The following is a 144,179-nucleotide window of genomic DNA, read 5'->3' on the forward strand; positions in this document are numbered from 1 at the left end:
AATGTTGTCCCACTCATCTTCAATGGCTGTGCGAAGTTGCTCGATATTGGCGGGAACTGGAAAATGCAGTTGTAAACGTCAATCAAGAGCATCCAAAACATGCTCAATGGGTGACATGTCTGGTGAGTATGCAGGCCATTGAAGAACTGGAACATACATTTTCAGCTTCCAAGAATTGTGTACAGATCTTTGCAACATGGGGCCGTGCATTATGGTGCTGAAACAGGAGGTGATGGCGGCAGATGAATGGTACCAGAATGAGCCTCAGGATCTCGTCACAGTATCTCTGTGCATTCATTTTCTGTAGTTTATGCCTGCCCATACCATAATCCCACCACCACCATCAGCAAAACGCTAGCCCACACAACGACACACAATGCCTGGTAGTTGAAACTGGGATTCATCCACGAAGTGGCCATCGAAGGTGAGCATTTGCCCACTGAAGTCGGTAGTTTGGTGCAGAAATTCTTAGGTTGTGCAAACCCACAGTTTTATCAGCTGTAAGGGTGGCTCGTCTCAGACCATCCCGCAGGTGAAAAAGCCGGATGTGGAGGTCCTGGGCTGGCATGGTTACACGTGGTCTGCAGTTGTGAGGCCGGTTGGACGTACTTTCAAATTCTCTAAAATGATTTGAGGCGGCTTATGGTAGAGAAATTAACAATAAATATTCTGGCAACAGCTCTAGTGGCCATTCCTGCAGTCAGCATGCCAATTGCACGCTCCCTCGAAATTGAGACATCTGTGGCATTGTGTTATGTGACAAAACTGCTCATTTTAGAGTGGCCTTTTATTGTTCCCAGCACAAGGTGCACCTGTGTAATGATTGTGCTGTTTAATCACAGATTTCCCTCGTTAACAAAATCATCTCCCCCAAGTTAGGAGTTAAGTTTTCCATCACCACCACACACAGTTTGTGCTTAGTTATTTCCTATTTCCTGCTGTTTAATCAGCTTCTTGATATGTCACACCTGTCAGGTGGATGGATTGTCATGGAAAAGGAGAAATGCTCACTAACAGGGATGAAAAATGTTTGCACAAAATTTGAGAGAAATACGTTTTTTGTGTATTTGGGAATCTTTTATTTCAGCTCATGAAACATGGGACCAAAACTTTACGTTGCATTTATATTGCTGTTCAGTATAGAACTATACAACTTTCTATCTATAGGATTAATGCAAGTACACAACAGCTGTTATGATATGGGTGATTTGTAACAGATTTATTGCCCCAGAGCAAGAGCGTGCTTCATTATTTTCTGAAGTGAGGCTAAACATAGACACATAAATAAAGTAGTGATATAACCCACACAAACATTCACTGCCATAAGCACATTTAAAACAAATGTCCATAAACAATCGTGAGAACCATTGAGGTAAGTCTCTGTGACAACATCTTGGCCGTTCTCCTGTTTACATGGGAATGGAACACATGGACACATTGTGTACTATGAGTGTCCAGAACGTATTCCGGGAAGGAACCACCTCCACTCCCAGACAGGCTGCAGTGACCGTCTCCAGTTCGACCAATACACACTTGTAGGTGTGAGGCTTTCATCTATTTTCTAATTCTGTACCAACTCAGGGATTAGAATTATTTTTGTTTTTCCTTCCCAGTCCTCCTTTTTTGCTTCTGTTGCTCTTCCAGTCTGAAATGCAAGTAAGGAACTTTTACTTTAGGGAAAAAATGGTCTATTGGAAGTTACATTGAGGAAAGGTTTGATGGGGAAATTGTTTAACCTTTTTCTCATCAGGAATCTTTTTCCTAGCTTGGCCTCTGGGTTCAGACATTTTTTCTTACCATTCTTCATTGTGGCACTACAAAGAAAAAATATATAGATTTTTAGTCTCACTTCCATACTATCTGAGTGTAAATAGAATTATTTGTAATACTCACATCATTTCTGTCTTTGCACAGAAGACAGAATTTGGGTACACCTCTAACTTCTGGATGCGCTTTATCCTCACAGACTGCAGTAGTTTTCCCCTGCATAGACATTTCTCAGATCTTCCACCTATTGATTTGAAGGAACAGCAGATAAGATATAGTGCTATTACAACAAAAACTAAAGGTAATTGTTATTACTAGCTTTCAACATCTGAATCTGCTATTGACTTATCAAGTTATTCACATCGACACTGAAAAATGTGCCTATGATACATATTAAATAACATAATGGTAAGAATTTATTAAATGAACATATAAAATGGGAGATGTATAAAAGCCCTCTTACAATTGAAGAAGGCTACTTACCAGGGGAATGAGCAAGTCCAGCTCCGAAGACTGTGACACAAAGCAGGATGAAAGTTGCTGTCCTCATGTTTGTTTGAAGTGTGTGCTACTGCTGAGAGCAGGTCAGATGTCTTTATATGAGTGGCTAGTGGTTTCACTTTCCATTTTAAGCTCAACTAATGACCTCTACACAATCAGTTTTCTTCCACACCCCGCAGGGAAATCCCCAGCAAATAGCAACATTTCCTTTAAAAAAAAAATAATGTCAGCTCTGTGGCTGTCCAGTTCATTTCCATTGATTGAAGCAGTCAGAAAGAGGGGATGAAGCAGTTTATGCCAACAACAAATCTAAACATGTTCAACCCAATGCTGCAAAACATGGTTACATAGAGCAAGGGTTTTCAAACCTCTTCTCAGGGACTCCCAGCCATCCCATATATTTGAACTACCCCGCTCTAGCACAAGTGATTCAACTTGTCATCAAGCCCTGGGGCTACAATAAAATTGTGAAACATCTGTGGGTCCAAGAGGAGAGGTTTGAAAACCACTGTTGGATTCTAGCTTGAAATATACTTATTCATGTTACCATACTAGAACTTATTGATTACTTTACATGTATAAGGAATGTTAGGGGTCAAGAGAACTCAGGATAAGACCCAGATGCAGACAGGTAGAGTCACAGATGTTTATTGACCGAAACAGGAGGCAGGCAGAAGACAATAGTACGCAAACAATAGTACGGAAGTATAAAGACAATGGGACCGCGCAGCCGTCATACCGCTCAGGAAGTAGACGCGTTCTGTCTCCTAGAGATGAATGTACTTTGGTTCGAAAAGTGCAAATCAATCCAAGAACAACAGCAAAGGCCCTTGTGAATGTAACAGTTTACCTTTATGGCGTCCCCTCGCCCCGACACGGGCGCGAACCAGGGACCCTCTGCACACATCAACAACAGTCACCCACGAAGCATCGTTACCCATCGCTCCACAAAAGCCGCGACCCTTGCAGAGCAAGGGGCAACGCTACTTCTAGGTTTCAGAGCAAGTGACGTAACTGATTGAAACGCTACTAGCGCGTACCCGCTAACTAGCTAGCCATTTCACATCCGTTACATGAAGATGCTGGAGGAAACAGGTACAAAAGTATCTATAGCCACAGTAAAACGAGTCAGATATCGACATAACCTGAAAGGCCACTCAGCAAGGAAGAAGCCACTGCTCCAAAACCGCCATAAAAAAGCCAGACTACAGTTTGCGGGGACATGGACAAAGATTGTACATTTTGGAGAAATGTCATCTGGTCTGATGAAAAAAAAATAGAACTGTTACTGACCATTGTTATGTTTGGAGGAAAAAGAGGGAGGCTTGCAAGCCAAAGAACACCATCCCAACCGTGAAGCACGGGAGTGGCAGCATCATGTTGTGGGGGTGCTTTGCTGCAGGAGGGACTGGTGCACTTCACAAAATAGATGGCATCGTCAGGAAGGAAAATTATGTGGATATATTGAAGCAACATCTCAAGACGTCAATCAGGAAGTTAAAGCTTGGTCGCAAATGGGTCTTCCAAATGGACAAGGACCCCAAGCATACTTCCAAAGTTGTGGCAAAATGGCATAAGGACAACAAAGGCCTGACCTCAATCCAATAGAACATTTGTGGGCAGAACTGAAAAACCATGTGCGAGCAAGGAGGCCTACAAACCTGACTCAGTTACACCAGCTCTGTCAGGAGGAATGGGCCAAAATTCACCCTACTTATTGTGGGAAGCTTGTGGAAGGCTACCCGAAATGTTTGACCCAAGTTAAACAATTTAAAGGCAATGCTGCTAAATACAAATGGAGTGTATGTAAACTTCTGACCCACTGGGAATGTGATGAAAGAAATAAAAGCTGAAATAAATCATTATCTCTACTATTATTATGACATTTGACATTCTTAAAATAAAGTGGTGATCCTAACTGACCTACGACAGGGAATTTTTACTAGGATTAAATGTCAGGAATTGTGACAAACTGAGTTTAAATGTATTTGGCTAAGGTGTATGTAAACTTCCGACTTCAACTGTATGTACTATTCTTCTGCGTTTAACAATGTTCAAAGTTTACCCCCGAATCCAACAACACTTATCAAATGTGCAGCTAAGATTGTTAAAGAGTTCATGGATGGTTAATGTAACACTGAAGAAACGGAGAAGACAACTTTAACCAACAGCACATTTATTGACGTGAACCCAAAGTGTGTCTAGGACGAGCTGGAGGCAGCCACTGCAGCACGCCTGGGCTTGGGGGTGGTCCCTTCCCGGAATCCATTCCTGAAAAGGATGAGAAAAGAAAATAAGACATCTACACATCACATAGAAGACTCAAATAGTAACCGCATTGCTCACCTACGCTATTATGCAACTTTTCATTCAGTCACTAAGAGTCTTTACCAGGTTGTGGTGTTATTTGTAGCCAGCCCTGTGGAAGTCTGTTGCAACAGCTTTAACGGAGCACAGGCTGATAGTGGCTTATTGGGCTACACAACCAGACGCAGGAGCAGAGAGGGATTCACATATAGCAGAGTAGTGTTGCACGATCTACTGAAACTTCTGTACTTTTTCCATAGGAGAACATGAAAAACGGTTCGGTACTAGAATTTGTTACTTTCGGTACTTCTTTCAAATGTGTCTCACGTCATAAGGATTGAGAGGATCAAGTCTGTCTAGAAATGTGTCTGAATGTTCTCAAGGGGGCAGTAGTAAGCTAGCCAGGCTACTTGCACATGCAGCTGACAAAGTACAAGCTAATTAAGAAGCAAGCGAGAGCCCATAATGACAATAAAAAACAGAAATATCACATAAGTATTCAGACCCTTTACTCAGTACTTTGTTGAATCACCTTTGGCAGCGATTACAGCCTTGAGTCTAATTGTGTATGACGCTACAAACTTCAGACACCTGTATTTGGGTTGTTTCTCCCACTCTTCTCTGTAGATCCTCTCAAGCTCTGTCAGGTTGGATGGGGTGCGTCGCTGCACAGCTATTTTCAGGTCTCTTCAGAGATGCTTGATCGGGTTCAGGCTCTGTCTGGGCCAATCAAGGACATTCAGAGACTTGCATTGTCTTAGCTGTGTGCTTAGGGTCGTTGTCCTGTTGGTGAAGGTGAACCTCCACCACCCCAATTTGAGGTCCTGAGCGCTCTGGAGCAGGTTTTTATTAAGAATCTCTCTGTACTTTACTCTGTTCATCTTCTCCTCAATCCTGACTAGTCTCCCAGTCCCTGTGCCTGAAAAACATCCCCACAGCATGATACTGCCACCACCATGCTTCACCGTAGGGATGGTGCACGGTTTCATGTACTGCCCAAAACTATGGGGATTCCCAGGGAGCCTGTCCTGACAGTTTTGCTTTTGTTATAGAGGAATTTCCCATTTCTTCGAAATCTCACGTCTGAGAGTAAGAATGTGTGGTGGGAGAAAGTTAGTTTTTCTTTCCAACATGATCCATGCCTAGCCAGTGGCTGGTCTAATGCTGCCGCCCCCAGACTTCACATGCCTCTAAAGGCAGTGGTTTGATCCCTGGCCTTGCACTAATTTTCTATGCTATATCCCTCATCTGTCTACCATACATGTTTAAGAACGACTGATCTAGGGGCCCTCTCAGCAGACTTAGGGATGATGTTAAGTCCCCATATTATTTTGATAAAAAAATTTGGCCCCCATATTAGGGACACCTGGGAATTTCCCAGAGGGGTAATAACACAGACCATCCTTGAAGGTTCATGATTTTAGAATTGTATCAGACAAGAGGAAAGGGTATTTTCAAGTCAAGATTTGGAGTGCTTTCTTTCCTCTAGTCCAGCTTTTCTTAAAGTATGGGTCGAGACCCAAAGTCAGTCGCGGACCTGTTAATGTGTCAGAGTAAATGTATAATGCACAACAAAGTTGATATCTTTTAAAATATGTTATTGTTGAATATGTATGTTCCTGAGGGAGGCAAAGGGCAACAGTATAGTATCAGTTCATGATAAGAAAGACCAGTTGCTGAGGAATCAGGACCATGAGGGATGTGGAATGCAACTTGAGGTCAACAGATGAAGAGAAGACATTGCTGGGAGGGGGGCCACAGAGACCCACCCCGAAGTCCATCCGATTATAGCCCTCACAGTTCCACACCTTTGAGGGTCCTAGATTTAGGTAGGGCCATGACAATACCAGTAAGAGGAACCTACAGTGTTACGGACTAACAGAGAACAATGTCTACCATAGACATACAAGAAGATAACTATGCCTTGTCGGAAGGTATATATATGGGCTTGTATGTTGTCTTTGCAGCTGCAATACCCAGTGGGTGAATAAACTTAGTTTGAGTTTTACTCTATTCAGAACCTAACACCACGGACGGAGCACTTGATTCAGTAATACAGTAATACATATTTGTTGTATTTGTTCTATTATTGCCATCTCAATCTTGATCGACCACCGAAACATCTTTACATAACCCTTTGAGAATTCTGTGGGGTGGGATTATGTCTCATCCATACCATTTCTATGGCTGTTTTGGGCAATGTCAAGAGCTGATCAAAAACAGTGGTATTGAATGCTTGCACTAACTTAAAAACCCGACAGAAACACTTAATTTGTCTCTTCATTTAAAATCCAGGTCGAATAAATAACAAGATTCAATTGGGAATTGTTAAAGAGTTCATGGATGGTTAATGTAACACTGAAGAAACGGAGAAGACAACTTTAACCAACAGCACATTTATTGACGTGAACCCAAAGTGTGTCTATGACGAGCTGGAGGCAGCCACTGCAGCACGCCTGGGCTTGGGGGTGGTCCCTTCCCGGAATCCATTCCTGAAAAGAATGAGAAAAGAAAATAAGACATCTTTGGTTTGTGCCTTTCCAAATCATGTGTAATTAATTACATTTACCACAGGTGGACTCCAATTAAGTTGTAGAAACATCAAGGATTATCAATAGAAACAGGATGCACGAGCTCAATTTAGAGTATCATAGCAAAAGGTCTGAATACCTTTGTAAATAAGGTATTTAAAAATAAAAATACATTTGCAAAAAAATGTAAACCTGTTTTCAGTTAGTCATTATTGGGTATTGTATGTAGATTGCTGAGAATTTTTTATTTATTTAACCCAATTTAAAAGGCTGTAATGTAACAAAATGTGGAAAAGGTCAAGGGGTCTGAAAACTTTCCGAAGGCACTTTATACTCAGCATGACATTCATGTGAGCATTATAATAGAATTATAACCAAAAAGTCATTTGAGTTGCACTCATAACTATGACAGCAATATATTTAGACTGCCAGCCAGCAACCCTGGGTGGAGCATTGTACCCTGGGAGTCGAAATGCACTCTGGGAATCGTAGTACGCAGTGTTAAATCCATTGTATTTCTATGGTGTGAAGACTATTGCAATAAAGAAGCTTCAGAAATGAACTTATAAAAACAATACATTCAATTATTTAGCTGTAGTTAAAAAGCATAGGTCAACCGGATATTATGGCTATAGATGAACAAATTAAATGTGTATCAAATTACATTTGAATTCAGTTGACATAACAGTAAAATTATTTTGTATGCCGAGTCCCAGATATGGTTTTGCATAAGGAAAATGTAAGTTATTCAATAGGGTGTTTTATTTTTTTGATAGAAATTGAATATAGAAGAGGTTCTATTTGTTCTACCAGATAACATATTGCGCAAAAAAAAATGTGAAGCCCAGTGGTTGTTTTGTGACTAGCTAAATCTTTCTGCCATGGTATCGAAGTTAAAAATTCTGATACCGTGACAACACTACAGCAGAGCATCAACCACCACAAATGTACTCTCATTTTAGAATGACCTGCATGTCCTTCACATTTGATCAACTCAGGCCCATGAGACCCACAATCCTGCAGGTTTACATTTCCCCCTGCACTAATGTTACCGATTGGCTGGAGTGCACCATGGTCGCCACCTTCAGTGGGCAAGAAACAGGAGAAAACGCTTTGAATAGGGGAGAGCGTCCTACCCGAACTTCATTTTCAGATGCTAAACATTTTGCCAAACAACCCTGGCTTTAAGGGCAAAAATCAGCAGGACTGTATACCTAGGCCTTATACTGTGCTCACCTGAATCTGCGGTAGACGACCCTCAGATGTCTCAGGCGGCCGGTCCCAGTGGTGTTCCTCCTCTTGGCCTTAGCGCTCCAGTTGTCTACAGAAAGAGACGACAGGTCAATACACACAAAGGGAAAATGCAGAAAGAAACCTCACGAAGCAGGATCAATGGCTATCATCAGCGAACATTCCAAAAATATCCTTAACTTAAATTTGCAGATTCTTGACAATAGAGCTCCATTGAATTAGTGGAAACCAAAACTTCAGGGCAGGCCTGGTTTTAGCTATACGTGTTAGTCTCGTAAGGGACAATTATTGCATTTTAGTAAACCCCAACCCTTTTCCCAATCATAACCCAATTCTCCTAGCCTGCCACGAGTCATTTTTCTTTTTTTGGACTGCATATGTACAGTTGAAGTCAGAAGTTTACATAAACTAGTTTTAATGACTCCAACCTGAGTGTTTCAACCACTCCACAAATTTCTTGTTAACAAACTATAGTTTTGGCAACTCGGTTAGGACATCTACTTTGTGCATGACACAAGTCATTTTTCCAACAATTGTTTACAGACAGATTATTTCACTTACAATTTACTGTATCACAATTCCAGTGGGTCAGAAGTTTACATACGCTAAGTTGACTGTGCCTTTAAACAGCTTGAAATTCCAGAAAATTATGTCATTGCTTTAGAACGTTTTTTTTTGCTGAGTTTAACTATTAAGTTGGGTCCAGCCCAAAGCTTGCACTAGCGAACTTTCAACATTGTATAAAATATTCTGGGCCCTCCGAGTTTCAGGCTATTTACACAAGGGATAAGAAGCAGTGCTGACTAGGGCAGGAGCTCACGGGAGCTGAGTACCTGCACCTCAAATGTTCTACTGCTTGAGCTCCTGTTCCTCGTATTGAATATTAGCTCAAAAGTATTGTGGAGCTCTTGCACCTAAATATAAACAGTACCAGCACCCAAAATGAGTACCGGAACCTATTTCTGTCCAAGTCCAGTATTGATAAGAAGTATGACGTTTCCACTGGATCAGAACATGACATTTTTCAGATTTCACGCAGAGTGGTAAGCTGGAAAGATTTTTCAAATATATTGAGGAACTATTGTAATTCTCAATTTCTTTGTTTGCTTACTGTTTGAGGTGAATAAAACATTACTTTGAGAAGCACTCCAGGCCATTAGTGGTGTTGCGTTAAGCCAATCAGAATTACCTACAGATCCCCCAAATGTGCACAGTTATATGCCTGCATTTGCACGCAGGCCAGGTAGCCTATAAGCCTACTTCTATGAGTGCTTGTCCTTAACAGGCTCCAAACAAAAGACAATGGCCAAATTGACAAAACTCGTAAGTGGAATGAAATAAACCAAAACTTGTTGCATTGCAGCATAGGTTGTGCACTCTTCAAATAATGTGTCCACTCAGACAATGAGAAAGGGGAACATTTGGGAGGAGCATGGCTATGTGGTACAAGAGCTCAATTTGGCCTCTGCTTGCCCATGGAGGCTTCGCTTTTGCATCACACCCTCCAGCCTCTGACCACATTTTCAGAACAAGCATAAATTGGCTTTTAGTTTAGGCTTCCGCAATGGATTAGTTCACTGAGATGGGCGCAAATAAATAACACACACACCCGCTTGACTAAAAAATATATTGGCCGACCAACAGCCTAATGACCAAACAATCGACCAATTGGGGTCAGCCCTACCAAATGGCAACCTTTATAAGCATACATTTGCGCGCAGGTCAGATAGCCTAGGCCTAGTTCTATGCGTAATCAGGTGCGTGTCCTTACTCAAGATTGACAGGAGTGCTCCAAAACAAAAGACAATGAACAAATTGACAACTCGTAAATGGAATGAAATCAACCAAAACGTTTTCCCTCACAAGTGTAGACTAGGTTGTGCGCTCTGCACACAACATATCCACTCCTACAATGACACTGGTAAAACTAATAATATATTGAATGCATTAACAGAAGTTACCATAACTAAAACATTGTAGATTAGAAATTATGGTAATTAACAGTAAATGTACTACTGGTGTGCCGCCTCCGCAACGGAATAGTCCACTCAGACAGGTGTGAATCAGATGTCTTGTGTGCACTAACATACATATATATATACTGCTCAAAAAAATAAAAAGGGAACACTTAAACAACACAATGTAACTCCAAGTCAATCACACTTCTGTGAAATCAAACTGTCCACTTAGGAAGGAACACTGATTGACAATAAATTTCACATGCTGTTGTGTAAGTGGAATAGACAACAGGTGGAAATTATAGGCAATTAGCAAGACACCCCCAATAAAGGAGTGATTCTGCAGGTGGTGACCACAGACCACTTCTCAGTTCCTATGCTTCCTGGCTGATGTTTTGGTCACTTTTGAATGCTCTCACTCTAGTGGTAGCATGAGACGGAGTCTACAACCCACACAAGTGCCTCAGGTAGTGCAGCTCATCCAAGATAGCACATCAATGCGAGCTGTGGCAAGAAGGTTTGCTGTGTCTGTCAGCGTAGTGTCCAGAGCATGGAGGCGCTACCAGGAGACAGGCCAGTACATCAGGAGACGTGGAGGAGGCCAACAACCCAGCAACAGGACCACTACCTCCGCCTTTGTGCAAGAAGGAGCACTGCCATAGCCCTGCAAAATGACCTCCAGCAGGCCACAAATGTGCATGTGTCTGCTCAAACGGTCAGAAACAGACTCCATGAGGGTGGTATGAGGGCCCGACGCCCACAGGTGGGGGTTGTGCTTACAGCACAACACCGTGCAGGACGTTTGGCATTTGCCAGAGAACACCAAGAGTGGCAAATTCGCCACTGGCGCCCTGTGCTCTTCACAGATGAAAGCAGGTTCACACTGAGCACGTGACAGACGTGAAAGTCTGGAGACGCCGTGGAGAACGTTCTGCTGCCTGCAACATCCTCCAGCATGACCAGTTTGGCGGTGGGTCAGTCATGGTGTGGGGTGGCATTTCTTTGGGGGGGCCGCAGAGCCCTCCATGGGCTCGCCAGAGGTAGCCTGACTGCCATTAGTTACCGAGATGAGATCCTCAGACCCCTTGAGACCATATGCTGGTGCGGTTGGCCCTGGGTTCCTCCTAATGCAAGACCTCATGTGGCTGGAGTGTGTCAGCAGTTCCTGCAAGAGGAAGGCATTGATGCTATGGACTGGCCCGCCCGTTCCCCAGACCTGAATCCAATTGAGCACATCTGGGACATCATGTCTCGCTCCATCCACCAACGCCACGCTGCACCACAGACTGTCCAGGAGTTGGCGGATGCTTTAGTCCAGGTCTGGGAGGAGATCCCTCAGGAGACCATTCGCCTCCTCATCAGGAGCATGCCCAGGCGTTGTAGGGAGGTCATACAGGCACGTGGAGGCCACACACACTACTGAGCCTCATTTGGACTTGTTTTAAGGACATTACATCAAAGTTGGATCCTCCTGTAGTGTGGTTTTCCACTTTATTTTGAGTGTGACTCCAAATCCAGACCTCCATGGGTTGATAAATTTGATTTCCAGTGATAATGTGTGATTTTGTTGTCAGCACTTTCAACTATGTAAATAAAAAAATATTTAATAAGAATAGTTCCTTCATTCAGATCTAGGATGTGTTATTTTAGTGTTCCCTTTATTTTTTTTGAGCAGTGTATATATATATATATAAATAAATATATATATATATATATAAATAAATATATAAATAAATATATATATATATATATAAATAAATATATATATATATAAATAAACAATATCTTTGAAAATAAACAATTCATCGAAATAATAGCCTGACAGTCAGGAGAATCAAATTCCCAAAATGATGCATTCAGGAGTATTTATGTCACGGCATGCAGCCTCCATTGATTTTGTTATGTTCGAATCACCCAGATAGCACAAACCACTGTGATACAAAACCTGGGACAACAAATGTGGGGACAGAAAAAAATCTTTGCCTAATTTGTCATCCAATGTGCATGCATGGAGAGTTGGGGGTCTTGTCTCAGTCACAAAGTAAGAATCACTGAAATTCATATGTTCAGACATTTGTATTGAACACATCATTGACAAGACACTGGGTGATAAACACGAACTGACTCATGCTGCACTGTCAAACAATCAAAAACAAGTCACCAAGGCAAGCAGTAAAGCAAACAAAGTGAAAGACAAGGCAGCGACAAACCTCAGTATTCAATATTGAGACAGAATACCCACAGGTCTGTGACATCTTGGTGATAATATAGTGGCGATGTGCCGTTCGTAAACCATTAATTATCTTTGAACGACTTTACTGACACGACTAATACTCGCCTCTCCGACTCAGGAGACAAACTGTATCGTGCGCTCATGGAAAAATAGATCATGCATAAAGAAAAACGCATGTTTAGAACTGATAATTGATTGCATGGTGAAAGAATGAATGCTATTGATTGATTATTGAGTGCTAGATGACACAGCTTTGTAAAAACCAGAACATGCCTCTGCTCAACACTTGAACATGAGAATGAATCGTTGGGGGGGGGGTTTGCTGCAGAGAGCTGAGAGCTGTTCACAATCGAGTCCGGTTGCGGATGCAACTAGACCTTGTTTCAAAGCTATCAATAAATAATCGTATTTGTATTAGTAGCCTCAAAGCACAGTTTTATAAGTCTCAGCCACAAATGACAGCTACAATAGGAGAACGAGAGGTGTGTAGAATCATGATTCTTATGAGTTTTTAGTTCATCATTCTCAGTTAGGGGTCCTGCATGCTCTGGGCATTACTGAATCAAATGAACGAAATGAGTTTAAAGATTTGTTATTTTGCCTGAACGAGTTGAAAAGATCTGGAGTCAAGTAAAAAGTACCTTACATCCCATCACTACAATACAGCAGTTTCAATGATCGATCTCAAGGAATGGCATGGGCACTTACAACTTCTCTTGCGCTTCTCGGGGTAGCCACACTTCCCGCACGACGACTTCTGCAGATGGTAAGCCTTGGAGCCGCAGCGACGGCATAGAGCATGAGTCTTATTACGCCGCTTTCCGAAGGACGATGTCCCCTTCGTCTGAAACACACAAGGACCAAAATTTAGCCAAATAGATCGTTGTCATTCGGTTTGAATGCATGGAGAGGCTGGGATCTTGTCTCAGTCAATAAGTAATAATCACTGAAATTCATATGTTCAGACATTTGTATTGAAAACATCATTGACAAGACAACGGCCCATGGATAATTCATAGGAGAGAATGCGTTATTTGTTGTACATCTGATTGCATGTTTAGGTAATTAAGCTGCACTACTAACGTTTCTATTAAACTTCCTGGTAACTTCGCTAGCTAGCTAGCGGTAACGTTAGCTAGACAAGTGGCATAATAGACTAACACTTCCAACTAGCAACATTTCACCAAAACAACTCATACCTAGTTAATTGGAGGGAATTAGCTACACAAAGAAAAGCGATGGTGTTGTAGTTTGTAGAGTGGCTTATTTACCTTGAGGTAACTAGCTAGCTAACCCCAAAACATACACAACAGACCAATGCTTCCATTGCTAGATAACGTTAGTTAACGAACGTTAGTTAGCCAAGTTGTTTACCGGTTTTTCTACACCATCTAACGTTTCACCAAAAACAATATCAGTGAGAACCCATTATCATTGATTATAAGTCGTAAACCACTACGATTTCTTAAAAAATAAAATTATAAATAAATAGATGTTGTAAGATCCATCTCTGACAAATTTTTTCACTCACCATTTTCTTACTGTGGGTGGGTGGAAAGAGACCGGAAAAGGCCTTAGTGTTGCGGTAAATCAGAACCGAGGTTGTTCCGGTGTAACAGTAAAATAATCCCCTTTAATTAGGACAAGCATTTCACTCCATGAGTAGCCTACTAAGTAGCCCGCTACCAACTAAGGGTGTAAACATTCATTTATGTACAAAAAAACCGACTAACTGTTGTTTTATTTATGACTGGCAGGGCCTGTTTGAATACTTTAAAATGCATAATTCCTTCTCTGCCTTCACCCATCAAATCATGTTGGATCAGTGATTACTCCAAGGAATGGAAGGATATAATTGAAAAGTATTCTATCTTGGCTACTTCCATAGCTTGCTTCTGAAATGGATATGAATGCACCGGTTTCTTCCTTAGCCTATCAAGATAATGCATTCACAACATTTCAATGAGTCTATACAAGGCCATAAAAAATATGCTTTCAAAGACTTTACACAGGTGGAGTTGCATCCAAGACAATCAATTTCAATGTGTCAATCAGTCATCTTTTTTTTATTTAACTAGGCAAGTCAGTCAAGAACAAATTCTTATTTACAATGACGGCCTACACCGGGAAAAACCCAGACAACGCTGGGCCAATTGTGTGCCGCCCTATGGGACTCCCAATCACTGCCTGTTGTGATACAGCCTGGATTCAAACCAGGGTGTCTGTAGTGACACCTATAGCACTGAGATGCAGTGCCTTAGTCCGCTGCGCCACTCGGGAGCCCAGTCATACTATTATCATCTGCTACATTGGCTGCATTTACAGAGGCAGCACAATTCTGATCTTTTTGTCATTAACTGGTCTTTTGACCAATCAGATCAGCTCTGAAAAGGTCTGATGTGAAAAGATCTGATGTGATTGGTCAAAAGACCAATTAGTGGAAAAAGATCAGATTTGGGCTGCCTGTGTAAATGCATTGCTTTTGAGTGTAATATTATTTTTAGCCACAAGATGTTAACATTCAGCTGCTGATGGCTAAGGGACAATGATCTAAAGCAGCTTCATCTCCTGTCTGTTTTCCTTCATCTGAAACCAACTTCATTAAATAACTGTGCAGTTTAAGCTCGTTCCTGCTTGGTAGCGGACATATTGCTATTCCCAGAATTGTAAAGAGGAAGGAGTGAGGACAAGGACAGGAATCCACTTTAGACAAATTGAGATGAACTCACTGAGGATGAGGATGTGATGTGGACTATCAGTTGACTTTATTTCATCTATTCAAGTTTTTCATTCGCAATTTAAAAAATATATATTTCTAACTTTTATACATTGTATACATATGAAGGGCCACAGGTAGTCTAGTGGTTAAGAGCGTTGGGCCAGTAATCAAAAAGGTTACTGGTTCAAATCCCTGAGCCATCTTGGTGTAAAATCCGCTGACGTACCCTAGCAAGGCACTTACACCTAATTGTTCCAGGGTTGCTGTCAATAATGACTGACCACACTCTCAGGGTGAGTTGGGATTTGCAAAAAACACATTTCCATTTCACACTTGCAGTAAAAAAGGACACATATAAGCACCCCTATTTGACATTATGTTCCCCAGAGAATAAATAGAATAAACATGTATCCTGGAAGGCCCAGTGAAGTCAAAATTCTGTTTTTCTGTTTTGTATTGTACAACAGCTAATGAAACATTGTAAAAGTGTGATTTTTTTTATCAGTGTTATTTCCTGATAGTTGCTGGTTGAAAATACAATTTATACACAGGACCTTCTAATCAGGAGGCTTTGCATGGGTGGACTTTTGGTTTGCCTGGTGACATCACCAGGCGGTATAGTTTAATAGACCAATAACAGAGAGTTCCAAACCTCTCTGCCAATAACATCTAGTTTTCAGGTTACATATCCCTCCCATTAGGTCCCTCCAATTAGGTCCCTCACTCAGACCACTCCCAGACAGTCCTAGCAAAATTATTGCTTGAGAAAGCTATTTTTGTTGCTTTTTGACCATTTTAATGGAAAACTATTACAGTAAGTTACTTAACTGTTACCCAGAAATGATTTGATTGAACCCCTGGACACTTCCCCCACTGGGTACAGACATCAATTCAACATCTATTCCACATTGGTTCAACGCAACTTCATTGAAATGATGTGAAAACAACGTTGATTCAACCAATATGTGCCCAGTGGGCCCGTTTTACACTGTGTATTTAAATACTGTATCACCAACAGTTCATTCTAATATTTCTACTACTGTACATTGTATTTTAGTGACACTGTTTATACACACACACCACATATTTACAGTTGAAGTCGCTAGTTTACATACACCACATTTAAACTCGGTTTTTCACAACTCCTGACATTTAATCCTAGTAAAAATTCCCTGTCTTAGGTCAGTTAGGATCACCACTTTATTTTAAGAATGAGAAATGTCAGAATAATAGTAGATAGAGAGAATTATTTCTTTCAGCTTTTATTTCTTTCATCACATTCCCAGTCAGAAGTTTACATACACTCAATTAGTATTTGGTAGCATTGCCTTTAAATTGTTTAATTTGGGTCAAACTTCCACAAGCTTCCCACAATAAGTTGGGTGAATTTTGGCCCATTCCTCCTGACAGAGCTGGTGTAACTGAGTCAGGTTTGTAGGCCTCCTTGCTCACAAAATTTATATGGGATTGAGGTCAGGGCTTTGTGATGGCCACTCCAATACCTTGACTTTGTTGTCCTTAAGCCATTTTGCCAATATATCCACATGATTTTCCTGCCTCATGATGCCATATATTTTGTGAAGTGCACCAGTCCCTCCTGCAGAAAAGCACCCCCACAACACGATGCTGCCACCCCTGTGCTTCACGTGGGATGGTATTCTTCAGCTTGCAAGCCTCCCCCTTTTTCCTCCAAACACAATGATGGTCATTATGGTCAAACAGTTCTATTTTTGTTTCATCAGACCAGAGGACATGTCTCCAAAAAGTACAATCTTTGTCCCCATGTGCAGTTGCAAACCGTAGTCTGGCTTTTTTATGGCGGTTTTGGAGCAGTGGCTTCTTCCTTGCTGAGTGGCCTTTCAGGTTATGTCGATCTATGGCTTCTTGCCATAGATCATCACTGGAGGCTTCGTGCCATGGATCATCACTGGCTTTTTGCCATGGATCATCACTGGAGGCTTCGTGCCATGGATCATCACTGGAGGCTTCTTGCCATGGATCATCGCTGGAGGCTTCGTGCCATGGATCATCGCTGGAGGCTTCGTGCCATGGATCATCACTGGAGGCTTCTTGCCATGGATCATCACTGGAGGCTTCGTGCCATGGATCGTCACTGGAGGCTTCGTGCCATGGATCGTCACTGGAGGCTTCGTGCCATGGATCGTCACTGGAGGCTTCGTGCCATGGATCGTCACTGGAGGCTTCGTGCCATGGATCGTCACTGGAGGCTTCGTGCCATGGATCGTCGCTGGAGGCTCCGGACCGGGGATCGACGCTGGAGGCTCCGGACTGGGGATCGACGCTGGAGGCTCCGGACTGGGGATCGACGCTGGAGGCTCCGGAATGGGGATCATCGCAAGAGGCTCCGGACTGGGGATTGTCGCAGGAGGCTCCGGACTGGGGATCGTCGCTGGAGGCTCTGGACTGGGGATCGTCGCTGGAGGCGCCGGACTGAAGGGCGTCACTGGAATGGAGAGAAACACCGGAGGCTTCGTGTCATGGATCATCACTGGAGGCTTCGTGCCATGGATCATCACTGGAGGCTTCTTGCCATGGATCATCACTGGAGGCTTCGTGCCATGGATCATCACAGGAGGCTTCGTGCCATGGATCATCACTGGAGGCTTCGTGCCATGGATCATCCCTGGAAGCTTCTTGCCATGGATCATCACTGGAGGCTTCGTGCCATGGATCATCACTGGAGGCTTCTTGCCATGGATCATCGCTGGAGGCTTCATGCCATGGATCATCACTGGAGGCTTCGTGCCATGGATCATCACTGGAGGCTTCTTACCATGGATCATCACTGGAGGCTTCGTGCCATGGATCATCACTGGAGGCTTCGTGCCATGGATCATCACTGGATGTTTCGTGCCATGGATCGTCGCTGGAGGTTCCGGAGTGGGGATCGACGCCGGAGGCTCCGGACTGGGGATCATCGCCGGAGGCTCCGGACTGGGGATCGTCGCCGGAGGCTCCGGACTGGGGATCGTCGCTGGCGGCTCCGGACTGAAGGGCATCACTGGAGTGGAGAGACACACAGGAGGCTTCGTGCCATGGATCATCACTGGAGGCTTCGTGCCATGGATCATCACTGGAGGCTTCGTACCATGGATCATCACTGGAGGCTTCTTGCCATGGATCATCACTGGAGGCTTCGTGCCATGGATCATCACTGGAGGCTTCTTGTCATGGATCATCACTGGTGGCTTCTTGTCATGGATCATCACTGGAGGATTCGTGCCATTGATCATCACAGGAGGCTTCGTGCCATGGATCATCACTGGAGGCTTCGTGCCATGGATCATCCCTGGAAGCTTCTTGCCATGGATCATCACTGGAGGCTTCGTGCCATGGATCATCACTGGAGGCTTCTTGCCATGGATCATCGCTGGAGGCTTCATGCCATGGATCATCACTGGAGGCTTCGTGCCATGGATCATCACTGGAGGCTTCTTACCATGGATCATCACTGGAGGCTTCGTGCCATGGATCATCACTGGAGGCTTCGTGCCATGGATCATCACTGGATGTTTCGTGCCATGGATCGTCGCTGGAGGTTCCGGAGTGGGGATCGACGCCGGAGGCTCCGGACTGGGGATCATCGCCGGAGGCTCCGGACTGGGGATCGTCGCCGGAGGCTCCGGACTGGGGATCGTCGCTGGCGGCTCCGGACTGAAGGGCATCACTGGAGTGGAGAGACACACAGGAGGCTTCGTGCCATGGATCATCACTGGAGGCTTCGTGCCATGGATCATCACTGGAGGCTTCGTACCATGGATCATCACTGGAGGCTTCTTGCCATGGATCATCACTGGAGGCTTCGTGCCATGGATCATCACTGGAGGCTTCTTGTCATGGATCATCACTGGTGGCTTCTTGTCATGGATCATCACTGGAGGATTCGTGCCATTGATCATCACTGGAGGCTTCGTGCCATGGATCATCACTGGAAGCTTCCTACCATGAATCATCACTGGAGGCTTCGTGCCATGGATCATCACTGGAGGCTTCGTGCCATTGATCATCGCTGGAGGCTTTGTGCCATGGATCGTCGCTGGAGACTCCAGGCTGGGGATCGTCACTGGAGGCTCCGGACTGGGGATCGACGCTGGAGGCTCCGGACTGGGGATTGACGCTGGAGGCTCCGGACTGTGGATCGTCGCTGGAGGCTCCGGACTGGGGATCGTCTCTGGAGGCTCCGGACTGGGGATCGTCTCTGGAGGCTCCGGACTGGGGATCGTCGCTGGCGGCTCCGGACTGAAGGGCGTCACTGGAGTGGAGAGACACACAGGAGGCTTCGTGCCATGGATCATCACTGGAGGCTTCTTGCCATGGATCATCACTGGAGGCTTTGTGCCATGGATCATCACTGGAGGCTTCGTGCCATGGATCATCACTGGAGGCTTCTTGCCATGGATCATCACTGGTGGCTTCTTGCCATGGATCATCACTGGTGGCTTCTTACCATGGATCATCACTGGAGGCTTCGTGCCATGGATCATCACTGGAGGCTTCTTGCCATGGATCATCACTGGAGGCTTCGTGCCATGGATCATCACTGGAGGCTTCGTGCCATGGATCATCACTGGATGCTTCTTGCCATGGATCATCACTGGAGGCTTCTTGCCATGGATCATCACTGGAGGCTCTGTGCCATGGATCATCACTGGAGGCTTCTTGCCATGGATCATCACTGGAGGCTTCGTGCCATGGATCATCACTGGAGGCTTCTTGCCATGGATCATCACTTGAGTGGAGAGACACACAGGAGGCCTGGCTCTGGGAGCAGGCACAGGACTCACCAGGCTGAGGAGACATGCTGGAGGGTTAGGGCTTAGTACAGGCACAGGACTCACCAGGCTGGGGAGACATGCAGGAGGCCTCTTCTTTAGCCGAGGCACCGGATACACTGGGCCATGGAGGCGTACTGGCGGTCTCAAGCGCAGAGCTAGCACAACTCGTCCTGGCTGGATACCCCCTGTAGCCCGGCAAGTGCGGGGAGCTGGAACAGGCCGCACTGGGCTGTGCTGGCGAACCGGGGACATCGTGCGTAGGGCTGGCGCAGGATACCCCGGGCCGAGGAGACACACTGGAGGCCAGATGCACTGAGCCGGCACAATCCCTCCTGGCTCGATGCCCACTCTTGCCCGGCCGATGTGAGGAGCTGCGATGTAGTGCACCGGGCTATGAGTGCGCACTGGGGACACCGTTCACTTCACCGCATAACATGGTGCCTGCCCGGTCACTCTCTCCCCACGGCAAACACGAGGAGTTGGCTCAGGTCTATGACCTGACTCCGCCAATCTCCCTGTGTGCCCCCCCAAAACATTTCTGTGGTTGCCTCTCACGCAACTCCTCATAGCGTCGCCGCTCCGCCTTAGGTGCCTCCAGCTCCTCTTTAGGATGGCGATACTCTCCCGTCTGTGCCCAGGGTCCCTTGCCGTCCAGAATTTCCTCCCATGTCCAACTCTCCAACAAATGCTGCTCCTTCCTTACACGCTGCTTGGTCCTTTGGTGGTGGGTAGTTCTGTAACGCTCCTCTTCCTGTGAATGACTGGACCAAAGTGCAGCGTGAGACGTGTTCATGATATTTATTAAAATCAGAACACTACAACACAAAATAACAAAGAGGAAAGTGAACAGTTCTGCCTGGTAACTAACAAACCAGAAAACAACTACCCACAAAACACAGGTGGGAAAGGGCTACCTAAGTATGGTTCTCAATCAGAGACAACGATAGACAGCTGCCTCTGATTGAGAACCACACCCGGCCAAACACATAGAAATTGTAACGGCTGTCTACTTCGTCCTCCTCCTCAGACGAGGAGAGGCGAGAAGGATCAGAGGACCAATGTGCAGCGTGGTAATTTGACATAATGAAATTTAATGGACAAAACAAAAACACTATACAAAATAACAAAAGAACATACCGTCACAGTCCTAGCTGGTGCAGAACACAAACACAGAGACAGGAAACAACCACCCACAATCCCCAACACAAAACAAGCCACCTATATATGATTCTCAATCAGGGACAACGATTGACAGCTGTCTCTGATTGAGAACCATATCAGGCTGAACATAGAAACAGACGAACTAGACACACAACATAGAATTCCCACCCAGCTCACGTCCTGACCAACACTAAACAAGCAAAACACATAAGAACTCTGGTCAGGACGTTACAGAAATAGACAACATAGAACAAAAACATAGAATGCCCACCCCAACTCACGCCCTGGCCAACCAAAATAGAGACATAAAAAGGATCTCTAAGGTCAGGGCGTGACACCCCCCTAAATGTGGAGTATGAAATAATTTTTACATAACAAATTTTTGCTATCGTTCGTTTTTTACATCCGTTATTAGACAGTGGCAATGATGATGATTATGAACATGGTCTTTTGCCTGCTAATGCCTGCAATGCAGTGAAGAAAACGATGACAACAATAACGTCTAATGTAACTGGCCCCTCTAACAGTACAACTGGCCCCAGCTTGGCCCCCCCAGTTGAAATGGTCTAGAACCGCCACTGGCACTGTGGGCAGACAATTAAACCCGTCTGGAGGTGTCTATCTTGTCCTTAGAAGAAGGCACGTTGACCTTGGTTTTGGCTGACCGGAGATGAACCCAACAGGGAGAGAGAAGATACGAGTGATAGAGAAGCTAGAGATTTATAGAAGATATATGGTATATAGAGAGAGATAGAGACGAGCGAGACACAGGTAGATAGACAGATAGATAGATAGATAGATAGATAGATAGAGAGAGAGAGAGAGAGAGAGAGAGAGAGAGAGAGAGAGAGAGAGAGAGAGAGAGAGAGAGCATCAGCATCTATGGACCAGTCTGCTGTAATAGAAAGAAGAAGCTGTTATTATCACCAAACTGTGCGTCACAATTAACGCCATTATGTTTGTCCTGAGAAAAGAGCGATTTCGTAGACTACACCATTCTTTTGACTATTTGCGAATTACAGTCATGTTCTTTTTATGAGCTAGCCTACCCAGACCGCTTATGGAACACTGTTAACTGAGACTAGAATATCTGCATTGCCTGCCACTGTCTGTGGAGCCCTACGATCGAGCGCACCACCCAGTCGAGACAGCAACGCATGATCACAAAGAGATGTCAGGCATTTTTGAAGAAACATTTAATGTTTTCTGTACCATCATCAGCTTTGCAAAATACCAGACGGTAGAAGATTTTTATTTTACAATTAATAATCAAATCACGGTCCGTCCGGAGTCGTAGCCTATTTCCATGCTTTCTATTTATAAGGAGGCAATGCTTCTCGACCAAGACCAATGAGATTTGTGCTGTGGCCGCAGCGAAGTAGATTTTTAAAAATACCGTAAATACATCTGGACAATTGTCTTCTCGAATGCTTTCACGGTAAACTTGTGTGATTGATTCTGAATGGTGCGGCGAGAGAAGGCTAATTCTGGGGTTTTTGGCACCAGCGGATGCTGCGCCGAAGAATGGGATACGCCGACCCTACGTCGGGTAGAGATTTACTCGGCAATAGGTCGCTTTGTTTTATATTCATTTGCGCATTTGGACTGGTTACACTTTTACAGCAGATTCTCTATGGAAAAAACTACATTAAAAGGTAAGCGATGTGAAATACAGTGCCCTCGGAAAGTATTCAGACCTCTTGACTTTTTCCACATTTTGTTACCTTACAGCCTTATTCTAAAATGTATAAAATAGTGTTTTCCCCCTCATAAATCCACACACAATACCCCATAATGACAACGCAAAACACAGGTTTTTAGACAGTTTTACTAATTTATAAAAAATAAAAAAAACACTGAAATATCACAGTTTACATAAGTATTCAGACCCTTTACTCAGTACTTTGTTGAAGCACCTTTGGCAGCAATTACAGCTTTGAATCTTCTTGGGTATGCCGCTACAAGCTTGGCACACCTGTATTTGGGGAGTTTCTCCCATTCTTCTCTGCAGATCCTCTCAAGCTTGGTCAGGTTGGACGGAGAGCGACGCTGCACAGCTATTTTCAGGTCTCTCCAAAGATGTTCGATCTGGTTCAAGTCCGGGCTCTGGCTGGGCCACTCAAGGACATTCAGAGACTTGTCCCGAAGCCACTCCTGCATTGTCTTGGCTGTGTGCTTAGAGTAGTTGTCCTGTTTGAAGGCAAACCCTCGCCCCAGTATGAGGTCCTGAGCACTCTGGAGCAGGTTTTCATCAAGGATCTCTCTGTACTTTGCTCCGTTCATCTTTCCCTCGATCCTGCCTAGTCTCTCAGCCCTTGCTGCTAAAAAAACATCCCCACAGCATGATGCTGCCACCACCATGCTTCACCGTAGGGATGGTGCCAGGTTTCCTCCAGATGTGACGCTTGCCATTCAGGCCAAAGAGTTCAATCTTGGTTTCACCATAAAGGCCTGATTGGTGGAGTGCTGCAGAGATGGTTGTCCCTCTGGAAGGTTCTCCCATCTCCACAGAGGAACTCTAGAGCTCTGTCAGAGTGACCATCGGGTTCTTGGTCACCTCCCTGACCAAGGCCCTTCTCCCCCGATTGCTCAGTTTGGCCGGGAGGCCAGCTCTAGGAAGAGTCTTGGTGGTTCCAAACTTCTTCCATTTTAAAAATGATGGAGGCCACTGTGTTTTTGGGGACCTTCAATACTGCAGAAATGTGTTGGTACCCTTCCCCAGATCTGTGCCTCGACACAATCCTGTCTCGGAGCTCTACAGACAATTCCTTTGACCTCATGGCTTGGTCTTTGCTCTGACATGCACTGTCAACAGTGGAACCTTATATAGACAGGTGTGTGCCTTTCCAAATCATGTCCAATCAATTGAATTTACCACAGGTGGACTCCAATCATGTTGTAGAAACATTTCATGGATGATCAATCAACTTTGAGTCTCATTGCAAAGGGTCTGAATACTTATGTAAATATAAAAAAATACAAAAAATAACAACCTGTTTTCGCTTTGTCATTATGGGGTATTGTGTGCAGATTGTTGAGGAAAGAAATGTATTTAATACATTTTAGAATAAGCCTGTAACTTAACAAAATGCTGAAGAAATCAAGGAGTCTGAATACTTTCTGAAGGCACTGTATATATCTTCCACAAATAGCCTATAGGCTCAAATCAAATAAATTGCCATTCATCTGAAGACTCAATTATTATCAATTGCATAATGTTGAAATGTAAGGGACGGCCTGACATTTTTAAAATGTTGTGAATTAAGTGGCTCTGTCATTGTTATAACTGCATTCATACTGTCGTCGTCGTAACTCAGTGTAAATATGGGAGTAGTGGTTGTAGTAAATGCTGCATGGGAGGGGGAGGGGTGCGGGGTAAGCTTGAAAAAGAGCAAATCGGTCTTCCATTTTTCCAGTGGCATACAGCTGTTCATGGTGGTGTACTTCCTTCTTTTTAAAGTGCTTATTAGATGTTCAGTTTCTGTCTTATCTACAGATCATACATAAATAAGGCTTGGATATCTACTGATATCCTATCTGCTGACATCACACTTTTAAAAAAACAACTCAAATCTATTGATGCAGTGTATTGTTCAGTATCTTTCACTTAATATTGATCATTCTACATGTTAATGTCGAAGGGGTTACTGTCCGATTCGATTGTCATTTAGCTACTGTACACCGTGGGCTTCAATGCACACACAGTCATGCTGCTGTTTCAGCGTAATGCACTCCTAAGATGTTTCGTAACGCCTCTGCAACAGTAATATCTCTATTAATAGGCACTCTACCTTTTCTCATGCAATCTGTTGTTGCTAATAGGACCCATGGTGATACATGCTATTATTAATCACTGGAAGGCTTTGACTTCTGCATTTGACTTCTGCAAGCCCACTGCTTGGGCTACTCTGAGGAAATCCTGTGGATTCATGGCATCCACTATCGAATATGTTATGGCTGAGATGGCATGAATCCAGCCCCAGTAATACCTATATATATATATCTATCTATCTATCCTGCCCAGCACTCCTAGCACTCTGACTGGGAAAGAGGGGAGCGGGCTACAGTCACAGCGAAGCTACTGAGCCAGCCAGTGGGCAACAACGGCAGCCATTTTGCTACACAGTATCTGCACACCTCAGGAGAAAGAGAGCGAGAGAATGAGAGTGTGTTTGAGAGAAAGAGAGAGAGAGCGTGATGGAGAGAGTGAGTGTCTTAAAAATGATGTCACTGTGAGATATTCTTCCCCTCTTCCCCCCACATGCTGAAACCATGACAACAAGCTAAAGTTGTGAATGGGCCCAACGGTCCAACCCCTCCCGACCTATGCTACCAAAACGTAGCCCAGTCAAACGCTGCCTAAGGACATGGGTCTCAATCTCATGAGATTCTCTTATGCCCCAAAGGATCTCAGTAAACTATCTCTTGCAAATGACCAGATTCTGTGGGTCTGGAAGAGACTGTACTACAGAAGACACTTAAACTACAATGCAATAATGCCAGTTGTTGAGAGCACTATCTGAGAATAACGAGCATGAAATACATGCACTTTAGTCCTCCATTACTCCAAGATTATTTTCGATTTTTTTTTTGCAGCTGTAGACAGAATTGGGTCGTGGACTGCCATTTTGATCTTTTTCGTTTTGCAGACTTTGTTTTACCCTCAATGATTTGGGTACACAGTCGTCTGATGACGTCACCATTTTCCAAAGAAGGTCCAGATTATGTTAGACCTTCAAGATAATTCAGGGTGACTATTCAGAGAGTGCACATGTCTGTTAAAAGACATAAGGCCCATGTGCTTTGGAGTGGTGTGGTGCTTTTAGCATTCTGACACGTGATAAATCTCTCATTTTGAATTGCCACAGCGTGTATCATATAGCACAGCTGCAGTGACATTAACAAACACCTCTTAAAGCTCTATGCCAGGGTAGAGATCCGCGAGGCTGTGAAATCACAGGGTAGAAAGGAAGAAGGGCTTATTAAATAATACGGTGACCCACTTTGGAGCAGTGCACATGATCTTCTCTCATCTCCACTTGACTCGGAGAGGGCGATGCCTAAAAATACCCGCAGCAGGCTGGGTAGGCTACAAGTGGCACCAAACAGAGATGATGTTAGAAATCCACTCAGAGATAACAACTAGCTTGACTAGATCCATCGATATGTTTTTTTTTTGAGGGGGGGGCACAATTTTACATTTTTGGATTGAACTCTTGGTTATTATTTAGTTGAAGTAAAACTCCAAAACTGCACCCAGACCTTTAAAAAAAAAGACTGTTTAGTTGAGCATTCCCGATTCTTGATTCAATTATGTAACTGGAACCATAGCATCCGTAGCAGATTATTCTAAAACAAAGCTTAGCTATTAGTATGTTGATTGCCTGCCGACCTTCCCTTAGAGGAGAAAACACCGGGAGGACTGGGACAAATGTCTTCATAGATAATGGACCTGGGGACGTTGATAGTTGAATCTCCGTTGAGTAAGCACTTAAGAAACCTTCACCAGTCGAAATGATTATCCTGAGTGAGTAATGGACATCCTATTAGGATATTATTCATGTTCTACTCTCACAACCATAACTCTACCTCTGCAGAGTTGCCTTCCACTCCAGACTATAGGCCTTAGAGTGCAATATGGACTGCTGCTAACTCAATCTAATTGGGTCCTTTTCTAATTCGCTGATTTATGCCGTTTGGAATTGTGGTGTAGAATTGAATGGAAGGTCAAAGACTTGTTTTCGCATAATATGATAGTATTGAAATTGACAGGCTGATAATACACGCTAAACAAATTTGACAGGAAGCAATATTGATTTATTGATCAACTCAACAGTAACGGAACAGTAGCTCTTTAATGCCTATAAATAGTCTGCAGAGTGACATCAGCCATATCAACACTGTGCCATGTGACATCAGTAATATTAATTTGGATAATACGGTGGATCAGATAGGTCAGGTTCAGTATTTTTAGAGAGCACATCAGTAGTTTCTTTGCTGGGAAAAGAAAGAGTCACCTTTTTTGAGACAGGGCATCCCTCTAGTTGGATGGTGTGCAGGTGTGCAGTGGCTGCACCCACTGGTTTCTTTAGGAGCATCATGAAGCAGATCCAGAAGCCTAAATCCATGTCCTGTTTTAGCGCACTCCATCCTGACTGCAACAGCCAGGGGCAGAGTGTCATTGAGATTTTTAAGTGGTTCTCTGAGAAGCCAAATGGATGCGCAGTATTGACATGAGGGTCAAAGTAGTGTTTGTTTCATCACATAATGTGTTTATGGAGAGGATTTATGTGCAAGATTATTTTCCAGTACACTGTAGTGATACACTTTGCTGTCCACAATGATTTAATGGAACAAAGTCACAGGATTATTTGCACAATGGCATGAATGCTCAAATAGGTTTATTTCGATTCATATGTTTTTTTTTAGGCTTCAAATATGATGATTGAAATCAAACATGTCCCTTTTATACAAATACCATATTTAAATTATATCATTTTCATTTCTTACAGGTTTGGATATTTGGTTGGGATATTTGGATTTGCCTCATGCAATTTTGACAAAATCTGTTCAATTCACTCATGTTACTCAGGGAGGAGATGGAATCTGCCCCATCCAGTAGGGTTCAGCGTCGTGGCCTGGGAGGGTACAGGTGCTATGCACCTCTCAACGGTGGCCTATATGCTGCTGTTGTCTGTAAACCGTTAAGTATCCTCTCAGTTTGTCTGTTCTCTATGTAACCCGTTAACCAGAATCATTTGGTTCTGATTTATAGAATGTGTTGTGGTTTTTTAGATTGTGCATGAGCATAATGTGCAATAATACCCTATAGGCTAATCTACCGAACTAAGATGTGCTGCATATTGGGCAAAACCCCCTAAAATGGTGAATGATTAGGGGTTTTAGTGAGACAACAACTGAGATTTGACCTGTTTGACCACAGTGAATGGTTTAAGCGAAGCATCTTTATTTCATGGCATAAACAGACGTAGCATATTTACACACTGTTTTAAAACCAAGTGTGTTTTCTGTCCCACTGCTCTTCAGCAGAGATAGAAGTGTGTGTCTGCTTTGCATGCCATTCTCAGATTTGAGGTATCCTTGCCAAACACACCAGATGGCCAGACCCATATACACTTCGTCATTCAGCTGTGTCTGAGCTTGGACTTATTTGTCCCCTTCAGATTTTTAGCTACGTTTTTTTGCTTGTATATTTTTTTCTCTCTCAATGTCGCCTATCATCATTCTTTGGTAAGATTGAATATTTGACATACAAGGCACATTTGTCCATTTATTTATTTGCCCCGTCTTCTTTTTATACCCTACTAATTTAGATTTTTTTTTATGGGTGTTTTATTCATGACAAATGTATTACTGAGTTTCAATGTTCGTTTTACAATCTAGATTTGTTATCAACCATGGTGTTATTATCTAGGTTCATTCTAACCATGTTTGGCTTGGTTTGATTTGGTTTACTAAAGCCAAATGCTGATCCCTCTGTATGGTGTGGTGTGTCTCTGTGTGTGTTTGTGCATTGTGTATAAAAGTGTGTGTGTGTGTGTGTTTGACTGACTGTTAGTTCTCAGGTAATTAAAGTACAATAAATCCCAAATAAACTGCCTCATTTTCTTACTAGTGCGCAACAGTTTAGCCGACTCAAAGGAGACGAGACAGGAAATTGGACCGGTCCTGTAAATTTCTTGGATGATGGATCTCTGAAGCCTGCCAGGAATGGGAAGAAAAGGTACATTTCCAATGTGATTGACTGACTGTACAACACCCCTGTGAGAAAGAAAGAGAGATAGCGAGAGAGAGAACTTGAGATTCCTTGCTGATAACCCAGCCCCCTGCATGTGTGGCCTGGGCCTTAGAAGCCTCCACTCGCAATGCATAACCAGTATAACCAACAAACTGCTGTACTAACTAACTAGTAAAGAGACGAAGTCAGCAACACACACATAACCATTTTGCTTCTGCTTGTTTTTGCATTTCTGAGGAGTCCTAGTTGAGATGTTTTGCAGGGGTGATGATGACACAGGAACCACTCACACTGACGTTTAACTCTAACTTACCTGTCTGCATGTTGACAGATGTTTCCGTCAGAATTTTCAGCCAGATTCACAGATCTCCGTAATAGTCACACCCTGCCTAGCCGATATTAAGAAGAAAAAAAAACGCTCGCAAAGGTAGGCCGGTCTGAAGGCATTTTTAAGTACTTTTACAGAAACCCAAGAATGCCTCTTTCTTTTCCATTGGTCTGAAAGGATCAAACTCATATATTTTCAGTGGTGGTTGCACTGCAGATTTGCTCTTGCATGTTGTCTCATCCCTTCCACCCCCTGCCACCCCGTGACCCTTGAACCCTGACCCCCCCCCTCCCCCCTGAGAAGCTGGTTGGACCACGGTTCTCCTGTTGATGCACTGGCTTCTCCTTGTACCACTTCCGTCTCATCCAGCACCCATTTCGCAAACGCCTTTCACCCTCAACCTGTGTGTTCATGCATTCTGCACAGCTCTGAGTGTATGTCATATACATAGTGGACACATCTCTCTGCTCCCCTATCTCCTCTTTTCACATCTGCATTGTATCTCTCTGCGACCGACCTGGATTACCTTTCCTTTTTGTTTTCCTCTCAAGAGAAGACAAAAATATGAAACATTTCCCAGCAGGTCTCTGGCTTCAGTGGGCTGAGGACCTAAAGTCAGTAGGCGTGATAACCTGCTGGTTATTAATAGGTACTCTTCCATCAGGCCATCCCTCGTGGATAGCAGAAAGCCAGTGAGGCATGGGCGATCAAAGGCGACATTCAGAGTCATCCTCTTTCTTCTCTATCTAGGCTACAGTGCTTATTAGGGGTTCATCATTAGAGGTAAACCAAAAGAAGCTAAGAAGCTAATTCTTCTATGATAAAGGATAAGAGACATGCTGCTCTAGACCTTTTAAGTATTTACAAGCCAATCCAAAATACACTGCATCATCAGGGGGATGTAGACAACCAGTTTCATTGTTCCTTACTAATTTTGATTTTTATCCCACCATCTCGTTCAAATGCATTTTTCTGTCATGTCGTCCATGTTGTCTTTTTGTGTTTTACCTCACCTCATTTGACTTTAACAGCCACATCAATCATGCTTACAACATTAATCCCCCTTTTCACCAACATTCTCCACCTCATCTTATCTCACTGAGATAGCATTTATTCTACAAATTCACATACTGGCGTGGCACATTGTGAAGGCCGCCATCTTGGATTCAACTGAGCAACACCTCACCCAGCAGACAAAATTTGACACTTGACATCATAATAACTTAATTTTTTGGTTGTAAACTGGCTTTCTGGTATAGTAGAGGGGACTTCATATAACCAGATTACAACCAGATAAAGGTGAAACACGTGATTGGAAATACATTTTGGGGTTGTTATCTTGTCGTATAGCCAGATTACAATCAGATTAAGACATATTTTATGGTTGCTAAAAAGATGTTTAGCCAATGGAACCAGTTTTGCCCGCGGGGCAGCCACTCTTTGCCCATCCAGTAGAGAGTAGGACTCAACATCACCTATTGGGTATCTACTTTTAAATATATTCCAAATAGAAAGCACCTTCTCAGTAGGTATCAGGTATTGGGAGCTTCTAGCTGTCCTCCTTTCCTGGTGCCTCTGAGGCTATGCAGTTGGCTGTGGTCCTCAGGCAAGAATCCTCCTGCTCAGGCGCCAGATAGGGCAGCCTTTTCCAAAGCTGGTACGTGGATCAATAACATTATCCATTACAAGCCTATTAAAATACACCTAGTGGGAGATTTGACTCCTCTGCCTTGCCTGAGAGGGAGGAAAAGATTTGGGTCAGATTCTGGTGCCGATGATGCTCTCAAAAGGGAGGAGAAGATGCAAAATGGTAGTCCAAAATCCTTTCCGCCCTGCTAAAATGTTCACCATGTTCTCACTTTCCTTAAGTTTCCTTCCCTTCAGATGTCATTGTGTTTTGTCTCAAATATTACACACTCACTACCACCATATCGATCTGATGTTGTTGTTGATTTTCTGTCTTTTTGGTTTTCTGTCACCATTTTCCTGTATAATGTTTCTTTATTGGTTTAATTATTTATTTCCTTGTCTGAAACCTCTTGTTAAGAAGATGTCCTAGCCTCGCAAGCATGTGAAGGTTGTATTTGTCAAATCACATCTGAATCATTCACTGAGCTGTACAATCTTATCGAATAGTTTGAATCTGAGTGAGAATGATGACTGTGTACAGGATGTACCTTATGATTATGTGTATGATTGTGCATGTATGGGGGTATGTATGTGTGTGCATGTCATACCAGATAAGGTAATAAATACAAATGTAGGACCAACAGATTTTCATGTGATCTTCCTTAGTTAAATTTCTACATGCAAAGAGATCTGCAGATAAGGGAGACTTTTATGGTTATTCCAGACAGGGCCTGATGAACTCAGGCTAACCAGCAAGCAAAATGTGGCACATGAAGTCTAAATTAAGTTATATTCTGGTTGTAAACTGGTTGAGAGTACGTCTTATAACAGGATTACAACCAACTGGTCTTTATTACAACTAGGTAAAGACATATTTTTCGTGACAAGACCAAGACGTCATGGGAAAGATGTCAGATAATAAGATTTTATAATTATATCTAGATAAAGAGGCTTACTTCGTTGCTAAAAAGACATGGGAAAAAGCTTCCTTATACAACCAGTATACAAGATGAGGTAACACTTTACTGTAGGTGCCCTTATGCATGCATTCAAAAAAGCCTTTATAACAGATATATAACACATTGTACAATTTGTCATAAGCTGTCATAAGTAGTTTTAAATATTTATGGGTCAAGGCATGAGACGTTATAAAACCAGGTATAGTGTGTGGTAAAAATGACTTTTTGTCCTGTTGTCATATACGCTAATGTCAACTGTTAATAACAACTGATATTACACAGTCTGCAAGACAACTTATGTTATATGTTGTTACCTGCTACATTAGAGTCTACATGCCAGACGTTAAAACAGGATGCTATGTAATTGACCAACCTCTGTGTCACATTATTACATTGAATGGAATGATGGGCGTCATAACAATGTCATATGCCCTTACAGAGTGTGCACAGACACCTTAAGTAAAGTGACATTAAATTTGAGGTGCTAGAAAACAGTTATGAATGTGCTTATACCACAGGATGAGTTGAGAGTACCATAAAGCATTACCATTCAAAGGATCTCCAAGAAACATGAGCAAATGGGAGCACAGATGTTTTTTTTATTTAAAAAAAAAGCACACACTATAATGCCAACAACTTGTCCAAAAAAAACGTAAATATTGAAACGAAATGGAAGCAAAAGTAATTTTCCAACGGAATCAGCGTTGCTGCGGCACAACAGGATATGTGACCGCTGTGGAAAAAGTCAGATGTGCAGGCTACAGTGACAATGACAGTGTGAGGACAGACTCTGGGAGACGAGAAGCAAGTACAGGGAGGCGTGGGAGCCGGACGAGCCTGCTGAGGCGTGGAAGCCCGACGAGCCGGCTGAGGAGTGGAAGCTTGACGAGCCGGCTGAGGTGTGGGAGCCTGACGAGCCAACTGAGGCATGACGTGGGATGGGAGCCTGCCGAGCCGGCTGAGGCATGACGTGGGAGCCTGAAGAGCCGGCTGAGGCGTGGGAGCCCGTCGAGCCGGCTGAGGCATAACGTGGGATGGGAGCCTGCCGAGCCAACCGAGGCAAGAAAACCTCTCGAGCCAGCTAAGGCACCCTCGGTTCCTCCCTTCCAATATTGGTGTCTGCATTTTGTGAGGACAGACGCTGGGAGATGAGAAGCAAGTACAGGGAGAGAAGAAATAATGGATAAACAGACATGAAACAAAACAAGGACAGTGTCTGGACAAGGGGAACAAGATGACATTAATGCAAATGCAAAAAAAAAAAAGTTTCATATGTGTTATTTCATAGTTTCGATGTCTTCACTATTATTCTATAATGTAGAAAATATTAAAAATAAAGAAAAACCCTGGAATGAGTAGGTGTGTCCAAACTTTTGACTGGTACTGTACATATAAATAGCATCAGTTTTCCTCAGTGAACAAGTTTCCGATAGATACCATACATGGATACTATAGTATTATTCTATCACATCCAATATTCAGTGCTCTGAATACTATAACAGAGAGATGTACATTTGGCTCATCGAGGGGGAAGGGTCCTTGGGCTTTGTCCTTTGTTTTTGTACCATTTGCCATGCAACTCCAGGTTTCAGAGAGCACAGAAATTAGGGCCAAGCCTACAATATTGCAAAAAAATGTGGCAAAACAATTAACTTTTTGTGCTAAATACAAAGTGTTATGTTTGGGGCAAATCCAATACAACACATTACTGAGTACCACTCTCCATATTTTCAAGCGTAGTGGTGGCTGCATCATGTTATGAGAGTTATGTTTGTCATCGTTAAGGACTGGGGAGTTTTTCAGGGGGAAAAAATAAACAGAATGGAGCTAAGCACAGGCAACATCCTAGAGAAAAACCTGGTCTAGTCTGCTTTCCAAAAGACACTGGGAGATGAATTCATCTTTCAGCAGGACAATGATAACCTAAAACACAAGGCCAAATCTACACTGGAGTTGCTTACCAAGAAGACAGTGAATGTTCCTGAATGGATGAGTTACAGTTTTGACTTAATTCCATTTGAAAATCTAATGGCAAGACCTGCAAATGGTTGTCATGCAATGATCAACAACCAATTTGACGACGCTAGAAGAATTTTGAAAATAATAATAGGCAAATGTTGCACAATTCAGCTGTGGAAATCTCTTAGAGTCTTATCCAGGAAGTCTCGCAGCTGTAATCGCTGTCAAAGGTGCTTCTACAAAGTATTGACTCAGGGGTTTGAATAGTTATAAATGACATATTTCTGTATATTATTTTCAATACATTTGCAAACATTTCCAAAAAATGTTTGGTCATTGTGTGGTATTGTGTGTAGATGGGTGAGATCCATTTTGGATTCAGGCTGTAACAACAAAATGTGGAATATGTCAAGGGGTTTGAATACTTTCTGAAGGCGCTGTACACTTTAAATGCAATTAACTTTTCATCTTAATACATGTTATTTAACTCAAGCTAACTAATGTTGTATTTATCTATGCTATTAGCTGTAGCTAGCTAGTTAGCTAAGTTTTCCACATGATGAGCCAAGAGCTCTTCTCCCATCTTATGTTTCTTTTACGCCTGCTACGTTAGGTTATGTTAATCCCCACCCTTCTTCTGATTTCAGCGATATGATTCGCTGACACAAGTTTGCGGATCCAATGACAAGTTATTGCGGTCTCTCGTGTCAGTGAATCATGTGGCTGAAATCGGAAGAAGGAGGGTGGGACTTACCAACGTAAAAACACAGAAGCGAGAAGATCACCTCACAAAGCAATAGCAAAGAACATGGATAACGTTTGCTAGTTAGATTGAGTTAAAAAACATGTATTGAAAACATGCTCCGGAACTTTGCGACAACAAGGTCTTTTTTAAACCTCCCGCTTTTGGGCTAGATGTGTGAATGTGTAGTTCATACATCCATAATCTATGAGCAGGATTTTTGTCTTCCCTCAATGAATCACAAAAAATCCCTCGTTTGAAAGCAACTGTTTTTCTGGAAGTTGTGCTGTGCCTTTTTCCCTACATTTTCCTCCACGTGGGCCAGCCCCCTACCAATTCGAGTTCTAGCCAATGAGCTTCAGCCCCTCACCATTTGAGTGACAACTAGCAAGATGCGTACACAGCAGAGTGAGAGAGAGAGAAATGACGTGGTGCACATATCTGCACATATGTGACGAAGTACGCAATTTTCGTGGACCATTTTTGGCTCGTGAGCACTACTTTCGGAACTACTGGCTAAAAAATATACAAAAGTACCGGAGAATCTCTTTAAGATTAAAAAGTAATTGCCTCTAAACTAAAGTATATATGAAAGAGAATGTATTGTGTGATGTGCTGCAAAGTAAGATTTATAATTCAGAATTCCCCAACTAGCTAGCTACGTTTAGTACCTCTAGTACCCAATTTGTAAGTCGCTCTGGATAAGAGCGTCTGCTAAATGACTTAAATGTAAATGTAAATGTAGCTCTAGCTAGCTATGCATCGATGGGGGCAGGCAGCACAGTGAGGCCTCTTTTGCTCATGTCGGCCACTAAGGGTATGAATACACATTGTTTGGACTGTGTAGAGCAGGGCTCTCCAACCCTGTTCCTAGTTACCTGACTGACTGACTAACTAGCTAGCTAGCTAGCTACCCATTTTTTTGGTAATATAGCTGCTGTCATTATTACTGTAGCCTGCACATCTTCTTTTTTTCCCATCTGTCCCATTTTTCCACAGCAACATTGATTTTATCGTAAAATTATATTTGCTTCCATTTCGTTTCAACATTTTTGCTATTATAATATGTAATATTTTAGTACATCTGTGCTCTCATTTGCCCATGTTTCTTGGAGATCCTTTAAATTGTAAAGTTTTATGATACTCTCAACTCATCCTGTGGTATAAGCACATTCATAACTGTTTTAATTAATTAAATTAATGGAACTTTACTTAAGGTGTCTGTGCACACTCTTATAAGGGCATATGACATGGTTATGGCTCCCAATGTAACAATGTGACACAGAGGTTGGTAAATTACATCACACCCTTTTATAACATCTGGTATGTAGACTCTAATGTAGCAGGCATATGACATAAGTTGTCACCCAGACTGTGTAATAGCAGTTGTTATTAACAGTTGACATGCTCTTTAATTACTTGTTACTTTTATTTCTTATTCTTATTTGTATTTAAAAAAATAAAAAATAAAGTTTTTAAACCGTATTGTTGGTTAGGGGCTTGTAGTAAGTAAGCATTTCACTGTAAGGTCGCATGTGACTAATACAATTTGATTTGATTTGACATGAGAGCATAGGACAACAGAATGAACATTCATGTAAAACACCCATTACTGTAAAACCGGTTTTATGCTGTGACTCATAACTATTGAAAACTACTTATGACAGCTTATGAATGCATACATGAGAACACCTACAGTAAAGTGTTACCCAACCGGACTATAATCACATAAAATACCAGTTTTGCCCCCTGTGCTGAGTCTGCCTTGTGCAGTGAGACAGCCTCAGTTACTCCCCATGTTCTCCATTGGCATCATACTGTGCAGCTGTGCAGTTCACTCTATCCAGCATACTGTACATGCCATACAACAGAGACAAACCTTATCCATGATAAAGGTTATGCAGTCTAGGTGCCCCTGCCATCAGGATTTAGTCATGTTTTCTCACAACTTACCACAAGATTTCTACCTCCCCCTTCCCCTTTCTCACTATGTATTTCATGCTATTTTTGTCGTTTGCAAACACAATTTGTTTTGTTAAGAAGAATGTCCATGTTAATTGTTGTTCCCCGTGTGAAGTCAACGTTCCCATGTCAAGTCAAAATACATAATGAATGTTATCAGCAACAAGAAAATCTGAAAACAAAACAGAGAAATTATGGTAGCTGGGGACTTAAAAGTGTCCAGGATACATATTGTGGATCCCCAAATCCATAGGAATGATATCACACCTGCCACTCACTCCATAACAATGTCTTCACGTTAAAGATTAATATTCATAATGTATTTTAAAGTAAAGCCACAATTGTATTGGAATAAAGTGTCCCACAATGTATAACATCTTTCCCCAACCCCACTGTGCTATGTGTTTTGTGTCCCAACCTCTTCCTTATTATTGTTGATTATTGTGTAGATCAGATCAGTGCAGCGTGACGCTGACTGTGACTATCCCTCCAGGTATCTGGACTCATACGATGGATCCTATGACTACAACTCCACTGCATGCAAAGAGCTCAGGCAGGAGATTATGGATGTCAAAGTCCTGACCATGTGAGTGTAATCGCCTGTGTTACACTCTTAGAAAAAAAGGTTCTATTTAGAACCTAAAATGGTTCTTTGGCTGTCCCCACAGGAGAACCATGTGAAGAAATATTTTTGGCTCCGGGTAGAACCCTTTTGGGCTCCATGTAAAACCCTTTGCACAGAGGGTTCTACATGGAACCCAGAAGGGTTCTACCTGGAACCCTTTTTTCATGGAGTGTACAAATGCAGTGATGGGCAACTATGATCCTTGAGGGCCTATGTGCCTTACTGGTTTGTGTTCACTCTTTGAAATGTTGATATTAGATATTGGAGGAAGCAAAGTCTGTGCACTCCGTTCCAACATTCAGGCCCATCCCTTGTCCTATCAACAAACATTTAAATAATGATTTTATAATACAGCAGTAGGAAGCCATAGTGAGAGAAACAGACAAGTGCAAAGATAGATGAGGAAGTAGGCGAGACAGGCCTTGAACCTCTTTTGCCAGGGGGATGTACAGTGCTACCACTAGAACAGACTCTGGCACAGGCTTACATGTTCTTGAGGATGTTTGAGCTATTTATCGCACCTGTAAGAGGTGCTTGCAGAGGGACAGTGTGCCAGGCCAGGCAGCAGACAGCGCGACAGACAACAACCACTTGGCTCCGCCAGCAGTTACAGTGCAGTGACTGACTCTCATTACACTACTGCCAGCCCCGGTAGTGCTTTCCATCCCCGAGCAAATCACATTTTCCAATCATCGAGGGGGAATGTCAGTTCAAGGAGAGCTATTTAGAGACCTTCTATTTCTGGCCATCGCCATCTTCTCCTCAAGACGGCGGACGCAAGGCGTCAGTCAGAGGGAGTGCCTTGGCGCAATGCTAAATCCATTGGCACAGCTTCCAGTGCCATTCTCATGTTACACCTCAGCGCGTGTTTAATATTCATATTACAGAGCAGAGTGCTGCAGTGTCATCAGCCCCCTCCCTGTTTTGAAATATTTAAAAATTGTATCTGTGCAGTTTTCAACCCCCTCATTGTGAGACAGCAGGGATTTTTTGTGGCCCCCACCCCAATAAAATACCCCTCTGATCGGCAGTATATGCAGTATAGGACCATAGGGTATAGGGCTTACTCTTAAACACGCATGGATCACTTGACTCTTCTCTTGTCTGTCTCGGTTTTATGTGGGGTTTCCCTGCCCATCTGCCAGGGTGAAGACGTCGGAGCTGTTTGAGAGATGGAGGAACCTGCAGGTGTGCAAGTGGCAGCAGAACATGGTGGAGACCAACAACTTCAAGTGAGCTTCTAATTGACCTTTAACTTGAACGCGTCACAGGGATGGCCTTTCAGGTCCCGTTCTTGCAGTCACGCTGTACATCTCAAAAGATTGCTATAATCATTATTATTGTGGTTCACGAGACCTTAAACACTTCTTTAGGCATTGTGATATCTGATCATCTGCAGAGCGCGAATGCAAAACAGAAGACTTGGAATTCCACCAGTCTATTAGCACGAGCCTGTTCAGAGGAGCTATTCGTGCTCTTCTGCCGTACGTCACACACATTAGCCTCCCTCTCTTCTGTGGTACTCCCACTCGGTATCGACCATCTCTATCTAGTGTGACTCTGCCCCTATAGTACCAATCACATTGCTTAGATGTCTCTCTGTATATCAGGGCATCTTTATTGTGTGACTAACCAGACTCAGAGGGAGACTTTCTACTGCAGGTTTGCAACGTTCTAGTCCTCAGGGACCAGGGCTGCAGTGTTGCTCGTTTTTCGCAACACCCTTATTCCACTACAGTTTTCTTGGGGGGGGGGGGTCTGACAGTAACTCTTCCCTTCTATTGTTCTTTCCAATAGGATGTCTCTGTCGCGGTGTTGTAACGCACCCTCCTTCCTGTTCACGACCAAGAGGAACACTCCAGCAGGCACCAAGCTGAGGTATGAGGTGGACACCAGTGGCATCCTGCCCATCAGTACTGAGGTCTTCAAGATGTTTCCTGACGTGAGTGTTCCAATTATAACAATATACAGTATATCACCCTGTACGACTGACTACCTGTCATCCATGTGTCCTATGCTATGTACCCTACCTTGTATCCTAAGGTGATGGAACTCCACTTTCTCTGGTTATAAAAGTGTACCCCATATTTCTGTTTGACTCTGGTTCTGTTTCATTGAAAGGACATGCCGTACTCCAAGTCTCAGTTTAAGAAATGTGCAGTTGTCGGAAACGGAGGAATCATCAAGAACAGCAAATGTGGGAAGGATATTGACTCCGCAGATTTCGTGTTTAGGTACACATCATCTTTATTCTGTCGTGCTACAAACATTCCCAAGCATCACGCTCGGGCTGAGTTATTTTTCGACTGCAGATATCAAATGGCAAGATACACTATTTAATTACGTTCGCTCTGCTCAGACCTTCTCAGAATCTGCATTGGATAATGTAAATAATTCTCCTTCCTTCAAAGATGCAACATTCCACCCATCAACGAGAAGTACTCGGCTGATGTAGGCGCCAAAACGGATCTGGTGACGATTAATCCAAGTATTATAACGGAGAGGTACTCTACGGCTATGTCAACAAAAAATGTGAATTCCCACTGGGCACACACTGGTTGAATCAACGTCGTTTCCACGTCATTTCAATGAAATGACTTTGAACCAATGTGGAATAGACGTTGAATTGACATCTGTGCCCAGGCACGCACACACACACACACCATCTAGACCTGAAATCCATTAACGGCAGCAGATACAATGGGCGTGCACTGCACTTAGTCAAATGTAATGTTCTGGCACAGAGCTGCAGCACGTCTGCTCCTTGCAAACACACACACGCACACACGAAACACACATACACCTCCTCCCTCTTTATACACACTCTAATCCCTCTCCTCTCCTCCACCACCAGATTCCAGAAGCTAGAGAAGTGGCGGCGACCATTTTACGAGGTTCTTCAGAACTACGAGAACTCGTCAGTGGTCCTACCCGCCTTCTACAACACGCGTAACACTGACGTCTCCTTCCGGGTCAAGTACATGCTGGACGACTTTGACTCCCAGAGGGGTGTGTTCTTCTTCCACCCCCAGTACCTGCTCAACGTCCAGCGCTTCTGGACTGTCCAGGGTGTCCGCGCCAAACGCCTCAGCAGCGGCCTGATGCTAGTCACCGCCGCCATGGAACTGTGCGAGGAGGTCCACCTCTATGGCTTCTGGGCGTTTCCCATGAACCCCTCGGGCATTTTCATCACGCACCATTACTATGACAACGTCAAGCCCCGCCCCGGGTTCCACGCCATGCCCCACGAGATCTTTAACTTCATGCACATGCACACGCGAGGTATCCTCAATGTACACTCAGGACCTTGCACATGATCGTGCACCGGAGCCACGCCCACACTGTAATGCATCGTGGGAAGTCACCATTTACTCCTGTTTTTGTCTCGGTTCTTAATTTATCATCATTTTGCATATCTTAATTTAGATACAATGGTTTTCTTACAGTTGACGAGAGATGGCCTTTTGAGCTCACACCGTATATTTGTGCTTTTTACACTAGCTCCATGTGTTGAAGGCTGCTTGCTTTTATGCCAACACTATAATTTATCTTGATGTGTTTCTTACTCTCTTGCTGAATAAGCAACTCCAATGGCCGCTGGTATCTCTGATTCTGTAGGTTGCTTGTTCTAATGTGAAGTGATCTTTCCTAGTGATGTCGTTTCTGTGAAATCTTAGTGGCTCGGTGGTACTGCTGTACAGAGGTTTGAACTTGACGTGTTGCACAACTATTTACACTGAAATAAGGCCACTCTGTGTGTCCCTCTCTTCCTCCTGTACTTTCTCTTTGCCGCTTCCTGTGTTATGACCCCCCCCCGTGCTCTCTTTCTCAGACACTCTGTAGGTGTGGCAGCTTTTATTTATGTCCGTGTAAAAATCCTGAACACTATTGACGTTGAGCGAATCCAAAAGAAAATGTTCAAAGATCCAACTGTTTAACCTTCAGTTGTCCAGCTACATTCAACTGTTTTATATGGGTAAATATTTCTTATAAAACACTGTTAACACTCCTGACCTGAGAGGACCTTTTTCACAGGTCCACTTCCTTCTGTACAACTAACTAGCCAAACACCGGAAGACATCCTTGGATAGTTCTGATGTGAAATGGTTGTGTTTTATTTGCTTGCTGTTTTTGGACAAAAAGGTGAGATGATTCATATTTTATAATTACCACCACCATAGTAGGCCACATAGTCAGAAAAACACTAGTTATTGGGCACTGTTGACCAATCTGATTTCCCTCTGTCATCCATGTCTTAAAACCATGCTGCCTTACGATATAAATGTACAAATCCTCTCTCAGATATGCCGTTCACCCCTGAATTGTGTATCTAATGGACGTTCGTATCAAACAAACTCCTGTTCCCACTGTCTGCTGACTCACCTTAATAACCATGACGAGAAGAGGTTCACTTCTGCTGTTGAAATGACGAAATATAATATAATTCCTGTACGCTATAATGCTCTTTGTATACTCATGTGATGCCGTGCATGATTCTACTATAATCTCTGTTCTGTGTGTGCCCGCCACCAACCCATGTTTACAACCATCAGCTTCTGCTAAAGCTCACGGATCATTGGGAGAGATGAGTTTAATTCGAATGATATGACATTTATCATCAATTGCACACAAGGCCCAACCGAAACTCGACTTTCGCATTTTAACCCAACCCTTCTGAATCGGAGAGGTGCAGGGGGCGGCCACATTGGGCACCCAGGGAGCTGTTGTTGTGGGGGGTTAACTGCCTTGCTCAAGAGCAGAACAACCTTTTGGTTACTGGCCCAATTCTTTTACCGCTAGGCTACCTGAAACCTTATATCAACCTTGAATGGGTTTTAAAAGAGGACTGATCGACAGAGGCCCTTTTTTTTTTTACAGATGATGCAAAGGAATTACTAATATCGCTCCCTTTTGAAATGATCTGATTTTTGTCATCAGTATTATCACCGCATCGTGTCATTTCCCTTTTTGCAATGTGACAAAGTTGTAACCTTGGAAAGCACCGTGAATCTCACCCCTTGGAATGCTGTATGTTTGTTTCTAGTAGTATTTGTGGTGTTTAACTGTGCCAGAGTGGAGGAACATGACTGAACTGGAAACATAGGATCATTCTTCTGTACATGCTGTGCAATGCCTTTTGATTTTCGTAACGCCCCAAATTCCCATGATCTTCCATGATCACTTCTAAAGTCTGTGGAAGATTGTTTCTTGGATTTGTAATTCACAGTCACACGGGTTGTGTGTAAAAGACACAATGCACAAAATAAGTTATCCGTATGAGCACATTCAAGTTTTGAGTCTCAGAATCACAAAAGATCATCATTTTATAGAGTCAAAAATAACTAGGTCGAAGAATCAGTCCGAAAATGAAAGGATGGCATTATTAGAGCTTGGATGGAATTATTACAGTTTGAACAGGGATATGAAACCTACATTCTGGGTCATTCTTTATATTGTGTTTGTAAATAAACATGTTTGGATTTTCTGCTTGTCTTGATCATTTACTTTCTATATATAGACGTCTGATCTACGAAGAAATGTGGATTTGGGTCAGGCATACAGCAACCAATCATTTTAGTCCAAACTATACCCACCAATCACCACACAACCCAACAAATCTACTGTACTAACATTGCAAGTGAGAAATTCAGAATAGCACTGCATGGAATTGAATACATTACAGTATTTGGATATTTTTTCAAGTGAGTGGAATTGAACATGACAGGAAAAATGCAATATTTCCCAATGAGCGACAGTGAATTCAATCTTGTCATCTGAAGTCAAGTATTTTGTCTGCAGTTAATGAGTAAATCGGGGCCATGTTCATTCGGGGACACAACAGAAAGCGTTTCAAAATGTTTTGCAACAGAAACGGAAAATGACTGTCAGTCTTCTTCCGTTTGGTGACTAATGACCACAACCCTATATATGGATGGATCACAACCACATGACCAATTTACCGTCTCGTTTCAGGTCAGCTGGCCTCTGGTTTGTCTGCTCCAATTAGCTCCTTAAGCAAAGCTACTGTCAGCGCCTCAATAATTAAACAGACGGCAGTGTCAGTGTCCTATCCGCTCACTGAATCACTTAAGCAGGGCTGCTACTGCAGCTCTGCAGCCCCTTGAGCCCCTTGAATCCCACTGAGTCACCAGATACCATAGCTTGTATAGGTGAAATAGTAGTACACCCACATTCTCCTGTCATGGCAGTGAAATCTGAGAAAGACCATGTCACTATATATGAGGTATTGGGACCCCAACACAGGTATCATGTATAAAGTAATGTTGGATACATAACACAGATAAATCGATTAAACTCATAGGTGATGTGATAGAATGCAGCTGAGCACAGGCAAAATCCGAGAGGAAAACCTGGTTCAGTCTGATTTACACCAGACACTGGGAGATGAATTCACCTAAAACACAAAGCCAAATCTACACTGGACTTGCATACCAAGAAGACAGTGACCGGCCGAGTTACAGTTTTGACTTAAATCTGCTTGAAAATCTAATGGCAAGACCCGAAAAGGGTTGTCTAGCAATGATCAACAACCAATTTGACAGAGCCGGAAGAATTTAGAAAAATAATTATTGGCAAATGTTGCACAATCCAGGTGTGGAAAGCTCTTAGAGAATTACCCAGAAAGTATCCAGAAAGACTCACAGCTATAATCCCTGCCAAAGGGGATTATAAAATATATTGACTCAGGGCTGTGAAAGATATATTCTTTTTTTTTTATTTGTACATTTTTACAAATGTACAAATGTTTCTTACACTGACATTAAAGTATTTTGTGTAGATCGTTGACAAAAAATTGCAATTAAATAAATTTTAATCTCACTTTGTGGCAAAAGTCAAGGTGTAAGAATACTTTCTGAGGGCCTAATGCATTTCACAGGCCTAGCATCTGGGCTTTAAGTCAGAAACTTTTAACCATGCTGAAACCGCTGAACCGTCAGAACCACTAATGGATGTTCAAATGTACCTGGTAGGCCTAAAAAATGTGTCAAAAACATTTCTTGTGCAGCAAGAAAGCATATTTGAACGTGTGTATTTCAGTTTTTCCACACAGGTCTTATATAGGCTACACAATGTATCAAGCTCTGTATAGTCTTCAACGGTAAATTTCTGCCCAAAACACACAAAAGCGCAGGCAGCAGGAGTCACAGCAGTGTTCCCTCAGAATTGATTCAACACAATCAACATGTCTGAATCCTCACCAAGTAAACTGAAATGACTATATCTCTCCCCTTACAGTACCGTTCACAGCACCTCTGTTTTCACTTGTTCTAATCAAGTCCAAATTCAATTCCCGCGGAATGATGTTCTCATGCTTATTTAACGAGGTGACATGGTCTATAAAGAGAGCAGCGTATTGGTGGTTGACCTCATGAAGATTCTGAGAAGTCAGCATGGTTACCAAGAGAAAGAACAGGGGGGAAAATGAAGACATCGGGTCGAGATACAGGTGAGCAGTGATCACATCCAGGTCTGCAGATACAGGTGAGCAGTGATCACATCCAGGTCTGCAGATGCAGGTGAGCAGTGAGCACATCCAGGTCTGCAGATGCAGGTGAGCAGTGAGCACATCCAGGTCTGCAGGTGAGCAGTGATCACATCCAGGTCTGCAGATGCAGGTGAGCAGTGATCACATCCAGGTCGGCAGATGCAGGTGAGCAGTGATCACATCCAGGTCTGCAGATGCAGGTGAGCAGTGATCACATCCAGGTCTGCAGATGCAGGTGAGCAGTGAGCACATCCAGGTCGGCAGATACAGGTGAGCAGTGAGCACATCCAGGTCTGCAGATGCAGGTGAGCAGTGAGCACATCCAGGTCTGCAGATACAGGTGAGCAGTGAGCACATCCAGGTCGGCAGATACAGGTGAGCAGTGAGCACATCCAGGTCGGCAGATACAGGTGAGCAGTGATCACATCCAGGTCGGCAGATACAGGTGAGCAGTGATCACATCCAGGTCGGCAGATACAGGTGAGCAGTGATCACATCCAGGTCTGCAGATACAGGTGAGCAGTGAGCACATCCAGGTCGGCAGATACAGGTGAGCAGTGATCACATCCAGGTCTGCAGATGCAGGTGAGCAGTGATCACATCCAGGTCTGCAGATGCAGGTGAGCAGTGATCACATCCAGGTCTGCAGATGCAGGTGAGCAGTGATCACATCCAGGTCTGCAGATGCAGGTGAGCAGTGATCACATCCAGGTCTGCAGATGCAGGTGAGCAGTGATCACATCCAGGTCTGCAGATACAGGTGAGCAGTGATCACATCCAGGTCTGCAGATACAGGTGAGCAGTGAGCACATCCAGGTCTGCAGATGCAGGTGAGCAGTGATCACATCCAGGTCTGCAGATACAGGTGAGCAGTGAGCACATCCAGGTCTGCAGATGCAGGTGAGCAGTGATCACATCCAGGTCTGCAGATACAGGTGAGCAGTGATCACATCCAGGTCTGCAGATGCAGGTGAGCAGTGATCACATCCAGGTCTGCAGATGCAGGTGAGCAGTGATCACATCCAGGTCTGCAGATGCAGGTGAGCAGTGATCACATCCAGGTCTGCAGATGCAGGTGAGCAGTGAGCACATCCAGGTCTGCAGATGCAGGTGAGCAGTGATCACATCCAGGTCTGCAGATACAGGTGAGCAGTGATCACATCCAGGTCTGCAGATACAGGTGAGCAGTGATCACATCCAGGTCTGCAGATGCAGGTGAGCAGTGATCACATCCAGGTCTGCAGATACAGGTGAGCAGTGATCACATCCAGGTCTGCAGATACAGGTGAGCAGTGAGCACATCCAGGTCTGCAGATGCAGGTGAGCAGTGATCACATCCAGGTCTGCAGATACAGGTGAGCAGTGAGCACATCCAGGTCTGCAGATGCAGGTGAGCAGTGATCACATCCAGGTCTGCAGATACAGGTGAGCAGTGATCACATCCAGGTCTGCAGATGCAGGTTGTCACAATGATTATGACGATCAGCAGGTGAGAAGGTATGGATGAAGTCGTTAAACAAACAATCTCTTTCTTACCTGCTTGTCATGTGATTGGGTATGACGCTTTCTCACGATCTAGGCCTACTTGGGGTTGTATTCAAGTGCTAAAATTAGTTAAGATGTGTTCCGATATGTAGCTATTTTTAGATATGCCCTTCTGGTTAACCGCTCAGACAAGACTTGACTATTTGCAGTCATTTGTGTATTGAGTATCAGAGAGTTGATGATAGAGATATGACAAGTTATATGCCAGAACTCTTCCCCCCTTTCCAATCCCCTTCCTTAAGACCACCTCCCCCTGAGCGCCTCGTGCCTAGATGATCAGGTATCAGGTGCAGATATGTGTACATTTGCACATGATTGATCACAAAATAATAAATGATCTGAGGTTCCCGTTCTCCTAAAACCTCTCAACATGAGGTTTTGCTGTACTTTCCATTTGTTTTGCATTCATAGAACAAGGGATATCAACGTGCACTACAGTACTAATGGCGATAAGATTTTATTGAGGATTAGATGATGTATTTCTTTGCCTGTATCCTTGAGTAAATATACCACACCTCCTCGTGCCTTATTGCTTCATTATAACACTTTGCTTTACAAGGCATTATGCAACTTGGGCATAATACTCGATGGTTGGAGATATAGATGTTTATGAACAGCTCATAAGGTGTTATTAAATGAGCTTATAATGCATTATAAGGGGTGTTACCCGAAAATGCAAAAGGTTGTTAATTAGCATGAAATGCTGTTTCCTTTAGTAAAAAAACTAAAACATCTGGATTTATACGAGCTGGATTGATTTTAAGTTTTACTTTATGGTCGATGGTTGTCAGATACTGTAAGTGTTATTGAGATTCTAGTACATTATATTTTTACATTCCTGCTGATGTATGTATCTTACATACAGTACATACAAACATATCCTAATAAAATGAAACATCCCTATTCTGAACACAGACGTAACTATTTGCTAACAAAGTGGATCAATAGCAGCAGCAACACAAGATAATCATTTCTTTGGACAACATGCAAGCTCTGGGCATTAACCTTGGAGCTGGACTCTTAGTTTGTGACTGTAGACTAGCTGCAGGTTTCAGAAGGCCTTGGGACCAATATGAGTTCAATACACACTAGTATGCTCAATCATGTCCTGCAGTTGTACATGATCATGGATGATATGTGTCCAGGCGTGTTAGGAGGTGATGAGTTGTGTGTGTTAGTGTGTGTATGTGCGTGTATGTGTGTGCACGCGTATCTGTGCGTGTGCGCTTGTGTGTGCGCCTCGGTAAAATCGTGACGCACCTGGCCCGTGAAGAGATCCTGACATGATGAATAATGGAGAACACCGCGCGGTGCAAAGTTATCTCGGCAAGGCAACCTTTTTCACAAGGCTTTCTCCTGTGGGTCACATGATTCCCGTGGGGCCAGTCATTTTTCATGAGCAGAGCGTGTCGGCGGCCCTGCCCCAGGAGGAGTGCTCCTGGCCAGGCAGAGCTCCATGTGGCCCCAGCCTCCTCCTCAAGCACATCCACACACCTGACAGCCGGCCTGTCCAGTCTAGTGTACCCAGGGGCCCCAACACGGCTCGCTGCCACGGGTCAAATTAATTGTCTGACAGCTCTCGAAACTCAAGAAAGCTCTTATGAAACTGAAGGCCAGGAAAGCGGATGAATAAAAGATGCAGAGGAACGGGGGAAACTGAAGAGGTTGATGACAACGTGGAGGAAAAGGAGCCAAAATCGAAAGGTAAAAGCAAGTTTGATACCAACAGAGACGCCAAGCCAAATGGGGAGAAGAGCCCAGAGGAGTGATTTGAGAGTCAGAGGAGGCACCAGAGGAAGGGAGAGAAACAAAGGGGGAAAGCCACAATAAGGTAAAAGAGAAGAAAAAAAATAAGACAAAGAAAGAAAGCAGGCGATGAAGAGGGGGATGACGAGCAGAACAATAATGACACCACCAAAACCAAACCAAAGAAGAAGAAATCCAAAGAAGAGGACATGACTGATGGAGAAGATAAAGAAGAGAAGAGGAGAGGAGGAGATGGGGTCCAAAGACAAGAAGTCCAAAGATGGAGGGAAGAAGAAGGCTCAGGATGAGGAGCCCCTCTTGGAAGATCAGGAGGGAGAAGAAGAAGAAGAAGGGATCGGCTGAAAGAAAGAAAAGACCAAGGCCAAGCAGGTGGACTATGCTGCCACAATGAGCTGATGACCTACCACACGAACTCATCCGATGGCTATGAGGTTAAGTACCACAGCTGGGGCAAGACAGTATCTCTACATAGTTCAGGTAAGTCTGTAAGGTACTCTAGTTCTAAGCTGCTATCACACACTGCTATCACTCACACTCACAATCACTGGCCACTTTAATAAATGGATCACCAGTCACTTTATACAATAATGCCACTTTGATAATGTTTACGTATATCTTACATTACTCATATCACATGTATATACTGTATTTTATACCATCTATTGCACCTCGCCTACGCGAGCGTCCAGCCATATACTTACATGTACATATTCTCATTCACCCCTTTAGATTTGTGTGTGTTAGGTAGTTGTTGGGGAATCGTTGGATTACTTGTTGGATATTACTCCACTGTCGGAACTAGAAGCACAAGTATTTCGCTACACTCGCATTAACATCTGCTAACCATGTGTATGTGACAAATCAAATTTGATTTGATTTGCTGTATTCTGAAGTGGGGCTGAGTTGTATTTCTTGAAGCCAAGCTGGGCTCTACTGTGTTGTTGAAGGCCTGTCTGGGGATCCCTCTGTGATTGTCCCTTGATGAAAGCTCAGTGTGTTCCACATGAATGGAGCCCAGCAGAGACTTAGAGGCAGACAGGTGCTTGGAGTCAGGCTGGGGCCAGGGCCTAGGTCCAGGGTTAGGAGGAAAGGTTGGCGTAGAACTGGGGCTATGCAGGGGACAGGAACAAGGACTGAGACCAGACAAACAGGCAGACAAACACACATGCACACACACACACACACACACACACACACACACACACACACACACACACACACACACACACACACACACACACACACACACACACACACACACACACACACACACACACACACACACACACACACACCCCTTTCTCTGGGATAGTTTTCTCACTTTTCTTTATATTTTACTGAACCTAATGAACTGCTCCTCCATGGACTCGTCTCAACTCTTAGGGCTGAGGCAGTGCTGGGGTCCTCCGACTGTTTCCAGAGGAATAGAACGAGGCCCCATTTTGTATCATTTATGAGGCTGTACAATCAAAGTTTACCCAATGTCATGCAGTATTTACCAGGGACTTCTATTTACAGCTCCTCGTGTTTACCCTGTACATACTCTATTAACCATGACCTGCATGTTACATAATTCTGCTGACTGGCTAGGGGGTTTGACCTAAACCCCTTGGTTACATTACCCATTTACTATGTCCTGTACCATCAGTTATTAATGGCGTAGAATAGAAAGAACCCTAATGAAGCCTGCTAAAAGAAGAAGACCCATTGCAGGACATAATATTACAAAGAAAGTCATTTGGAGCCTATAACACTACAGGTTCATATTGTTTGCATAAAAAAAGAGCAATGAAATGTAATCACACCAAATTCAAGTCATTATAGAAAGCACTTACACTGAGTTACAGCTTAGGCAGCAAAACCAACAAATCTACTAAATGAAACCTACTTTAGTCACACACATAAACACAAAGTGACAACAGATAAACGTATCTACAGTGACAGCAGACATGCGTCAACCCCCCCCCCTGACAGACGGGTGTAGTACAAACAAACAAAGCCATATGATACGGATGAGTGCTGAGTGTTCATCTTCCTCCCTGTCTGTTTCATGGTCAGTCAGAGAGAGAGAGAGAGAGAGAGAGAGAGAGAGAGAGAGAGAGAGAGAGAGAGAGAGAGAGAGAGAGAGAGAGAGAGAGAGAGAGAGAGAGAGAGAAAGAGTGGGAGAAAGAGAGAGAGAGAGAGAGAGAGAGAGAGAGAGAGAGAGAGAGAGAGAGAAAGAGTGGGAGAAAGAGAGAGAGAGAGAGAGAGAAAGAGTGGGAGAAAGAGAGAGAGAGAGAGAGATGCACATGAATCCAGCTCTGAAATGAAAAAGAGTCTCAGTTGGCTTGGAGCCAGGCATTGATTCACTCACGGCAGATTCGCTCCCTGGAAGCCCTCTATGGAAGGAAACGTAATGCTCCTAATTGCGCCATCTCTCAATGATTGAATCCTGCCAGTTCTTATGATCTGACTTTTACCCTAGAGATGGATCAGGCCCAATGTTCAGCTAATGCATACGTATATACATATGCCAGCTTTGTAGTATTACTGAAAATAAATACTGGAATATATAACTTACTATAATGAACTACTGACTCACAAAGGGTCAGGGTTATAAAAGGACACACCCCCAATCATGTTACATATAATCATATAAACATAATATTGAACTCAAAATACTCTGTCAATATGTTTTATATTTAGTATTAATTTATTCATATTATTGAATGAGATACGTATATTGTAATTCAGTGACATCTTTCAAGGTATGTATGGCATATGTTTTTAATCCTAATTCATGAACGTACAATGCATGTTTGGGTGTTGCAAATGGGATGTACAATGTGGAATTTGGGCAGAAAATAATGTTTTCTTTGCCAATTGTTAACCCTTTGCATTTCATTCTAATTCTCCAGCACAGAAAATAGGTATTTGTATCTACCTAAGGATGATTATTTATTACAGTATAATTACTTCCTTTGTTGTGTTGCATTGCGTGTATGAGGGCTGTACAGGAGTGCATTCCTGTAACTTTAAACTCACGAGCCTCATATAAACTGACGAAGCGATGCTGTTCTGACGTCAACTATCAAATCAGTACAATTGTCACAAAAAGCTACTGATCAAATCAAATCAAGTTTATTTTATATAGCCCTTCGTACATCAGCTAATATCTCGAAGTGCTGTACAGAAACCCAGCCTAAAAACCCAAACAGCAAGCAATGCAGGTGTAGAAGCACGGTGGCTAGGAAAAACTCCCTAGAAAGGCCAAAACCTAGGAAGAAACCTGGAGAGGAACCAGGCTATGAGGGGTGGCCAGTCCTCTTCTGGCTGTGCCGGGTGGAGATTATAACAGAACATGGCCAAGATGTTCAAATGTTCATAAATGACTAGCATGGTCAAATAATAATCAGGAGTAAATGTCAGTTGGCTTTTCATAGCCGATCATTAAGAGTATCTCTACCGCTCCTGCGGTCTCTAGAGAGTTGAAAACAGCAGGTCTGGGACAGGTAGCACGTCCGGTGGACAGGTCAGGGTTCCATAGCCGCAGGCAGAACAGTTGAAACTGGAACAGCAGCAAGGCCAGGTGGACTGGGGACAGCAAGGAGTCATCATGCCCGGTAGTCCTAACGCATGGTTCTAGGGCTCAGGTCCTCCGAGAGAGAGAAAGAAAGAGAGAAGGAGAGAAATAGAGAGAGCACACTTAAATTCACACAGGACACCGGATAAGACAGGAGAAGTACTCCAGATATAACCAACTGACTCTAGCCCCCCGACACATAAACTACTGCAGCATAAATACTGGAGGCTGAGACAGGAAGGGTCAGGAGACACAGTGACCCCATCCGATGATACCCCCGGACAGGGCCAAACAGGAAGGATATAACCCCACCCACTTTGCCAAAGCACAGCCCCCGCACCACTAGAGGGATATCTTCAGCCACCAACTTACAATCCTGAGACAAGGCTGAGTATAGCCCACAAAGATCTCCACCACAGCACAAACCAAGGGGGGGCGCCAACCCAGACAGGAAGATCACGTCAGTAACTCAACCCACTCAAGTGACGCACCCCTCCTAGGGATGGCATGAAAGAGCACCAGTAAGCCAGTGACTCAGCCCCTGTAATAGGGTTAGAGGCAGAGAATCCCAGTGGAGAGAGGGGAACCGGCCAGGCAGAGACAGCAAGGGCAGTTCGTTGCTCCAGAGCCTTTCCGTTCACCTTCACACTCCTGGGCCAGACTACACTCAATCATATGACCTACTGAAGAGATAACTCTGATCACGTTAGCTGGCCTCATAATGTTTACCAGGAGGTAATGGAAATGATATTGCTTGATTGATATGATCCATAACGAGAGGAGGCTAATCTCCTAATGCATTTGATGGAGGCCTGGCTAGAGTACAGAATGCATTCTTCTATACAGCTACATAATGGACACGCAGCATATCTGGAGCAAGGAGGAACTACGTGACATGGCCGGTCTTCTTTTCAATTAGAGCAAATGAAAAAAGACCACGATGTAATTTCTATATAACACACTTAATCTGTGTTGGTAATATGAGGACCTGCACAGGGACTGTTCTCATGCAAGTCGCAGGCTCTCTTTATCACTACACACCCATGGGTACGCAGATAGAGTTACACATATACAATATACTGTCCCTAATCTATAGTACACTTGGCTACACCTTGTCATTCAACCTGACATTCAGGTCATTCTCCCCTTCACATAAGACACATTGACTCAGTATGTAACATATGATATACACAGATGTACATACAGTAGATACTGTATACATAGATACATATGAATGTTTTACACTATATATACAAGAGTATGTGGACACCCCTTCAAATTTGTGGAGTCGGCTATTTCTGCCACAAATTGAGCACACAACCATGCAATCTCCACTGACAAACATTGGCAGTAGAATGGCCTTACTGAAGAGCTCAGTGACTTTTAACATTGCACCGTCATGGGATGCCACCTTGCCAACAAGTTGGTTGGTGAAATTTTTGCCCTGCTAGAGCTGCCCCGGTTAACTGTAAGTGCTGTTATTGTGAAGAGAAAACGTCTAGGAGCAACAACAGCTCGGCCGCAAAGTGGTAGGCCACACAAGCGCTGAAGCGCGTAGCGTGTAAAAATCACCGGCCCTCGGTTGCAACACTCAATAGCAAGTTCCAAATTGCCTCTGCAAGCAACGTCAGCACAAGAACTGTTCGTCGGGAGCTTCATGAAATGGGTTTCCATGGCCGAGTAGCCACACACAAGCTTAAGATCACCATGCGCAATGCCAAGCGTCGGCTGGAGTGGAGTAAAGCTCGCCGCCATTGGACTCTTGAGCAGTGGAAACGTATTCTATGGAGTGATGAATCACGCTTCACCATATGACAGTCTGACGGATGAATCTGGGTTGAGGATGCCAGGAAAATGCTACCTACCCCAATGCATAGTGCCAACTGTAAAGTTTGGTGGAGGAGGAATAATGGCCTGGGGCTGTTTTTCATGGTTCAGGCTAGGCCCCTTAGTTTCAGTGAAGGGAAATCTTAGCGTTACAGCATACAATGACCTTCTTGTCATATCTGTGCTTCAAACTTTGTGGCAACATTTTGGGGAAGGCCCTTTCCTGTTTCAGCAGGAAAATGCCCCCGTGCACAAAGCGAGGTCCATACAGAAATCGTTTGTCGAGATCGGTGTGGAAGAACTTGATTGGCCTGCACAGAGCCATGACCTCAACCCCATCAAACACCTTTAGGATGAATTGGAACGCCGACTGCGAGCCAGGCCTAATCGCCTAACATCAGTGCCCGACGTCAGTAATGCTCTTGTGGCTGAATGGAAGCAAGTCCCCACAGAAATGTTCCTACATCTAGTGGAAAGCCTTCCCAGAAGAGGGGAGGCTGTTATAGCGGCAAATGGGAGACCAACTCCATATTAATGCCCATGATATTGGACTGAGATGTTCGACGAGCAGGTGTCCACATACTTTTGGTCATGTAGTGTGCAGTATATGTCCATATGTCAATATGTAATTAATTACAAATAGTTGTGACATATAGCTATAATTATCATTACCATCATTACTACCGAGGATGAGTAAAGTTTTACCTTACTCAGATATAGCCTTTATATGTCCTACTTGTAATACGGAATGATCAATTAACATTTGCATCATAACACATGTAAGTGGTGGCCCTAGTTTTGAACAGGTCTGCGGGATTGGAACAATCAAGGCAGAGCGAAATGCAACATTTTGGAATTCTAATGGAATTGTGGGGATAACTGCTCAAATGGCATGAATTCCAAAGTTTGAGTTGGGGTTGATTTGTTTGGTCAATGTCAGTCCGCCATTTATTTTGAAGGTTCATTTTAGACACAGACAGGGCGAACTTGTTGGACAGTCATTTAGTGGCGGAAATGTTATTGATGCATTTTGCCCCTTTAATTAGGGAGGGCAGCCTTGGAATTGTCACATAGATTTGAATATTGACCATAATTGCCAAAAGGGGAGCATTGAGATATATGTGTGTCAATGACAATGGCAGGTATATTCTCCATTGTTGGAGTCTATCGTATCTGATTCACCACAGCTGGCAGTGGAAGACCTTCCACAGAGACACTAGCCATCTGTCACTGTCAGAGGAGGGGGTAGCCTCATGCCAAAACCCCAGACTGGCTCTGGTCAGGTGTCCGATTCTACCACCCTGTGACAGAGACAACATATTAGGCCTCTATCCAAAGCCCACTGAATCAGATACTGAATAGTATTGTCTTTCAGGTAACACCTAATTTGATCGTTCTTATGACATTTATATGCAGTGGCATAAATATGACTTAAGACTTGTTATGAGGTGTCATGTCCAATACATTCAAGTTCACTCATGCCAAAGAAAGTGTTACCATTGATATTTAAGAGAGGACAACAGCATATTGGGATTCTGCCACTCTACCAATCTGGCATGAGACCATCATTGTGCCACACACTAAGCTGATCTATCAGAAGCTCTAATTTACCAGATCTATCTTTATCCCTATTTATCTTGTAGCCCGTCTCTCCCTTTTTGCTCATACTATCTATCTCTTCTCACGTTACGGAAGCCGAACGGCATATGAGAAAAAAAATGAAGACAGACGTGTTCCAGATCAGAACACACAACGTGGGGACATCGAAGAAGCTGAGGTACGGTATGACAATGGCATCACGGTGGCAGAAACCACTAGTTTAATTCCATGAAGACTACATTATAATCATTTCAGCATACTCACTGTACTGCAGTCTTAGACTGAGCTGAGACTGCCTATGGGGCATTTCCTCAGAAATGCCACTGAGTGTGTAAGCACCATCTGTTCTTTGGGGGTTGTGATGGTGATGGTGCTAGAGATGGGATCTGGGTCACATCCCCAGTCCTAAAAAGGGAAGATGCACAGATGACATCTGAGTGACTGCAACACACTGGGTGTTGGTAATAGCCTAGATCTATCTTTTGAGGAGGGAATATATATATATATTTTTAAACATCTGCATTGCTGCAGGTCATCTGAAAATCTGCAAGTGCGAAATACAAGCGGTTTCAATCTAGACCATCATTATCCAGTTCAATGTGTTTTGAAATTAGTTTACTGTAGAAGAATGTGCCAGGGCTAACTGTCAGTTAACCACCACCTAAATTAATAGGCCTAGAATTTCTGATAACGTAGGGTAGTTTATTTAAACTCTAAATTGCTACTTTGGGCGACATTTTATCTCTGCAAAATTGTATAGCTACGCAATAATAACTTAAGACCAAGGCTACTGACAATGTTGTAGAAGGACTGGTCTTGTGTTCTTTCATGATGTGACGTCTGTGAGAGTCAAGCATTTTGCCGCGGATTTCTTTACACCTCTAAAAAAAAAAATCGCTGCATGGACAATAAGTTAAAAGATCATTCAAACAAGTGGCGTATGGTATCCAACATTTAAACGTTTTTTTTAGAGTAAAGTACATCGAAAAAAAATCTAAAGAAAACTGCAAACTGAATAGGAGACCAAACAAGCAGCAAACAAAGAAGAAAGGCTTTTGAAAAAGTAACAAATTTTTCATAAAATTATACCGTTTTCTTAGCTAGCTAAGTTGTTTACCTGTTGCTAGGCAGTTGCTAGGGACATTCCTGGAAGAAGCTAGCTAGCTAACAAGGAGTGTCTAGTTGGCAGAAGAGAAGAAGGGACAAAGAAGGGACAAAGTGGGACAAAATAAGGACAGAAGAAAAGGGAAAGGGGGGAAAGGGGACATTAAGGTGAAGCAGTCCTCTAAAGACACAAAAGACAATAATACAAGAAACAACACTTCTATTGCCTCTCCCTCTACGATACGCACTTCCGGGTTGGAGCGAGTAGTTGCATTCCGCTTTGATCCACAGGTAGTATTACATTTCATTTCATTACAGTACAACAGTTTGATTTGTTTGATCTTAGCTGGCTACATAGCCGTCTTTGTATCCAAGATAATTGTGTAGTCTAGAGTAATTGTCGAGGTTACCTAGCCAGTTAGAGGTTACCTAGTCAGCTACACTTTCAAACAAAGTCAACAACGCAGCCACTGCTAGCTAGCCTATTTCACCAGCCAGCAGTACTATATCATTTTAGTCAATAAGATTTTTTGCAACGTAAGCTTAACTTTCTGAACATTCGAGACGTGTAGTCCACTTGTCATTCCAATCTCCTTTGCATTAGCGTAGCCTCTTCTGTAGCCTGTCAACTATGTGTCTGTCTATCCCTGTTCTCTCCTCTCTGCACAGACCATACAAACGCTTCACACCGCGTGGCCGCTGCTATTCTAACCTGGTGGTCCCAGCGCGCACAACCCACGTGGAGTTCCAGGTCTCAGGCAGCCTCTGGAACTGCCGATCTGCGGCCAACAAGGCAGAGTTCATCTCAGCCTATACTTCCCTCCAGTCCCTCGACTTCTTGGCACTGACGGAAACATGGATTACCACTGATAACACTGCTACTCCTACTGCTCTCTCCTCGTCTGCCCACGTGTTCTCGCACACCCCGAGAGCTTCTGGTCAGCGGGGTGGTGGCACTGGGATCCTCATCTCTCCCAAGTGGACATTCTCTCTTTCTAACCCTGACCCATCTGTCTATCGCCTCCTTTGAATTCCATGCTGTCACAGTTACCAGCCCTTTCAAGCTTAACATCCTTATCATTTATCGCCCTCCAGGATCCCTTGGAGAGTTCATCAATGAGCTTGACGCCCTGATAAGTTCCTTTCCTGAGGATGGCTCACCTCTCACAGTTCTGGGTGACTTTAACCTCCCCACGTCTACCTTTGACTCATTCCTCTCTGCCTCCTTCTTTCCACTCCTCTCCTCTTTTGACCTCACCCTCTCACCTTCCCCCCGCAGGCAATACGCTTGACCTCATCTTTACTAGATGCTGTTCTTCCACTAATCTCATTGCAACTCCCCTCCAAGTCTCCGACCACTACCTTGTATCCTTTTCCCTCTCGCTCTCATCCAACACTTCCCACACTGCCCCTACTCGGATGGTATCGCGCCGTCCCAACCTTCGCTCTCTCTCCCCCGCTACTCTCTCCTCTTCCATCCTATCATCTCTTCCCTCTGCTCAAACCTTCTCCAACCTATCTCCTGATTCTGCCTCCTCAACCCTCCTCTCCTCCCTTTCTGCATCCTTTGACTCTCTATGTCCCCTATCCTCCAGGCCGGCTCGGTCCTCCCCTCCTGCTCCGTGGCTCGACGACTCATTGCGAGCTCACAGAACAGGGCTCCGGGCAGCCGAGCGGAAATGGAGGAAAACTCGCCTCCCTGCGGACCTGGCATCCTTTCACTCCCTCCTCTCTACATTCTCCTCTTCTGTCTCTGCTGCTAAAGCCAATTTCTACCACTCTAAATTCCAAGCATCTGCCTCTAACCCTAGGAAGCTCTTTGCCACCTTCTCCTCCCTCCTGAATCCTCCTCCCCCTCCTCCCCCCTCCTCCCTCTCTGCTGATGACTTCGTCAACCATTTTGAAAAGAAGGTCGACGATATCCGATCCTCGTTTGCCAAGTCAATCGACACCGCTGGTTCTGCTCACACTGCCCTACCCTGTGCTTTGACCTCTTTCTCCCCTCTCTCTCCAGATGAAATCTCGCGTCTTGTGACGGCCGGCCGCCCAACAACCTGCCCGCTTGACCCTATCCCCTCCTCTCTTCTCCAGACCATTTCCGGAGACCTTCTCCCTTACCTCACCTCGCTCATCAACTCATCCTTGACCGCTGGCTACGTCCCTTCCGTCTTCAAGAGAGCGAGAGTTGCACCCCTTCTGAAAAAACCTACACTCGATCCCTCCGATGTCAACAACTACAGACCAGTATCCCTTCTTTCTTTTCTCTCCAAAACTCTTGAACGTGCCGTCCTTGGCCAGCTCTCCTGCTATCTCTCTCAGAATGACCTTCTTGATCCAAATCAGTCAGGTTTCAAGACTAGTCATTCAACTGAGACTGCTCTTCTCTGTGTCACGGAGGCGCTCCGCACTGCTAAAGCTAACTCTCTCTCCTCTGCTCTCATCCTTCTAGACCTATCGGCTGCCTTTGATACTGTGAACCATCAGATCCTCCTCTCCACCCTCTCCGAGCTGGGCATCTCCGGCGCGGCCCACGCTTGGATTGCGTCCTACCTGACAGGTCGCTCCTACCAGGTGGCGTGGCGAGAATCTGTCTCCGCACCACGTGCTCTCACCACTGGTGTCCCCCAGGGCTCTGTTCTAGGCCCTCTCCTATTCTTGCTATACACCAAGTCACTTGGCTCTGTCATATCCTCACATGGTCTCTCCTATCATTGCTATGCAGACGACACACAATTAATCTTCTCCTTTCCCCCCTCTGATAACCAGGTGGTGAATCGCATCTCTGCATGTCTGGCAGACATATCAGTGTGGATGACGGATCACCACCTCAAGCTGAACCTCGGCAAGACGGAGCTGCTCTTCCTCCCGGGGAAGGACTGCCCGTTCCATGATCTCGCCATCACGGTTGACAACTCCATTGTGTCCTCCTCCCAGAGTGCTAAGAACCTTGGCGTAATCCTGGACAACACCCTGTCGTTCTCAACTAACATCAAGGCGGTGGCCCGTTCCTGTAGGTTCATGCTCTACAACATTCGCAGAGTACGACCCTGCCTCACGCAGGAAGCGGCGCAGGTCCTAATCCAGGCACTTGTCATCTCCCGTCTGGATTACTGCAACTCGCTGTTGGCTGGGCTCCCTGCCTGTGCCATTAAACCCCTACAACTCATCCAGAACGCCGCAGCCCGTCTGGTGTTCAACTTTCCCAAGTTCTCTCACGTCACCCCGCTCCTCCGCTCTCTCCACTGGCTTCCAGTTGAAGCTCGCATCCGCTACAAGACCATGGTGCTTGCCTACGGAGCTGTGAGGGGAACGGCACCTCCGTACCTTCAGGCTCTGATCAGGCCCTACACCCAAACAAGGGCACTGCGTTCATCCACCTCTGGCCTGCTCGCCTCCCTACCTCTGAGGAAGTCCAGTTCCCGCTCAGCCCAGTCAAAACTGTTCGCTGCTCTGGCACCCCAATGGTGGAACAAACTCCCTCACGACGCCAGGTCAGCGGAGTCAATCACCACCTTCCGGAGACACCTGAAACCCCACCTCTTTAAGAAATACCTAGGATAGGATAAAGTAATCCTTCTAAGCCCCCCCCCCTTAAAAGAGTTAGATGCACTATTGTAAAGTGGTTGTTCCACTGGATATCATAAGGTGAATGCACCAATTTGTAAGTCGCTCTGGATAAGAGCGTCTGCTAAATGACTTAAATGTAATGTATGTAAATGTAACGCAAAGCGGCTTCTGCACAACTGTACAGGAGTCAAGTTTTTTCTCTTCTTCCCAGCCGAGCGCAGGATCACACTACCAAGCGGAGCTCTTCACAAGTTCAACGACCCGACCGCTGCAATTGACTTCATCAACAAGAACTTGAAGGAAACTGCTCCCCCAGACTGACTGCAGCAACGAGATTGATATGTAGCCTTTCTGCAGTGCAGTGTTTGATAGGTAGCCTCCTGTTCTTTTATTTGCATTATACATACATTTTCCTCATTGTTCGCTGAAATAGTAAGCCTCTATTCATATAATATATATATACTTTTATTTATTTTGTCATTGTTTTGTTTTGTTATTTTTTCTTGTATGTCAGGTTCGGTCTTCTGCTTACATTTAAAAAGCTAAACTCATTTACTTTCTTTCCAAAGTATGACTCATCAACCTAATTTTCTAGGGCAGTCGACAGGGAGTACACTTCCATTTGCTTTTTTTTTAGGGGTGGATCAGTGTTAAGGCTGTCGCTTTCCTCATCCTCAGATGAGGTGAGGAGAGAAGGATCTTCTAACCAAAATGCGGGTTCAGGGAAATATGCCATCTTTATTATATATTTGACAGCAACACGAAACAAAACAAAACACTTTCAAAACTACAAAATAACAAAACGACGTAGAACGGAACCTGAACATAAACTCACATCACAAACGTAAACTCACGAACAGGAACGTTACATCGAAACACACGAACAGCCAAACAGTCCCGTAAGTGAAAAACACATCGACAACGACGAAAGACATCACAGGAGACAATCACCCACCAACAAACAGTGAGAATGCCCTACCTAAATATGACTCTTGATTAGAGGAAAACGCAAACCACCTGCCTCTAATCAAGAGCCATACCAGGCAAACAAAACCAACATAGAAACAGATAACATAGACTGCCCACCCAAAACACATGCCCTGACCATAAACACATAAAAACAACATAAAACAGGTCAGGACTGTTACAGTACCCCCCCCTCAAGGTGCGCACGCCGGGCGCACCAGCACAAAGTCCAGGGGAGGGTCCGGGTGGGCAGTTGACCACGGTGGTGGTTCCGGCTCAGGACGCTGTCCCCATACCATCATAGTCACTCCCCTCTTCTGTCTACCCCTTCTAATGACCATCCTAACACTACCCTCCCCTAAATAAACGGCCAGCACCGGAACAAGGGGCAGCACCGGGACAATGGGCAGCACCGGGACAAGGGGTAGCACCGGGACAAGGGGCAGCACCGGAACAAGGGGCAGCACCAGGATAAGGACCAGCACCGGAATAAGGGACAGCACCGGGACAAGGGGCAGCACCGGGACAAGGGGCAGCACCGGGACAAGGGGCAGCACCGGGACAAGGGGCAGCACCGGGACAAGGGGCAGCACCGGGACAAGGGGCAACACCGGGACAAGGGGCAGCACCGGGACAAGGGGCAACACCGGGACAAGGGGCAACACCGGGACAAGGGGCAGATCCCGGCTGAAGGACTCTGGCAGGTCCTGTTTGGACGGTTCTGGCAGGTCCTGGCTGGACGGCTCTGGCAGGTCCATGCAGGCTGACGGCTCTCGACACTCATGGCAGACTGACGGCTCTCTACGCTCATGGCAGGCTGACGGCTCTCGACGCTCATGGCAGGCTGACGGCTCTCGACGCTCATGGCAGGCTGACGGCTCTCGACGCTCATGGCAGGCTGACGGCTCTCGACGCTCATGGCAGGCTGACGGCTCTGGCTGCTCATGGCTCTCTGACGGCTCTGGCTGCTCATGGCTCTCTGAAGGCTCTGGCTGCTCATGGCTCTCTGACGGCTCTGGCTGCTCATGGCTCGCTGGCGGCTCTGGCTGCTCATGGCTCGCTGGCGGCTCTGGCAGATCCTGTCTGGTTGGCGGCTCTGGCAGATCCTGTCTGGTTGGCGGCTCTGGCAGATCCTGTCTGGTTGGCGGCTCTGGCAGATCCTGTCTGGTTGGCGGCTCTGGCAGATCCTGTCTGGTTGGCGGCTCTGGCAGATCCTGTCTGGTTGGCGGCTCTGGCAGATCCTGTCTGGCTGACGGCTCTAGCGGCTCCTGTCTGGCTGACGGCTCTAGCGGCTCCTGTCTGGCGGATGGCTCTGTAGGCTCATGGCAGACGGGCGGCTTTGCAGGCTCATGGCAGACGGGCGGCTTTGCAGGCTCATGGCAGACGGATGGCTCAGACGGCGCTGGGGAGACGGATGGCTCAGATGGCGCTGGAGAGACGGATGGCTCAGATGGCGCTGGGGAGACGGATGGCTCAGATGGCGCTGGGGAGACGGATGGCTCAGATGGCGCTGGGGAGACGGATGGCTCAGATGGCGCTGGGGAGACAGATAGCTCTGTAGGGAGGAGAAGGAGAGACAGCCTGGTGCGTGGTCTAGGCACCGGCTGCGCTGGAGAGGAGGAAACAGCAGGAGAGAGAACCCGGAGAGACAGCCTGGTACGGGGGGCTGCCACCGGAGGACTGGTACATGGAGGTGGCACCGGGTCTACCGGACCGTGAAGGAGGACACGTGCTCTTGAGCACCGAGCCTCCCCAACCCTACCAGGTTGAATGAACCCCGTAGCCCTGCCAGTGCGGCGAGGTGGAATAGCCCGCACTGGGCTATGCAGGCGAACCGGGGACACCACCTGTAAGGCTGGTGCCATGTACACCGGCCCGAGGAGACGTACTGGAGACCAGCTACGTTGGGCCGGCTTCATGGCACCCGGCTCGATGCCCAACCTAGCCCTCCCAGTGCGGCAAGGTGGAATAGCCCGCACTGGGCTAAGCACGCGTACTGGGGACACCGTGCACTTTACCGCATAACACGGTGTCTTACCAGTACGACGCCTTCTACCTCCACGGTAAGCACGGGGAGTTTGCTCGGGTATCTTACCCGGCTTTGCCACACTCCTCGTGTGCCCCCCCCCAAGAAATTTTTTGGTCTGACTCACAGGCTCCCAACCGCGTCGTCGCGCTGCCTCCTCATACCAGCGCCGCTCAGCCTTCGCTGCTTCCAATTCCTCCTTTGGACGGCGATATTCCCCTGGTTGAGCCCAAGGTCCTCTACCGTCCAAGATCTCCTCCCAAGTCCAGAAGTTCTTGTTGCTCCGTCGAGCATTCCCATACCGCTTGGTCTCTGTTTGTAGGTGGGTGATTCTGTTAAGGCTGTCGCTTTCCTCATCCTCAGATGAGGTGAGGAGAGAAGGATCTTCTAACCAAAATGCGGGTTCAGGGAAATATGCCATCTTTATTATATATTTGACAGCAACACGAAACAAAACAAAACACTTTCAAAACTACAAAATAACAAAACGACGTAGAACGGAACCTGAACATAAACTCACATCACAAACGTAAACTCACGAACAGGAACGTTACATCGAAACACACGAACAGCCAAACAGTCCCGTAAGTGAAAAACACATCGACAACGACGAAAGACATCACAGGAGACAATCACCCACCAACAAACAGTGAGAATGCCCTACCTAAATATGACTCTTGATTAGAGGAAAACGCAAACCACCTGCCTCTAATCAAGAGCCATACCAGGCAAACAAAACCAACATAGAAACAGATAACATAGACTGCCCACCCAAAACACATGCCCTGACCATAAACACATAAAAACAACATAAAACAGGTCAGGACTGTTACAATCAGCTTTAATATTGCAGGAAAATTGTTGCTTCCATCAATGTAATTGTCTGCATCATTTCCAATCCCCAATATATTTTTGGGGTAAATATATATATACATAGATACATACAGTACATACCTATATATATATATAAACATTCATACGTATACACATACACAGTTGTAGTCGGAAGTTTACACACACCTTAGCCAAATACATTTAAACTCAGTTTTTCACAATTCCTGACATTTAATCCTAGTAAGATTAGGTCAGTTAGGATCAACACTTTATTTTAAGAATGTGAAATGTCAGAATAATATCAGAGAGAATGATTTATTTCATGTTTTATTTCTTTCATCACATTCCCAGTGGGTCAGAAGTTTACATACACTCAATTAGTATTTGATAGCATTGCCTTTAAATGGTCTAACTTGGGTCAAACTTTTTGAGTATCCTTCCACAAGCTTCCTACAATAAGTTGGGTGAATTTTGGCCCATTCCTTCTGACAGAGCTGGTGTAACTGAGTCAGGTTTATAGGCCTCCTTGCTCGCAAACGCTTTTTCAGTTCTGCCCTCACATTTTCTATAGGATTGAGGTCAGGGCTTTGTGATGGCCACTCCAATACCTTGACTTTGTTGTCCTTAAGCCATTTTACCACAACTTTGGAAGTATGCTTGGGGTTATTGTCCATTAGGAAGACCCATTTGCGACCAAGCTTTAACTTCCTGACTGATGTCTTGAGATGTTGCTTCAATATATCCACATCATTTTCCTGCCTCATGATGCCATCTATTTTGTGAAGTGATGCTGATGCTGCCACCCCCGTGCTTCACGGTTGGGAAAGTGTTCTTCGGCTTGCAAGCCTCCCCCTTTTTCCTCCAAACATAATGATGGTCATTTTGGCAAACAGTTCTATTTCTGTTTCATCAGACCAGAGGACATTTCTCCAAAAAGTACGATCTTTGTCGCCATGTGCAGTTGCAAACCGTAGTCTGGCTTTTTTTATGGCGGTTTTGGAGCAGTGGCTTCTTCCTTGCTGAGGACATCGGGCCCTCATACCACCCTCATGGAGTCTGTTTCTGACCGTTTGAGCAGACACATGCACATTTGTGGCCTGCTGGAGGTCATTTTGCAGGGCTCTGGCAGTGCTCCTCCTTGCATAAAGGCGGAGGTAGCGGTCCTGCTGCTGGGTTGTTGCCCTCCTACGGCCTCCTCCACGTCTCCTGATGTACTGGCCTGTCTCCTGGTAGCGCCTCCATGCTCTGGACACTACGCTGACAGACACAGCAAACCTTCTTGCCACAGCTCGCATTGATGTGCCATCCTGAATGAGCTGCACTACCTGAGCCACTTGTGTGGGTTGTAGACTCCGTCTCATGCTACCACTAGAGTGAAAGCACCGCCAGCATTCAAAAGTGACCAAAACATCAGCCAGGAAGCATAGGACTGAGAAGTGGTCTGTGGTCACCACCTGCAGAACCACTCCTTTATTGGGGGTGTCTTGCTAATTGCCTATAATTTCAACCTTTTGTCTATTCCATTTGCACAACAGCATGTGAAATGTATTGTCAATCAGTGTTGCTTCCTAAGTGGACAGTTTGATTTCACAGAAGTGTGATTGACTTGGAGTTACATTGTGTTGTTTAAGTGTTCCCTTTATTTTTTGAGCAGTGTATAAATGGGCCCTTTTAACTTTGTCTGGCTTGCCATTCCAAATAAAATGTAATATTTTTTGTTCATATAATTTAAAAAGCAGGTCACTAGGTGTAGGCAAAACCATAAGCAAATAGTTAAACTGGGATATGACTAAAGAGTTAATCAGGGTGATTTTTCCACAAATAGGCAGGTATTTTCCTTTCCATTTTAGCAAGATCTTATCTATTTTTGCTAACTTTCTATAAAAATGTATTGGAGTGAGATCATTTCTTTCTTTCGGGTTTTGTATACCGAGTATGTCCACATCCCCGTCAGACCGTTTTATTGGTAAACTACACGGTAATGTAAAACTGGAATTCTTTAGTGATCCAATACGTAGTATAGTACACTTATCATAATTTGGTTTAAATACAGAGAGGTTAGCAAAAGTATCTAGATCCTCTATGAGGCTGTGGAGGGATTCTAATTGTGGTTTTAAAAGAAAACATGAATCATCAGCGTACAATGACACCTTTGTTTTTAAGTCACGGATTTTGAATCTCTTAATATTATTGTTGGATCTAATTTTAACAGCTGACATTTCGATGGCAATAATAAATAGATATGCCGATAGTGGACAACCTTGTTTTACTCCTTTTGACAGTTTAAAACTTTCTGAGATGTAGCCATTATTTACTATTTTACACCTAGTGTTACTATACATAACTTTAACGCATTTTATAAGTGATTCACTTCCATTTTCTAGTTGGAACTGTAAAGGTTTGAACCAACCAGTCAAATATAGTAGAGTACTTAATCATCTTCAACATCTGGGAACACAGATTGCTTTCTTACAAGAGACCCATCTGAGAATTTCAGATCACTTTAGATTGCGAAAAGGCTGGGTAGGTCAACTTTATCTCTCCACTTTTCAAAATAAAATCAAGGCGAGCTGCAATTCTGATACATAAATCGGTGCACTTTGTTTCTTCCAATGTTATTTCAGATGCCAATATTATTGTCACTGACAGAATCTATAATACTCCATTGATCCTTGCCAATGTCTATGCGCTTTATAGCTTCACTTCCAGATATGACCTCACACTTATTCATCTTGGGAGGGGATTTCAATTGCTGGCTTAATCCTACTTAGCACACATTCTAAGTCTGCTAAGGCTATCCAAACTTTTCTTGAAGAATTTGCCGTTACAGACCCCTGGAGTTTTTTCAATCCAACTAGTAGGGAATATTAATTTTTCTCCCATGTCCATCACACTTATACCTACATTGACCACTTCTTCTTAGACAACAGACTTCTTTCATTTGTATGCTCATGCTCATACAATTCCATTGTCATATCTGATCACGCCCCTCTGACTTTAGAGCTATCAGTTGGTGGTGGGACTGAGCCTTGTGTACCTTGACATTTTAATAGATGCTTGCTGGCTGATTAAAGTTGTCAACTTTCTGACTGCTCAGATTTATGTTTTTATAGCTACTAACAACACCCCCGACGTTTCAGCATCTGTTCTGTGGGAGACTTTTAAGGCCTTCATTAGAGGTCAAATCCTTTCATACGCTAGTATTTTACAGTTAGCCAGTACTTACGCTACTTCACCATTCACAAATGTGTACAGGGATTGACTCTACAAGCTGAATTCAATACCTTGTCAACAGGCCAAATTGAGGAACTGCAGGTTAAGTCGCGACATACTCACTATGAGTATGGTAACAAGGCAAGTAAATTGCTTTCTCATCAACTTTGCCAGTCTTCCTCTACTCAAAAAGATTCTCAAATTCAAACACCTGCAGGTGCAACAATAGATCCCCAGCTAATAAATAACCAGTTTAAGGACTTCTATGCCTCTTTATACACTTCAGAACAATCTGCTGACCCCTCTGCTCTTGATACATTTTTTAATACTTGAACTGTCCCAACAATTGATTCAGTCTCCAAGCTTCAATTGGTGGGACCTATCACCATGGAAGAGATTTCAGAGTCAGCACCTCGCTGTATATAGCCTCAGCACATATCAAAGCTGCAGGATAAGGTCAAATCTAGACTTGGTTTCCTCTATCGTAATCGCTCCTCTTTCACCCCAGATGCCAAACTAACCCTGATTCAGATGACCATCCTATCCATGCTAGATTACGGAGATGTGATTTATAGATGGGCAGATAAGGGTGCTCTCGAGTGGCTAAAGGTTCTTTACCATTCGGCCATCAGATTTGCAACCAATGCTCCTTATAGGACACATCACTGTACTCTATACTCCTTTGTAAAGTGGTCATCTCTGTGTACCCGTCACAAAACCCACTTATTTATAAAACCCTCTTTGGCCTCACTCACCCATATCTGAGATACCTACTGCAGCCCTCGTCCTTCACATACACGTTCTGCCAGTCACATTCTGTTAAAGGTCCCCAAAGCACACACATTCCTGGGTCGCCCCTCCTTTCAGTTCACTGCAAAAAACACTCAAATTGGAAAGTTTTATCTCCATCTCTTCATTCAAAGACTCAATCATGAACACTCTTACTGACAGTTGTGGCTGCTTTGTGTGATGTATTGTTATCTCTACCTTCTTGCCCTTTGTGCTGTTGTCTGTGCCCAATAATGTTTGTACCATGTTTTGTGCTGCTACCATGTTGTGCTGCTGCCAAGTAGTGTTGCTACCATGCTGTGTTGTCATGTGTTGCTGTCATGCTATGTTGTTGTCTTAGGTTTCTCTTTATGTAGTGTTGTGGTGTCTCTCTTGTCATGATTTTAAAAAATAACATTTTTAATCCCAGCCCCCATCCCGTAGGACGCCTTTTGCCTTTTGGTAGGTCGTCATTGTAAATTTGATCTTAACTGACTAAATGTTAAATTAAATAAAATGAAAACAAGTGAAATCTGAAAAAGAGCAAGCTTTTTCCTTTAAATGTGGCAGCTAGTAACTACCCATTACACACATTGGCTTTCAGAGTAGTTTTCAACAAACTTACATACTTGGGGGTACATGTCACAGACACATTTGATAACCTTTTTTAGGCTAACTTTACTCATCTCCTTACTCTGGTGGAGAAAGATTTTGAATGATGGTCATTGCTCCCCCTATCATTAGCTGGTCGAATTAATTCGGTTAAAATGTATACCATAAATTCTCCGACCTCTTTGAATGTATACCTATTTTTATTTGATGGGCTTATCTCAGACTTCATCTGGAATTTAAAAAAATCCAAGGATCCGCAAGGTGTTCCTGCAAAGGCCTAAACCCTTAGGGGACGTGGCCCTAACTAATTTCCAGTTCTATTATTGGGCCGCCAACTTCCGTGTAATTCAGTACTGGATCCGTGCAGATAACTCACAAATCATTCCAGCATGGTTGAAGATAGAATCTCCCTCATGTATGCCATCCTCACTGGCTGCTTTGGCACATTCCCTTATTCATTCTGCTACTTCAAGTTATACCAAAAACATTTGAGTAAAAACCACTCTCAAGATCTGGAACCAGTTTAGACGTCACTTTGGTTTGCAAACCTAAATAAAGGTAAAAATAATAATAATAATAATAATTAAGGGCACCTCTACTCATAATTACGTTTTCCATCCATCTCTAGTAGACAGAGCCCTCTCCATGTGGTTCAGCCTTGGCAGCAAATCATTCAATGATTTGAATATTGACGGCCCTTTTGCATCATTCCAACAACTCCGAATAGTCATTTCTTTAGATATCTACACATACGTAGCTTTGCCCTTGACATGACCTCTCAATTCCCTGGGCCCTCCCACTGATGCATTTTTCACACCATCCCCAACAGTAAAAGGTTATATTTATTATAGCTATGATCAAATTTACCCTCTTCACAATCAATCCTTCATTCGCAGCTTTAAAACGTTTATTGGAACAGGATCTGGGTGATGAGTTTAATAATGACACATAGGAAGATATTCTGTACCGCGTCCACTCTTCTATTTGTGCCAAACATGGTTTGATCCAATGCAAAATCCTCCACCGCACTCACTGGACTGAACTCAGGCTTTCTAAGATCTATCCTGATGTCGACCCTGTTTGCGACAGGTGTCGGCAAGCTCCTGCTTCTTTAACACATATGTTTTAATACATATGCTTCTCTTCTCTACATAACTACTGGTCTGCAATCTTTGATACCATATCTAAAGTATTACAAGTGCCTTTTGCTCCTACTGCCATAACATCATTATTTGGGGTAATACCTGATACTATAACACTACCAAAACACACATCTGACTTTGTAGCTTTTGTGAGTTTTTTGGTAAGAAGGTTGATTTGGCTTCTGTTGAAATCGCCCTCGCCTCCAGCTGTTTGCTACGAAATTCTAGTGTCAGTAAGGAGGCCTGCGTCTTGTGACCGTAGCGTACGTGTAGGTATGTGCGGCAGGACCAATTCGGAAAGATAGGTAGGAGCAAGCCCATGTTATGCTTTGTAGGTTAGCAGTAAAACCTTGAAATCAGCCCAGCCCTAGGCTATCATTCCCAAATCCGGCTATAATATTGTGAGTATTATTGTTGTTTTTAGAAGTTCAGTGCCATTTCAGTCATTAGGTAAATGTAGAATGCATTCTCCACAGTAGAAAGGAATTGTTTTAAAATAGCCTGCAAATAGCCTAAGCTTCCACCATTTTCAGTGTTAGGGCATTGTCTTCCCCTTTCATTTGAGTCTTTTCTAGTGGGGAGTATTTAACTGTTTTTATTTAACTACAAACAAAAATAACAAAAATCAAGTGGTACATTCACCGACATTCATACAAAATAAAACTGTACAAAATAAGACCATAAATAAGACCATTGATTTTTTTGTTGTTGATGCTGAGAAGATGACAAACATGTTGGTTTAATTGAATTAAAACATAAGTTAGTTGAAATCAAATCAAATAATTTAAATACAGTAAGACATTGTTAGTTTGGCAAAAAAAACCTAAGCAAACATTTGTGGGTTACATCTTTTGTCCAATGAAAATAATTGCAAAAAAGGCAGATGACCTATGTAGCAAATTAGGCTAAAGTATCATTTGAGGGCTCACTAATGCAATAAAGTGAGCAGAAAGTAACCAATTTAATGTGCAATTAAGCTACAAAAAACTATTTTCTCTCAGCTCAACGGCAAAATGTGTAGATTTGCATGAAATGAGCTTTAAAACTGCAAAAATATCAAGCAGCTCCATTGGGAAATGTGCAGAATTGCAGGAAATTGGTTTAAAATTCTAAAATTGTCAAGCCCTGATCTGTTTCACCTGTCTTTGTGCTTGTCTCCTCCCCCCTCCAGGTGTCGCCCATCTTCCCCATTATCCCCTGTGTACTTATACCTGTGTTTTCTGTTTGTATGTCACCAGTTTGTCTTGTTTATTCAAGTTTAACAGGGTTTGTCCTGTCAGCGCCTGTCTTTTCCCAGCCTCTCTTTTTCTCGCCCTCCTGGTTTTTGACCTGTGCCTGTCCTGACCCTGAACCCGCCTGACCACTCTGCCTGATTCTGCCTGCCATCTAAAAACCTGTTTTTGCACTGTCATTATGTGGTATTGTGTGTAGATTGAGGATTTTTTAAAAATGTAATCAACTTAAGAATAAGGCTGTAAGGTAACAAAATGTGGAAAAAGGGAAGGGGTCTGAATACTTTCCAAATGCACAGTGCATGTGGACACCCCTTCAAATTTGTGGATTCGGCTATTTCAGTAACACCCGTTGCTGACAGGTGTATAAAATCGAGCAAACAGCCATGTAATCTCCATAGACAAACATTGCCAGTAGAATGGCCGTACTGAAGAGCTCAGAGACTTTTGTTCAAATATTTTTTATTGAACACACACAGGAATGGTGTATAGGTATGAAAGGCAGGTATACAATTTTTTAACTAAACATAAAAGAGCTGACAGAAACAAAAAGACCCAGAGTTCTGGGTACAAAACAAATATTACAAAACAAGACATACAGAACAAGGACAGGTAGAAAGAAAGAGGGTGGGTGTCACCCCCCACTTATTCCCCCCCTTTATCCCTCCCCCGCTTCTTCCCCCCCTTATCTCTTCCCCTTATTCCCCTCCCGACTGCTCGGGTGGCGGTGCCAGCACATGCTGCCCAGAGGTGGATTAAAATATTACAATTGAGAGTGCGTTAAAAAGTACAAATTCACAGCGCCGAATGGTCCAAGTAAGAGAGGAAAGGCTGCCAGATTTGATCAAATGTTAATAATTTATTGTTCAGAATATATCTAATCCTTTCTAAGTGTACAGTGTTTGCAAATTCGCTGAGCCATAATTTGGTAGTGGGCGCTTCCCTCTTTTTCCAGAACAACAAGATTAGTTTTTTTGCCGAAATGAGACTGTAAGAGATTAGTTGTTTTTGGGGGTTGGTTAATCCGTTTAGGGAATCAGACACTCCCAGGATTATCAGAAGCGGGTCTGGGTCAAATGAAGTCTCCAGAACTTCAGAGAGGATCCTAAAAATTCCACACCAGTAACCATGCAAGCTAGAGCATAGGGCAAAGCAGTGGAGTAGTGTACCCTGTGCAGCCTGACATTTATCACACAAAGGGGATGTATCAGGAAATATCCTATGCAGTTTGGTTTTGGAAAAGTGTAATCTGTGTAATACCTTGAATAGCTCAGAGACTTTCAACATGGCAACGTCCTAGGATGCAACCTTTCCAGCAAGGCAGTTCATCAACCTTCTGCCCTGCTAGAGCTGCCCCAGGCAAATGTAAGTGCTGTTATTATGAAGTGGAAATGTCTAAGAGCCGGCAAGTGGTACGCCACACAAGCTCATAAAATGAGACATCCGAGTGCTGAAGCGTGTAACGTGTAAAAATCGTCTGTCCTCGGTTGCAACACTCACTACCAAGTTCGAAACTACCTCTGGAAGCAACATCAGCACAATAACTGTCCGTCGGGAGCTTCGTGAAATGGGTTTCCATGGCCGAGCAGCCACACGCAAGCCTAAGATCACCATGCACAATGCCATTGGACTCTGGAGCAGTGGAAACACCTTCTCTGGATGTAATCACACAAAGCGTCCATTTTCAAGATAGCATGCATAGGTCGTCGCAGGAGATCTTCACAATTGTAATAATCTACGCAGACTCTCGAACGGCATTGATCACTTGCACCATGTACATTCAATATAATCTCACCTGCAACTCAACGTTAGGAAGGTGTTCTTAATGTTTTGTACACTCAGTGTAGGTTGTAATCTCATTGATCAAATCAAATCAAACCTTATTTGTCACATGCGACGAATACAACAAGTGTAGACCTTACCGTGAAATGCTTACTTAAATGCCCTTAACCAACAGTGCAGTTCAAGAAGAGTTAAGAAAATATTTACCTAATAAACTAAAGTAAAATATAATATAAATTAACGCAACAACATAACAATAACGAGGTTATATACAGGGGGTACCGGTACCGAGTCAGTGTGCGGGGGTACAGGTTAGAGGTCATTTGTAGGTAGGAGTGATGTGACTATGCATCGATAATAAACAGCGAGTAGCAACAGTGTACAAAACAAATGGGGGGGTCAATGTAATCAATCAATCAAATGTATTTATAAAGCCCTTTTTACATCAGCCGATGTCACAAAGTGCTATAGTCTGGTGGCCATTTGATCAATCAATGTCTCAACCAAATATTACCCACGATAAAATGACATGGGGTGCCCAGTGGAATCAAAATTGTAGCTAGTTGTTGCAAGATTTTTTGCAATTGTTTTGGTGTTTCTTTAAACAATAACGTCATGTGTAGGTGTCAGAGTATCAGAAGGCCTAATTGTCAAATGAGGAGTTGTTACCCCCAATAGCTGACTGCCACTGTGTCCCCAGGATTGAACACGACAACACAGGTGGCTTGAATGCCAGCTGGTTCCTGGACTGGGTCGTGGTCACCGACATGAACCGTCCGCACCCGAGGTTCTACTTTCAACCTGCAACAACTGTCTGAGCCGAGAGGAGGGGGACAAGCCTGTATGTCAGAGATCTGCTGGGCAGCCTCAACCCCATTGGCATCCCCAAATGTAGGTCGATCTGGAAAGCACACCTTTACACACAGTACAGGACGCACATCCAAACGACATAGAACATAGAAGGCGACACTGCACGAGGCCCGTGATTCAAAAACACTCGAACCAATTGCACTGAACACGCATACAGTATAAGCTGCAAAGTATAGGGCAACTGAAACACAGATTTACATCATTTAGGAGCTACACAGCCAACTTGATTTGTAGTTAATGCACACGTCATGTTCTTAAAGGTAAGTTACTCTGCCTACTGTGGCTTGTGGGTAAGGTGCCTCATGGAGCCTAAGCGTCTGGTAAGCCTTATACTCCTCTTGTTACCACGAGACCTTCATCTTACATCTCATTATCAGACAGAGAGAGGAGGGCGCAGGGTGCATGTGTCTTGTGACCACCGGTAGTGGACACAGATCATGCCTCCGCTCGCGCCTACTTTTCCAGTGTATTCAAGACTGGAGGAGGGGTCAAAGTAGACCCTTTATTCCGAACCAGACAGTTCTCATGGCACCAGACACACCCTGACAGGCACACTTACACACGCCTGTAGTCAACCTATTAATATTTCACTGCCTGATGTCTATTGCGAGAGAAGGGAAGGAGATGCACACAAACTCGCGCAAGGCACGAGACTAGACACGAATTAAAGAGAGGTTAGAGGTTACGGTAGAATGTAAGTTTCAGTGACAATGATGGCATAGCATGAAAAGTACCATGATGGCTGTGTCTATGCCCCATGTGAAATATCACGACCAGACCGTTACCAGTTCATGAATGTCCTATCCTGTTTGATATTTTGTGAATGTACAGGGAATGTATAAATACAGTAATTGTGTTCACCTCTGCCGAGAAGGGCAGTGGGTCAGATGGCGACGTCTTCCTGAATATCTTTGGAGACCATGGTGACACACAGGTGAGATAAGACAATCTTCGTGTTCCACATCTCAAGCGTTAGTTGTTCTCTGAGTCAGCTGTGAGAATACAAGCACTGCACTGTAGCTGTTCTTTCTGTCATTAGCTGTTTGACTTCATTCCATATCATTCTAAATTCTATTTTGTTTCCTTTAACATCATCAAAGAGGAGAGGTGGCTAGCCAGTGACAAAGATAACTTTTTGCTGAGAAGTATTTTGGTCTGTAATAAATCTCTTTAGTGGGGAAAAACTCATTCTGATTGGCTGGGCCCCTGCCCAGTCATGTGAAATCCATAGGTTAGGGCTTAATGAATTCATTTCAATTGACTGATTTCCTTATATGAACTGAAATTGTTGCATGTTGCGTTTATATTTTTGTTCAGTATAAAAGGGGGCGTGTGAACACTTGCAATTTCTTTCAACATGGAGCAGGATAGACGGCAAGGGAGAGGAAGAAATCAAAGAGCTTGTGGACAAGGGGCCCGTCAGAGAGGTGGTCATGGGCCCCATCAAAGAGGTAAAAGAGGTGGGCAGAGGCCTTATCATGGCAGAGGTCCTTGAAATGTGCTCACCCCAATCTGGAAAGATCGCCTGTCAATTTGATTATGAGAACATTTCGCCAAGAAAAGTCGCCAAGTCTGCAGGATATGCACTATATTTAAAATGTTTCGCAGACACTCTTATCCAGAGCAACTCGGGTTAAGTGTCTTGCTCAAGGGCACATCGACAGAGCCTTGTAGGCTCAGGTTACTGGCCCAACCCTCTAACCACTAGGCTACCTGCCTCCCCGCTATCCTTTACCATTACATGTTCATTAAATTACATATCGTAATGCATGTAAACTCACAAAACATGTTACAGTAGTCTTACACTATGATATATTGACAGTATACTCTGTTCTACCCTCAGAATTGACAGAAGACCCCGTGGCCATGTGTGGCATCCATCAGCCTACCAACAATCACCTGGTATTTATGATAAACATTTACCTGGTGCCTTTTGAAACAATGACCAGGTGAGAAAACTGCGGACCGAGTATGTTCAGGTGTAGCGCTATATACTGTATTACTGTTACTATTTGATGCATTTGCTACTTAAAAATGTCATATTGGAACTACACTGTAAAAATAACTAACCAAAATATATTTTTTAGAAATAGATGGTGCTTGATCATGCTGTGAACCATCACAAGTATATCTTTGTTGGTTGAAGTCCGCTTAATCATTCACAACAGTACACAATCTAAAAGTAAAATGATGGAATAAAGAAATATGTAAATATTAGGATGAGCAATGTTGGAGTGGCATAGACAAAAATACAGTAGAATAGAATACAGTATATACATATGAAGCATATGAACATATAAAGCATTGTGTTTCTCAATGAAATTGGACAGGCCTGTCAAAATGAAGGGGTCACCTTTGTCATTGTGTGGGACAATGTCAGGTTCCACCATGCAGAGGTGGTTCAGGCATGGTTTCGGGCCCATCCACAATTCGTAACCCTATATACCTGCCATATACCTGCCCCAATACTCTCCTTTCCTCAACCCTATTGAGGATTTGTTTTTCAGCATGGAGGTGGAACATTTACGATCGCCATCCCCATGAGCATGCCAGCCTCCGTCTGGCCATGGATTAGGCATGCGAAGACATCAATGCCGACCAGTGGTTTGAGCCCCACATTTTTATCAAAATGAAAATAAAAACCTGTTTGCCTGTTATTTTGGCATTAATACGTGTCACATATCAGTTTGCAAACAATGTAAAAAAAAATATATATATATATCACTGAGTTAATAAAGCCACATACAAACATGGTCTCTTTTTTGTTTTCTAGAGTAAGGGAAATACAAAATGCAGGTGTTTCAGCCTAGCTCAGTGCTTTCTGTGGTGGTGGGACGCTACATCATTGTTAAGTCTAAGGGTAGAGCTTGAAAATTCAAGCCCCTTGGGTGCTGCCGTAGAGTTACATTAGAAGTGCCCATCCAAGAAGGCTCAAGATCATTGGCTGCAGATACAATTACGTCAAATCACGTTATATCTACAGTAGCTTTGATTGGACTGATCATGTCAACATCATACTTTCAAAATCTTAGCTAGCAGTCCTCATCATGAATCAAGTTGACAATCTACTGGCAAATCCTTTTTAATCCTTGTCATATGAAGAGAAATTATACATAAAATGTATCGGTGCTCATCGGCCATTGGAAATAAGCATTACACAACAAGCTAGAAATTGCAAATGCAACAATGAGTGGTTTGGAAGGGATCAGTGGCTAAATGCAAGCATTGCAAAGCAATCAGTGGATTGCAAAGCTATTCAGTGGAGTGGCTGTTTGGTCCCATGTCTAAGATTAAGTGTCTTGTTTCCTAGTTTAAATCCTAAACGTTCAACATTGGCCAGGCTGTCAATGAAGCATGAGTTGTGCCACGCTCAAAACAACTGTTAACTCGGGAACGGCAAAATCGGACTTTATTTAGTTCAAGAAAACTGGTAACTTGGGGAAAACGAGCTATAATTGGGAAAATACGTTTTGAACTTTCATCGGAACTCGGGCCTCTTTCTAGAGCTACAACCTGACGATCACTGACATCATCAGGATTCAACCTTTTTTCCCCGAAATCCCAGTTGTCTTGAAAGCACCGTAAATACAGAGAATGCCAGACTGATGACAAGGTTTGATGACAAAATGTGCCCACGAAGGACCTCCGCGCCACCTTCCTGTTCACGTGAGCACAGTACAACAAGGTGAGTCCAAAAATGTCTTATATGCTGCTGCATAAATTATGCAATATACCAGGGCGATATGTATAATGTAGCTAAGAAAGTAATACCAAGTGTATGTTGTGTAGTAAGCTGGTAGTAGCCCATGTGTGTAACGGCAGATTTCCTCCTCTTCGTCTGAAGAGGAGGTGTAGCAGGGATCGGACCAAGACGCAGCGTAGTTAGTGTTCATCATGTTTAATAACGACAAAACCGTGAACACTACAAAATACAAAATAACAAATGTGGCAAAACCGAAACAGTCCTATCTGGTACATAGACACAAAGACAGAAGACAACCACCCACAAAACCCCAACACAAAACAGGCTACCTAAATATGGTTCCCAATCAGAGACAATGACTAACACCTGCCTCTGATTGAGAACCATATCAGGCCAAACATAGAAACAGGAAAACTAGACACACAACATAGAATGCCCACTCAGCTCACGTCCTGACCAACACTAAAACAAAGAAAACACAAAAGAACTATGGTCAGAACGTGACAATGTGCCTATTTTCACCTCTTAACCTACTGTTCTGACTTGGTGGTGCACATGTAGCCTATACCCTGTTTTTGAGAAATGTAATCATCGAATATTGTAAGAGCTTTCATTGTCTGCTTATATACCCCCTTTATTTATCATATGGTTCTGACTTGGTGTACAGAGAGAACACTGTAAGAACGGCCCATGTTCTGAATTCTGTCGCTGTACAATTAAAAAGTGCTGAACAAATAGTTATATTGACTACATCCATCCTAGCTCGCTCATTAATGTCTTAATCAAAATGACGGATTGCCTCTTATCTGCTTGTCGTCCCCTTATGCCATAGTTTGTACATCTCAATTGTCAGTGGAAACCACATTTGTTTAAGCAAGTCAACCATATCAGCTATATTTTTGAAAAAGGCAGTAAATGAGGGTGAATTAACTGTTTCACTGCCAGACAAGGCTCTGCTGATAGCCAAGGGCAGAAGTGGTAAGGTGATGGGACAGCTTTATGTACCCCCTAAAAGTTCGTGGGCACCGTTATAGTGCAATTAATGTATTGTTTAATATTGTGCTGTGTACTGCCTTTGCTGGCATGCTCCCAATTTATTTATTTTTTGCCACACCAAGAATTACATGTTAAAATCACTACTGATGCAGACCAATGTCCAACTTGGATTCACCATGCCAAAAGGTTTTTTCCTGCTGTGCATGATCAACGAGGACATTCCCTCTGATGTGGATGAGAATGTATGGCCAAATGCTCAAGCCAGGCTTGATGCAAATGAATGCATGCTAAACATTGTTTTATTTTCATTCATTTGTTTAATTTATTTTCTTACATTTGATTACAGACAGTAAACCTATGTTGCAATGAACAATGCATGAATGATTGTAGAGCAGTGGTCACCAACCGGTCGATCGCGACTGGTCGAATCTTCAAGGCATTCCTAGTCGATCATCAAACATTTCTGTAGAAAAGCCAACGATGAAGGCATAAAGGCTTGCACTCCTTTGTTTCCCGTATTGCGCTGTTGACGGTATGTGTAGTTGATTCAGAAGCCCTGCGCACCGGGTAGGCAAAGTGGTCCCATTTTGAACCAATTCATTTGTCTGCTGACAAGGAGATCTGTGGCTAAATCGAGTGGCCTACTGTGGTGGCCAATCAGATAGCGCCTTCCACCAGCAAACACATCTGCACCAGAATCAATAAAGCAAGAGCAAAAAGTCTGGAAATCTGGACAATATAGAACAAATACAAAACTTAAAATATACCAGAGCTGTGTACTGGCAACTCTCCGTTATGGTTCAGAATGCGGCAAAATGACAGAAGCAGACATTAAAAAATGACACCTTCCACACAACTTCCCTCCGGAGAATCATGCACATCGTCGGGCCAAACACAATATCAAACACCAACCTCCTTAGACAAACGAAGCAGGAAGCCATGGATACCATGCTCAAGAGACACCGCTGGAGCTAGATTGGACACTTCCTGAGAAAGAGTACACTCCTAGGAAAAAAGGTGCTTTCTAGAAACTAAAAGGGTTCTTTGGCTGTTCCCACAGGAGAACCTTTTGAAGAACCCTTTTTGGTTCCAGGTAGAACCCTTTTTGGTTCCATGTAGAACCATTTCCCCGGAGGGTTCTACATGGAATCCAAAAAAGACCCGAAGTCTTGTGTTAGCTCCCAGATCTAATATCTAGGCTTTAGCTCAGTGGGCTACCTTGGTTTTGAGTGGTTAATCTGCCTAATTTCTCCACAGGCTGATGAGTTCCTGATCGAGGCGGTGCCGTTGGGGCTGGTGTGCAGGGTGCGTATCGGCCATGATGGGTAGGGCGGAGGTTGCAGCTGGTTCCTGGATAAGGTGTTGGTCAGGGAGGAGGGCCAACCAGAGTCAGTGGCCATAGAGTTCCCCTGTAACAGGAAAGTCAACCAACCAGCCAATCACATGATATCTTTAATAACATAATGGGAGCATGACCAACTAACTAACTTAAAATAATTAGAGGCAAAATGTAAAGGCAATGTTCTCGCGCTCCTCTGAGACTGCATTGACGGTAAACGCTGCATATGTCAGCTCAATCGGAAATGACCTTGAAATTTAAATCGTGCTACAGCTCTGATCTTCAGCGCTACGGATTGAATCGAGCCCTTACCCAACATTTTTAACTGACATTTACCCAATTTATTGAAATGAAAATAGAGAGTTTGGAAAGTTACTTTCATGGGATACATGGACTAGTGCTATGTGACAGGGACTTTTTTCCCTGATAATGATTTTCATCTAATCACTCACTTCCCTCACTAGTAAAAGCAAAAGCACCAAACAGCCAATCACACAGTGTTTCACTAACAGCCGTACTGCCTCAGGGAAGACAGTCATCCGGACCGGCCACGCCCAGTCTGTCTCTAATGGCCGTTCTCCAATGGACACGCTTAAGCAGTTAGCCAGCTGATGGACCAGCATCCCATTACAATTTACAGTTGTGTGTGTGTGTGTGTGTGTGTGTGTGTGTGTGTGTGTGTGTGTGTGTGTGTGTGTGTGTGTGTGTGTGTGTGTGTGTGTGTGTGTGTGTGTGTGTGTGTGTGTGTGTGTGTGTGTGTGTGTGTGTGTGTGTGTGTGTAAAATAAATACAAGTAAAAGGCCTAAGAGGAGAAACCCACGCCTCATATTATTTTTTAGACGTCATCTACCATATCTCGGTGGACAGGCAGCATCAAAGGGGCCAGCTCAGACTCCAAGGTGTTTGTCAAGCTGTACGGGAAGAAGGGCGAACACCACAAGGATCCCCCTGGTGGTCTCCGACAACGACCTGAGTAACTACTATGAGACGGGCCAAACTGACATCTTCACTGTCGAGACCTACGACATCGTACAAATCTATTCTTTATGTTTTATAAACGTAGAAAATACAGATAGAATACACTATCAGAAACCTAGAAACGTAGATTACAGTCATCTTATTTATACCAACTTATTCCTACAGTATGCAATTATAGTGTATGTCTCAGTTTTTTGGAGTTGTGTGGTGCCTTAAACATCAGAGTTGTGGGTTTGATTCCTGATTGGGTCTCACATACTGACAACGCTAACTGGATTAAAGCATCTATAATGACCATCAATCCCACCATGATTCTTACTTCCTGATTTCTCTCTGTAGATCCACCGTCTTCTGATTGGCCACAATAACAAGGGTCTGGGTGCTGTTTGGTTCCTGGACATTGTTGCAGATCATTGTGCCGGTCCATGGATAGCAGTACAAGTTCCCCAGCCACCGCTGGCTCTGTAAGGAGGAGGCTGATGGGAAGATGGCGAGACTCTGGACATCGAGAAACGTAACAGGACGTTTACTAGAGTTTATATTCTGAGACAACGCATGCATTATACTGTACAGGGGGTAGCCTAGTGGTTCGAGTGTTGGGCCAGCAACCGAAAGGTTTCTAGTTTGAATCCCTGAGCCAAACAAGGTGAAAAATCGATTGAACAAGTCACTTAACTCTAATTGCTCCAGGGTCACCGTTGATAATGGCCGACCCTGGCCATGACTTCACTCTCTGAGGGTGTCACAGGGAGAGTGGGATATGCAAAACACACATATTCCAATTCTCACATGCGTATTAACAGACTCGTACATGTGTGAAATAGGACAAATAAGCTTCACCCTTTACCCGCATACTGTGCCAGATAATTCTATTATATCATGTTAAAGTTAAATGAATATATTTACAGTGTGTATTTATTTTGGCCAGAGCAGAGGTAATATTTATACACACTAGGTGCTGTACTAGAGCTTTCAAATACACTGAGGCATTTGTATACACAATGTAGCTACCCAAGTTCTCTCAAGAACGCCCAATGGAAAAAGTACAGGAATACCCAAAATGATAGAATACCTCCATGGGCACTGAATAAACCTGTAACCAGATGACTTCACTTGATAAATACAGTTCTGTCCTGCAAGTGATGAAGTCCTACTTAGTGATTATGATGGATTGTGGTGCATTAGCCCACTCTCCATCATCCTGCCATTGTCTAATTGGTTAGTGACATGTTGCTCTGCCCTCTCGTTTGCAGTGATAAACTGCGAGATCACAGAGGTTACGGGGAACAGCGCGCAAAGGTGGCACCAACTTCAATGTGTTCTGTCAGATCTATGGAGAGGACGGCAAGACTGAGCTCATCTGCCTCGACTTTGAGCGCAGGACCACAGAGATATTTCAAGTCAGACACGGTCAGTGAACCAGTAGAAGAAGTCGACGGACTACACATTCATTGGCTTCAAATTGTGGGAAGGAAAGTATTTTCCTTTTTGTGAATTAGTTGGATTCACGAAGAGCACAGCTGTCATTGGTTTTGAGAAGACTTAGCGTAAAATCAGTCATTCTGCCATGTTGTGGAGTGAAGAGGACAAATCTCGGAATAACCACCATTGGCCTGTCTTACAGTCTCTCACCCCTCAGATCGAGGCACTGAATGTGGGCAAATTATTCAAGATCTGCATCGGGTAGGACGGTTCTGGTATGGGCGACGGGTGGTTCCTTGAAATGGTGGACGTCAAGTGGCTCGCTATGGTGCAGAGGGAGGTGGCGAAGGAGAAGCCGAAGGATGACAAGAAGGAGGACGAGGAGCATGTGACAGAGCTCTAGGAGGTGGTGGAGAGCGTGACTTTTCCCTGTCAGCGCTGGCTGGCCCCTTAACGAGGAGGATGGGGAGATCGTGGTAAAGCTCCTCCCAGAGGACTACTGAGACCTGGAGGGCTTATGTATACATCAACATCTACGGAGAGATCGTCGACAAGGGCCGCGCGGAGACTCAGGAAGTCCCAACAACCTGAACACATTTGAGAAAGGGCAGGTGAGATGTCTGTCAATATGATGATGATGGTGTCAATATCTGAGTCGCTGTTGAACTACAACCTCTTTCCCATTGACCTAGCTGTTTGACCTTTGTGCACGGTCCCCTGTTGTTACGAATCAAATAAATTAAAACATTTAAACAATTATTGATCATTGAACAGGTATCTTTTTATTAACCTTTTATTTTTGCCTTTGAACCCTGACCTTTCCCGTGGTTCTCTGCGGGGTTCAGGAGGACGTATTCTCCATCCCGGGCCATCGATCTGGGCGTTCTTAAGAAGCTGAGGATTCGCCATGACAACAGCTAGCCTCATGCCGCCTGGTTCCTGGACTAGGTGGAGATAGTAGACAACAAAGACAACACCACGTACGGGAGGGGAGGAGGCAGGCACAGGATTACACAATAAGAGAGGATCATTAACCACTTTATTATAACATTTGAGATAATATTGCCTATTTTCTATTTTCTTATTACCACTTATCTACATTCTACACCATATGACACACCATACATGTATATCTATATAGCTAGGAAGGTGATTTATAGATAAATAGGCGGTCCAAAAAAACATCTCTTCCAAGACTGCCTGTATGTTTGAGAAAAGGTGTGGTTTTGCAGGATATAAATAGGTCTGCCCATTGGTCTAAGAAAACAACTGCACAGCTCCACTTGGTGGTCAGAAATGGTATTTATGGGGTTATTATCAAGTCACAGACAGACAGGCAGATAGGCCTAGAAGCCTGGCCGTCTAGGCTAGTGGCAGACAGACAAAAACTGTGTTCTAGGTACTACTTCCCCTGTAAACGGTGGTTTGATGACATTTGATGACATTGATGAGGACGACTGACAGATCACCAGGGAGCTGGTCTCTGTGGACAAGGCCCTTTATGAAGAAGGGTGATGATGAGGAGGAGGAGAAAGACTCCAGTTCAACACTCGTCCTGGAGCAGAAGGGTGATAAATACACACACCAGTGGCTAGAATTACAAATTGTTTGCTCCTGTTATTTTCAGAGCAATTTTCCTAAGAAAAAGATGTATGTTCTATTCCTTCTGGAAAATAACAGATGCAAACATCTAGGCCTAGTTACCCACATTTCATTAATCAGTAGTTATACAGTATATCATTTGATTGAACAATATCAACGCATTATACCATGAATACATTCTTATCTGATTTGGTTGATCTTGATCTCTGTTGTTCTCTGTCAGCCATGTCCACCACCTTCACATTTACATTTTTACATTTAAGTCATTTAGCAGACGCTCTTATCCAGAGCGACTTACAAATTGGAAAGTTCATACATATTCATCCTGGTCCCCCCGTGGGAATTGAACCCTGGTCCCCCCGTGGGAATTGAACCCACAACCCTGGCGTTGCAAGCGCCATGCTCTACCAACTGAGCCACACGGGACCACGTGAGGGTAAAGACTGGAGGCAAGAAGTATGCAGACACCGATGCCAACGCATTTGCCACCCTGTACGGCACGAAATAGACATTTTGATAATACACACGTTTGTGTCTGTGATCGTGTGCATTTGAATATACTACTAACTGTGCCATTTACTGCTGTGTGTTTTCACAGGCAGTTATGTGACACGAATACATAAGACAGAGAGGTTTCATCCGACACATTGGTGCGGCTGCCTTCCGGGTTAACCGAGCAGTGTGTCAAGAAGCAGTGCGGCTTGGCAGGGTCGTGTTTTTCGGCCTCTCCCGAGTTCGTACCGGAGTTGGAGCGATGGGACAAGACCGTAACTACCAATTAGATATCACGAAAATCGGGGAGAATTATAAAAATAGTGGGTAAAAAATAAATAAAAATAAAATTAAGATTGAAAGACAGACACACAGACACACACACAGTCCTTGTGATATGATGTGTTATGCCTGTGCAGCGGCCGCAGCAGGCTGGTTCCTTGACCAGGTAAAGGTTGACGCCCCGTCCCTGGGCCAGATGCTAAGGTTCCCCTAGGTCACTGGCTGGACAAGGGAGAGGAAGAACGACAACGGGGCCTTCGTCAGGGACTTGTTGCCTGCAGACCTCCAGACTGATTTCGACAAACCATGTAAGAACCAACCTGCATCATGCTACACTTAGATAACCCATATTATAGCCTACTATCCAGCATACCACTACCCTATACAGTTTTACTATCTTATATCATATCAGGTCATATCTGACATACCATAAGAGCCAGTCTAAAGCACACTGTACTTATTGTAGATAATCCACATCTTACAGGACCTTATCCTAGCAACTACCATGCCATATCATACCCGTGTTTCCCCTCTGTCGCAGTTGTGCCGTACGAGATCAAAACCAGTGACCTGTTTGCAGCGGGTACAGACGCAGACGTGTTCACCGTGCTGTACGGTCGAGACGGGGTGTGTAGCCAGCAGAGGTCTCTCTGTGTCAACAAGAGGGAGCGGACCATGTAGTTTGAGAGGGGAGCTGAGGACATGTTCATCGTTGAGGTGAGACCACACTGTAGTCACCTATTAAAACACCGTATAGAGCAGACTGTTGAGTAAGGAATATATGGTTCTTTAATGAAGAGGATGGTGATGATGACGAGGATGACAATGTGGGGGATGATGCTCTTGATCCTCATGATGATGATGATGATGTTTCTGTGACACCATGCAGTTGGAGGACATGGGCAACGTCATAGAGAAGATCTATAGTGGTCATGACAACTGAGGGAGAAACGGAGGCTGGTGTCATTTAAAAAAGCTAGCACTGTGAAATCGCTCACAATCAATGATTATTGTGAGCATTTTTAGGACCGTGGTTAGAGCAGACGACTGCTGAGGAAGAGAATGATACACAGTAGAAAGGCTACTTACTACGCTACAGATCTAGGATAAGCTTACCCTTCACAAATTTTAAACTTAACCATATGGGGGGAAATGCACAAAACTGATCTTAGTCCAGTGTCAAAGGTCAGAGCAATCCTACACCCGCCTTCAGTAAAAAGAGACGGATGACGTCATATTATAAATCAAAACAATACCATTTCTAGTCACAAGGTGGTGCTCTTCTCATGGAGAGACCTGGTGTGTTTTCAGTCACTCACGCATTGCTGCTCTGTGTCTCTCTAGGGGTTGGAGACTATCATCTTCTCTTGTGAGTGCTGGCTGGCCAAGTCAGAGGATGACGGAGAGACAGTGAGAGAATTAGTACCTTCTGACATCATAACGGAGAAACTACTACGAGACGGAACCCTGAAAGTCAACGAGATTGAGGTGGAAGATGCACGGGAGAGTGCATACACACAAACGCAAGAGAACACATACGCACATGCACACACACACACACACACACTGAGGAGGAAGGCTCGGTGGAAAGTACACACACATGCACACACATACACACCGGAGGCTGGCCATTCCAGCAGAATATGCCTTTTCGTTTGTCAGATTATTTGTCTGCCTGCCTTCTTTGTCTGACAGGTAAATGATGTGGCAGTTCTCTGCTCGAAATTGATGTCTTCCTCCGCTGCAGTCACACAGTGTTGGGAATGTGTACCCATTTGGACACTTGAGCCCATTATTATGCTTTCTGTCTGTGGGTTATCTCAGTCTGTGTTTTATGTTATCTGTCCACCTACAATGTGTCTGTGACGACGGGTGGCGTTTACAACGCGGGCATGGATGCCAACGTTTTCCTCGCCATCTACGGAGACCTGGGCGGCACGGGTGATCACAAACTCAGCAAGTTTGAGGCAAACAGGAACAGGTTTGAGAGGAGAGCGGTAAGAGACAGAACAACACACCATATCCATGACTTCCTGTCATTTCTGTATATTATTTGTGCTTGAGTAGGTTTATTGGCTTTTGCATCACAACATAAAAGGGAGTGATGTTGTTATACAATAATTGTACAGTGATATTAAGGCAATATAGAAGGAAAATACGAATTCATGTGTCTTTCTGGGTCATTTTAACCACTAGGCTACCTGGAGCAGCAGGTATTGGGCCAGTAACCGAAAGGTTGCTAGATTGAATCCCTGAGCTGACAAGGTAATCTGCCCCTGAACAAGGCAGTTAACCCACTGTTCCCCGGTAGGTCGTCATTGTAAATAAGAATTTGTTCTTAACTGACTTGCCTAGTTAATAAAGGTTAAATAAAACATTTAAAAAATGATACTGCTTGTGTTGAATGTGCCTCCTATTTCAGGTGGATATTCTCCAAAGAGGCGGTGGACCTGTACCAGGTGTTTAGAATTAAGATTCGCCATGACAACAGCATGGTGAGTGCTGATTGGTACCTGGACTACGTAGAGGTGGTTGATGAGGATCTGGAGGAGGTCTAAGTGTTCGATGTAGGAGCGCTAGTTGTCCAGGAAAAGAGAGGACAAATGCATCGAGCGAATGTTCTATGTCAAGGTACTGTGTTTGTGTGCCACAGTGTGTACACACCATTGTATTTGTGAACTATACTTCTGCTAGGGAAATCAGTTAAGAACAAACTCTTATTTACAATGACGGCCTACCAAAAGGCAAAAGGCCTCCTGCGGGGACAGGGGCCTGGGATTAAAAATAAAAAATAAATACAATATAAATATAGGACAAAACACACATCACAACAAGAGAGAGTGTGTGTGTGTGTGTGTGTGTGTGTGTGTGTGTGTGTGTGTGTGTGTGTGTGTGTGTGTGTGTGTGTGTGTGTGTGTGTGTGTGTGTGTGTGAGCACACAGAACCCTGACAAAGTGTGTGTGACCTGACCTGTGAATTCTCGCAGGGTTATGAGGAGGAGAGGGAGACTATCCAAGGCGGGAAGAAGAGCTCAGCCCTGATCATGAAGAGTGTAGACAGCAACGTGAGCAAGAAGAATGATACGAATGAGGACATCCAAAAGAAGAGCACCAATAAATGAACACAATACTGCCAATATAAACCCAAACACACAAGCACATAAAGAGTTGTGAAAAAATACTTCATTTTCACCAGTTGCATACATTGCAATAAGCTGATTGAACACTCCAGGAATAAGTATTTATTCACATTACACTTTGTAGAGGCAGGGTTTGGAGAAACAACTGTACACACAGATACACACAGTCAAAACACATGAGCTTGTGTCTTTGCGGTCATGCCATACCACTTCACCATCTCAACAGGGGCAGAGAAGGATGCCAGTACCAGCAGCAGGGTCTATGTGGTCACCATGGGACCAAACCACACCCAGACGGAGAGGCTGTGGCTGGACCTGCCTGGGGGGGAAGAGGTGCTTCGATTCTGGGTCTCTGAAGTCCTTCGAGACGCATGGCGTTGACGTGGGAGAGATCAGGAAGGTGGCTGTATGGGTCACAGGACATTAAGCATACAGAATATTCATTTCCCAAAGAAAAGTGGTGGTGAACAAAATATACTGTAGATAAAGAAAGAAAATGCCCGCACACAGTTTAATGCTGCTAACAATGAGTGCTTTATTCCTGTACCATGTTACACAAACAGTGTTTAGACACAGACGTCTTCATCGAGTGCAAGGGTCACAACACATACGCTGATGGATGTGGTTGCTCCATGCCCTCCCTATAGCTCAGACGGGGCCTCTCCTGAGAGCTGCTAGCTGGTTGATGAGCTAGCTGTTGCCATGCCAACCAAAGGGGTCAAATATGTTTTCCAGTGTAAGTGCTGGTTATGGAAACAGGATGAGCCTGAGCTCAATTTCGAGTCTTATAGGAAAGGGTCTGAATACTTATGTAAATAAGGTTTTTATTATTTTATACATTTGCAAAAATGTTAATCCATTTTAGAATAAGGCTGTAACGTAACAAAATGTGGAAAAAGGGAAAGGGTCTGAATAATTTCCGATATATATATTTCACCTTTATTTAACCAGGTAGGCCAGTTGAGAACAAGTTCTCATTTACAACTGTGACCTGGCCAAGACAAAGCAAAGCAGTGTGACACAAACAACACAGAGTTACACTTGGAATAAACAAACGTACAGTCAATAACACAATAGAAAAGTATATATATACAGTGTGTGTAAATTAAGTAAGATTAGGGAGGTAAGGCAATAAATAGGCCATAGTGGCAAAATAATTACAATTTAGCAATTAAACACTGGAGTGATAGATGTGCAGAAGATGAATGTGCAAGTAGAGATACTGGGTTGCAAAGGAGCAACAACAAAAAAATAACAATATGGGGATGAGGTAGTTGGGTGGGCTATTTACAGATGGGCTATGTACAGGTGCAATGATCTGTACGCTGCTCTGACAGCTGATGCTTAAAGTTAGTGAAGGAGATACGAGTCTCCAGCTTCAGTGATTTTTGCAATTTGTTCCAGTCATTGGCCCTGTTGTTCCCTCATATCCCAATAATGCTTTGTATTACGCCTGGGAAGAAAGCACTTCAATTTGCTCAACTTGCCATTGGCTCAACCATTGACTGAACTTACCCCATGGCCATTGGCACAACATACCCCAAAACACAAATGTTTACTATATTAGCTCACTCAGCTACAAGGATGCACTTTCATGCTAGGTTTAGGACTTCATATTGAAGCTTATGAAGACCCTGACTGATGTATAGAACAATCTTAAAAGTATCTTCTTTGGTTTAGATACAAGCATCATGATACTTCTAACACAATACATTAATTTGACTTGGTGAAAATCTGTTCTCTTCCTTCTTCCTTCACACTCCATAAAATTATGACCTCTTGCTAAATATTTGGTCACATGATTCATTTTTTGAATGGTTTCCTAGAATCAAGGATGGCTCAACTTACCCCTTTGGCTCAACTTACCCCACTCTCCCCTACAAAGAAATGTCTTAACATGTACTTTTTGTCACATTGATTAGTTTGGTTTATCTGTTTGGTTTAACTGGCAGCATATGAATTGTTTAATTTGATTGAGTGATTGATTCATTGACTGATTATTAGTCATTGTCTGTCTGTTATTATCAGATCATCTATGAGGTGACGGTGGTGACGGTGGTGACGGTAGATGCTCTGAATGCAAGAGCAGACACCTAGATCTAACTGTCTGTGTCACTACAGAGGGCATCTTGCTGCAGAACAATGAGGACAGGTACAGTGCCACACACACACCTGACCCTGACCAAACACACACCTGACCAATTTCTCACACCTGACCAAACGTTCACAGGCAACCAAACACACTGATTAAACGCTATCAAACACAGCTGACCCAAAAGTTCACCCATATCACCAAATGTTCACACTTCAACAAATACATACATTTAACACACCCAAATAAACACACCCCAATTAGCCAACATAAAGTGGTTTTGAAACGACCAAACTGCAATTCTATTCCACATTCATCCACATAAAAAAACGATATTTGAATAGTTGTACTTACTGTAGTTCACAGTGCATGTGATGTGGACTAGTGGTGTGTTTACAGTTTTTTAAAACTCTCCCATAAAGCATTGCGCTCACACTCTGGCTGTCGTTAGGATTGAGCGGGGTCAGGAGGACATGTTCACCCTGGAGGTTGATGACGTTGCTCCCCTGGGGAAGATGAAGGCTCGTATCGACGGCTCTGGTAGCCAACTGGTTGGCTGGACAAGGTCAGTTGGCCGGATAAGGTCAGCACTGACAACATGTCACAGTTTACCGGCTCAATACAACACCGTCTTTGTCTTTGACCTTTTTGAGCAGTAATTGCTCCATGTTTACAGTAAGAATATAATACAGTACCATACAGTCAGTGGAGGCTCCTCATAGGAGGAAGGGTAGGACCATCCTACTCAGTGAATTTCAGGGGGGAAAAAATAATTAAACATCGATAAGTTATCCGTTTTAGATAAAACTATACTACACTGAACAAAAATATAAGTGCAACATGGAACAATTCTCTAATATTTTTCTGAGTTAGTTCATATAAAAAAAATCTGTCCATTGAAATACATGTATTAGGCCCTAATCTATGAATTTCACGTGACTGAGAATACAGATATGCATCTGTTGATCACAGATACCTTAAAAAAAGGTAGGGGCGTGTATCGGAAAACCAGTCAGTATCTAGTGTGACCACCATTTGCCTCATGCAGCGCGACACGACACATCTCCTTCACATAGAGTTGATCAGGCTGTTGTTTGTGGCCTATGGAATGTTGTCCCACTTCAATGGCTGTGCGAAGTTGCTGGATATTGGCGGGAACTGGATAATGCTGTCATACACATCAATATAGAGCATCCCAAGCCTGCTCAATGGGTGACATGTCTAGTGAGTATGCAGACCATGGAAGAACTGAGACATTTTCAGCTTCCAGGAATTGTGTACAGATCCTTGCGACACGGAGGATTTTTGCGCCTGGTCAAAGACAGCTGTTGTGTTGTGCACTAAAGTCCACAAGCAAAGGGAAAAGGTGAGAGGAGGAGATGCGAGAAGGAATTATGCAACTAGCTAAAGTAGCGGACTAAACTCCACTCCATGGTGAAGGAAGTTTATGATTTCACCGAGAAAGAGAACGAGAGACCAGGCTTTGTGGAATCTAGCTCCGACTACATAAATACACACAAGTCAATATTTTTTAATTTTTTATTTGTTTGTCCTCTGTAGTTGTGTTCCTTTCTCTGTTTGCTGAAATCCACACCTTTTCAATAAGGGTTCATTTCTGATGGCAATTTAGTGCGTATGTGCATGTGTCAATTGAATAAATGCCCACGGCGAGGTGTGGTTTCATGTGACCACTCCCTCGAGTATGGTACAGCCGTGTACCATGCTGACCACACCGCTCGCGTTACGTGCCCGAGCATTGCAAAATACATTTACACATACATTATTCAATCATTGCATCCACACTGCTCACACGCCTGCATAGCCAGGCGCTAAAATAGAACTTGGTTCTATTTGTGACGCTCGATGCGCTGAAAGTCCTGCCTCCTCATTGGGTCCACACTCCAGTCCAGTTGGTGGTGGTAATGCACCTTAAAGTTGGTTGCCAACCGCCATATAAAGTCCAAAGAAGAAGACGACCGAAGGAAGAGAGATTACTAGACGGGAACTCGGTTTACCCTTATATCTGTGGATTAATTGTCAGAGTAGAGGACCTTGTGCATTTCAGGTAAAAATAGCAACCCAATGTTTATATCCTGAGACAAATTAGCTAGCAACAGCAAGCTAAATTGCCATGAATGTTTAATGCTTTTCGACCTATCCCCAAATGAATACAGTTGGTTCAGAGTTAGTTTTTGATATTTCAACCAGCTTGTCCTGATCACGTCTGGTGTGGATTGACAAAATCAACATGCGCATGCCCGGTGTAGTCAGCATGGCAGGGCACTCCCGTTAGACCCATGGAATTAGCCTAACTTCGGCGGCATCCACTTTTTGGTCGTTTCAGTAAACGTTTTCGGCAGCCTCACGCGTCGATACGAACATACATGGCTGTCACGACAACCAATTATTTGCATGCTCCTTATTCTGCCGCTCTTAGTTTGTTACCCGACCTGCTAACACTGACAGTGAAGATAGTAAAGCTGTCTCGTTAAACTTACGTCAGTTTGTTTACCCATAGCTTTTTTTGTCAGTTAGCTGACGTCGTCGAGAGAAGTTAATCCTGATCTAATTCGTTAGTCTTAGTAATGCCACATAGCTACTTCCAGTCTTTGCCTGCCCTTGAATGGTCTAGTTATTTATAAAAATGTATTCTTGTTGGCTTGGCTATATGTCCTGTCAATTTGCCTCCTACTGGCTCTCCAACACCACTTCCAGCAGCATCTGGTCTCCCATCCAGGGACCAACCCTGCTTAGCTACAGTGTCAAGCCAGTATAGCAGTGGGATGCAGGGTGGTATGCTATAAACTTCGAATTTGGCAGATAACTTTATTAACCTGGCATATTTTCTGTCCTGAGATACTAATAAATAACGAGATAGAAATCAAAGAAATACTTATTTTTTCACAATAATTTTATAGCCTACAAACGTCATTGGCGATTCAATTGACACGCTAAATTGCCATTTGAGAAACAGGAATTAGCAAAAAGTCAGTGGTTGTATTTGATCAACGTTTATTGAAAAAGTATACATTTCAGTAAACAAAGAAAGGCACACAACTACAGAGGACAAACATAGGTACGAGGTAGTCATTTCATTATATTTTTTGGGAAGTATTGACCTTGGGCGAATCGATGTAGTCGGAGCTCGATTGCACAAACCCTGGCCTCTGCTCCACTCTGTTGGTGAAGTTCATCATGAACTTCCTTCACAATGGAGTTGACTGTAGTCCGCTATGTGCATAGTGAGAATGTTGTATGTGACAGCTATGAAATTGAACTGTGTGTAGGTGATCAGGGGTGTATTCATTCCGCCGATTCTGTTGCAAAACATTTCACAAACGGAACTAACCGGGGAAGGACCTGGATTTGTCCAATAGAAACTCTGGTTTTCCTTGCAAAACAGAACATTTTGGAACTGTTTGGACTAATGATTACACCCCAGATCAGCTACGAGCAGGGGTATTCAACTCTTATCATACGAGGTCCAGAGCCTTCTGGTTTTCTGTTCTGCATGATAATTAATTGCACACTGGTGTCCCGGGTCTAAATCAGGCCCTGATTAGAAGGGAGCAATACAAAAATGGAACTGGTTTCGAGGTCCAGAGTGGAGTTTTAAGGTACTCGGGCTGTGCCGACATGGCCATACTCATAATCGTATTCGTAAATTGACAGTTGATAATCGGATCAGATGATACTTGTGGTCGGAAAAAAATGGAAGTGTTTTAATATGCCTAAATATATGTTGGCAAAATCCCTCCCTACACATTCTCACTTCAAAACAACTGCAGATTAGGAGCAGCGTGCGGAGGGGGTGTGTGTGTTTGTGTGTGTCTCTCCTCAACTTGCAGCCGGTAGCCAAGTTTACTGTCACTCAGTCAGAGTGCACATCACATACAGGCAAGAGTGTGCAAAACGCTATTGAACGTGTCACTCACTCTCTGTCACCTTGATTACTCCAATTTGTCTCTCAACCTGTGCACCTACATTTTAATTTCATTTGTAGGCTAGGTTGTAGCAGCCTCACGATGGATATAGGGCAAATCCAAGTATCATGTAGTAGCCTACATCTAGTGATGTTACACATGAGCAAAAGTATGTGGACACCTGCTCGTCGAACGTCTCATTCCAAAATAATTAGCATTAATATGGAGTTGATCCTCCCTTTGCTGCTATAACAGCCTCCACTCTTCTGGGAAGGCGTTCCACTAGACGTTGGAACTAGAGGTCGACCGATTATGATTTTTTAAAGCTGGTACCGATTATTGGAGGACCAAAAAAAGCTGATACCGATTAATCGGACGATTTTTATTTAAGAAAATATATAAATAAAAAAGTATATATCTTTGTAACAATGACAACTACAACAATACTGAATTAACACTTTTATTTTAACTTAACATAATACATAAATAAAAATCTATTTAGTCTCAAATAAATAATGAAACATGTTCAATTTGGTTTAAATAATGCAAAAACCCAGTGTTGGCAAAAGTAAAAGTGCAATATGTGCCATGTAAAAAAGCTAACGTTTAAGTTCCTTGCTCAGAACATATGAAAGCTGGTGGTTCCTTTTAACATGAGTCTTCAATATTCCCAGTTAAGAAGTTTTAGGTTGTAGTTATTATAGGACTATTTCTCTATACCATTTGTATTTCATATACCTTTGACTATTGGATGTTCTTATAGGCACTATAGTATTGCCAGCCTAATCTCAGGAGTTGATAGGCTTGAAGTCATGAACAGCGCTGTGCTTCAAGCATTGTGAAGAGCTGCTGGCAAACGCATGATAGTGCTGTTTGAATGAATGCTTACGAGCCTGCTGCTGTCTACCACCGCTCAGTCAGACTGCTCTATCGAATATCAAATCATAGACTTAATTAGAATATAACAAACACACAGAAATATGAGCCTTAGGTCATTAATATGGTCAAATCCGGAAACTATAAATTTGAAAACAAAACTTTTATTCTATCAGTGAAATACGGAAGCGTTACGTATTTTATCGAATGGGTGGCATCCCTAAGTCTAAATATTGCTGTTACATTGCACAACCTTCACTGTTATGTCATAATTATGTAAAATTCTGGCAAATTCATTATGGTCTTTGTTAGGAAGAAATGGTCTTCACACAGTTTGCAACGAGCCAGGCGGCCCAAACTGCTGTCTATACCCTGACTCTGCTTGCACAGAACGCAAGAGACGCAAGACAATTTCCCTAGTTAATATTGTCTGCTAACATGAATTTCTTTTAACTAAATATGCAGGTTTAAAAACATATACTTGTGTGTTGATTTTAAAGAAAGGCATTGATGTTTATGGTTAGGTACATTGGTTCAACGACAGTGCTTTTTTTGCGAATGCTCTTGTTAAATCATCACCCGTTTGGCGAAGTAGGCTGTGATTCGATGATAAATTAAAAGGCACCACATTGATTATTTGCAACGCAGGACACGCTAGATAAACTAGTAATATCATCAACCATGCGTAGTTAACTAGTGATCATGTTAAGATTGATTGAATGTTTTTATAAGATAAGTTTGATGCTAGCTAGCAACTTACCTTGGGTACTTGCTACACTCAAGTAACAGGTGGTCAGCCTGCCACGCAGTCTCCTCGTGGAGTTCAATGTAATCAGCCATAATCGGCGTCCAAAAATGCCGATTACCGATTGTTTTGAAAACTTGAAACCGGCCCTAATTAAATCGGCCATGCCGATTAATCGGTTGACCTCTAGTTGGAACATTGCTGCGGGGACTTGCTTCCATTCAGCCACGAGCATTAGTGAGGTCGGGTACTGATGTTGGGCGATTAGGCCTGGCTCGCAGTCGGCTTTCCTATTCATCCCAAAGGTGTTCAATGGGGTTGAGGACACTGCTTTGTGCAGGCCAGTCAAGTTCTTCCACACCGATCTCAACAAACAATTTCTGTATGGACCTCGTTTTGTACCCAGGGGTATTGTCATGCTGAAACAGAAAATGACCTTCCCCAAACTGTTGCCACAAAGTTGGAAGCACAAAATCGTCTAGAATGTAATTGTATGCTGTAGCGTTAAGATTTCCCTTCACTGGAACTAACGGGCCTAGGCCAAACCATGAAAAACAGCCCCAGACTATTGTTCCTCCACCAAACTTTACAGTTGGCACTATGCAATAGGACAGGTAGCAATCACCTGGCATCCGCTAAACTCAGATTTGTCCGTCAGATGGTGAAGCGTTATTTCACACTCCGGAGAACGCGTTTCCAGCTGTAGCAGGGCAGAAATTTGACAAACTGACTTGTTTGAAAGGTGGCATCCTATGACGGTGCCACGTTGAACGTCACTGAGCTCTTCAGTACGGGCCATTCTATTGCCAATGTTTTTCGATTTTATACACCTGTCAGCAACGCATGTGGCTGAAATAGCTGACTCCACTAATTTAGCCATGTAGTACACATTGACCTGCGTGAATGGAATATGAATGATAGTAACAGGTGTAATTAATACAATAATAACAGGTGTTATTAACTAAGTGGCCAACACACGTGAGAGAGAAAGGGAGAGACATGGGTGAGGCATTGATGTCTGTAAGGGCTCGATTCAATCCGTATCGCTGAAGTTCAGCACTATAGCGCGATTTACATTTTATAAGTAATTTCTGATTGAGCCTACATATGCAGCATTTGGGCGAATCGTGAATGCGGTCCCCACTAACGCAGGAACATTGCCTTTACATATGTATTTTTGTATTGAGCTGTAGCACAGGTCTACAGTGCTACGGATTTCATCGAGCCCTAAGTCTTAGGTCACAGGGTTGCTCAATCCCCAACATCCCTCTGACTTTCTCTCTTACACACTTGCTCTCTCGCTCTCTCTCACACACACACACACACACACACACACACACACACACACACACACACACACACACACACACACACACACACACACACACACACACACACACACACACACACACACACACAGATCTCTCCCTGCAGGCGATAGGTCACTGCATAATTCAGCCATACACACCAGACAGACAGACACGCTCACACAGCTCTGCACGGTAGGGGTAAGAGTTCGTCTGGGGTGAGCTTCATTGAATGGCACGTGAGTGTACTGACCCATTTCAGTCAGTGTGGGGTTGGAGCAGGCAGGCTGCAGCTACTGGGCTGAATCTGTTCTCCCCAGACACAGACACAGGCTCGGTACTGAGCAATAGCAGAAGCACAATGCTTTATCCCAAAGGGGGACACTAAACATGTACTGTTTTATGTGGTGTCAAGGGGCTTGTGAATAACACAAGACCGCAAAAAGACATTGGACAAAGTTGAATTGTATTGCATAACCCTGTCATGAAATATATGACACACTCACCTTCCTTTATATTTTATGATGTGACGTCACAGGGGCATTGCTAATTGTCTCAATGTATTACCATACCAATTATTTGTGATATGTATTGGTTGTTGACAGAAGTAGTGCATGCACTAAGAATTGCAATACAACAATTCTGAACCACCCCCCCTCACACACCTCCAGGAAACGTATCAGATTTTCTCCTACATTTTGCGGTTTCTCAGTGAGACAAAATTGTGTTCCAGTTCTATTTGATGGTCAATATTGAACTGGCGGTGGCTTCCCCCTGTCAGAACAATATGAACGCGGGCCCCAAATTCACTTCGATGCCAAGACCTTACCTTACCACAGGCGTTTCCTATGCAGTAACAACACCCTCCATGTCTTTCCATATCACCCAGCCTGCCTGTAGACTAGCGAAACACGAGCAGTCGAGGCTCATACCCAGCCGTGTCGGTCTGTGGCTGGGCCATGTCCTTGTACTGACCCAGTAGCTGTACAGCATCCCAAACAGATGTGCGCTAACGTTATGGATTACACACACCGTGCCTGTTTATTCAAATGGCCACTGCAGTGAACTGGGCACACAGCCAGCATGCTAATCTCACTCAAGTGAATATGTTGATGGTATTTGATGCAGGTTGGGCTACCGGAGCCTTGGGTTTTTACAGTAGGGTACTTTCTCCAGTTACACCCTGTCCATGACAAGTGGTCAAACACACTGGGGGGAAGAGGGATATACTCATAATGCACAGTATTTACATATACTGTCAGGTCCATCATTATTGGCAGCCATGATAAATATGAGCAAAAAGACTATAAAATGTATAATACAAAATACTGAGCTATATTGTATGCTCCAAAAATGTGGGAAATTATTAGTTATTTTATACTAATACAATTGCCCAGAGACAAATATTTTGTTTAACAAGCAATGAAGAAAAATCTCAAAGAATTGGGGTCAACGGTTGACAACTCCATTGTGTCCTCCTCCCAGAGCGCTAAGAACCTTGGCGTGATCCTGGACAACACCCTGTCGTTCTCAACTAACATCAAGGCGGTGGCCCGTTCCTGTAGGTTCATGCTCTACAACATCCGCAGAGTACGACCCTGCCTCACACAGGAAGCGGCGCAGGTCCTAATCCAGGCACTTGTCATCTCCCGTCTGGATTACTGCAACTCGCTGTTGGCTGGGCTCCCTGCCTGTGCCATTAAACCCCTACAACTCATCCAGAACGCCGCAGCCCGTCTGGTGTTCAACCTTCCCAAGTTCTCTCACGTCACCCTGCTCCTCCGCTCTCTCCACTGGCTTCCAGTTGAAGCTCGCATCCGCTACAAGACCATGGTGCTTGCCTACGGAGCTGTGAGGGGAACGGCACCTCAGTACCTTCAGGCTCTGATCAGGCCCTACACCCAAACAAGGGCACTGCGTTCATCCACCTCTGGCCTGCTCGCCTCCCTACCACTGAGGAAGTACAGTTCCCGCTCAGCCCAGTCAAAACTGTTCGCTGCTCTGGCACCCCAATGGTGGAACAAACTCCCTCACGACGCCAAGACAGCGGAGTCAATCCCCACCTTCCGGAGACACCTGAAACCCCACCTCTTTAAGGAATACCTAGGATAGGATAAAGCAATCCTTCTGACACCCCCCCCCCCCCCTTAAAAGATTTAGATGCACTATTGTAAAGTGGCTGTTCCACTGGATGTCATAAGGTGAATGCACCAATTTGTAAGTCGCTCTGGATAAGAGCGTCTGCTAAATGACTTAAATGTAAATGTAAATGTAAATGTAAATGTCAAAATTATTGGCACCCCTGTTTTCAATATTCTAGCACTCTCCCCCTGCGAGGATAACGAGACTGAGCCTTTTTTCTAAAATGTTTTTTCTAAAACACTTTGGGAGAGATCTTAGACCATTATTCCATACAGAATCTTTCCAGTTCCTTGATATCCTCTGTCTGCTCTTATGGACCGCCCTATTACATTCAAACCATTTTGTGGTTAATTAACTATTTCTTTGTGGATTTTTATTCGTGCTTGCTGTTATTGTCTTGCTGGAAGATCCATTTGCTGCCAGATACTTGGCAGCAAGTGGATCTTCCAGGAAGACAATAACCCCGAGCATGAATCAAAATCCATAGAAATAAATGGTTCATTTACCACCAAATCTACATTTTTCAATGGCCATCTCAGTCTCCCGACTTGACCCATTGAAAACCTGTGGTTTGAATTGAAGAGGGCAGTCCAGAAGCGCAGATGAAGGATCTGGAAAGATTCTGTATGGAGGAATGGTCTAAGATCTCTCCCAAAGTGTTTTCCAATCACATCAACAACAAAAAAATGAAAGGCTCAGTGGCGTTAACCTCGCAAAGGGAGGGTGCTAGAGTATTGAAAACAGGGGTGCCAACAATTTTAACCCCTATCTTTATGAGATCTTTTTTTTTTAAATTGCTTGTTAAACCAAATCTATTCTCTGAGCAATTGTATTAGTATAAAATAATAAAATGTTTTAAAAAATTGCATACAATATAGCTCAGTATTTTGTATTTATTTTATGCAGTCCTTTTTGCTCATATTTATCAAGGGTGCCAATAATTATGGACCTGACTGTATTTATATATTTGCATATGTATATTTTTTGCATTTTACCACTATGGATTATGGTTGATGTTTGTCTGGTGTTGTCCTACAGATAATGGTCTTGTCCTTCAGATTAGTACTGTACACAGGTATTGCCTTCTCCTGACAACCGAGATGATTGATGCTTTATCCTGATAGAATTACACCAGTTGTAAAGGCACGCACTCCCATTCACTTCAATGTGCAAATCCACTTAAAAATGCACTCTAAATCTGTGAAAAGGTTGTTACATTGACAGGTTCAGCCACCTTACCTCACACCTAGTCAAATAAGGGTTAATAACTTTGACTAATTAATCATTTATGAATTAGAATTTCCCACAGATTATCATGCATAACCTGACCACAGAGAATGTGTCGGAGTTCACCTGTGAGGAATGGCTGTCTAAGACCAAAGGGCCCAAGAGGACCATGACATGCGAGCTGGCTGCCGTGGTGGACGAGGAGGAGATGGTGGAGAGCACCACCTACATTATCCAGGTAATCAAGACCAGCGACATCGGAGGTGGGCTCAGTCAGTCTGTGCACAGGCAAACAACACATTCTACAGTCCTCATTAAAGGCCATCGTGTTCATGTGACTGACCAGGGCCTGTATTCATAAAGCGTCTTAGAGTAAAACATACTGATCTAGGATCATTTTTGCCTTTTAGATTATAATAAATGGGCAGGGGGGGACCTGATCCTAGAAAAGCAATCCTACTCCGAGCCACTTCATGAATACAGGCCCAGGTATCAATCTCAAGACAACATTATTCCACAGACCTAAAGCCTAGTCATTACCGTAGTTCCCCGAACCACATTTACATCAATTTTCTGTAATCACAGTGTCCCTCACTCTCTATCTTGCACTGCAAATCGACACCATTTATTATACACTGCCCCAGATCCAGCTTAAGTCCTGTTCCTAACTAGCTGAGATGTTTGTTACAGTATATCCTCCTGATTCACTTTATCTCTGTGGCACAGCGGAGCCTCTTTTCTGCTTGGAGGGACGTGACGCTGCAGCAGAGGTGGAATGCGACATTCCATTTAGACTCATATAGGCTAATGAATGAGATACTCCTCTGAAAGCTGTTGCCGGGCTTTGCTCCTTTGCCGTACAGTTTTCCACCGCAGAGGAGAGGCAGGCTGCTGATTGACACGATAGAGGAGCTAGGTGTCTGAGCTCACTTCAAAAAGCTCCTCGTTCTGCCCTTGGCTGCCAGTGTTACTGAAGACATGGCCCTCATCTTCCCGCCGAGCCCGTGTGTGTGTGGGGGGGGATAATGAGCAGAGCTTTCACACACACCGCATCAGAGAAGCACAAACTGCGATCTCAACATTACACACACACACACACACACACACGCACACGCACACGCACACACAAGCACATAAGTTAAAGACATGTGAGGCACACACACACACAAACATGCAAGCACATGTGTCACATGTGACTCAGAGGAAACAGGGATTTAACTTGATAAGGTAGTTGGTTAATTGTTAATAGTGGACTATTTGAAAGGCAGTCTATGGAAGTAAATATTTTAGTGATTTTATACATTTTCAAGGATGTCTGACAGATGGTGATGTCTTCAAAGGCAGAATGTTAGTGGCTAATGGGGAAGGTTTACAGAGACCTTTGGGGTGAAATTAGGTTTATATAATCTGTGTTATCGTCTGGCGACGGGGAATGGTTATTGGTGAATAGATTTTTATGAAGGCTGTAATTTCAGCTGATTTAAAAAGCAGCCATTTAGGTTTGTAAAAGTGTAACAAAGGGGATTCAGTTTGCATGGCCTTAAGCTCAGAGGGTTAACACAGTCTTGTGGTGCCCATGAGACCCGGGTTCGGAGCCCAGTCAGCCACAAAATCACTGCAGCTTTTCATAGAAGTTGGTGACTCTCCTCCCTCTCTCTCCACAGGTGCAGGCACTGACGCCAACGTGTGGATCATTGTGTTTAGGGAGAGCCGTGACACTGGGAACCTGGCTCTGAAATCCCAAAATTTTGATCACAAGCGTGATCCGTTTCCCTGATGTGCTCCGCATCGGGGAGCTCTCCAAGGTCCGGGTGTGGCACGACAACTCAGGTCAGCCAATCAGTCATCAGGAATATGATGCCATGACCGGGAGGGGAGCCAATTGCAATCACAGTGAACAAGTCAAAATAAGAAACCTGCATACCTATTGGTTCTATCAAATCAATTGTTATTTGTCACATGCCTTGTAAACAACAAGTGTAGACGAACAGTGAAATGCTTATTTACGGGCCCTTCTCAACAAAGCAGAAAGATAAAGAGGGAAATAATCAAAAAAGAATCACACAAGGAATAAACACACAACGAATAACAAAACCTTGGCTATATACACAGGGCACCAGTACCGAGTCGATGTGCAGGGGTACAAGGTCATTGAGGTAGATATGTACATATACAGTAGGTAGGGATACTGTGACTAGGTAACAGGATAGATAAAACAGTAGCAGCAGCATATGTGATGAGTCAAAAGAGTTAGTACAAAAAGGGTAAATGCAGATAGTTAAATAGTTAACCAATAGTTACCCGGACTAACTATTTAGAAGTCTTATGGCTTGGGGGTAGAAGCTGTTCACGGTCCTCTTGGTTCCAGACTTGGTGGATCGGTACCACTTGCCGTGCGGTAGCGGAGAGAACAGTCTGTGACTTGGGCGGCTGAAGTCTTTGACAATGTTTAGGGACTTCCTCTAAAACTGCCTGGTATAGAGGTGCTGGATGGCAGGGAGCTGTACGCCCCGTACCTAAATCTGCATTGTGTATTTATGCACCGACTGTGAACTAGGTCGTTTTTATGATATTTTGTTTATCACGCCTGTCTATTTCACACCCTGTCAGTTGTTTCATACTCTACTGATATGTCATGAGCAGGGCCTGCTCCAGGGTAGCATATAGAATACATTAATGTAAAAGATGAGGACCTGGACAAGACGTTCCGTTTCCATTGCGACCGCTCTTTGGCCAAGAATGAGGACGACGGTCAGACGAGGACGACGGTCAGACGAGGGCGACGGTCAGACGAGGGCGACGGTCAGACGAGGGCGACGGTCAGACGAGGGCGACGGTCAGACGAGGACGACGGTCAGACGAGGACGACGGTCAGACGAGGACGACGGTCAGACGAGGACGACGGTCAGACGAAGACGCCGGTCAGACGAGGACGACGGTCAGACGAGGACGACGGTCAGACGAGGACGACGGTCAGACGAGGACGACGGTCAGACGAGGACAACGGTCAGACGAGGACGACGGTCAGACGAGGACGACGGTCAGATCACGAGGGAGTTGGCCTGCGCCAACAACGGCATCCTCGAACCTCCACGAGAAGACCTGTAAGATCAGTTGCACACAAGCCTGAGTTCTCTTTAGTAGGGCCGAGCATTTCTCCTGGTAAGGCTATGCAGTCAGGAAGAATTCCTGGCTCTTGTCTGTACAGTGTTCCAATCAGATCATAATGAAATGACTGTAGTGTACTGTAATCTACTTGGAATCCTATCCTATTGCAATCCAGTCCTCACATAACCCCAGTTGCACATTTTTGTCCTAGCCTTCTAAGCCCTTGATTAGTTGAATCAGGTCTGCAACAAAAATGTCCAACATTGGGGTTATGCAAGGGCTGGACACCGACTGTACTAATGACCTACGTTTGCCTAATGGACTGTTCAAGAGAATTCGGTCCCCCCAGGGCCAAGCTAACGCATTGTGTCTGTACTTTTGTTTGAAACAATATGAAATGATTACCACCACGGTGGACACAGACGACGCAGAGACCATCTGGATCGCACTGGAGGGGAAGAAGGGGCAGTCAAAATAAATTGTGACGGAGAACTCCAAGAAAAAGAGGTTGTTGCGGTACGTTGCCCTTGGGCTTGTGTAAAGAATAAGCAGAAATGATTGGGTTGGAGGGTTTTTCTCTGTTATGCCAGCCAGGCTTAGAATGATCTCACTTGGCACTAAGAGCTCTTTTACAGACTGATGAATCAGGCCTCTACAACAGTGTACTCTGCTCTTATGGAATTCAATCACTAGTAGTAATAAACTCGTTAGACATCGCCAGGCATGAAAAGAGCTCATAAAATCTAATCCACACCTATGTGTTTCAGATCAAATTTTTGCAAAACCTATTTAATGAAGCTTGTAATATTCTTTACTGCTTTTCGCGCAATGGGTCTTATTTTCATTCAGAGGAAGTTCTCCAAGCAGCTGGGAGACATTGCTGGCATCTGCCTGGGCCACACTGCCAAGGATGGGAAGGAGGTGAAAGGAGGCATTCTGGCATGTGGAGGAGGTCGTCGTCATAGAGAAAGAGCTAAACAACAGGTGAATGACCCCTAGCCTGACCCCATGTACTGTATATCAACCATCTGGTGCTTATTCGGTAGGGTACAAAACCCTGCAGCTAGAAACATATTGTGTGGAAACTCACAAGTTCTCCATCTTGTGGAAGAGAGAATCACTCCTTTTCGTATCTCTCCTGTCCCGGGATCCTATTAATCTGCAACGCCCTGATCCCACTCTCCCTGAAGAGGGACGAGTTTGTGACCAAGACCATCGAGAGCTTCGCAAGCAAGGCCCGGAGACTGGTAACCATCAAGTACGATATCATCACGAGCAACGAGAAGGGGGTGGGCACCGATGCCAACGTCTTCATTAGCATCTACGGCTCCAACTGCTGCGGCGGAAGTTCCGCGACCTGTTTGAGCGTGGCAAGACGGACCGCTTCGTGCTGGAGTTGCTGGACTCAGTCCCAGCTGGACAGTGTGGAGGTCACCAACACGGCCAACGACATCACCATCTTCCTGTGTGGGAAGTGGCTGGACACCAAGAAAGTGGACTGCCAGATCTTCAGGGTCCTCTACCCAAAGTACTAAAGACCTCATATTGAGAGTTCTCCACTATATCAAGCACTTACTATAAGCCTCGGGGCTTAATTGCACAGCCGAGCAGGAAAGGCCTCACAGTATGTTGGACCATTTCCAAGCATCTTCGTGATGGAGAGATGCAAACTAAGTGGAGTTTGGATGTGAGCAGCCATTTCATTTTCCCATGGACGTTTTTTATTGCTTCAACACAGTCATGCTCTCACGAACAGAAAATGTTTATTTATTACTATATTTTTTGAATATGTCATAGTGTCTCTGTATGTGTATGTATATATATATATATATATTGGACTTGTTGGACTCAATATATACTACGTGAGGAAATGGCCTGGACTTGATGGCTAAAACACAATAGTGTCAAAAGGTCAGGTAACATGATCGTGCCACAATTTTTAAGAACCTATTAGGGATGACATGTTGCAAATGAGTTTTTATAAGTGTATACAGTTTTGTACTGCTTGTTCAAAACACTTGTTTCTGAAAACATATTTTTTAGATGCTTTGTCAGATGTGTTCAGCTGCAGGTGAGATTGATTACTTTGAAGGGAGCTTCGGGAAAACAAATCAAAACATGATTGAGACCTGATCTCCATCCTGATGATGTTGACATTCTCAATGAAAGTATTTTTTGAAAAACATTTAGAGGCATGGCTAGCTGGTCTTCTAGAGACACAAGTTAGCCTCCACTCACACACACCCATAATACACCTTCCATTTTATCCAATTTATTACAAAAAGAGCACATACAAAAAGGATAATATACAAGCCTTGAAATAAAATTGAAATTGAAAAAAAAAAAGGAACAGTTTGGGTTTAGCGATGCAACTTTTTAAATCATTATTAGTAGTAATAAATAAAGTACAAAATTCCACCAAATGTGAATCTAACATTTTACACAATACGCTCATCCAGTTCTTCATCAACACACTCATCATTAATGAGCTATTGCTTTAATATTAATGATAAATAGTTCTACTCTCCGATAAAATATCCTATATTGAAAAACATTGCGCAGTCACAGCTAAAACAGCAGATATCTCATACAAAGGTGGTGGTTGCCCTTTCACTGGCAGTTTTTGGGATATTTTCTCTTTTCTTCAGTTGTTTGTTTGTCAGATGCAAGCAGCAGCAAAATGAATTATTTGTATTATTCTTAGTGTAATCTGCAAATATTTTCACCATATACTTATATACCATCGAGAATATATATACATATATATCCAAACCTGAGAAAAACATGCATTTTTAGTTAGTTTGTGCTTTAAGAGATCCTCTGTTCTTGTTTTCCCTAGAGAGAGGATTTTGAAGGGAAACATTGGATGGGTTCTGAGTGACGGGAGGGATGGACGGTCATGAAAAAATAAAAGGGAAAGGAAAGATGGGAATAATTAGTGTAGCGTCGATGAACACAGTGAAGCGTGCCTCTTTCTACAAAGGTTTTGGTCAAATATTCCATACATTTTTTATAAAACAAAGTTATTTTAAAGGATGGATCTGATTAGGTACGATTTAGAGTTTAACTAAAAAAAAAAAAAGGAGAAAAACTGGTTTATGTTCAAATACTCCTAAATAGCTGCTTTCATTTCTCTCATAAGGTAACCACAGATCTATTTGGTTAGTGAAAGCATTAATATGCCAACCACGCCACCGGATGATCCCACACTTCACTTATGGGGGCTGACATATTTATTTCACCTTGCAGGTTGGTCAGTGGTGACCTTAAAGGGAGAAAGGAGGGAATAAGGGAGGAAAGACAACATTCTACACTATTTGGACATGGATTTTGGGTAAATGAGTGAGTGTGGTTTAAATCATACGGTAATATCTCTCGACACTAGAAGCGAGGCACTTATTGGACTCAAAACGACGTGTTTTTCTGGAAACGAGGTAAGGAGAAATATCCCATGACAAAGACGAGAAGGAACATGCTTTGTAAACAGACAGGGTTGGAAGGATGAGACGCAGAGAGCTGGAAATGACAGAGTATATAATAATGATGACAATACATCTATGTTCGTGAACTGTTATGCCAGTGAGAGGGTTCCCATGTTAAAACTAAGAGTGCAAAATGAGAAAAAGGAAAACAATTCAAATTCAAAACCATTTCACTTCATTGCAGTTTGTCCACTACGTCACAGCATAGGGGATAAGGGAAAATTGCATTGAATGGAATGTAACCAAGATATCCACAGCACCACATGAGAAGAGCAGGCTAGACAGCTCGGGACAGTAAACATAGCACAGCCGGCTTGGGGAGAGATCAAACAGCAGGGCTTTTTTTGTTTCATTTCTTCAGGAAAATTACAACTGCATGCGGAGCATTCCCATTTAAAACAACGCAAAAATGAGGTAAATCATTTTTTGTTGTTGTTTCGAAATAAATTGATTTAAATTGCAACAAAACAAACTATATAAAATTAAATATGTACCCATGATATCTACAGTTAGTAATAAATTATGATTGTTAAATACTTAAGGCATCTCAACTGACAACACCCTGTGTAAACTATCAAAACATCCCATAGAAAACTCCACTAAAAGGAGGAGGCAGTATCAACACTGGCAGTGCACAGGACAGTTAGGGTCTGTCCCAATCCTTCACAACTAAGTCCACAGGGCAATGACATTGTTCCTAATGCTTCAATACTGAGTCCACAATGCATATGACAGAGAGGTTTTTAAGGATTGGCACTGCTATGTAGTGTTTATGCACGTTGACTTAGACGTCACAGGGCAACAGACCAAAAGGAAAACATAAATTATCAACATTTAAATCCTTCTTTTTTTTCACAATAAAAGTGTTCTATGACCCTTATTTTGCCCCCCCCCCCCCCCCTCCCCCACCTCTGTCCTTGTGCACTGTGGATACTGCCTCCATCACACAACATTCTACATTGTTGTTCTAGCAATACAGCATAGAAACCAGCATAGCAACAACGAGGGGAGATCTGTCACACAAAAACACAAGTTCAACAACTAAGCTCCTCCCTCGGGTCCAAAACACTGCGTGTTTATATACCGAAATATACAGAAACCAACGCAAATGCAATACCAAAGAAAGAGGTTGTTGCTATATCTATCATCACGTGTGCTTGTTCTTTAGGCAATAAGGTAAACGTCACAATAGGATTCCATTTTGTTTGCCACCAAAAAGGGGCAGGATGAACACACGCTACAGGTCAGGGACAGCCGCTGACGTGGTGCTCAGTTCTTTTTTTCTTTGTTAGTGTTGAGAAAGATAGTCACAGCTCAGATTAACTAAGTCATGCACAGACAACCCCCTCCCCTTGTAATTTTTTTTGTACGCTAACACAACAGCCCAAGCCAACATTGAAACATGCATTTCATTACACTGCTCAGCCATAACGCCTGCGCCAGGAGGGGATGGCACAGAGTTGCTGTTTCCAGGGCAGCTAACCCTCCTGCATACCCAGAATGCCCCACACCTCACCCAGTCACTGCAGTGCATGATGGGGGATTGGGTCTTACTACATTTCTTTTTTGCATTTTTTTTTAAAAGTCCTTATTTGGCTTTGTATTCTACAAGCACTCCAATCAAACCACCGTTAATCTAACTTCTATAACTTCTATATTCCCCTTTAACACACACTTGAACCCGCACTTTAAGTTTGTCACGCATGATCACGCATTGGTTAAATACACACTGAAACCCACACACTGGGGCAGAACACACACGTTAACCCGTGCTGCGGCAGGTCAAGCGATACCATAACTCATTTGGTGAAACACTCACTAACCTGTGTTATTTACTCAAACACACGCCAACCCAAGCATTGGGACAGGCCGACATGGCAGCGGTGAAATAGTCGTATTATGTCCCGACACTGATGACAGCATCAGTCCCAAGCAAATGTACTACTACTGTATTGCTGTGTCTGATACTGCTACTGTACTACCACAAATGATCTGTAGGCAAACATGGCGACAGGACTTTTACGTGATTGATTTAGATTCCTGTTGTGGCAGAATAAGCAAGGTGTGTGTGTGTGTGTGGCCGGCTGGCTGGCAAGTGGGGTAGTGTGTTAATCACTCAGTACATTAATGTCATGGCTTTAAGAACATGCTACAAAGACACAGGAAACAGGACACACACCTGCCTCCCCTACCTACAACAACACGACGGCAACAACACCCCACCTCCAGCAAGCAACTAGTAAACCCTGTGTGTGTGTGTGTGTGTGTGTGTGTGTGTGTGTGTGTGTGTGTGTGTGTGTGTGTGTGTGTGTGTGTGTGTGTGTGTGTCTTTTTGCCGGGGATGTGCTTTTATTGAGAGAGAGAAAGAGAGAGAGAGGGACTCCATTCTCTCGTGCAGTAAGTAATCCTGGATTGGCTCAGTAAAGCGTGAGTCAGAGGGTGATGTCACATGACGTCTGGAGACATTTGGCAAGCACCCGTGTGAGGAGGGACCAGGGCCGGGGTGGATGGGAGCAGGAAACACACCAGGGTGATTGACAGCAGCCAGGCCGTCAGGCTTCACCCCCTGGGCCATCAGCTGTCAGGATGGAGCTGCGTCTCGATGTCCACGCGGCAGATTGGACACTTTCTGCTGGTCGCCAGCCACTGGTCCACACAGCCCTGGTGGAAGAGGTGCATGCATGGTAACCGCCTGGACGGGCGAGGGGAAGAAAAGGAGGAAGGTAAATCGTCTGGTCATCAATTCAAATATATTGAAAGATAGAAATATACGGTAGACACATCACACTGGTTTGGGATATTTGATATGCTCCCAAAGGTTATTGATTGACGAGAAGCAGAAATGGATAACAAATCACCTTTGGGAGCATATCAGTTGCAGCCTACTCATTATTCAGAGGGTCTTGACAGTCATTACCTGACATCCTCTGCGTCCTCCAGCATCGACAGGCAGATGGTACATTTCTCATCCACGTCAGTCTCCTCGTCTTTCTCACCAATCTTCATATCCAGAGGCTTCCTCTGTGGACCAATCGAATGACATATCCAGACTATAATTTAAATGGGGTCATCAGTGCTCGAGAGTTGTTTTTTTTTAAAGAGACAAAAGGCTTCAGAAGTAAGCGACATTACTTAAAAAAAAAAAGTATTATATTTTTTACTTTGATTGTATACAGCACCATAATCATACCACACAGACTGCTAACCTGTGCTTGTGTATCTATGACGAGTTTGTGTAGTTGAGGTGATTTGGAATCATGCTTTAGTGGTGAGGTACGCCTGTCTGAGACTTGTAAAGCCCACAGACCTTGAGGATGTCTTCTTGGTCTCAGACATTTGCAATATAGCTCCACTAGTGTGTATATTTGCAGCTGAAAGAGCTGCCTCCTCACCTTCTTGTATTTGTGTGGGAAGGTGAATCTCTCTATGGTGGTCTGAACCGCTCCCCTACTGACACTTCCCAGCCTGTCTTCAAGCTGCAACAGCTCCTAGGGCACAGGAGAACAAGGCTTTAGGCAGAACTTCACGAGGCATTTGCAATTACAAGTGCACTGCTAGCGGGACATAGAACAGATAAGGCATTGCCGTTAAAGCTAAATTGTTAAACATGTATAACACTAGTAACCACAGATAGAGAACACAGCTATAGGTAAAACAGAATAGGGTAGGATACATCTAGAGATGGACGTTCACCTCGTAGCTCTCTCGTACAGCCGAAGCGTGGCGCGACGGGTTGAGGCTCTGCAGAGCTAGCAGGTGTAGCTGGGGGTATGGATAGTTTCTGATCTCGTGCACAACCTGTCGAAACACACACACAAAACACTCTATAGTCGTTCACAGAACATCGGAAGATATGACCAAACATACAGCACGGGACAGAAGTCAAGCAAAAACCTAAACCCTAATAGAACAGCAAGACAGACGCCGAACAAAAGATGTAAACAGAGACAGACAGACAAACCACCGACATAGACCCCAAAACAGGCAGCCCACAGTCTAAAGAAAAAGCTAAAGCAGAGATCTACAAAGACACTAAACAATAAAGATAGACATAAAAATCCAAATAAACTACAACAAAGCACAGACAGACCAAAACAGCCAAGTCATTGATGTACCACTTGAGTAGAAGTCGTGTTCCTGGGAAAGTGGTGCATTCTGGGGGATGCCGCCAGGTAATGCTGATAGTGCTGTGGAAGCTGCTGGAGCTGGTACTGATGGTGAGAGAGGCCAGCGTCCACACTGAGGTCCCTACGAACAGAGGGACAGTGAGCGACCTAGATTAACATCAACACAGAATATGAAGGCGCTTACAGACAGGCTCCGATAAATAGCAATTGAACCGCAAGAACATCGGCCTACTGTTAGGAGAGACCAGATCCCCGGTTGTTGTCAGCTCGAATGTTGTCACTAAAACATTGTTTGATTGGTTGACAAGATTAACTCTGCTCATTGGTCAACCACGCACAGCGGCCGCTCAAGACTTCAGCTAATTTCATATTTTGGCACCTCGAGCACCGGGCTAGCAACGCAGCTCACGGTAGCGTACCGCTTCTGTAAAGTGCCCAATGAACAATGATCAAATCAAACTTTATCGGTCGCGTACACAGTTTAGCATGTGATATACAGGTGTAGCGAAGTGCTCATGTTACTAGCTCCTTACAATGCAGTAAAAATGTCAAACAATTCAAATGTAAAGTGAAAAAAATAAATAAAAAAAATAAATCAAGAAAGGCAGGACAGTTGAGCTATGATCTATGGTCAGTTTAGCATTTACCTCCCAAATTGTTAAGGTTGGGATTTGGAACTGGTATGCTAATAATAGATCCGTTCTTATGAGTAACTACCCAAAGCCATAAACACTCCCGGGGTGCTTCCTACAGGCAGGTGGAGAAACACCTAAATCAACAAACACACTAATGCCAGACAGACGCGGCGGTGGAACAATGACTTAACGTCTCCATGGTTCCCAGTTTCATTTCAAACGGTGACTCACCAGTCTGTGCCCTCGGCCAGGTAGCGCGGCTGCTGGCCGATTGGCTGGGGGACGTGGAGGGGAGGGGAGTAGTCATACCCCGAGCGGAGCCTGTGAGGGTTCAGAGGAACGCGCTCCTGTGTTCGCCTGCACGGAGGAGGCATTTACATCCATTAGCATTTGGAAATTGGAGGGGCTGTAGTGCTCTAATTTCTGTTTGTGTGTGTGTGTGTGTGTGTGTGTGTGTGTGTGTGTGTGTGTGTGTGTGTGTGTGTGTGTGTGTGTGTGTGTGTGTGTGTGTGTGTGAGAGAGAGAGCGAGAAAGAAGGAGCGATAAAGTGTATCAAAGTGTGTGTCTTAATGAGCATCCAAGAGTGTGTTTAACTGAGCATGTCAAAGTGTCTAGAAGAGTGAGCTTAAAAAAGTGTGTGGTCATACCGGGAGTGTGGGAGGATCCTGCGGTGCTGCGCCTCTAGAAGCTGCTGCTGGATGAGGTATTGCTGGTGTAAGGCCTGAGGTAGAAACGGAGGCCCCTGGACGTCCTGGAACTGAGGGGGGGCCGGCAGGGCCGGAGGTTGGTGGGGGGCTGGGGACAGGTGGGGGGCCAGGCCAGTCTGGGGGGGCTGGCTGGCATGGCCCAGGGGGAACTCTGCTGAGACGGGAGCCTGGGGGGCCGCCAGGTTAAAATGTCGGCAGGAGGTAGCATGGCTGTGCTGATGCCTGGTGAAGTGTGCTCCTGCGGGAGACAAGCGCACCCAATCAGGATTCAGAGGAAGTAGGCCTCAACCAATCAAGACAAGACCGAAAAGACACACAGCCAATCAGACGATAGAGAATCACACCCACCCAGAGAATAGACAGAGTGATCAACCAAGACAAGAGAACACTCACCCAATCAGAGAAGACGCCAGAGAGAGTAGAAAGATTGAGTGATCACACCAATCAGACAGACAGTGAACAGCCAAACAGATAGAGGGAGTCAGTCACACTCAATTAAACATCACACAGAACTACACAGACATTTTACATTACATTTTAGTCATTAAGCAGATGCTATTATCCAGAGCTACTTACATAAGCAATTATAGTTAAGTGTATTACTCAAGTCACCTCAAAACAGATCTTTCACCTAATCGGCTCGGGGGATTTGAACCAGCGACATTTCAGTTACTGTCCCAACGCTCATTACCGCTAGGCTACCTGCCGGCCACAGACCGATCTAGTGATAGCACAATCCCACAAAATCAGACAAACAATCTGACAACAGACAGGAGACGTACAAATCATTCTCAGACAGAAACCAAAACCACGCACACAGACAGAGTTTTAACCAACAGTCAGGACACGATCGTAAAAACACATTCAGAAACAGACTGACAACCCCCCCCCCCCCCCCAGTACACACACACACACACACGAGATCATACAGATCAATTATACACAGAGAGAAAACAGAAAGTGACCTCACCCAGGAAGAAAATACAAAACAGGTGAAAGAGCAGATGGAGAACAGACAAAGTGGAGCGACCTCTAACCTCCAGACAGAGCCAAACTATCCAGCTCATATCCTGCCGTTCTACAGAGTCAGCTGGGAGTGAAGCGGTTCATTGGTCACCGACCGACTGGCCTTTAGTTTGATTTGGATTTCAATTTTGATTTCAAGGTTTGATGTGGACTTTCGCTTAAGTAGGTTTGTATAAAAGTTAGAAATAAGTACCCTGGGTTTAATTGCACCTTGAATGAACATAGATTTTCATATGGTACGTAGTTGCAGTGTATGAGAATGTTTAACGTGATGTGGCGGTACATATTTTCAATGTTCAACATGCTACTTATTCACAAGGAATACAGCCACTGTCTACCTGCCTCTCCAGCTGTGAGATGTAACTGCAGTATTACCATCAGACCTCTGAGCACTAGGCCTATAGGCCGCTCTCATTATGGAGCCTGGCATTATGGGATCAACTGATAGATCCACCAGCCGCTTGGGGTCCGACTCAATAGTCTAAAGTGGGGATCCTCTCCTTGTCTCATTTTCTTACATCTTCGCTGATCTGAAAAGACAGGGCAGGTGAACACAACATGGCAGATAGACATGCCAAAATTGCTTTCACTTGTCCAGGGCCCGGTTTCCCGATGGAACTTAAGCTTACAAGTTTTTTTAATGATGCATCTTTCCTACAACGGCCGAAGACGTAACATGCGTTTCCCAAAACACCACGAAGAAAGGTCGCTAAGTGCGTCGTTGGAGGGGGTTTCTATACTGATAAGATTGAAAGAAAGGAAGCACTGCTCTCGGATCAGCTTTCTCCATTCAAATAATAGCTTAACATTAGACGGATCAGCTGCATAGATTGAGGTTGTTTATTCTAACGCTTACCCAATAAAAATTCACAAAATCGCATTTTTGGCTACACATCATGAAATATATTGAGACAAATTACAAAAGGTAGCCTACAAGTAGCAAAATAGAACACAATTGAACATTAAATGTATTTCAATATGATTGAATAAATAGGCTTATAGCCTACTGTTTATATTTTAATGTAGTCATCTTGGTTTTCATTTGATGCTTATTTTAATATGTCGCTTGTTTGTATCAATTGAAAAGACATTGGCAACTTTGTATATGTAGTCAACTTTATACAAAGTGTTTAGCGGACATCTGTGTATGAAGTCATGCGGGAGGGCAAAAAAGCATTTAAAACGGCACTTAGCGCTCTACAAGTGGTCTGAGGCAGGTGTTAGATTACGAGCGTTTAAATGCAACGTTAACAACAATGGTTTGGGCAAACAGCTCGGAGATTTAACGACGCTCCAACGAAGGTTCTAACGATGAACTTAAGATGCTTTTGGGAAACCGTCCTTCACACAGATCTGAAAGAGAACTGTGCTAGAAGGAAAGGACACAAGAGGAAGCCAATACAGACAATTAGACTATCGAGGTGCAGACCTGTAGCTAATCCTACACTTCCACCTGAGGCAAGCTGCTGATGATATGTTCCCCATGTATCACCCCCGGGTTAATGCCGCCTCTCGGGCTGTCTCTCTGTTCCTCAAAGGAGGAGTGGTGGAGCGCTGGCCAACCTGCTGAATCAGCACACTGCTGGGTCGCAGCCAAACAATCAATATCCATTACACACAGAAGGGAGGTGTGGTGAAGAGGCAGCTGCTCAGTAAGGCCCCGTTATAGCCCCCCCAGATGTCTGAGCCGGGGAGCAGACACCAAGGTCTGGGGGGGGGGGGGTAGTTCTTTCTCAGACACGCAGCCCTCATATAAAAGACCCACCAACTGACTAAGAAAGGACAGGCTCCATATAGGGACATCTTTAGTGCCGTCCTGGTTTATTAGTTTATTCAGCAAGCAGGTTATTCGTCACAAAGCCAGAACAAAAAAGCCAAAGTATTTTTATTTATTTGATGTACTCCATAGAAGGGTCCTTCGGAAGAAGGATAGTTGACATATAGGTGACATTTGTTCAACTTTTATATGCCTGTAGAGTAAATTATGTTCAACAATGTATTGAAAAAAAATTGCCAAATGAAAAATGCTATAATATTCATAAATGAACATAAGAAAATTGTGATTGAAATCAAAATACTACTTACAGAGCAAGCGGAAAAGCTTCATGCGACATCAATTCTTGCTTTGTAGCACCTACCGGATGAAGTCTTAAAAGGAGGCCAGAGCAAGGCCAAAATGTCACAAATATTCCAACTTCAATGAACTATTTCTCAATTAAGCGTTAAGATACAAAATGTCAAATATGTCAACAATCCTTCCTCCAATGGACGCTTCTATGGAATACATTGTGAAAATCCCCAAAGTCAAGTTCTTTTTTTGTTATAGTTTCGTGAGGAATCGCCCAAGCTGTGTGCATGGACTATTATAGTGACAATAAAACGATACTACTGAAGTCCATAAATGATAAATGGCTCATAAAACAGCTATGCAACTTTGTTCTAATTTGATGCGGAGACAAGAGGGTTTAATCATTATCTTTACTGTTCAGAGGGGAATTTCAAGTAGCACTGCCTCTAATGATTATGATCAACAGAGGTGTACTTAATACTTTTTGCTGGTAGTTGAATCACATTGTGTAACCAATTCAAGTGACAAATGCATTTCTGATACAGTGGTTGGACTATTTAAATTATAAACCAAAAGGTTATTTCAGATCAACTCAAAATTGTATAACCCCCCCCCCCCCCCTACATCATAGCCTACGTAATTCAAAGCAGTTTGAATGTTCTAGTCACAAACCAAGATGACATATTCTGCTTGGTTGTTCTTTTGCTACAGTATATATTGCCCTGAGACACAGGAAACCCAGTGAACCTCAGCCATAAGAGGAGACATTGTGTTGGCTGGCTGAGGAAGTAGAGCGGAGAAGAAAAAAAAACTGTTGGGTTCTGGCTTTGGTGGAACAGAGGATGCCATTTCAAAGCATTTTCACTCCGTTCTGACGGAATGCTTTACATGCATGTTATTTCACGATATTCATAAATGTAAGAAAATTGGGATTGAAATCCAAATGCTACTTATATTACAGACCTCAATAACAAACGGTTAAACTGACCCCAGTAACAAAGGAGAAACATGATCATAATTTTTTTTTGATTTGGATATAAGAACATCTCAGGGTGGATGTGTCCTATGATGACAGGGTTGTCCCCAGTATTTTTTAACAAAGTATTGCTGCTGAGGGGGGGGGGGGGGGGGGGGGGGGGTCTTTGACCCCCTTTGGACTCAAGAGATTGTTTCAGTTTTGAACACTTGTCACCCCTCTTACATTCCTTGGGAGAGAACCCTTGATGATTCTAATCATAAATTACACCTTATTTGGCACACATTGCACCACTGACACAGACTGAGCAGCATACGGCCTCTATAGCCTATTATTGACTGTCTGTGCTCATACCTCTGTGCTGAGCTCGGGCTGCAAATCTCCTGACTGGTGCATATCTGTGCTCAGACCCTCCAGAGCTGCACGCACACACCCAGCCCCTCCCTCATGGTGCGGCTGCGGCATCGCTCCCCCTCTTGACTGACAAGCCTGTAGCCCTGCCCACCCATGAATGCAGCAGTCTGACGTCCAACCCGGCTGGCTCTGCAGCTTTATAATCACTGCTACTACCCCCCCCCCCCCCCCCCCCCCCAACATAATCCCCATCTACACTACACACCCCATTCCCTCGGCAGCATAAGCATCCCATTACTTTACAGTGCACAAATAGAGGGGTGAAGAGGTAATGTGTAGGCTAATCAGTGCAGTAGCTATCAACCAATCATGAAAGACTTAGTACCTAGGTCTATCTGATGTAATGGCATGTAATGTGTCCAAGTGCAGGGTTTAGTAGGAAATTGGAAACTGGTTTGAGGGGGTAGCTAAGAAACACCTTATGTTTTACACATAAATAACCCAAAGTACCAAAAGTTTTGTAACTCATTATGGATGTAGGTGTCCGGTGCATACTAAAGTATAGTAAGATAAGGTGCTCACATCAATCCTAGTGATTTGTGCATTATTTCATCACATGATTAGAATACACATGTAAAGTCTAAAAGCGGCTGCTTGCATGGAACACTAGAGTAGGGTTGAATAATTTGTAATTGACTGCTGAATATGACCTTGTAAGTGTTTGAAGAACAAGGCTGTGACAATAACCTTTACCTGTGTGCGCTAGGTAGGAAGGCTATAAACCTTAGCCAGATATATTAGGTTATTTGGTTTTCCCCAAAACATGATGACCATTAAACGAGGGCAGTTTACTATCGAAAAGTGCTCTGCACTATCATTGTAGACTTTTATTTAATTGGTCATGTGTAGACCAAATTTAACACAATCTAGCCTAAATTTCTATCATCAACAACCAGGCCTAGCCGACATAACAAAAGCGACCCGTTTTACCTTTTCCTGGTACAAATATTTGACCATTTTCAAGTTGCACTTAAATCGGATCCAACTTCGTCCGTGTATAAAACTGATACAACCACACAGAAGTCTGCTTAAGACATTATCCAAAAAGTAAAACAAGGCCACTCACTGAGATTTTACGCTTCTGTCACAGATTTATACCGACTTAGGGTTGGATGCAATGTCTTTTACTGCAAAGTGTATTGAGCTGTCTTTTACTGCAAAGTGTATTGAGCGGTTCAAATGCATTTTAAATACAGTATCACTCATCGTATAAAGGTGTTTTGCTAATTGAGTTCAGTTTGATTCTGATTGATCTAGCTCACCTGAACAGCTAGGTGCCATTCCATATTGAAGCAAGAGAGAATTATGCATCTAAGTGTATATGTCAAGGTAAAGACTTCACTTGTTCCTTGCGCTGTAGGGTTGTCAAAGTAAAAGTTTCACTTGCATAGTTTTGAGATACAGGCAAGTCTATCTATTTGCCTTATGTTGACCAACTCAGTCTGTACAGCTATTGACTGGCTGGAGCCGCTTGTGTCAAAACTATTTTTTTCAAGAACACCAAAGTTAACAAAACCGGCATAACCTCCATAGCATTTAAATCAGTGTTTTATGTTGTGTGTCATGTAGAGGAACTTCAAGGTGTGTATTCAGCCTCAAAACAAAACTCAAAATCTCCCGTCCTGGTCAGTTTCTGAAAGACACCAATTCAAGATTCATTATTTTGCAAAAGATTAAACGCCAAATTCATCAGTTGCGTGCGACATATGGTGCATATACGGAATAACACTTTTGTAACCAGATTACAACAATCTTTAAAAAACAAACCGAGACTGGCAAAAAAGGATGAAAGGAAGAAACAGATTTAGCTCACTATTACTACTACAGTAAACAACCAATGTGTTACAGCTGACAAGAGTCAAATACAGATGGAATGTGTATTGATTGGAGGGGGGGGGGGGGGGGGGGGGGGGACTATGGTTCCAACATTAATCCCTGCCTCCCATGTCTGTCAAAATGTATTTTCCCAGTAGGATCAAGTGATTTGACTGTCCCTAATCCTATGATTGGGAGTAGGGAGAGAGCAGCACCTTGAAGTGCCTCCACAAGAGAGAGATGAGAGCACAGAGAGAGAGAGAGAGAGAGAGGGGGTACTGCCTTGGTGATGGCACGGTGGTGGGGACACACACACACATGGAAATCAGCAAAAAGCACACTGAAGGTTAGGAAAAATACTACAAGTCTTTATTGGAAAATATTAGTATGTGTGGCACTGTGTGATAATAGTAATAATAATAATATAACTACATGCAAATAAAGACCAAAGGCAAGGCCCGACCATGCTCTGTAGGGTTAACAGAACAGAAGCAGCATCCAATGAGTAGATGTGTATGCTACAGCACATTTCAGTACAGCAGGGACATCTCTACACCAAGATTACATTGGAATCTGCTGTTCAATGTGAAAACATAAAAGTAATAAAAAATGATCATGCATTAGGTTCTAATACAAGGTAGAGAAACCACAACCAAAGAATAAAGACATTTTGATTCTAAAAGGAGTTCTACAGCAGTGCAGGATATACACATCCCTGTAAAATGGATAGCATTCTGTGGAGGTGTTGAGACTGGGGAGTTTAGCATGAGTGTGGATCACAAAGGGAATATTAAAAAGCAAGTCAAGTTAAGTCTCGCCGATCCGCTGTGACGAACTAAATGGGTTCATTCAATTAGAAGAGACAAAGGCTCGTACACACGTATAGGATTATGGCTGGCCGTTTAGCCACTAGAACAGGTGCATGGACCATCAAAGGTGGCAATTTAGGATCATTTGGGAAAAAGGCATGCAAATTAGAATGCAGATTTATTGCAGCCAGTTGTCCAATTGGTTAATTGTGATTAGGATGATAGCATTCGGAAGGGGGAATGAATGTGATTTGTTTCAAACAGGCTATCAGGTCCAACTGACAAATGCAAGGTGGTACAATGCACCTTAGATTCAAGAGGGATGACTGGAGACAGCTATCCACAAGTTCGATCAAGCCTGGCTATAATCTAATCGAGGGGCCAAGGGGTCAAAATGTATCCACTTTACAGAGATTTACAGCAGAATGTAGTCTATCCACACTGAATGGGAGAATCACAATGACATTTTGTAGTAATAGGTCTAAGGCTACAATGGGTTATTTACTAAAGAGCAACATGACAGTTTAAATAAAGACAAACTGTTTTCTAGAGAAGGTGTTATTCTTTAGTCTGTTACACAGAAGGATACGGTATGAGTGGGAGAACTCGGGTTTTAATGCCAATGTCGTCTTCAGATGGAAAGAGGAAATGAGGAAGAAGGGGTTCACAATACAGCTAGATGCAGAGAACAGGCAGAGGCTACGGCAGACAGCAGCAGATGATCGTTAGCTACACAATGGAAGGGGACAAAGGTCTGAGAAATGCGGAATGTAGCGCCAGCCTCGATACTATGGAACAGGAAAAAAGAACACAAATAAAAGCACAATGAAATCATTGGTGCTACTGCATGTCTCTTAAAATGCACGTTCATATTATTATTATTATTATTACATAATTAGTATAGCCTTTTACTGCATATCGAGGATGTTACTTATTTTGGTCGATTTGGCTAGTATGGTCTTTGCAATCGAGCGAAACAAAAGGCAATCAGTTGTGCTCGTGTTTTTCCTGGAATATATAACGTTAGATTGATAGCTCAAAACTAGACATGGGGTTTGGTTTCGGGTTTGAGAGAAAAAATATATTTTTTTTTACAAAGCTACGGGATAGCGTTTCTGACCGTACTATAGTTTACTAAGAAGAAAACGCGTCACTAGACTGCAGTGCATTTTAAAACACCTAACGTCAGCCAACCAGCTCAGATGGAATGTGGCAGTCGTTTTCGGGACTTAATTGCATAATGAAAATGTATATAAATGAGGGATTTGGTAAACCGACTTAAAGTACAGCCTCTGCCAATAACATTAAGCGACCTACACCAAATATTTCGCTGAAGTCAACTAACCCCACACAACACACACTAACACTATATTGTCACTCGCCAAAACCAATACATAAGGGTAAACAATTGATGTCACTGATGTGATGTTCGCTAACCAGCTGCTCGATCCGAGTAAATACAACAGCTAGTTGTTAATGTATTAGTCGACGGTGTAAAACAAATTTACCCTTAGAGTACTGTAGGCCAAATTGATAGAAACGAATCCGCTAGCCATATCCTACTGTACTGTTAGTAAGAAAATTGACTATTCTACTGATGGTCCTCGCGCGTCTATCAGCCTAATAAGTAAGGCAGGCTCAGTCAGGGTGGCCCATACCAGATAAACTAGCGTTGTTAGCTGGCGAACTACCATTTTGCTTAGTTAGTTAGCTTGACAGGATAACATTTGGCTTTGACAATAAGAATTTCAAACGAGAGGATTGAAAACATTACCCATTCGTTATAGTTACATCACGTACACAAGTAGATTATTTCGTTTGACCTTGTTCGATTAGTTACAACCTTTAACGTTACTGCAAACCCAGATTTTATTCGCTCGAGCGAAGCTGAGCTAGCAGGCTGGCTAGCTAAACAGCTAACTTAGCTGGCTGGCTAGTACTATTAGCTTGGCCTCTGGCACTGCAGATGGCAGCTAGCTTTAATATTTACATCATACAGGAACGAGAAAATACATAAAAAAATGATATAATAAATACATAACTTTACCTCTATTTCTTACAGAGCCAAATACGGGAAGAACCAAATATCCGACATGTACTAACACCATCCTGGGTCCTTTGTTGTATCGCTAGCCTGTGAGACAGATGGTCCATGGAAATGGTCCCTTCCAATCCTTGCACATTCAAACGGACAAGCTGCTCAGCTGCCTGGCATACAAAGACAGAACGAACCAATCAATGAACACCTCTCTTAGTAAGCCTCTGCCTGTGGCACACGGGACAGCCAATCAAATCAGCGACTTGCGTTTTGTGAATTACAAAGAGGTGGGGATGTCCGTCTTCTGGACATCTACTCAAGTCAATCAAGCTCAGATCCATCCAGTGTTGAATATTATTGCATTTCTTTCATACCAACACACTATACTGCTAAAAATGTACACATTGTGTCATGTTCCTATATGTACTCCAGGACATTTTTGAAGGCCTATTATTTGAAAGGATATTGTCATGCCATGGTGTCCTGGCTAGACTCTCCAGTCTGCACCACCAGAATTAAGACAGGAGCTGAGCAAGTCTGACATGGGAACAGATGGAGAGGGGAAGGGGGGGTCACTAAACTCAATCATTCTCTACTCAGTGGCAACCCTAATACCGCCTAGCCTACCCACCACTATAATCCCCTATGGTCTTGCACAAAGGACCCTGAGCTCTATACTGCACCCCCGCGGTCTGACTGTCGAGGCCTTTATGGAAGTCATGCTCCAGCCACAGATATAACCTAATTTACCCTTTAGTTTCATATCATATTGACTGAGAGACTGACCAACACTCTTTCACACCCCCACTATCAAACTGACCCTTTACTTAGTGTGACAAGTAATCACAACGGTCATATTGATCAAAAAAAAAAAGGAAAACCATTCCTATGCATTGTTGCCCAGATAAATCAGACAGACGACACCAGTTGAGAGTTTTGGTTAATTTTGTATTTTTGGTACAAAATATTAATATTCAGACACAAATAGCGTTGCACTGATCTCGGAAGCCTGACGGGAATAAAAGCCCCAATCACATAGCTACCTTTGGATAAAAGGATATTCCTGCACACAGATTAACTTCTGAATTTATTTGCAGAGTCAAGCAAGTACACGCTGGACTTTTTTGTTTAATATTGTGTGTAGGCTACGATCGTTGGTGTGTGAAATTAATTGCGAACTCAATGCAGTGACAGCTCGGTAGTCCTCTAGCAGGCAGCAGTTAGCTGAAATGAAGTCAACACCATTTTCATACCTATGACATGGCGGGGGTAGGGGAAGGTAAATGGTGACATGCAATATGCGATATAAGCCTGTGGATTGTTTACAACATATTGAATAACCTAGTATTTTACCATTCATTTCAAGGACTCGCTTACTGGTACTTAACGATGGTCCTTACCTCTGTGAACATTTTGTTTTGATTTCTACTAGGATAGGGCCCTCTGGTGGTCAAGTGTGTACTCTACAATCACAATTTCAATGAAAACGGCACAAACAAACAGCTACTCAGATATACAATCACCTCCTTCAGAGTTCCTTAAACTACCAGCACATAACAATTTAATTGATTTTCTAGGCTAGTAAAATATCTATTAGTAATTGTTCTACTCACCAATGACAAGGGGACTAGCCATGGGAATTAGCATACAGCTGTAGTGGTGGCCTCAGGATTAACAGAGATGGCAAAAGGGCTCCAGGGTTGAGGTTAGAATAGGATAGGCAGATTGCACAGCTCCGGTCCCCCTTGCCTGACCTCTGACCCTGTCCCTTTGTGGGTGAGGGTCATATTGTTCACGAAGAGAGGGAGTCCTCTGTGCTGTTGGGGTACTGAAGGAGGGAAACACTGCTCTACACAGATATTGAATCAGAGACAAGTAATAAGTGAAGCAGAAACATCATCCCTTTGTCACTCTGATAAGGCAAAGACACTGACAAACCCAACAGTATTGACAACATGGGAATTACATTTAAAAAAAAATCACAATCAACACAGTCCTTAAATAATACTATATTTATTTCATTTTAAAATAGTTTCCTTTTTGTTCTACAGACATCATTTCAAAGAAGTCCGGGACTTGCAAAATATTAACACTAATTTCTTGTTAATTTAAAATAATGACAGTAAAATAAATTAAACAGAACATAAGGGTTAAATTACTGAGAGCGGGTTGAAACAATGTTTGACGTGAGGACAAAAATGTAACAATGGTATGCGCAACCATACTTGAGTGATGCTGCCATAGTTTCTTACAGAAAGCAATCCACTAAGCCTAAAAGGCATGAGCAATGTCTTAACTGACAAACAATAATCATAATGACGAGCTATACAACAAGAATGGGCTTAGCGGTGCTGCATGCAAGAGAATAGGTCTGGAATAAAAAGGTACATTTCAGTGCTAGCTGCATGCAGTGGAGAAAACCGTCATGGTGATACTGAAATTCCAACATAATCATGTCATCATCTAATTTACACAATATTTTTCTCTGGGAAGAGGGTGATGTTAACACATTCAACTTGAAATCAACTAAACAACTTAAGAACAAATTCATAGACCTCAAAATAATTTAAACACATGCAAAAGGGAAATAAAAGCTGTCAAAAGCTTAAATCGCACAAGTCTGTAAGGATTTGAAGTCTTTCGTTGACAAAAATTGGATTAGACTTTGGTTCAGTTCCTGGTGTCGAGGAGGACTTTTCTCTTTCTGTGACCAGCAGGAGTGAATTGAATGCTTCAATATAACCCTCTAATGAGGGAAAGAGATAGAGACCAAAAGGTTCATGCAGTTTAAATGGATGTGATACCAGACCATTGGTAAAAACTAACCAGGCGTGGTTGCAGTCTCACCAGGCCTGAAGTACTGCATGAGTACACAATAAACAGGAGAACCAGGTAGAGTCCTGAGGAATCAGGGTTAAAACAATTCATACATTAAATAGGTATCTCTATAAAGCCCCCAAATGGGCACAACACTCACCAGTACTTTCCTTGTTAATATCTACGTAGTAAATTCACATCTATTATTAAAATAACTTTTTTGTAGAGGCGGCAAAATCCGCCGCACTTTAAGGTAAAAGAATATACATGACTCTGAAAGAAAATAGTTCACATTCCAAGGCATTCAGGCAATCTTCGCTCTTTAATGTTCAATGGAAGATACATTTCCTCAGATGTCAGAAGGGGGTCTCGAAAAGTTAGGAGGAGGGATATCTCATTCACACGGATACACATACACACAATCCACATAAGTGCATCCAGTTAGCACTGCAGGGTCATACATTCACTGACTACCAGAATGACACCTGGGACACTTTCAGACTGTTCTCCATAGCAACGGGCTGGCTCAATAGCCAGCAGACCTGTCTTACAGTAACAGTACTGTACACAACCTGCTATGTCAGAGGACTGCAGCAACTGTTTGAGTACAAACAGAACTGCAGCACTCATCTTGTCCTGTGTGTCTGACCACTAGCTACTCGAAGAGAAAGACGAGAACTGAACATAGACCAGTGATGCGGTTTGTTTCCTTGAATAGGAAAAAAATACTATCTAGCTAGCTTAGAACTTGATTTATCTATGGTCTTAAACACATTGAGTAACTGACAGCACCGTTATCAATAGTATAAATGAAACATAATTGACTATATATTTTTGTAAGTGAAGTAAGGTAAAAAGCAACATTATTACTGTAGTTTGACCAGTGAGAGTGTGGAGCCAGCGGTCAAATCTTAACATACACCTGAAAAAAAGTGACTCTTATCGAGATGTAGGAATCAGGTCAAGCCACCAAAGCCCTGTCACAGGCCGGCGGACCTTGCTGTAGAAAGTGTACCAGTTGCCATTCAGTATCAACTGAAAGCCCAGTCCAGTCAGTCGGAGAATAGGTCACCAGTCTGTAGTGCAGCAGGTTCAAGCCACTGATCCTGCCCCGCCCTCATGCAGCAGCTTTTAAGTCTGGTTACAGCTAGCGGACAGAACACAAAGTGCCTACCTACATACGTACGACAGTCTCCGGGATGAATGAGGTACAGGACAGGGAGAATATTGCTATGTGTTTTACTGTAAAACATCTCTATGGTTCCACCTGCTCTAGTGTCTTGCCCTCTTGATTATTATATCTTTAAAAAAAAACATGAACAGGGAATCACCTTAGTTAAAATAGCTTTGATACACAAGGTTCTACAGTAGGTTAAAAACAAACAGCACTCAGCAAGAAGAGGAAGAGTCCACGGGGCTGCATCTCAAGACACCCTATTCCCTATATAGCACACTTCTTTTGACCAAAGCACTATAAAGTGCACTAAATAGGGTGTCATTCGAGACACAGCCCATGAGTCACAGGTGGTGGCTGTAATACTCAGGAAGGGCTTCCGCCGTGGTGGGGGAGGAGAGGGGTGCAAGGAAGTCTTCGGTGCATAAGTTGCTCAAAGTAGGAATTTGTGTCTAGTATCCTCATCCAGAGTGAGGTCCACTACCTCCGGAGGGGACACCCAGTTGGGCTGGGGGGACACGGTAGTCCAGAGCGGGGAGGATTGCCTTGTGCTGTTGTTGAAGTGCTCCCCTGAGTTGGGCTTCCAGGCAGAGGACAGGCTCTGGATCACTCCGGCCCTGGGATGGGCACACCTGTTAAGAGGAGCAGCACAATAACACAACAAGGACATTAGAGCAATGTAAGAGAAATATTTGGGCAACAACATTACACTGAGGATTTGGTAAGTGCAAACTACGCATTGCAGTTCACCAGTTCCTTGGCATTGTGGTTGTCACCCAGTAAAACTATAATGACAGTTTTGTTGCAGCAATGAAACAGTCACATGACCATAATTCTCAAATTAACACGTGTCAGAGCAACACCATATACGATTACAGTTTCGTAGTGGTTGCAGTGCAGGCCGATGTGACCTCAGTGTGTGTTGTAAGTTATGCTTTCTGAACTCACCTTGTGTTTTCTTGCACTCCTACTATTTCCACCTCACTGTCTGAGGAGGGGATGTGGATGTGGCCCTTGTGCTGAGGGGGTTCCCTGTGGGCCAGCTCTGCCTCCATGTGACCTGCAACACATCAATGCAACACACTTTAGAATGCACAGGGACATGTATAGCATTGCACCCCGGTAAAACAAATACAACAAAATTAACTGTGAAGTTAGGGGACACTGAAATTATACAATTCACACACTTCTTCTAGAAGTCTTATGGACACGAATATCTGGTTTACTCTATATTGCAGTAGATCTATGTCAATTTATACTGAACAAAAATATAAACGCAACATGTAAAGTGTTGGTCCCATGTTTCCCGAGCTGAAATAAAAGAGCTCAGAAATAATTTACATATGCACAAAAAGCTTACTTCGCTCAAATTTTGTGGACAAACTTGTTTACATCCCTGTTAGTGAGCATTTCTCCTTTGCCAAGATAATCCATCCACCTGACAGGTGGGGCATACCAAGAAGCTGATTAAACAGCATGATCATTACACAGTTGCACCTTGTGCCTGGGACAATAAAAGGCCACTCTAAAATGTGCTGTTTAGTCACACAATCAAATGTATTTATAAAGCCCTTCTTACATCAGCTGATGTCACAAAGTGCTGTACAGAAACCCAGCCTAAAACCCCAAACAGCAAGCAATGCAGATGTAGAAGCACAACACCACAGATGTCTCAAAAGTTGAGGGAGCATGCAATTGGCATGCTGACTGCAGGAATGTCCATCAGAACTGTTGCCAGATAATTGAATGTTGATTTCTCTAATATAAACTGCCCCAATGTCATTTTAGAGAATTTGGCAGTACGTCCAACCGGTCTCATAACCACAGACCATGTGTAACCAAGCCAGCCCAGGACCTCCACATCCAGCTTCTTCACCTGCGGGATCATCTGAGACCAACCACTCGGACAGCTGATGTGGGGAAAAACTCATTCTGATGGGCTGGGACTGGCTCCCCAGTGGCTGGGCCTAGCTCCCCCCTCCCATCGGTGGCCCACCTTTGGCTGCGCCCTTGCCCAGTCACGTGAAATCCATAGATCAGGGCCTAATTCATTCATTTATATTGACTGATTTCATATGAACTGTAACTCTGTAAAATCGTTAAAATTGTTGCATGTCGCATTTATATTTTTGTTCAGTATACAGCTATGTCAATTGACTAACTGAATTGCTATGAAATACATGTGCAGCAAGACGAAAAAGAAAAGGCAACCCCAAAAAGAAAAACAGCATTTGCAGCACCAGAAAGGAAAAGACAAGCAGATAGACAGTGTCATTTCTCCATCAAACTCCAAAAGATCTCCCCTTTCCAACCTTCGGAGCACAGTACAAAATGTTCTATTCAACCGTATCTATGTCATGGAGCTTGAGATGTGGAGGAAATGACATCATTATGACAATTTTACCAGGTCTTCATCTCTGAGAGTTTGGCTCCTATCACTACTTGTTGCACTAAACAAACCTCCTTGTGCCTGTCAAACTGTCTGCGGATTATACAGAAAGTCATCCCAGAGAGGGTGGAAATTTCAGTGTGATATAGCGAGTTTGTAACTGACCTGCTGAGAGAGAGCACAGATGCTGTACTCTTACTGCCCCAGAGTTTGCTCCCATATCCTGGTCCCTGTGTGTTTTTAGCCTTTCATGTGTTATCACGGTTGTCCGGCGCAGGCACACTCTCTCCACAGTCAAACTTAAACGCTCCTGGTTAGAATCAGTGTCCGAAATATCATAGTGGCCCACTACGGGAGGCCCGTCTGTAGAAACAACAGAAAACACTTCATTATTCAAAACACGGTGTCTCTCAGGTCTCACGTTAGCGGACTTCAGTGCTCGCAGTAGACGTAGCTACCTCCACGAGCACAATAAATGCATTCTTTGCCATTTGCCCTGTGAAAAGGTTACAACCCCCACTGACAATATCATAAGTGTTAGACCATGGCAGATTATGTAACGGTACACAAAACTGTAGCAGAGCAGTTAGGCTATCTGACTGTTTGTGGGTCTAGTATAGCAGCGCACGATAGGATTTCAGACATGGAATGACTGAGTGGATCAGATACATCATAAAAACCCACATTTTACAAATTCTAATATTTTATTTCATGTTCTTGACTGCTTAATGCCACCTGCCATGCACGGTAATGAATGGCCATGTGTTTCAGTTGTAAATATTTTTGTTGCTAGACAATTAACAAGCCAGTAATAATTTAACTATTCAACCTAAATAATTGCCTTTGTTTTTCTCAGCTGTAAATGCAGGGTTTGGTTTAAGAAGTGGGGGGACATAACCTGGCAGGTTTTTTATGGGCCTCTAAAGCTCATTTCCTGCATTTTTACACAATCTAATATGCCATCTCTATTGAGAACAAAAAGTAAGCAAAATTGCCCAAAGTCATCAAGCTAGTAGGTAAGAGAACATAAAATATTTTTAAGTGATTAATAAGACTGAATTAGATCAAAGGTAATTCAATAATAAATATTGTGTTGCACCTTTAACCAATAGCCTAACAAATGAACATCTCTAGAAAAAAAAAACAAAGACTCGATTGTCTTTATTAGACATCCTCTATATCCAATTTCCGCCAGACTGAGCAGCCAGCCCCATCTGCCTACACACTCGACCTCCACCAGTCTAGTCAATAACTCCACTCTCCCAACACAAGTTCCTTACCAGTTCCCATCTTTAATTTGTTTTGTTCTCAAGTGAAAGGTAATTTTTTTTTAAATAAAATAAAACACATACACCTCAAATATACATTAACACACAGAAACAGCAAATTCTCCAAATAATTAATCTCATTGGCCTAATAGTACTATAGAGCTCTTTTTACATCATTTTTTTTTGCACATAATATAGCGATGTCGCTCCATCCTGTCCCTAGTGGTCCACCACCTTGCAGCGCCCCAACCCAACACACCCCACTCAGGTTTAGGATCTTAGTGAAACATTCATTATTGGCTTGGCGTGTTTTAGGCCAAGGCCAAAGTGACAACCCGCAGGATGGCAGACACCCAGGGCCAGGACTGAACAGTCCAGCAGCTAGAGATAGCCTAAATAGGTATCTTCCATGACGTGTGCACGTTTTCAATACAGACTCCTTTAGAAGTACTGTATTCCATATAAGGAATCCAGACCTCATGAAAGTTGCCCAGTATACCCTTAATCTTGTAATACATTTCTTAGCCGCTATAAATGCTTGGTTACACTGTTTCTTCAGATAGTCTCCAGTATCAACATTTCCAAGCAAACAAAAACAGGAAGAATCTGTAGACATGCTGAGATAAAAAAAATCACAGCCTTCACAAGACTATAACATATGCAAATATGTCCCCTTTAGTGTTTTACACCTCCAGCAGAGGAATAACATTTCTAAGTGCATGTAATTCAGTTTCACTGGCATATATTGCATTCTATGGATGGTCTTACTTAAACTGCAGTAATCTATGTCTGAGATGATATGAACATGACTGGGCCTTCAAACACATCTGTATCCATTCATCCTCTTCGATAGCTTCTACCAGGTCTTCTTCACGTTTTTGTTTTACATGTTTTGTGTCATCGGGAAAAGCCTCTAATACCCCTTGACCAGTTTGTAAAACAACTTGTGGTTTGTCAAGCCGCCTAATTTTTTTTAAAAAGCATCTGCCTTGTTCGGTGTTTGCTTCACAGAGCAGCTCCATAGACTGGTCTTGCCTGGCTGTCTGACCCTGCTGGGACCCGTCACCACCTAATCCTGCACTAGAGGGCTGCATTCCCGCGGGATCCGACAGAGATCATTGCAGCGAGATCATTGCAGCACGGTCAACGGTCAGTCCGAGACTGCTTTGAGATGAAAATGTACAGAACAAAAACACGCAACAATTTCAAAGATTTTACTGAGTTACAGTTCATACAATGCCTTCGGAAAGTATTCAGACTCCTGGACTTTTTCCACATTGTTATGTTACAGCCTTATTCTAAAATGAATTTAAAAAAAGATCTATGTAATACCTAATTTATGTAAGTATTCAAACCCTTTGCTATGAGACTCGAAATTGAGCTCAGGTGCATCCTGTTTCCACTGATCATCCTTGAGATGTTTCTACAATTTGATTGGAGTCCATCTGTGGTTAATTCAATTAATTGGACATGATTTAGAAAAAGGCACACACCTATCTATATAAGGTCACACGGTTGACAGTGCACGTCAGAGCAAAAACCAAGCCATGATGTCAAAGGAATTGTCCGTAGAGCTCCAAGACAGGATTGTGTCGGGCACAGATCTGGGGAAGGGTACCAAAAAATGTCTGCAGCATTTTCCCCAAGAACACAGTGGCCTCCATTACTCTTAAATGTAAGAATCTTGGAGCCACCATGACTCTTGCTAGAGCTGGCTGCCCGGCCAAACTAAGCAATCGGGGGAGAAGGGCCTTGGTCAGGGAGGTGACCAAGAACCCGATGGTGACACTGACAGAGCTCCAGAGTTGCTCTGTGGAGGTGGGAGAACATTCCAGAAGGATGGGAAACCTTCCAGAAGGACAACCATCTCTGCAGCACTCAACCAAACCAGGCCTTTATGGTAGAGCGGCCAGACGTAAGCCACTCCTCAGTAAAAGGCACGACAGCCCACTGAGTTTGCCAAAAGGCACCTAAAGGACTCTCAGACCATGAGAAACAAGATGCTCTGGTCTGATGAAACCAAGACTGAACTCTTTGGCCTGAATGCCATGCCTCACATCTAGAGGAAACCAGGCACCGCTCATCACCTGGCCAATACCAGCCCTACGGTAAAGCATGGTGGGGTTGTTTTTCCAGAGGCAGGAGACTAGTCAGGATCGAGGGAAAGATGAACGGAGCAAAGTAGAGAGAGATCCTTGATGAAAACCTGCTCCAGAACGCTCAGGAACTCAGACTGGGGTGAAGGTTCACCTTCCAACAGGACAAAAACCCTAAGCACATATCCAAGACAACGCAGGAGTGGCTTTGGGACAAGTCTCTGAATATCCTTGATTTGCCGAGCCAGAGCCCAGACTTGAATCCGATTGAACTTCTCTGGAAATAGCTCCCCATCCAACCTGACAGAGCTTGAGAGGATCTGCAGAGGAAATATTTTTTTTAAGTACTTTTTGCTTCGTCATTATGGGGTGTGTAGACTGATGAGAATTATAAAAAAATAAAAATAAGAATAGGCCTGTAACCTAACAATGTGAAGGGGTCTGAATACTTTCCAAGTGCACTGTGTTTTATATAAACACTACCGGTCAAAAGTTTTCTACATTGTTTAACATACGGAATCATGTAGTGTTAAACAAATCAAAATATATATGTTATATTTGAGATTCTTCAAATAGACAGATCAGGTGTGCAAAGCTGTCGAGGCAAAGGGTGGCTATGTCATGGAAAGAGCATGTGTCCTTAATGTTTTGTACACATACATTCTTTATTAAAAACTTTGGGGGGAGGGGCCAAAATAAAATCATTCCCACCTGTTGTCGATCCCTGCTGTAATAGGAATCTCGGCTGCATAATTTGTGAGCGCAGACAGTGCTGTATGGGAGTCAAGTCAAGAGAAAATGGGCACCAGGTTTACAGCAGATGCTAGGCACTCCAAAGTATATATAAGGGCCCAGAGTTTTTCGTGGCTGATCAGAATCACAGGGTCAGGAACAACTCCTGGCCCTCCCTATAACTAGGCCTAATGAAGATAAAAATGACTAATATAAACAAAGATTCTCACTTTGTTAATCATACCTGTCGTCAATGGAGAATTACCATAAAGGTATTTGATGTACTTGTAAAACTGGGCTCGCTCTCGCTCTCCAGTGAGATGCTGACATGATACAATACTGTGGTACACAAATAGAAGACAATTTACAGTACTGTGATCCATACAAGACAATAAGGCAAACCAAATATATCAAATTAACTGTGCGTCATGAAATTGAAGGCAGGAGATGGGAGCTGGACCTAGTCTTGTTCACATAAAAAGGTTAAAAAAAAGTATCAAAGAATGTCAATCACTACAATTCATGAGCATAATGAACACATCTTTGAAACTTTGACATACAGCGAAGATCACAAGCAAACAGTAAGAATTTGATGCAGAATTTGATGTCGCTATATTCTACAGTACATTTTGATCTGCAAATTGCGATACACCAAAAGATACAGGCCAACTGAATATGCTTCCAGATTTGTTCCTTTAGCTGTCCTGGATGTGTAGTGTTTTAAGAAGTCCTCTTCTTCTTTTTTTGACCCCCCTTTTTCAATCTTGTCTCATCGCCGTAACTCCCCAACGGTCTCAGGAGAGGCGAAGGTGGAGTCATATGCGTCCTCCGAAACGTGACCCGCCTAACCGCTCTTCTTAACACCCACCAGCTTAACCGGAAGTCAGCTGCACCAATCGGAGGAAACGCCGTTCCACTGGTGACCGGGGTCAGCATTAGACCGCTGCGCCACACGGGAGGCCCCATCTTTATTGTTTTACAAGAAACTGGAGAAGGTTGTTCAGACTCAAGCAACAGGATCTGAACCAGAAAAAGCCACGTTGTCACCTGTATCTTATGTAGGAACCAGGAAACAAACCTGCGTTTTACCACTCTGTTGTGTTAGTGTGAAACCCTTGTTCCAGTTTGACAATACAACTATTATCAATACAACTGCTAGTCTAAAACAGGCTGCGTTTGCTTCAAGCACAGGCCAGGCTGGCAGACAAACACACAACCAACAGCAGACCAGAGTTGGCACACCTAACTACTAGGGCCGGGACTATACCAGTATTGCGTTAGTATCGTGGCACGGAAACAAAAACCGAAGCAGATTTAACATTTAGGAAAACAGCCCTAAGGTCGGAAACAAACATTATGTTGTCATCCAGCTATAGCACACAATATTTTATATACAACAGGTTATACCAAAGAGTTTGATCTGCTTCGTGTTTTCTTTTTTACCATGGAAAAAATATTGTGATACTGGTCTCGTTCCGGCCCTACTAACCACTATGAGAATATGAAAATAAATTTGAGGCTCTTGATATCTTAGCTCCTGTTCAACACAAAAGACTACACATCTACGGCCCAATCTGCACATAAAAAAAACAACCAACATTGTTTCTCTCAACTGCATTAGGCCTAGTCTTTCACAGTATCAGTGCCACCACAACAGCTGTTCAGGTGAAAAGAGACATCTACTCTACCCACTTATAAAGTTTAACAACGTTCTGAGTTGGACCTCCAAATTCAAGGAATCATATGGGGCAGTGGGTATATTGCGTTAAGAACATAATTCTCTCCAGAATGTTTACTGTTGGTAGAGCAGTATTTAATCAATTACAAATCCTAACCCAGTGGCTGTTGCTCGGAGTAAAATGGCAGTATGATATTCCTCACAACGTTCTCACTCCCAGCATGAATTCAGTATGTCAAGGCACATGCTATGAAGCAGCCCCCTGCCTAATCAGCTGGGGTGCTGTAATGCACATATTTGTGCAAACTGACACAGTGTGTTAGCTGGTAAACATGTACACTTTTGGAATAGGCCATACTGCAAGCAATACAATGAGAGCCCTGCCTTGACAGTCTCTGTCGATAAAGTATGCATTGTCCGTGTCAATGATGCATGCTATGCAGTACAAATAAGCAATTTGGCTCTGGTGAGTTGTTTAAAACGCATTAAGAGATCTCACAGTGATTCAGCGCAGTGAATCACAGTGATTCAAGTTCTGCAGGCATGGAGGACTTTAGAATGCCATTCAAATGTAATCACCTGTTCCTAACGGCGGTCGACTGTGTTGTTTTTGTACTTGTACAGTCTTTAGTTAAAACACAGACAATGCCATGCTCACCGGGTTAACTAGTATGGAATACTGCACATAATGGACTTCAGTAGAATTGGTTAAAAATGGACTAAAATCCACGATAACGTTTGGAAATCAGATAAGCACATCTGCAATCATCACTGTGTGCGTGATGGTAATGGAACATTATCCATTCGGAAAATACAGCACTAATGCAGTCCATGAGTCAAACAAGCCAATCTAAACTTTCAATAACCCGGGGTCGGAAATGTCCGGGTTTCCATTTTGGGTGGCCACTGGCACTACGTCAGGCAGGACGTTGTTGTTGTTGTTGAGGGGGTCGGGGGACATGCTGCTCATGGTGATGTTGGCATTCTCCCGGGCCAACATGTACGCCGCCATTGTCTCCTGCGACTCCGACGAGGGGAGGAAGGAGCTGGGCGGTGACGGGCGTGGCGCCCTGTGACGGTGCCGCACAGGGGCGTCGCTCGAGTGGATGGACGAGTCGCCGCTGTCGTCCGAGTCGAGACGCGTCAGCTTCTCCATCCAGACGCGGAAGCGCTCCTCGGTCTGCCGCTGCATCACGGCGAAGCGCGTCATGGCCTCCTCCAGCACGCTGCCAATGCCGTTCCTGTTCCACGAGCCACCGCTGTCCAACAGGCCCTGAATCTGAGCGCTCACTCCGGAACCCTCCGCTGCACGGCAGAAGCTAGCATTAAAGACATTGAGGCCAAAGCCATAAGAAACACAGTAGTACTTTTCATGTCCGCTGGTGGACTGTGTTTGTTTGTTTGATAAAACATTAAAAATGACACATTTTGTTGACGTGCAGATCGACGTGTTCATGCTGATGACGGACTACGTTCATGCAGTTGTAGCAGTCGGGTCTGTGTAGGGAATGCAGTAATGGTTGATAACATGGAGTTCTACAGATCCATTCCGGACAGAAATTGGTGCTTTAGGAGATATAGTTGCTGTACCTCTTCATAGAAAGTGTTAACTGAAGATTAACCGTCTATAGTTTTGGCGATAAGATAAAGAAACGAACTACACGCACGGTACAATTACAGCATACAATAATTAAAGATGAAGCACCAAGTCACAAAGTACCATGGTTTTGAAACTCCACCTTGGACGTCAAATGTACTTAAACAAGCAAGATATGACCTATTTGATCTAGCACTAGCAGGCAAAACATTTTACCACTATCATAGTAATACAATCAAAAACAAAACTGTAATAAACCAGCTGGCAACATCATTGAGATAACAATGGAATGCCAGACCGGAGTAAGAAACAGAAAAAAACAGAAAAAAAAACTCAATATGAAAAGTCAAGAGCTTAAAGCAATAATGATATTTATTTGATCTACAGTTTATTTTATTTAACTAGGCAAGTCGGTACTAGGGCAATTTATATTTGATCCATTGTACTGTTTCTGTAATTCAAGAACTCAATTGTGAACCCAACGTCAGTGTGCTGCTAAGTTTAGCTTCCTCCACTGTTCCTGTCCCCATACCAGGCTCGAACCAGTGATCCTCTGCTTCACAACATGTGACCGCCCTCCGTGACAACCGCTTGAGCTTTACAAAAAAGGTACTACAATGGAAATACATGATTCTGTTTTTGTGTTATCCTCTACACATTTTTAAATCCATTGAACTACTGGAAGGCTCTGGAAGATGGAGACATCTCATCCCATTCATCATGAGTCTCTCTATTATGACAAAACACAGGAAGAAGTAAAACACAATAGGGTAGTTCCATTTGACTTCAATCACTTTTTGACCGCACTCCTTTTAAATTTGAACAAAAAAAGGTAGACATATTTGACCACGATAGAAGTCGTCAGAAAGTAACTTTTTGGACCTGAATGCCACAACATTTAGGAGAGGAGCTCAAAGTTGACCCATTTTGCATACCCTCGCTACCATGAGACAACCCTGTATTCATCACTGGAAAAGGTAAATAGTTGAGTTTAATATAAAAACTTACAAACAGGGTTGTCAAACTATTTTACAAATGTAATTTTTGTTGCAGCTTAGACTAGAGAATGACCAATATGGATTTTTTACGGCTGATGCAGATACCGATTTTTGGGGGTCAAGATGGCCAATATTTTAGGCCGATTTCAAAATCATTAAATTAGAAAATGAATACAGTCATGTATGAATTATAATGCATCAATTAAAAAAGAAATAATAATAAGTGTAACCAATCTAACGACATAACGGTAATAATTTGATCTGAATGGTAAATCTCTTGATAACCTGAATAAATTAAGATGGCCTACTCACAATACAGGTGAATGCCCATTCAATAGTAGCGTGTGCATGCATTGAGTTATTGAGCTTGTTCTGGCTGATCAGTGGAGTCTATGGTGCTAAGGATGACACAATGTGTTCGCCTTCCATTTGGGACTTATTAGCCTACTAATCAACATTTGTTATAGAAGCATCACTCCAGCATGTCACGCCTGTATGGAAGGACATTATATAGGCACTGCTATTAGTTTGAGAACATAAAATAACATATATTCAAAGCATTCCCCCCCCAAGCAGACACATCGATGGCCCTGAACGAACTTTATCTGACTCTTTGTAAACTGGAAACCACACACCCTGAGGCTGCATTCATCGTAGCTGGGGATTTTAACAAGGCTAATCTAAAAACAAAACTCCCTAAATTCTATCAGCATATCGATTGTGCTACCAGGGCTGGAAAAACCCTAGATCATTGTTATACTAATTTCCGCGACGCATATAAGGCCCTCCCCCGCCCCCCTTTCGGAAAAGCTGACCACGACTCCACTTTGTTGATTCCAGCCTACAAACAGAAACTAAAACAACAAGCTCCCGCGCTCAGGTCTGTTCAACGCTGGTCCGACCAATCTGATTCCACGCTTCAAGACTGCTTCGATCACGCAGATTGGAATATGTTCCGCATTGCGTCCAACAACAATATTGACGAATATGCTGACTCGGTGAGCGAGTTCATTAGGAAGTGCATTGACGATGTCGTACCCACAGCAACGATTAAAACATTCCCAAACCAGAAACCGTGGATTGACGGCAGCATTCGCGTGAAACTGAAAGCGCGAACCACTGCTTTTAACCAGGGCAAGGTGACCGGAAGCATGACCGAATACAAACAGTGTAGCTATTCTCTCCGCAAGGCAATCAAACAGGCTAAGTCCCAGTACAGAGACAAAATCGAGTCGCAATTCAACAGCTCAGACACAAGAGGTATGTGGCAGGGTCTACAGTCAATCACGGATTACAAAAAGAAAACCAGCCCCGTCGCGGACCAGGATGTCTTGCTCCCAGACAGGCTAAACAACTTTTTTGCCCGATTTGAGGACAATACAGTGCCACTGACACGGCCCCCTACCAAAACCTGCGGGCTCTCCTTCACTGCAGCCGAGGTGAGTAAAACATTTAAACGTGTTAACCCTCGCAAGGCTGCAGGCCCAGACGGCATTCCCAGCCGCGTCCTCAGAGCATGCGCAGACCAGCTGGCTGGTGTGTTTAAGGACATATTCAATCAATCCCTATCCCAGTCTGCTGTTCCCACATGCTTCAAGAGGGCCACCATTGTTCCTGTTCCCAAGAAAGCTAAGGTAACTGAGCTAAACGACTACCGCCCCGTAGCACTCACTTCCGTCATCATGAAGTGCTTTGAGAGACTAGTCAAGGACCATATCACCTCCACCCTACCGGACACCCTAGACCCACTCCAATTTGCTTACCGACCCAATAGGTCCACAGACAACGCAATCGCAACCACACTGCACACTGCCCTAACCCATCTGGACAAGAGGAATACCCATGTGAGAATGCTGTTCATCGATTACAGCTCAGCATTTAACACCATAGTACCCTCCAAACTCGTCATCAAGCTCGAGACCCTGGGTCTCGACCCCGCCCTGTGCAACTGGGTCCTGGACTTCCTGACGGGCCGCCCCCAGGTGGTGAGGGTAGGTAACAACATCTCCACCCCGCTGATCCTCAACACTGGGGCCCCACAAGGGTGCGTTCTGAGCCCTCTCCTGTACTCCCTGTTCACCCACGACTGCGTGGCCATGCACGCCTCCAACTCAATCATCAAGTTTGCGGATGACACTACAGTGGTAGGCTTGATTACCAACAACGACGAGACGGCCTACAGGGAGGAGGTGAGGGCCCTCGGAGAGTGGTGTCAGGAAAATAACCTCACACTCAACGTCAACAAAACAAAGGAGATGATTGTGGACTTCAGGAAACAGCAGAGGGAGCACCCCCCTATCCACATCGACGGGTCAGTAGTGGAGAAGGTGGAAAGTTTTAAGTTCCTCGGTGTACACATCACGGACAAACTGAATTGGTCCACCCACACAGACAGCGTCGTGAAGAAGGCGCAGCAGCGCCTCTTCAACCTCAGGAGTCTGAAGAAATTCGGCTTGTCACCAAAAGCACTCACAAACTTCTACAGATGCACAATCGAGAGCATCCTGTCGGGCTGTATCAGCGCCTGGTACGGCAACTGCTCCGCCCACAACCGTAAGGCTCTCCAGAGGGTAGTGAGGTCTGCAGAACGCATCACCGGGGGCAAACTACCTGCCCTCCAGGACACCTACACCACCCGAAGTCACAGGAAGGCCATAAAGATCATCAAGGACAACAACCACCCAAGCCACTGCCTGTTCACCCCGCTATCATCCAGAAGGCGAGGTCAGTACAGGTGCATCAAAGCAGGGACCGAGAGACTGAAAAACAGCTTCTAACTCAAGGCCATCAGACTGTTAAACAGCCACCACTAACATTTAGCGGCCGCTGCCAACATACTGACTCAACTCCAGCCACTTTAAAAATGGGAATTGATGGAAATTATGTAAAAATGTACCACTAGCCACTTTAAACAATGCCACTTAATATAATGTTTACATACCCTACATTACCCATCTCATATGTATATACTGTACTCTATATCATCTACTGCATCTTGCCATCTTTATGTAATACATGTACCACTAGCCACTTTAAACTATGCCACTTTATGTTTGCATACCCTACAGTACTCATCTCATATGTATATACCGTACTCTATACCATCTACTGCATCTTGCCTATGCCGTTCTGTACCACCACTCATTCATATATCTTATGTACATATTCTTTATCCCTTTACACTTGTGTGTGTATAAGGTAGTAGTTGTGGAATTGTTAGGTTAGATTACTTGTTGGTTATTACTGCATTGTCGGAACTAGAAGCACAAGCATTTCGCTACACTCGCATTAACATCTGCTAACCATGTGTATGTGACTAATAAAATTTGATTTGATTTGATTTGAAATGGGTCCTACGTAACGTCATGATTTGTGATCACGGATTCTTATGAAACTAGTACTTGTCATTTTCCGTGATTTAATTTTTTAAATAAAAATTAAACCTTCAGGAAGCATCTCTAAACAACTCAGCTGCCAGGACGAAATTCGCTAGTTCAGCTATCTGTCAAGAAATGGGCAGGTTGTAACTTCATCCTACGGCTACGATTGGATAGAGTGAGGCTGTAACTCCGCTCCCTTTCACATGTCATTCCATCGCTAATATCGCGTGCTGCTGTTTACAGGTACTATCAGAACTAGATCAATGGCGATGAAATTTGCTACCAAGCCCTAACATTTGCATAATATCTAACAATGAGAGGAAGAAGAAATATGAAAACAACAATGCACGTTCTGTCTGAATGACTCAAATCTGCCCACAGTTTGAGAAGTGAGTACTCAGACACACGCTGATCTACAGCTTTCTTGCTCCATAAATATGCAGGAAGATTCTTTACGTAGCGAAACCCATTGCTAACCTTTATTTGGGCATATTAAAAAATTAATAATTTCCCTATTATGGCAATCTAATCCGACTATCAATTCACGGATACGATTGCGGGTAGTCAAATCAGCACACCAGGAAATGGCTAACCTTACAGTGCAAGTCAGATGGCTTGTTGCTGAAAATGGTGCATGCTCAAAATGATAACCAGCTAACGTTAGCTAGCTACATTGGCAATTAGCTCCGAGCATCATGTTTATCTAACCAGCAAGGTAGCATAGTATCTCTTTTTTTCTTTGTAGCCTCGTTTGAATGTTGCGGTTGCGCACATTTGTACGTAATGGGGTGAGTTTACGTTATCAGCTTAGTTGTTTATCGGTCGTTCTCTACCGTATTTTACATGATTTGAAGTGTTTGTGTTGTGCCCACCATCGGTTGAGAAACAGCATCCTCTTGAATACAGGGTGGGTGTCATGTTTTGGCTGATAAATGTACTAAAATGGGAATAGAATTGACATTTCAACTTTAAAATTATAGCACAAAGAGGTTTTACATTATACTGTCAATCTTCCATAGGAAACCTATTGAAATCATAGAAATATAGGCAATATATATATATATTTTTCATATTTATTTCACCTTTATTTAACCAGGTAGGCTAGTTGAGAACAAGTTCTCATTTGCAACTGCGACCTGGCCAAGATAAAGCATAGCAAGTCGACACATACAACACAGAGTTACACATGGAATAAACTAAACATAGTAAATAATACAGTAGAACAAAATAAAAAGTCTATATACAGTGAGTGCAAATGAGGTAAGTTAAGGCAATAAATAGGCCATGGTGGCGAAGTAATTACAATATAGCAATTAAACACTGGAATGGTAGATGTGCAGAAGATGAATGTGCAAGTAGAGATACTGGGGTGCAAAGGAGCAAGATAAATAAATAAATACAGTATGGGGATGAGGTAGATTGGATGGGCTATTTACAGATGGGCTATGTACTGGTGCAGTGATCTGTGAGCTGCTCTGACAGCTGGTGCTTAAAGTTAGTGAGGGAGATATGAGTCTCCAGTTTGAGATTTTTGCAGTTCGTTCCAGTCATTGGCAGCAGAGAACTGGAAGGAAAGACGACCAAAGGAGGAATTGGCTTTGAGGGTGACCAGTGAGATATACTTGCTGGAACGCGTGCTACGAGTGGGTGCTGCTATGGTGACCAGTGAGCTGACATTAGGCGGGGCTTTACCTAACAGAGACTTGTAGATAACCTGTAGCCAGTGGGTTTGCCGACAAGTATGAAGCGAGGGCCAGCCAACGAGAGCGTACAGGTCGCAATGGTGGGTAGTGTATGGGGTTTTGATGACAAAACGGATGGCACTGTGATAGACTGCATCCAGTTTGTTGAGTAGTGTTGGAGGCTATTTTATAGATGACATCACCGAAGTCGAGGATCGGTAGGATGGTCAGTTTTACGAGGGTATGTTTGGCAGCATGAGTGAAGGATGCTTCGTTGCGATATAGGAAGCCAATTCTAGATTTAATTTTGGATTGGAGTTGCTTAATTGTCCCTATAATGTCTAAGCAAACAGCTGGAGGCAGGGCTTTCTCCTATAGATCTCCATTTTTATGGAATGGTGTGCCTACCCATGTGAGAGACGCAGACTCGGTCTCAACCTTTAAGTCTTTACTGAAGACTTATCTCTTCAGTAGGTCATATGATTGAGTGTAGTCTGGCCCAGGAGTGTGAAGGTGAACGGAAAGGCTCTGGAGCAACGAACCGCCCTTGCTGTCTCTGCCTGGCCGGTTCCCCTCCACTGGGATTCTCTACCTCTAACCCTATTACAGGGGCTGAGTCACTGGCTTACTGGTGCTCTTTCATGCCGTCCCTAGGAGGGGTGCGTCACTTGAGTGGGTTGAGTTACTGACGTGATCTTCCTGTCTGGGTTGGCACCCCCCCTTGGTTTGTGCTGTGGTGGAGATCTTTGTGGGCTATACTCGGCCTTGTCTCAGGATTGTAAGTTGGTGGCTGAAGATATCCCTCTAGTGGTGCGGGGGCTGTGCTTTGGCAAAGTGGGTGGGGTTATATCCTTCCTGTTTGGCCCTGTCCGGGGGTATCATCGGATGGGGCCACAGTGTCTCCTGACCCCTCCTGTCTCAGCCTCCAGTATTTATGCTGCAGTAGTTTGTGTCGGGGGGCTAGGGCCAGTTGGTTATATCTGGAGTACTTCTCCTGTCGTATCCAGTGTCCTGTGTGAATTTAAGTATGCTCTCTCTAATTCTCTCCTTCTCTCTTTCTTTCTCTCTCTCGGAGGACTTGGGCCCTAGAACCATACGTCAGGACTACTGGGCATGATGACTCCTTGCTGTCCCCAGTCCATCTGGCCTTGCTGCTGTTCCAGTTTCAACTGTTCTGCCTGCAGTTATGGAACCCCTACCTGTCCCAGACCTGCTGTTTTCAACTCTTAATGATCGGCTATGAAAAGCCAACTGATATTTATTCCTGATTATTATTTGACCATGCTTGTCATTTATGAACATTTTGAACATCTTGGCCATGTTCCGTTATAATCTCCACCCGGCACAGCCAGAAGAGGACTGGCCACCCCTCATAGCCTGGTTCCTCTCTAGGTTTCTTCCTAGGTTTTGGCCTTTCTAGGGAGTTTTTCCTAGCCACCGTGCTTCTACACCTGCATTGCTTGCTGTTTGGGGTTTTAGGCTGGGTTTCTGTACAGCACTTCGAGATATTAGCTGATGTACGAAGGGCTATATAAAATAAACTTGATTGATTGATTAATGTGAGTTTGGAAAGAGAGTTTACAGTCTAACCAGACACCCAGGTATTTGTAGTTGTCCACGTATTCTAAGTACGAGCAGTGATGCTGGACGGGCGAGCAGATGCGGGCAGTGAGCGATTGAATAGCATGCATTTAGTTTTACTTGCATTTAAGAGCAGTTGGAGGCCACGGAAGGAGAGTTGTATGGCATTGAAGCTCGTCTGGAGGTTAGTTAACACAGTTTCCAAAGAAGGGCCAGAAGTATACAGAATGGTGTCCTCTGCGTAGAGGTGGATCAGAGAATCACCAGCAGCAGGAGCAACATCATTGATGTATACAGAGAAGAGAGTCGGCCCGAGAATTGAACCCTGTGGCACACCCATAGAGACTGCCAGAGGTCCGGACAACAGGCCCTCAGATTTGACACACTGAACTCTATCAGAGAAGTATTTGGTAAACCAGGCGAGGCAATTGTTTGCGAAACCAAGGCTGTCGAGTCTGCCAATAAGAATGTGGTGATTGACAGAGTCGAAAGCCTTGGCCAGGTCAATGAATACGGCTGCACAGTAATGTCTCTTATCGATGGCGGTTATGATGTCGTTTAGGACCTTGAGTGTGGCTGAGGTGCACCCATGACCAGCTCTGAAACCAGATTGCATAGCGGAGAAGGTACGGTGGGATTCGAAATGGTCGGTAATCTGTTTGTTAACTTGGCTTTCGAAGACCTTAGAAAGACAGGGTAGGATAGAAATAGGTTTGTAGCAGTTTGGGTCTAGAGTGTCACCCCCTTTGAAGAGGGGGATAACCTGGGCAGCTTTCCAATCTTTGGGAATCTCAGACGATACGAAAGAGAGGTTGAACAGGCTAGTAATAGTGGTTGCAACAATTTCGGCAGATAATTTTAGAAAGAGAGGGTCCAGATTGTCTAGCCCGGCTGATTTGTATGGGTCCAGATTTTGCAGCTCTTTCAGAACATCAGCTGTTTGGATTTGGGTTAAGGAGAAATGGTGGGTGCTTTGACGGCTTGCTGTGGAGGTTGCCGGGCAGTTGACCGGGGTAGGTGTAGCCAGGTGGAAAGCATGGCCAGCCGTAGAGAATTGCTTATTGAAATTCTCAATTATAGTGGATTTATCTGTGGTAAGTGTTTCCTAGCCTCAGAGCAGTGGGCAGCTGGGACGAGGTGCTCTTATTCTCCATGGACTTTACAGTGTTCCAGAACTTTGAGTTAGTACTACAGGATGCAAATTTTTGTTTGAAAAAGCTAGCCTTAGCTTTTCTAACTGCCTGTGTATATTTTTTCCTAACTTCTCTGAAAAGTTGCATATCATGGGGGCTATTTGATGCTAATGCAGAACGCCACAGGATGTTTTTGTGCTGGTCAAGGGCAGACAGGTCTGGAGTGAACCAAGGACTATATCTATTCCTAGTTCTACATTTTTTGAGTGGGGCATGCTTGTTTAAGATGGTGAGGAAGGCACTTTTAAAGAATAGCCAGGCATCATCTACTGACGGGATGAGGTCAGTGGCATTCCAGGATACCCCGGCCAGGATAGAATAGACATTCCTATTTATGTTGACATTCGATGGTGGGTGGCCCAGCAGCCATCTTTGTGGTAGTAATTGGAAGTTAACATTCCTATTAAAATTAAATTTCAATGACGTACCAGCTAAATTGCAGCAGTCTGAAGGGATATGTCGATTCTATGATTGAAATACACCTACCCCATATACAAGAGAATGCTTTGTCTCTGCTGATGGTAGGCACAACAAACTCACCTTATGCTAAATACGGTCTAAATTACACCATTGTGTGAGAAAAAAAAGTGTATATATATATATATATATATATATATATATATATATATATATATATATATATATATATATATATATATATATATATATACACATATATACACACTGCTCAAAAAAATAAAGGGAACACTAAAATAACACATCCTAGATCTGAATGAATGAACTAGTCTTATTAAATACTTTTTTCTTTACATAGTTGAATGTGCCGACAACAAAATCACACAAAAATTATCAATGGAAATCAAATTTATCAACCCATGGAGGTCTGGATTTGGAGTCACACTCAAAATTAAAATGGAAAACCACACTACAGGCTGATCCAACTTTGATGTAATGTCCTTAAAACAAGTCAAAATGAGGCTCAGTAGTGTGTGGCCTCCACGTGCCTGTATGACCTCCCTACAACGCCTGGGCATGCTCCTGATGAGGTGGCGG

At 43.7% G+C, this 144,179-nt stretch overlaps 6 protein-coding genes, 1 long non-coding RNA gene, 2 other non-coding genes and 1 pseudogene across 18 annotated transcripts in view; 4 read left to right on the forward strand and 6 right to left on the reverse strand.

The window, feature by feature from the left end:
* Window positions 1-1,061: 1,061 nt before the first annotated feature.
* On the reverse strand, window positions 1,062-2,358 carry LOC129863216 (permeability factor 2-like). Its single transcript, XM_055935129.1, has 4 exons — window positions 2,251-2,358; window positions 1,894-2,011; window positions 1,737-1,814; window positions 1,062-1,645 (listed from the first exon to the last, which is right to left on the reverse strand). Exons 1-4 carry the CDS (start codon window positions 2,315-2,317, stop codon window positions 1,591-1,593), a joined length of 318 nt encoding a protein of 105 aa, XP_055791104.1. The 5' UTR covers window positions 2,318-2,358; the 3' UTR covers window positions 1,062-1,590.
* Window positions 2,359-6,955: 4,597 nt separating this feature from the next.
* Window positions 6,956-14,189, reverse strand: LOC129863686 (60S ribosomal protein L37-like). Its single transcript, XM_055935843.1, has 4 exons — window positions 14,080-14,189; window positions 13,257-13,392; window positions 8,343-8,427; window positions 6,956-7,067 (listed from the first exon to the last, which is right to left on the reverse strand). Exons 1-4 carry the CDS (start codon window positions 14,080-14,082, stop codon window positions 6,998-7,000), a joined length of 294 nt encoding a protein of 97 aa, XP_055791818.1. The 5' UTR covers window positions 14,083-14,189; the 3' UTR covers window positions 6,956-6,997.
* Window positions 12,338-12,416, reverse strand: LOC129864276 (small nucleolar RNA SNORD72). The gene has a single exon (XR_008761238.1). It is a non-coding gene; the product is annotated as a small nucleolar RNA SNORD72 (small nucleolar RNA).
* Window positions 13,466-13,544, reverse strand: LOC129864275 (small nucleolar RNA SNORD72). Its single transcript, XR_008761237.1, has one exon. It is a non-coding gene; the product is annotated as a small nucleolar RNA SNORD72 (small nucleolar RNA).
* Window positions 14,190-22,054: 7,865 nt separating the features above from the next.
* LOC129863687 (alpha-2,8-sialyltransferase 8E-like) lies at window positions 22,055-42,672 on the forward strand. Of its 6 annotated transcripts, XM_055935844.1 has the most exons (10): window positions 22,055-22,879; window positions 27,817-27,927; window positions 28,861-28,968; window positions 29,315-29,410; window positions 37,056-37,148; window positions 38,333-38,419; window positions 38,985-39,129; window positions 39,309-39,421; window positions 39,599-39,691; window positions 40,042-42,672. In XM_055935844.1, exons 1-10 carry the CDS (start codon window positions 22,734-22,736, stop codon window positions 40,502-40,504), a joined length of 1,455 nt encoding a protein of 484 aa, XP_055791819.1. In that variant the 5' UTR covers window positions 22,055-22,733; the 3' UTR covers window positions 40,505-42,672. The 6 variants fall into 6 exon arrangements, with proteins under 6 accessions (XP_055791819.1, XP_055791820.1, XP_055791824.1 ...); XM_055935845.1 differs by lacking the exon at window positions 29,315-29,410; XM_055935846.1 differs by lacking the exon at window positions 27,817-27,927 and having other exon boundaries at window positions 22,069-22,879.
* Window positions 42,673-83,587: 40,915 nt separating this feature from the next.
* LOC129863192 (lipoxygenase homology domain-containing protein 1-like) lies at window positions 83,588-104,662 on the forward strand (annotated as a pseudogene).
* Window positions 84,828-90,756, forward strand: LOC129863691 (uncharacterized). The gene is made up of 6 exons (XR_008761006.1): window positions 84,828-85,921; window positions 86,121-86,231; window positions 86,347-86,555; window positions 86,911-86,988; window positions 87,290-89,215; window positions 89,607-90,756. It is a non-coding gene; the product is annotated as an uncharacterized LOC129863691 (long non-coding RNA).
* LOC129863690 (polyribonucleotide nucleotidyltransferase-like) lies at window positions 99,165-102,894 on the forward strand. Its single transcript, XM_055935855.1, has 2 exons — window positions 99,165-99,613; window positions 101,040-102,894. The coding sequence occupies exon 2, from the start codon at window positions 102,061-102,063 to the stop codon at window positions 102,481-102,483; it is 423 nt and encodes a 140-aa protein (XP_055791830.1). The 5' UTR covers window positions 99,165-99,613; window positions 101,040-102,060; the 3' UTR covers window positions 102,484-102,894.
* Window positions 104,663-106,859: 2,197 nt separating the features above from the next.
* Window positions 106,860-120,774, reverse strand: LOC129863689 (E3 ubiquitin-protein ligase RNF165-like). 4 transcript variants are annotated; one of them, XM_055935852.1, is made up of 10 exons: window positions 120,590-120,772; window positions 119,132-119,330; window positions 117,181-117,229; window positions 111,375-111,672; window positions 110,959-111,084; window positions 110,081-110,213; window positions 109,659-109,763; window positions 109,358-109,453; window positions 108,883-108,986; window positions 106,860-108,657 (listed from the first exon to the last, which is right to left on the reverse strand). In XM_055935852.1, exons 3-10 carry the CDS (start codon window positions 117,227-117,229, stop codon window positions 108,540-108,542), a joined length of 1,029 nt encoding a protein of 342 aa, XP_055791827.1. In that variant the 5' UTR covers window positions 119,132-119,330; window positions 120,590-120,772; the 3' UTR covers window positions 106,860-108,539. The 4 variants fall into 4 exon arrangements, with proteins under 4 accessions (XP_055791827.1, XP_055791828.1, XP_055791826.1 ...); XM_055935853.1 differs by lacking the exons at window positions 117,181-117,229; window positions 119,132-119,330 and having other exon boundaries at window positions 109,358-109,441; window positions 120,590-120,774; XM_055935851.1 differs by lacking the exons at window positions 117,181-117,229; window positions 119,132-119,330 and having other exon boundaries at window positions 109,358-109,450; window positions 120,590-120,774.
* Window positions 120,775-122,577: 1,803 nt separating this feature from the next.
* LOC129863692 (protein C18orf25 homolog) overlaps window positions 122,578-144,179 on the reverse strand; it is a 29,737-nt gene continuing 8,135 nt past the window's right edge. The window contains exons 3-5 of one of the 2 annotated variants that reach the window (XM_055935856.1): window positions 127,126-127,323; window positions 125,520-125,631; window positions 122,578-125,203 (exon numbers count right to left, since the gene is read on the reverse strand). In XM_055935856.1, the coding sequence (XP_055791831.1) occupies window positions 125,005-125,203; window positions 125,520-125,631; window positions 127,126-127,323 (509 nt within the window). In that variant the 3' untranslated portion in view covers window positions 122,578-125,004. The remainder of the gene's footprint in view (window positions 125,204-125,519; window positions 125,632-127,125; window positions 127,324-144,179) is intronic. The other variant, XM_055935857.1, reaches the window with a different exon arrangement.

The sequence above is a fragment of the Salvelinus fontinalis genome, chromosome 10, assembly GCF_029448725.1.
Source record: "Salvelinus fontinalis isolate EN_2023a chromosome 10, ASM2944872v1, whole genome shotgun sequence".
NCBI classification, from domain to species: domain Eukaryota; kingdom Metazoa; phylum Chordata; class Actinopteri; order Salmoniformes; family Salmonidae; genus Salvelinus; species Salvelinus fontinalis.

What these genes read in the sequence shown, in the direction of transcription:
- LOC129863216 (XM_055935129.1), bottom strand. Translation starts at nt 2,317, where the DNA reads ATGAGGACAGCAACTTTCATCCTGCTTTGTGTCACAGTCTTCGGAGCT. An exon ending in TGGACTTGCTCATTCCCCTG is followed by an intron (nt 2,012 to 2,250) that starts GTAAGTAGCCTT and finishes TCAAATCAATAG; the next exon opens with GTGGAAGATCTGAGAAATGT. An exon ending in AGATTCCTGATGAGAAAAAG is followed by an intron (nt 1,646 to 1,736) that starts GTTAAACAATTT and finishes CTTGCATTTCAG; the next exon opens with ACTGGAAGAGCAACAGAAGC.
- LOC129863686 (XM_055935843.1), bottom strand. An exon ending in CGAGAAGCGCAAGAGAAGTT is followed by an intron (nt 8,428 to 13,256) that starts GTAAGTGCCCAT and finishes CTCTTTCTGTAG; the next exon opens with ACAACTGGAGCGCTAAGGCC. An exon ending in GTCGTCTACCGCAGATTCAG is followed by an intron (nt 7,068 to 8,342) that starts GTGAGCACAGTA and finishes CATTCTTTTCAG; the next exon opens with GAATGGATTCCGGGAAGGGA.
- LOC129863687 (XM_055935844.1), top strand. Translation starts at nt 22,734, where the DNA reads ATGCTGCGCCGAAGAATGGGATACGCCGACCCTACGTCGGGTAGAGAT. An exon ending in GATGTCAAAGTCCTGACCAT is followed by an intron (nt 37,149 to 38,332) that starts GTGAGTGTAATC and finishes CCCATCTGCCAG; the next exon opens with GGTGAAGACGTCGGAGCTGT. An exon ending in TCCGCAGATTTCGTGTTTAG is followed by an intron (nt 39,422 to 39,598) that starts GTACACATCATC and finishes CTTCCTTCAAAG; the next exon opens with ATGCAACATTCCACCCATCA.
- LOC129863690 (XM_055935855.1), top strand. Translation starts at nt 102,061, where the DNA reads ATGAGGACCTGGACAAGACGTTCCGTTTCCATTGCGACCGCTCTTTGG.
- LOC129863689 (XM_055935850.1), bottom strand. Translation starts at nt 120,650, where the DNA reads ATGGTGTTAGTACATGTCGGATATTTGGTTCTTCCCGTATTTGGCTCT. An exon ending in AGGATCCTCCCACACTCCCG is followed by an intron (nt 111,085 to 111,374) that starts GTATGACCACAC and finishes TCCTCCGTGCAG; the next exon opens with GCGAACACAGGAGCGCGTTC. An exon ending in TCCCACACAAATACAAGAAG is followed by an intron (nt 108,987 to 109,357) that starts GTGAGGAGGCAG and finishes ATTGGTCCACAG; the next exon opens with AGGAAGCCTCTGGATATGAA.